Here is a 119474-nt window from a genome sequence, read left to right on the forward strand (position 1 = left end):
GGGCACCCCAGCCCCTGAGGCCAGCTGGGCTGAGAACGCCGGGAAGGGCTGGCACAGGGAGATGCTGGAGGAGCCCCGTTTCGCCCTGCCTGTCCCTGCCCGCGCCCAGGGCAGGCAGCAGACAGAGCAGGAGCTCCCAGGCTGCCGGCGAAGTCTCAGCACCAAGGGCCCCTCGTTCCCACCACCCCACGCACCCTCCCGCTCCCTCCAGCCGCGGGCACCCACCTGCAGCCCCGCTCCTGCGGCGGGGACACCGCGGGGACACGGCCACGTGCCCGCCACCTCCTCCCGGCACATTATAACCCGCCACTGGCACCCCGGCGCTGCCAGCCGGCCTTTTTGAAGCGGCTGGCATGGGAGCCCTGGGTGAAAAACTCCTTCCAGGCTGCTCAGAAGCTGGAAAACCTTTTTCTTTTTACCTTATATGAGCTGCCGGAGGAGGCCAGGCTGCCGACGGGCACCGCTGTCAGGGGCGCCGAGGGGATCCATTGGCTGGGGTGCCGTCACGTGGCCCCTCCGCCGTGACCCGCCGCCGCGCAGCCCAGTGTTGCTTTTACCCCCTAAGGAAGGGCCGCTTGACAATTTTCATATTTCTTCTAAATTTGGAGATTTCAGACAATGCTGGGAGGCTTGGCTCGGGATGCCAGAGGCCCATGTGGAAGTCATTAAGCCGGAGAGGGGGAGCAAGGGAAGGAGGGCTGGGGGGAGAGAGGGGGAGGAGAGCGGCCAGAGCTGCGCTGGCTGCCAGCGACGCGCCTGGGAACCCAGGCCATCCCTCCCGGAGAAAGTTGTTTGCAATAACCGACTTCCTCCCGGGACGGTGCGCGGAGGGAACGCGCATCCCACCGCCGGTGGGGCGGGGGTCCAGCTGTGGGGCTGGGGCGGCGCTGGTGTCCGTCCTGCCGGCCGGGGGAAGGAAGCGGAGATGCTCCCTGGCCCGGCTGGAGGTGGCTTGTGACTCCCATTACTTTGAAAAACTCCATCTGGCCTGGGAAAAAGGGCGTTTCGGCAGCCGCAGGGCTCTCGCCGGGCTGCCCGTGTGTGCAGGGTGAGATCCTCGAGTGCTGGCAGGGCTGGGACCCGCATGGGGTGGTGGTGGCGAGGCCAGGGCTGCAGGGCTGGATGCACGTGGCATCTTTCCCGGGTTTCGGCGGCGCGGGGAGCCTGTGTGGGAGCTCCGTCACCGCGGGGCTGTGTCGGCCCCGGCCCCTCCCGGCCCTGTGTGGACCACGAGTCCATGTATGGCTTCCAGCCGGCACTGGGGCCCCCTTAATGAGCAGCCAGTTGGCAGTTCAGGCGGGAAACACCCGGCACCAAAGCGCCTTCATCCTCCTGCTCTGACCATCAACCCCCAGCATGGAGAGGAAGGGTTGTCTCCGCTCCGGTCGCTGCTGCTCTGCACGAGCCCCTCTGGTCCCACAGAGCTGTGCTGGGATCCCCCAGGCAGGGGATCCAGCAGCAGAGAAGCACACAATAGCCAAGGGAGAGTCACAGAGCAAGGGGAGGCACTGCCAGCTTCTCCTCTGGGGGAAGCAAAGAGCTGGTCTCTAGGGTCTCATGTCCTGAGAGGATCCTGGTTCCTGGGAAGGAGCTTGATCGTGAGCCCTGCACAGGCACAGTGGCAGGTCCTGGTACAGGGGGATGTGCACACACTGTCGTAACCTCAGTGGGGACAAATGTTGAGTAAGAGTCTGGCAGAGCAGGACTTCCACCAGTAACACATCCCAGGGAAAAGAGAGGGGTCCTAGCATTTTCAGACCCCTCAGTCTGTTGGGACAGCCCTAGAGCAAGGGCCAGGGCCCCTCTGCCATCATGCCAGGCTTTGTACAGGGATGGTGCAGAGTGTTTGACATTTCCCCAGCTCCCATCTGGATTTACACACCACCAAAGCCCCTGCTACAGGAGCTGAACATCCCTGCAGCACCCCTGTGTGTGTACCTGGGACATCCCTCATCCCAGAGGGTGCTGCCCCACCAGCTGCACTAAAGGAGAAGCAGCGAACCAGACTGTGCTGGACAAGGCAGTAGAAAGCAGCCTCGAGGGATGCCCAGAGCCTGCCAGGAGAGCAGGGACGGGAGCGGCAGTGCTTGGACCTGCTGGCAGCATGGCCAGACCCAGGGGGGACAGGCAGTGGGTGCCCTCCAAAGAGCAAGAGACACCATCCAGGGACCCAACCAGGAATATGAAGCACTTCCTGGGGGCTGCTGGCAGCAGACTGGGGGAAAAACACAATCCTTGTTTTGATTGCTGCACACACACAGGTCCCGTGGCCTCCTGGCAGGACAAGCCTTGGTTTTGCCAGGGCCCGGGGACAGCCAGTTCCCAGCAGGTCTTTCCACTGTCACTAGGGCACAGGAATGAGCCTGGACTAGGATGGTCATGCAATGGGAACTGCACAGAACACAGCCCAAAGTAGGGTTGTCCTCCTCCCTCCGCTGTGGATAACCTTGGTGCACAGCACAGAGCTAGGACAGCATGTGTGGCATGTCCCCTGGCCATGACGGGGCTCTCCGTGGGCACAGAGCCCTCCCACACCACCTCCAGTCCCCATACCCCATCCCCCTTGCCGTGTCAGGCACCCTGTGCCCATAGGTACCAAGCTCACCCCCATCCCATGCCCTGGAAGCACAGCAGCCTCCCCAGGAGCCAGCATAGAGATCTCCCAGCTCCGCCACCCTCCAGCCCCTCTCCCCTCAGTGGGCTGGCTTTGAGTGAGGCACAACTAATGGCTGCCATTAAACAAACACTATAATTAGAAAGCAGGTTTCCTAAATGAAGTGAAAAATGTAATGTTAGCCTCTGTTTGTTCGCTGGATGCTGCTCTCTTGTTCCATGACCCAGAGGGGTCGTGCCCTGTGGTTTCTGAGAAGCCTTAATAAGGTAATGTTTAGGAGGTTACTATCTTTACAGCTCTTGTCTTATTACAACTCCATAAGAAAAACATTTGGGGCAAAGCAGGATTCCTTGGCGCGAGTTTGTTTTTGTTACTCCTTCGCTAAGATGCTGCCCAGCCATCCCTCCTTGCCACAGATTCAGTTTCAGTATCTTCATGAAAATGACATTTTTTCCCACTTCCCACTGACCTCCAACCCCCCTGGCTGGGTGTGAGGGCACGGGTCGAGCAGCAGGTCTCAGGCAGGCCGGGAGGGGAACATTGGCTGCCGGCTGCACACAGGGTGATGCCACGGGGCAGTGACGGAGAGGGAGCCCCTGGGCAGGCTCTGCCTGGCTGCTCCCACTTACAAGCAATAAGAGAAACCTCTCTCCTACAAGCCCTGCTAAGACCCAAACCCAACAAATTTACAGCCTTTTCATATGCTGCCTGATGTCAGAGGAGGCTGCTGGGGGGCAGGAGGGCATTTCTCGGCCCATATATTGTTACAGCTGCTGCCTCCCTCACCCACATGCAGGGCAAGACAGTGTGATTAATGGGTGAACTGGGCTGGAGTGGCTTTGAAGGTGACCTTCAGGACTGGCCTGTACTGCTCTGTGAATCCCTGCCCACCCCAGACTGCTAAATCAGCAGCATGGAGGAGCAGGGAATGGGCACCAGGGTGCCCATGTCTGCCCTGACTTCAAACAACCAGTTCCAATCTAGTGATGATTACCCTAAGCTCGGGAGACCCTGCATGTGCTACAGTTGTCCCATGCCCAGGGACATGGGGAGAAGTTTAAACACGAGCACAACCCACCAGGACAGTCCTAAGTGCCACTGCCAAGCTTTCCATTTACCTCTGCCTTTTGCCTTGCCCTGGGAAACTGGGAACTGGGATGCCTGCCCACAAGCAAAAGTCACCAAAGCCCTAAAAATAAGAGGCTTTCTCCTCATAAACCCAGAGGGCATCACTGCCCTGTAAACATGTGTCTGGGAGCATCCTCCAGCCCTGTGGCCCTGCAGGGAAGGAAGTGGGGATGGCTCCAGGCTGCTCTGTGTACCCAGCATGGGGCTGGAGGGTCAGCCCTTCCTGCAGCCAGGAGCTGGGATGCAGAGGGCATCCTGCAGGATTATGTCTCCCCTTTGCAATCCAGCACAAAGCGCAGCCAACCCTTCCAGAGCACCCAGGGGCTGGTGTCCAACTTAGGTGCAGGAGAAAGAAAACATGAGTGATTTGGAAACCCCGCATTGCCTGTCCCTGCTCTGCACCGAGCCCGTGAGCCCAAAAGGTTGGGGAAGGCAGCAGGGCAAGCACAGGAGTCATGGGTGGAGACCGCGGCTCTGCCCCACTGTGTTCTGCGAGGAGCTGGGGCTGCCTCACAGAGAGCACCCAAAGGGTCTCGCTGGGACCAGGGTCTGTCCATGCCTTGCACTCACACCAGCCTCGCCAGTCCTGCCCCAGTGCCACCGTCAGGGAGCCACACGTGGGGCACCGGGGCAGGGAGCGGCCGGGGCAGCTGCCGGCCCCGCTCCGGGAGCTGTGCCGGGCAGGGGCGGAAGGAAGCGGTTGTTTCCAGCACGGGGAGCAGGAGAACAGGCTTTTTCCATCAGGTGCTCTGTCTCCAGGAGCAGAAGGCAAAAGAAAACAAAAGGCAGGAGAGGAGCGGGGCCGGAGGAACCTGCACGTCTGGATCGTGTAACCAGCGACGTTCTGTAAACGCTGGGCGGCTGATGGATGTGCCGGCGGGGAGCGGCAGGATGTGCTGGATACGCATCTTCCCTCCCTCCCCGCCGTCCCGGCGCTGCCTGCAGCCGCTCTCCCGACGCCTCCGGCCCCCCGAGACCCTCCTGTCCAGGGGGTGGGCAGCTTAGGGTGCCACTGGCCCCGTGGGCCCCAGCCCCAGAGGACAGCCCTGTTCATCTCTGCCTCCGGACGCCGAAGCTTGGCTGTTATCTCCAGCGTGTGATTCAAAGGGCGTGATTTACAGCCAGCCCAGAGCATCACCCAGCTCCCCACCCGGGGAGGCAGAAGGGCTGCTGGGACAGCTGGATTAGGGCTATATAAATTATATTGTCCACCGATGCAGAGCCCTGATGCGGCGAGACTCTGAGCTGCCAACACGGTCGCCCTCCTGCCCGCGGCACCTCAGCACTGCATCGGGCAATGCCCCTCTCCTGCCATGGGAAAGCCCTTGCTGCCAGGATAGGGTCTCTGGTAACAGTGCTGGCATCATGGGGACGCGGAAGGGGCTGGGTCCTTGTCTCACAACAGCAGCCAGGGGGAGAGGAATGATGAATTCCTGGTTGCCCTGTCCAGCCGTGCCGTGTCTCTGTGTTTATGTGATGGCAGGAGCTGGCAGGATTAAGTGCATTTTGGTTTTTTTCCCTTTTTTGAGGACAGGGAGTTTTAATTCCCACCAAACAATGTTCTTTTTCCAGCAAGCTTAAAATAAGCCTTTTTGGCTCGAGTGTCTCTGGAGCTGCTCACGCGCCGAGTGGGCCGTTGTGCAAATATGGATGTGAGCTCCGCACTGGGCCGGCTCTACCTGCCGGGGGGAGCAGGGGGATGCAGGAGGCCCCTGGCTCTGGCCCTCCTCATGGGGCTGGCTCTGGCCAGGACAGCTCACTGGAACACACTTTCCTTTGATGAGTGGAAAATGTTGCTCACGTGGAGATAGGATGTGCCGTGGCCATGCTGGAGCCTCCTGCCAGAGCCATCTGTCTGGCCCAGGTGTGGGGGTGTGCCCAGCTGTGGGGAAGTGCTCAGCTGTGCTGGGGCCTCACAGACCCCATGAGGATCCAGGCTTGGGAGCAGCCTGGTGCCCAGAGAAGCTGCCATGCCCTGCAGAGTGGCACCAGCAGTGATGCTGCCCACTGTGGGACCACAGACCCCACACCAGCCGCTCCTGCCCTGGCAGGGACATTCCTGCTTGTGAAAAAAGGCAAGAAGCTATTTTCTGCCAGTGTGGAACTGTGGTCTGATTTCCCCACTTTCCCTTACCCATGGTCCCCCATAGTGTGCTGTGCCACGTCCTCCCTGCCCAGTGCATCCCTCCCACTGAGCATGGCAGGACACAGCTGCCCTGCATCCCTCTACCCCGGGTCCTCTGGCTGGGCTGGGGCCCCGCCATGGGTTCCAAGATGGTTACCCTGGCAAATAAGAACTTGTGTTTCCTTGGGGCAGGTAGAGCATATCTTCATGATTTCTCCTGCCCCATTTGGGGACCAGTTCCCACTCTCCAGGCTCTGCTTTCCACCGAAGTTTCCCATGGCAGTGGGGCAATGTGGCAGGGAGGTAGCAGGGGTGAGCACCTACAACAAAACCAAAGCACACCTCTCCCCTCCAGGTAACCCCTCCCAGGGGAGCCTTGGGGGGGTTTCCAGCCCTTCCCAGCCATCCAACCCCAGCACACCCTGCTCCCACAGGGATGGCATTGCAGCCAGCACGGGCACACAGAGTGCTGCAGCCAGCCTGTCCCAGCCTGGAGGCAGAGGCTGGCCATGACCCAGCCGCCCGCACATCCCAGCCCCTTCCCTCGCGCGAGGCCGGTGGGGAAAAGCCTCCCGCGCCCGCCCCTGCCTCCCCCAGCTTATCAAATTTGGCCATGTCTGAAAAGCCCTGGTTTCCTTTTCACCAAAAAAGATCAAAACTGGGTAATTGGCTGCCGGCACAGATGCCTCTGCGCCTCTCTCATGTGTAAACAGCATTGCCGAGTGCTGACACAACGCAGGCGGCCGCGGCACAGGCAGGCGCCCCCGGCCTGGGGCTGCTTCACCAGCCCTTGTGGGGGTCACAGAATAGGGGGTGAAGTTACTGGATGCAGGCAGGAGCTGGCTCAGCACCCCAGAAAAGGCTGGTGGCAGAGGGTCGGGCGCTGCCTTACACCCAGTGAAGTACAGGCAGGTGGTTGCAGGGCTTCTGCGACAGCCAGGTCCCCTCTGCCAGGTCCCAAGGTGACAAACGGGACACTGTGCTCAGTGCACAGCATCAGACTTCACCCCAGGGGACAGCAAAGCCCCCAAAATGCTATGCTGGGGCTGTCCTTGGGGATGTTAACATGGGCTGGGGTGGGTGGGAGCAGCTGGGCTGTGTTCCCTGGGGCTGGTAGGAGGAGAGGGACAGTGTGAGCTGGGGGTACAGCAGCTTTTACCCTATTTGCAGAGTTTTCAGGAGGCCCAGTTCATGGACTGGGAAGAGGAGGTGGAAATTTCCCACTGCCCTACAAAGCTCAAGGGCCTTCAAATCCCTGGGGATGTGCAGTGAGTCGGGAGGAGGAGGGAAACTCATCACCCAGTGCTGCCACCAAAGGAGCAGGGCAGAGTCTGCTGCCCGGGAGCGTGGGGAACAGCGCCGAGTCCTCCGCCTGCCGCTGGGCCTGGGAGGGGAGGAGAGCGGGATGCAGGGAGGGATGGAGGGCGGGATGGAGAGGAGGAGGAATGGAGGGGAGGAGGGATGCAGACTGGGGTGCTGTTGGGTGGCGGACAGCACCATCGCGTGGCACCTGACCGCAGGGACAGCGACAGCCCAGGGCAGCCACCTCTCCCCCCTCCCTGAGATGGGGCATTAGTGCCGGCCCCCCGTGTCTCAGTTTCTCCCCCCACAGCACCGTGCACCCTGATGCTTGGCCCCAGAAGCCAAGAGCAGCACCCACCACTAACACCCACTTCCCTGCAGCTCTGGGGCCCCGACCCAGGGTCAGCTGTGGGTACAGCTGGTGTGTTCCCATGGGCAGGAGTTGAGAATCGATGTGAGGACAGCAGGAGGGGAAGAGTTTGGGGACAGACAGGCTAGGGATGCAGAGAATGATGGGTGCCATCGGCTCACTGCTGGGCAGGAGGGTCTAGGGGCTCCTGAGGACAGAGCTGGTGTTGGTGGCACATGGAGGGCAGAGACCAAACCCTGCCCCCCTAGGGCAGGTTATTGCCTAGGGAGCCCCTCCGGGCTGCCTGGTCCAGGGGATGTGCCACCAACCACAGCCACCACCACCACCGTGGAGCCAGTGCCCAGAGCAGCGGCGGGTGGCCAAGTCCCAGACCACACTGGCCCCTTGCCCTGCCGGCGCCGAGCCTCCCTGGCACCTTGGGGACCGGACACACCTCTGGCAGGGCACAGCAGGGGCTGGGGCTTTCCCTTTTTAGCTCCCTCGCTCTCTGGTGTCAGCCACACTGCAGGACAGCGGCCGTCAGCCCCTCCGTGGCCATGGAGTGGGCTCCAAACCTGGTAGGTGACTCCACGGCGGCTCAGGGCTCGCTGCTCGTTTTCCTTCCTTAATATAATTATTTGTATGGTTGTTTACGGGTGGCTACCTGGGTTTGTTTGCTTTGGAGATGCCTGCTGTGACCTGCTACGGCCATCGCTCCCATGCCTGGCATGGTGAGGATGCAACAACCTCGGAGAGCAAAACTGGGACAGTCCGAGTGGAGGGGGAAAACAGCCCTGGCTGAGTGGTCCCTGTCCCAGGGCACTGCACACCCATGGGCAGGGTGTGGGGCTGCCTCAGCCGACTGCAGGGACACAAATAGCAGGGAGCAGGACTACAGAAAGCAACTTTGTTCACTGCTGGGCAGCCTGCCGGGTGCCAGCACACGGCAGCTCGGCCCTGCGAGCTGGAGGGAGAAGGGGAGGAAAAAGCATCTTTTCTCTCTCACCGTCCTCAGAGTACAGAGGGAGGGAGAGGAGGGTTTGGATAAAGATCCCATTCTTGTCTGTCTCATCTCTAAGGCTCCTTTTAAACCAGAGGCTGTCCAGGTACAGCCTGAGCTGAGGGTGTACCCATCCCTCCCAGCATGCAGCTGCTGGGTGGGCAGTGAAGGGACTGGGCACATCTTGGGCAGCAGAGGGGCACTTTGGGCAACACAAATTGTCAGCTGCAAGGTGAGGGTCTTCACAGCCACACGCATCAGCTGGGGTCATCATTACCCTGTGCTCACCATCCCTGCAAACTGCTCTCAATGTTTCCACGGGTCTCACCTGCAGGCCAGAGCTCCTTTGGGGGTTGCACTTGCCATCCCAAAGTCACTGCAGTCCTGCCATCACCTGCTGACCCCTGGGAAGTGGGAGAGCTCCCCTTCCATGCCAGTCCTGCAGCCCAAGCAGCCACACATCGTCCTCCTTCTTCCTCAGCTTCTCCTCTGCATCTTCACCTTTGCCATGGTCCTGGTCCCTGAGGCGAAGGATCAAAGCAAGGCAGCGAAGGGCAGGAGAAGGGGCCTGGCACGGCCCCCAACAGCCACCCCTGCCCTCGCCTGGGCCCCGGACGACCCTTACACCACCATGGCAGACTACGAGCACAGCATCCAGGACATGGTGCGCCAGCTGAGGAACAGCTCTGAGCCAGGTGACACCAAGTGCCAGGTCAACCTGAGGCTCTGGAGGTCCAACCGGAGGAGCCTGTCCCCCTGGGCCTACAGGTGAGCTTGGGGCAGGGACCCTGGGGACACGCAAGGTCCTGTGCCTTGTCTCTGTGCCAGGAAGCACCGCGGCAGCCACAGGTGCAGCGTCACGGGTCTGTGGTGGCTGCTGGATGGTGCAACAGGATGTGATGCAGAACCCCATTTCATTGCCCTCTCCAGCCACCCACTGCTCCCATCTCACCATCTTTCCAACCTTGTCTCATTTTCCCTTTCCTCCAGCATAAACCATGACGCAACACGGATCCCAGCGGACATCCCCGAGGCCCGATGCCTCTGCACTGGCTGCATCAACCCCTTCACGATGCAGGAGGACCGCACCATGGCCAGCATTCCCATCTACAGCCGGCTCCCTGTCCGCCGGCTGCTCTGCCAGGTGCCAGGAGAGGTGGGGCACAAGCCCTCCGGGAAGAAGAAGTGCCACAAGAAGTATCAGATGGTCATGGAGACCATCGCTGTGGGCTGCACCTGCATCTTCTGAGGTTGCAAAGCTAACCCCTGCAGCTACCCACGGGCATCTAACCAGCTTGCTCTTGCTTCCTGAGCTTGCCCAGCCCTCTGGGAGAGGGTCACCTGGCTGAGCATCAGGAAGAAGGGAGCCCCTGCGCAAAGCCATGGCAGCTCCAGCAGCTCCCCGAAATTCCCCTGCAGACTCCATCAGCCTCAGCCCAAGCAGCCACTTTGGGGACACCCAGAGCAGAGGCAGCCCCTGCAAGTCCCCCAGCCTATGCAGTCCCGTGGCCTTGCAGCGAGACATCCACTGCCCTGAGCCCCCCGAACCTCAGCAGGATGGGCTGGGGGACAGAGGGAGGCAGCTGCCCGCTGGCCCCTCTGGCTGGGCAGGATCAGGCCTCCTCCCTTCCCGAAGTCCCCACTTGCCTTCGTTCCCTCCATCGGTGCAACAGCTCTGGTAGCACCCAGCTCTCCCCAATCCTCCCATAAGTTCCTCTGTGCCAGCCCAGGCAGTCCAGGGTGAGTGGCTGGTGGTTTGGGCAGCTTCTGAGGTCTTCAATAAAGTGCATTGCTGGCCCCTGTCTCGGCCTGTCACGCTGCCCCTTCACCCTGCCCACCCAGGGTCGGGGTGCCCAGTCTTCTCCCACCAAGGCTCTTCTGCCTCCTCAGAGCTCGGGGAAGCCTGAACACTCCCAGAAACAGGGAGCACCCAGCAGGAACTGAGACAGCCCACCCTGCAGCCCATTCCCAGGGCACCAAGCCCATGAGCAGGGTTAAGCTCCATGCACATGCATGGCATGGCAGAGGCTGTGGGACATCCTGCCCCAGCCAGGGCCAGCCCTACCACTGAGTTCCACAGGGGCAAAGCCAGGAAGGAAGGAGGGACTGTGGTGGGAGCCAGGCAGCTCAAAAGGAGGCCCTCATCTGCTGCTAATGCCAGCCAGCCTCTCCCTTGAAAGCCCCCTGAGATGCCTCCTAAACACATTGGCCCTTTCTCGAGGGAGAAGGCACAGGCTCCTTTCCAGTAGAGCCTGTGGACGGGGAACAGGGAAACTGAGGCACATGGCACAGACACAGCAGCACTAGGCAGGAACTGTATTCCTGAAGGTGACGCACGTTCCAGTCATCTGGGACACAGCCTGTCCCTTGTCCCCCAGCCCCAAAGCCCCGGTCTCCCCAAGGCAATAAATACTCCCCAGGCTACCCCGCACCAAAGCTCCCGGCCCACCGCCCTCCGGGCATCACAGCTCCGTCTTCACCTTGTGCATCAAGTCCTTCTGGTCGATTTTCTCCAGGTCCTGATGCCAGCGGTTATAAGCCAGCAGGGCCACGTTTTTGGCCGCCACTGCTATCATCTCCATGGAGCTGGCCACCCACTCCGCGCCGCTGAGGTAGAAGAGGTTTTCATGGAGCACGATGGGCGGGAGGGACTTGGCGGCGTCGTAGCGGGGATACGTCTGCCACTCTGTCACCTGCACCGAGTAGTAGGACCTGAAGAGGGTCTTCAGCTGGTGCTTGTCCAGTGGTTCTTGGGAGAGGACGCGCCACACCGCAGCCTCCTGGGGCTGCTTGCGCCGGAAAGCTGCCGAGATGTTGACGGGACAGATGTTGTCCATGGCGTTGAAGAAGAGGTCGGGGGTGTCGGTGGTGAGGATGCTGGTGAAAGGGAAGAGCTTGGGGTCAGGGAAGCCGAAGTAGGAGGAGTTGAGGTAGCCGTGCACCACAGAGGTGACGGAGGGCTGGAAGGCTCCGGGGAAGTCAGCGATGGGCGGCTCAAAGTTCTCAAAGGTAAAGTTGCTCCTGCTGGGATGCAGGGGCGTCGTCACAACCACCATGTCGTAGAAAGCTGAGCCCTGGCCTTCGCTGCTCTCGTAGTGTACCTGGTACAGGGCTCTGCCCTCTGAAAAGACACAGTGGACAGTTAGGAGTGGCCCTGAGCCCCCAGTGGTATTGCCCTGTCCCTCTCTTTTCTAGCATGGCCTCCATGCTACTGGTTTTCCAGTACATACCAGTACTCAACCATAGCACCTGATGGTCACAGATGAGTTGCTGACACTTTAGGGCAGCAGAAAGACTTTATCAAAACTGGGAGAAAGTTTCCAGACAAGCCCAGCCCATGCCCTAGACCCCAGCTATCTAACTCTTCTTTTGTGCTGGATGGGGAGCAAGTCTCCAACAAGGATGGTGACACAGGGTGACCTGAGAGACCTGATGAGGGAAGGAGGGAGGGAGGGGGACCTCAGGGTTGATTTCTGCACTGCAGGGTCCTCACTGGGTCAGAGCAGGGGATGAGATAGATAGACCCCTGATCCCTTGCCCAAATGCCTTACCAGGACCAGGATGCTCTCCAGCCCCAGCATTCCCCATGCTGCCACCACCAAACTCCCGCCCTGGTGCACCCAGACCCTCACCCAGACCCACACCCAGGCCAGCAGCACCCAGAGCAGAGCCTGTGCCCAGGCTCACCCGAGCTGTGCAGGGAGATGCCCGTCACCCTGGCCGGGATGACGTTGGCTTTGGTCAGTTTCAGCAGACCCGAACACACCAGCTTATTCCCTCCTTCCACCGCCCAGGTGCTGCCCTGGGCTCCTGCCAGTGACATGGCTCCTGTGGAGAGGAAGAGGAAGGTGGCTCAACAGCCTGCCCGCTGTTGAGTGCTGAGGAGGGTCACACAGGGAGGAGAGGGGTCCCTGTCTTCACCTGCGAAGGCAGGCACCAGCACGGACTGTCCGTAGCTGGAGCGCAGGACGGCCGCGATGACGTCGTCCACGAAGCGCTGTGTGACGCCCACCTCCAGCAAGGACTCGGCCACCGAGCGCTGTGTCATGTTGACGAAGGCATCACCCCCCAGCGAGCGCAGCAGCTCCTCCAGGCTGGAGAAGGCGTAGCCATGAGCCTGGTACTTGTAGATCCTGGAGGGGACAGGAGCACAGGGCAACTGGTGATGTGTCGGTGCTGGGAAAAATCCACTATGTCCACCCCCAGCCCCGCAGGCTCTCCTACCTCATGAACTTCTCCATCACCTCCTCCACCCACATCTGCAGGCGCAGGAAACTGATGCCATAGTGCCACCAGAGCCGGAAGAGGTTGAGCAGGTACCAGTCGGTCTCCTCCAGGACGAAGTGCTCCCCGCTGAATATGGCACTCTTCCCGGCCACCTCGCGCCGGTGCTTGAGGCCTGTCGGGAGCAGAGGGACCCCGGCCCCGCTGGGCTCGCACAGCTCCCTGGGGCTGGCTGGCTGCTGGGAAAGGCCAGTGCCCAACACCTCCATAGCAGGGAGAGACGGGCAAAAATGCTCTTGGAGGAGCATCAGGGAGCACAAGACCCCAAGGCATTGGGACTCCAGCCAAATCCTGTATGTTGGGGCATCCCATGGAGTTGCTGCTGCCTACTGGAACAAACTGGGGGGATTTTTTTGAACACTAATTCCACCAGACCTCTCACCCTGATGGTCTGCTGGGCCACCTGATCCCTTTCTGCTCAGGGCACAACAGGCTGGAGTGCACGGACAGCAAGGGGATCACCGCATGCCTGGGATGCTGGGGGGGACTGGCAGAAACCCTCCCCACTGCCCCAGGCACAGAGCCTGGGGGTCCCGCAGCCCCCAGCTCACAGAGGGAGGCCACGCAAGTGCTGGGATGCCCATGCTCACCCAGGATCTTGACGAAGTCCTGCATGTGGAGACTAAGGGCGTGGATGGAGGCTCCCCGGCTCTCATACTGCTGCTTGTTGACGGTGACGGTGGCCAGCCGCCCGCCCACGCCGGCCGCCTCGTACACGTCCAGCTGCACCTGCGGCCCGAAGTGCTGCTGCAGGAAGTAAGCGGCGGCCGAGCCCCCCAGCCCGGCGCCCACCACGGCTGCGGGCAGAGAGCGGCGAGGGGCCCGGGTCAGCAGGGCCCCGGGGGTCCGGGGTCCCGCCGCTGTCCCCGGCCACGCTCCCCGGCCGCGGGGGGAAGGGAACCAGCACCGCCTGCGAGGGCGGGGATGCCGCTGGGATGCGCTGGGATGCAGCGGGATGCAGCGGGGACAGGGATGCAGCGGGGACAGGGATGCAGGGCAGCGCGCTCCGTGCCGGGGTGCGGTACCCCCTCTCCCGGCCCCGGCGGGGCAGGCGGGCAGGAGGCGGCCCGGTGCTGCTGCCGGTACCCGGGCCGGGTGCCCCCCTCCTCACCCCGTGCCACTGCCCCGCTCCCCTCGTTACCGATGGATCGCGGCGCGGCGCGGGCGGCGGCAGGCACGGCCAGGAGCGCGGCCAGGGCCGGCAGGAGCAGCGCGGCGGGCGGCGGGGCCATGGCGCGGAGAGCGGGGCCCGGCAGCGCCCGCCCCGGCCCGCCCCTCACCGCAGGCTCGGCCCTCGCGCCCCCGCCACCGCCCAGCCCCGCCCGCCCGGGCACGGATCGGCCCCGGCCCGGAGCCCGGAGCCCGGCCCGGCCCGTCTGGCAGAGGCGGGGCGGGCGCTGTGCCCGGGGAGGGTAGGGGATACGGGGCACGGCATCCCCGCGGGCCTTGGGATGACTAAATCCCCCGGCAGACCGGCCCTGAGGGGCAGAGGGGGGATCCTCGCATCGCAAACCGCTGGTTGTGGCACACGGACAACCCCAGGCACAGCTGCGGCGAGCATCTTCCCTGCCCGATGCTCCGGGATGCTCGGCAGCATCCCGCTCGCCATCGAGGGCCCAAGCCCAGGAGCTGCCCCGGCACCCCTCTCTCCTGATGCCGGTGTGCTGGGGGTGCACCATAGGACGGTGTTCAGGCCACGCTGCTGCCAGAGCACGTTTTCCATGTGCTCCATCTGCACATGGACAATGCATACAGTGCTCACTACCCGGAGCAGGCTAGAACCTGCATGGCTCATGCATCAGCAAGGGCATTTCAAGCTTTCACTTGTACTTTCTGCCCCGGGCTAAACAAGGAGCCTGGCAGCAAGCAGCTTGTGCCAAGGGGATCCCACGGGAGCCTGCTGCTACTCAGATTACAAAGGATAGCAAAGGCTGAGCAAAAACTCCAGAACAGGTTGGACATGTAATCACAAACCCAGAGCCTACTGTAGCCAAGAGCTGGCTCCCTACTAAGGAACAAAATTTCTGTTTGAAGATACATTACCTGAACTTTGTCTCAGGAAAACACAACACAAGTGTAGGCCCCCTCTTTTCCCCAGCCAGGAACCACTTCTGAGTTCCTGCATGGGAGAGCAAATACAACCCTGAAACTCGGGCATGAACATTTTGGGGGAGCAGAGACAGAAACCACCATTGCTCAGCTCACCTGAGTCATTACAACTGGCAGAACTGACCCACCAGGATGGGGAGATGATGCTCCCAAAGCAGCTTAAAACACAGCACACAAATATCTTTGCAGCATGCCTCATGTTTTAACAAGCTCTTACTTAAGCAGCCTGATTTCCCCATGGCTGTGGGCGACAAGAAATCTGCACACAGCAGGGCTCCGAGGAGCCGGGTCAGCACTGCTCCCAATCCCCTCCCTCTCAGGCTGCCCATGCCCTGCTTGCAGGCGTTCTGGAATACTGTGCCATAAGCAAAATGCTCTGCCCCTCGCTCACAAGCTGTGATGCTTTTCTGCAGATGGCAGTGGTTGTGGCTTGAGAACTCCCAACTCTCACTGTTGCTGCAGACAAAAACCAGCAGAGCCAGAAATTACCTAACGCAGCAGCAGGATTTCCTGGTCTGGACTGGTTACACCAAGCAATGCCATCATGGAGAACACTGAGCATTTCAGACAGAATGAAGAAAAGCTCCTATACTGGGACATCACCTCTGCATCACATCTGACTTTGCTGGCAGATCTTTAGCACAGAAATCTAGATCTCACCTCCTAAAGGCCATTTGTAAATGGTCTTTTGCAGATGCTTTTGTACTAGTGAGAAGTGCCCAGGGGCATTCAGAGCTGTGGGAGAACAAGGCCCACCCACATGGCACCAACAGTCAAGGCAAAGCCAGGAACAGAGGCCCAGCTATTTTTGCAGAGGACTCAGGAAGGGAGAATCAGATCTGTTACAAACACACTCTACAGAGAAAGCCTCTTCTCCAACAAATCCCCCCTGAGAGGAACTCTTCATTGGGAACTACAGTGACAGAACAAGGACTAATGGCTTCAAACTGAGAGTAGGCTTAGATTAGGTATTAGAAATTCTTGGTTGTGAGGGTGGTGAGGCCCTGGCACAGGTTGCCCAGAGAAGCTGTGGCTGTCCCATCCCTGGAAGTGTTCAAGGCCACGCTGGACATGGCTTGGAGCAACCTGGGATAGTGGAAGGTGTCCCTGCCCATGGGGGGGTGGTGTGGGAGGAGATGATCTTTAAGGTCCCTTCCAAACCAAACCACTCTGATTCTAAGTCTGCCATGGACAACAACCCTTATCACAACTGGATCAGGAATAAAGAGAACCTTCCAATGTGCACTCCCAGATGGTTGGAGTTGGAATGAGCAGCAGTTTGGGGCAAGGAAAAAGGAAAGAGAAGCAACTGCAGTTCTTTTGTTTTATTAGCAAATGAACAGTATCAGGACATCTAAAGGAAATCAGCCCTTTCCAACATTAACTCAAATGTTGTTGTCAATTGCTTGCACCTCTCCCACATGTCAGTCTCTTTTGTACAGCCAGAACCTTTGGGTAAAAAAAGAGCACAGAAATACACACAAAAAAATTACAATATTTACAGGTTTCCCACCAACTAAATGGATTTAGATTTTTGGAGATTAGCAACGCTTTGTTCATTTGACTTTGCAAGTATTATCAAAACACCTCAAGTTTTAAAATAAAAAAATACTACAATATTCACAATATAAAACTTAAATACTTTTTTTTTTTTTTTAATTAAGGGACTGCTAATAGCTGTTGACTGATCACAGCTCTTTCAACAGAAGCTCTGCTGCTGAAGCACTGAGAAGTTAAGGTTCACGAAGCGACATTCACATTCTGCACTGCTTCTGGTCAGTTAAGACGTTGCCATGATCGTGACAGTGGCGCTGGAGCCTCGTCCAGGTGATCCACTCAAACAGGTCCTGCTGACAGGGCATGGCAAGGTCACAGAAGGTGGCAAATGCCCGCATTCAGGGCGGCTGCCCACTTCCCAAGGGTGGAAATGCAGGTCCACACACCACCACATCTGGTCTAGTAGTCTGCATTCCCAGCTCCAGCTCTTCGTGGCTGGGCAAACTGAGCAGAAACGGCTGAGAGAAACATGACACTTCCTCTCCTCTGATATTCCCTCCCTGCTAACGTATTCCTGTGTTTTATTAAACAGTCATTGGATAAAGTGACTGGAGAGAAGCAGCTCATGTGTCAATCTCCTCTCTGCAAGAGTTACCCAAACAGGGCAGACAAGGCAGCAACGACCAACAGAGGAGAAATTCTTACTCCCACCCTTACACAATCTCATCCAGGACAGAAGAGATCATTTAAGTGTGCTTGAAAGGCAAGAGAATCAAATTTTGCCTAGGAAATCTGGATTCTGTGATGGAATCCGGGTTTGATTATTTCATTTTCACTTCACCATTCAAAGGAAGAAGAAACTAGGACTAACAACAGCTACAGGATTTATCTCTTTGGTAACATCTGTGAAAGAGTCTCTCAGCAATGGGTATATTTCAAAGGAATCATAAAAGCCTGACAGGATCCTGTTGAAGTTCCATGGATTCAGCTGGGAAAACAGCTTGCCCAAAATTAAACAGGACTTCTGTGAGGGTGGGAAAGACTGCACAGGAACTGGATCCCTCAGATTCCTGCTCCACCACACAACAGTGCCTCAGTGAAAGTGGACCCCAGATCTACCAGCTGAATCAATACTCTCTTAGTACAGACAGAAGGTCTGGAGTGCATTTTAGGGTATTTCTTTAAGGCAAAAACGGATGGGTACTGGCTGAGGAGACAGGCAGGATTTGCAAACAGTCCCACGTTGGACAGAGTAGCTGTAGAATACTTTCAGAGTCAAGTGGCTTCATGGGTGAGTTTAAGGAAGATTTGGATCCCATCACTTCTGTTCACACACTGCTTTTTAAATCTGGCTCAGGTAAGCTGCAGCCTTTCTATGACTGAAACCTACATGTTGTGTAAAATGCCTTTGCTTTTGTTTGGTTCCTTATAACCTTATAAAGTTTCACATTCAAAGTTAGTTTCCATAACCAGCTCTCCCCTCATATTGCAAAAAGACTCAGCTGATACAGCAGAGGCTGAAGAGGCAGCAGAGAACTCAACTGCTTCTTCCAGCCGAGGACAGATTTTCCTCAGAACAGGCTGGAGACAGTTTTGAGAGAGAAAAGCAAGACTTGCATTGCCACATTTCGTATTTTATCTATGCTTTTCTGGAGAAACAGCGTACCCTGGTGACCTGGTCAGCACAGAGACCAGCAAAACAATGAGTAGGAAGTTCTGTTTATCTCTGAAATTCCCAACAACATGGTAAAACAAGAAGTTTGTTCGAAGTGAGCTAATGCTGCCAGGAAGCAGTTTCAGTGTTGAAATCTCAAGTACCAGCCTGAGAACATACTAAGCAGAGGCAGGAACCCACACTCCAAAAAGTCATCCCACAGCTGGCACTAAAACAGGCTGCATGGAGCATGTCAGAAATGTGCATCTTCCTTAAATTTCTGGAATGACAACCCACTAGCTGCACACAGTCTCTCCAATGAAAGACTGTTGATAGCTGCAGTAATCTTGAAGTCCATCACAAAAGGGTTTTGCAACCAAAGCCTGCAAAGAATGGGAGAAGAATAAGCTTCCTTCCAAACCAAGTGATGGCATCCACTATAAATAAAGCATTTTTGTAAGTGGATCTGTCAGGCCATGGATCCAATTCCAGAAAGTAAAAAGGCAGCAATTAACAAATCAGTAAGAAACAACCTGAAAACAACCATTCCTGGTTTTGTGTAGTGCAGACCACAGCTGGCTTATCTGTTCTTCTGTCATTTGACTGCTTGCTGCTCTGCAAAGGGTTAAAACTCTGATCTTCCTCAGTGACTGCATCCTTTCAGCTGAGACAAATGGACTCCCAGGCAATAGGGCCACTGGGAAATACATATGCCGTGCTGTGACAACAACATGCCTCCAACTAAGAGGACAGCTCGAGGTCAGCTTTCGCTTCCTCAGCCTTCTGCTTCTCTTGCTTCCTTGTCACCGCTGCTAAAATTGGTTCAAGGGCACTTGAGACTTTTAGCAGAGAAGATTTTCCTCCTCGCGTCAAAACCCAAAAGGTTTATTATTTACTGTGACCACACAAAAGTAGAATCTGAATGTGAACTGGAAGTTTGTGTTATCTGAGCAAATAGAGCAGTCCAGATTTCCCGCTTAAGGGCACATCTCCATTTTGCCAGCAGCTGCAACAAAGAGCACATAGTTTATCATGCTTGAAAACTGCACAAATACCCATCAGGGAAGAGAAATTACTCTCCTCTAAAATATACATTTTGGTTGGAGAATAAGAGATTTAAGAACAGTTTTTTCCCTCCAACACAATCACTGTTCCCTGTTTTACTTCTGGGCAAGGAGGCAAGGTGAAATTTTACCTGGAGAAGAAATATTAACATGTTAGTCTGACCAAACAACAGAATTCTCTTTAAACACTCATCTCTACTCAACTGTTGTACGACAGAGATTTCATGAATTTGGGATTGTTCTCCTGAAGCGACATAAGAAAAAGCTGCCGCTAAATGTCATTTCAAGTGATCATCTTCATCCCCATCCGAGGGGCCTGGGGACAAGGGAAGACACCAAAACCAGCTGATAATAATACTTGTCCCTTTGGACTTTTCCGAGTCCTTTACAAAGGAAAAGCCTCATCACATCCCTGTGAGGTAGGTCAGTAAGTATTATTATAGTCCCTTAATACAGCTATGGAAACTGAGGCAGAGAAGTTACTTCCCTGAAGGCGACTGCAGGAGTCTATCTCAGAGATGGAACTGGGAGACAAGATTCCTTAGCTCTCAGGGAATTTCCCTTTCTCTCCCATATCTCTTCCCCATACAAATCTTAATGGAGAAACGAGCAAAGGAGAAAGGGGCTACAGTGCCACGTTTCTGACAAATAGCAGGACTCCTACTACTACTCCATGGACCCCAAAAAGTATTATTAAATATACAAGTACCTCCAAATCAACGGCAAAATGACCGCACACATTATCAAGAAGCCATCATACGATACAAACCTAGCTCAATAAATAAGTAAATACATGCAGCTGCAGCTCTGAGTGTTGAGGGCGGGGGGAGGTCCCCAGCTCAGGAAGGTCCCAGGTGGCAGAGGGGACCCCAGGTCACTCCTGGGACTCCACTGCCACGCCGACGAGCGCGTGTCTGATCGTGCGGCCGTGGAGTTTGTAGCCGTCCTGCGTCACCAGCGCGATCGTGCCCGGCTGCATCCCCTCGGCGGGGACGTGGCAGACGATCTCGTGGTCGTAGGGGTCGTATCTGCCACCAACGGGGTTCATCTTCTGCAGGCCGTGCTTGGCAAACACGCTTTGCAACTTGGCCTCTATGAGGGAGAGGCCTTCGTAGATCTTCTTCAGGGTTGGGTTTGGGTTACTGGGCTCCGCTTCTCCCGCGGCGCTCTCGGCAGTCTTCTCCAAGATATCTGCTACCTCCACGAGGTCCCTGCAGAAACTCTGGATCCCTACGGGCACAAAGAAGCACTAAGTAAATGGAGGACAGTTTACAGAACATACAGAGCTACAGTACCAATGACAGGCACAAAGTCACAGCAGTTGGAAAGCATCTCTAAAGCTGTTACTGTTAATTTAGTGAGAGCAGACAGTGTCTTCTGCAACCAAAGCTTTAACATTAATAGTAATCTAAAGACTCCCCAAATCAAGAAATATGCAGGAAATGTATATCTATACACATCAACATGTAGATATCTATATGTCAGGTATTCCTGACAAAGCAGAAGCTTAGTATTTCCCTCCAAATAGTTTTTTGCAACTAACACTTGTCATTTAGGACTCTGCTCCATACCCTCTCATACAGTCCCACTGACTTCACTGTTTTGCCAAGCAGCTCACACAAATGCCACGGGGAACAAACACAATGTGGGGAAGTAAAAACAATACACATCTATTCAGAAGTACATCCCCAATTTTATTTATAAGTTAAAACCACTGAGGAAGGACTAGACAAAAGGGTCCTTGTGTTGGTCATAGAAAGCCACGTAGTTTCTTTCCTTAGAAAAATGGGGTTAGGTTGAACACATTTCCAGAAGTGGTTTATTACGCAGCGTAGAAATTTCAGGAAAATCAGCCAGAAATTTTTCCTGATATCCATTCTAAACCTCCCCTGCCACAACATGAGGCTGTTTCCTCTTATCTCATCGCTTGTTAATTAGGAAAAGAGACCAACACCCACCTTACTACAATCTGCTTTCAGATTTTCCTCTTGCACTAGAGTCTGTTTTAATGCTCTACAGACCCCCATGCCTCACTCTGTGAAAAACTTCCAATGAAGAAAATATTTTTTCTTCAACTCTGAAGCATATTGCATATAAAATGCAAAGAGCTCAAAAAACCCCTCTCAGTATCAATTATCCCATTGTTGATTACCCCTGAACTCATCAGCCATTTTGTAGCTCAACGGGTAGAAGGTAAGAAAATACAGTAGCTCTAATTTCAAGGCTACTACCAGTAAACCTCCTGAGATTCATGCATTATGGAAAAAAACAGTTTCTCATTCTCAGAGATGGTCCTGACAGAGTGCAATGATTAAACAGAACCTTTTCCCCCCTTCAACTGCCTCTGTTGCCAAAGGCACAAATTCAGCTCATTTCACCAATAATAAAACACTTCTTTTAGAAATTTTAAATATTTGATACAGGGATTGATAACTGTTGTCCCAGGTAGGATATACCTCCTAAAAGCCAGAGCAGGAGGGAAGAGGCTGTTAATATAGCAAAGGAGATCACAACCTGATGACACAGCTGAGTATAAAATACACCCTGCTGGAGCCGATCCTCAGCATACAGCCAAGCCTGTAATTTCAACCAAGTCAGCAGAACTACACTCAGCTGCACTGGGCCTACTTTCTTTTTAAATAGTCACAAAACAGTCCCTGAGGTAAACCTGATAGACGGGACACAGCTGGACATACAGACAAAATAGCGAGTAAGCCCAGACACCAAGAGCCCAGGCCAAACGTCATGCCAGACTTCACAATGAACAAAGGAGGGCAGGACTGGGGGAGAGAAAAGCTGTTGATCAGCATTTTATGCTCAGGCAGACAGGCCACTGCAGTAAAGACGGTTCTATCGCTTACCAAAGAGCTTGGCATCTTCCACAAACTTCTGCGTTCTCCTCCGGACATTCTCGGAATCTGCCAAGGCTTTCCGGTATCGCTCCTGTAACCACAACAGCAAGGGGAGACATCAAACAAGGAAGTAAAACGCATTTCCTGACAGTTGTGAACCCCCCAGAAATGCTTTATAAAGAGCCCTCTTCATGTCAGAAGGCTGTGCCAGGCTTCTGCATTTTTATAACATGCAGTCCTTCTACTGATTAAGCAAAAACTGCAACTCCCTGAAAAGAGGCAGGTCAGAAGTATTCTGGGCACTGAATGACTGAATTCAACTGAACACCAGCTCTCAGGTTGTTGCTTTTTTTGTGACTCACTGTGGCTATTGAGACACCCTTTTCTCCAGCAGGCAGCTGATGGTTTCAGCCACAGATCTGTGAACACATGATTTATCACTCAGGGTGATCATCTCAAGAACTGCCCAGTGAAGCAGTATTTAATTCCCTCCTTAGTCACTTGTGTTCTTCAATATGTAACATGATCCCTACTATTTCCCTCACATCACTGTCACTGAAAAGGACATTCCTTCTTGGACAATCTGGACCCAGTGGGACACAAAGCTGTTAGAGAGCATCCAAGGGAGGGACATGAAAACTGTGAAGGATATAGAGGGGCCATAGGAGGAGCAGCTGAGGGTACTTGGCTTGTTTAGCCCGAGATTGAGGTCAGACCTCACCAGGGTTTGCAGCTTCCTCATGAGGGGCAGCTCTGATCTCTGCTCTGTGGGACCTGTGACAGGACCCAAGGGAGTCGCTGGAGCTGTGTCAGGGAAGAGTTAGGTTGGATATTAGGAAAAAGTCCTTCCCCCAGAGGGTGATTGGCCACTGAACACGCTCCCCAGGGCAGTGGTCGCGGCCCCAAGGCTGACAGAGCTAAAGGAGTGTTTGGACAACGCTTTCAGGGACAGGGTGGGATTGTTGGGGTGTCCTCTGCAAGACCAGGAGTTGGACTTGGATGATCCCTGAGGGTCCCTTCCAGCTCTGGATATTCTGTGGTTCTGTGACAATACATGATGCTGATGAGCACAAAAGTACTGCCACTGGCTCTGTACAATGCTGTGAAAGAACTGACCAGACCAGCTCCAACACACAGCTTTGCCTGCCAGGATCGTGCTATCAGTGTCCTACTGCTGGTACTACTGACAGATGGCGTTTTTGCGGAATGCAGACTGGAGTCTCCCCCTCTCACACTCAGAGCACAGCTGCTCTGAAGGCTGCCACAGCACAGCAGCACTGTTTGTGCCTGTTACAGCATTTAGGGAAAAGTCCAGGGATGAAAGACAGACCAAGTCAAGGGGACTGAACCAAAGACATCATGGTGCCACCAGCACCACACTCACAGTCAAATCTCGGACTTGTTCTTCCAATTTGATGGCTTTGTGCTCCAAGGCACAGTCAGAAAGAGGATGCTTGGGCTCGTCATGGGGATCTTCTGGGCCACACTCGTCTCCTGTACTTCTCTGCTGAGCTGCAGTGCTGAAAACACAGGCGGACCCTCTGAAATGCAAACTAGTGACAAAGGAAAGTTAATATCACCAGGGTCATTGAGAATTCTGGTTTAGTGTCATTACTAAAAACAGGTTCTCTAAAAAAAGATACATAGGATTCTAGACACAATTTTAGTTCTTTTCAGAAAATACAGATAACTAGCACAGAAACACAAAGAGACTGGTGGTTTTAAATTCTTTTATTTTAGACTCGCATGGCACTACAGAGGCTGTACAGCACTTCTCTGGCATACCTTGAAAAGAGTCAGATTTTTACAGAATCACTGAGGTTGGAAAAGACCTCCAAGATCATTGAGTCCAACCTGTGACTGATCCCCACCTCGTCAATCAGATCAGAGCACTGACTGCCATGTCCAGTCGTTCCTTGAACAGCTCAAGGGATGGCGACTCCACCACCCTCCTGATCTTTTTTAATCTAAATGATTCTGTGATTCCTTGATTCTGTTTCACTCTTCCTCCTACTACATTTGCTTTTACAAACTGACCTAGACAGGGCCCATTCCTGCCAGCATGAGGCCAAAGCCTCATCCACGCCCTCCCTGTCACACCTTACACCAGGAAGAGTCTGCAGAACAAAGTACAATTTACTGCCAAACCAGCTCCATTTAGGAAGCACTTCAGTACACACTTCACAAGGGTGTCTCCTTTTTTGGGAACACCTCTCAGCAGGGCTTTCAACATCCTCTTTATGCAATGTCCTATAGCCCCTGTATGCAATGTTTTGCAAACATTAAGTGCACACCTAGCCAGTGAAACTCAGCAAGGCCCAGAAATCCCTGCACTGGCACTGACTCCAACCCCTGTGGTTATACAGCACAATTCCATGCTGCACAGAGACACTAATTTAGGTCCCAGAATCAATACAGCTGAGTTCACATTACCAGGCCTGTTCCATTAACCTTTTTCACATTTTAGCAAGGCTGTATTGCTCATGTATGCTGTCACAGAAGTGCACAGTTTGTTTTGGGGTCTATCAAACCACTCATGAGACCTCAGTGTTGTTCAGCAGTCCAGCTGGGCTTACAGTTTGCTCCCCTTATTCCAGCACTGGCGTTGAGCAGAATTAAGTTTCATGGAGTTAAACCAGATGAAAACTGACCCTACAAAACAAAAAAGAGTTTTCTGTCTGTGTCCCTGAATAGTTTTGCTGACAGATCAGATGAGTGCAAGTGACAATACCAGAGGGGACAAACATGTGAAGCCTGGAGAGATATGGAGAACAGATGAGGTGTCCCCCTTTGGGTGGTTCAGACTGGCTCATCTATAGGACCAAAGCACAGTTCAAGAGATCTATATCTGCCCAAAGACCATCAAGCATCTCCTAACACCTGGTGTTTAGCAGCCCAGATGCTCCCTCATTTAGTCTTTAACACCAGGTTGCTAAAAGTCCCACAACACTAATGACAAACTTCCTTTTCCCACGTGAAGATATTTGCATATGCATTTTTTTATTAAGTGGGTACTGAAAATATGATCTGTATGTTAAACCACTCACTCTTTTTCAACAAATTACATGCCAAATACAAGTTTAACAGTGCTTCTGCTACTTACACTTGTTCTAGGATAGGACCTTCCTCAGACTAGTCTTTAAAGAACCAGGTGAGGGGCTGCCCCTGGGCTCCTTTCAAAAGCTGCCCAGCTATTGAGGGCCCCAGGAATGCTAACACAGGAAAAAAACCCCACATTTTATCCCTGGCTGCAGATAGATCTATTTGGGGATCAACACCCCATCTTGAATGATTTTTAAAATGCCTGTTACACTTACTTTGTTGACTGATTAACACAGTACTTTCTCAAAGTTACAAAAAGTAGACCAGACTGGAGGGGAGGAGAGAGCAGGACCCCCTTCACCAAGCCTTCAAAATCAATCTGTGAAGCTTTCTTTGCACATAAAGGTGTGTCCACGCTAAGCACCAACTACAAGCTTTGTCCTTTATGGTCTCACATTTCATTTAAAGAGCTGCGGGGAAGGAAATCAACCATGCCACAGATGAACCAAGCAACCTGAAAAGCAGCTGAGAAATCTTGCGGGGCCTCTCACAGATTACACTCCGGTGTCTTAAAAATAGGCTACGCAACTTAGTTAACTCTTTTGCACCCAAGAAGCAAAGGTTAGTGAGACATTTTCCTCTGCAAGAGAGTTACTCTACAGGAATGGGTGTGTTTCGGAGCGTAGGAGGAGAGGAGCAGGGATGAGCCGGTGCCTCAGCATCCAGGGACTTGCCTACGTGGAGCAGGGAGCTCCCTGCATGGACTCCTCTCTCCTGCCTGTGAAACCAACTCACAGAACACTCCCCCGTGCAGGGACATGCCCCGGGTATCACGTGCTGCTCAGATGAGCCTGCCTCAGAAGTTGCAGGCAAGAAACCAGAACCACAGACTGGCTCTAAAGGGAGTTCTTAGGAAGAGTTCTTAGGAAGGATTGAAAATGCCACTCAATTTACTTCTTCCTTCAGGACGAAAAAAATACTCCACAGGAAGGGGCAAGTGCTATTTACAGCCTGTCCACTGACTCTGTTCCATCTCCTAAACACTGTCTTGATCACAGCTGCCCTAAAAATAGGAAGAAATCCCACGGGAGGAAGCTGACACATCCTTAAGTGACAGACACGTGGAAGTCTCAGGGCGTGTGAAGGGGTTACACAAGTAAGCTGGTGATACCAAAAGTTTGACAAAGGGATGTCACAGAAAGCCAAACAGACCAGATGTAGCAGAGAAGTTGATTGCAGCCACATGGTTTAAGACAACTGTCCTTAAAGATCAGAATTTAAATGATGAGAACAGGTCTCTGGTCAGATATACAATAGTATCACCTCTTTCTGGAGCACAGGCAGGATAGCACCATACCCAAACATCCAAAAGTGACCGCCATGCTCTCTCTAAGCACAAGGGTCCTTCCCCACCCCTCATAAAACACTCCTCCCTCCTTGCAAATCAACATGACAAAGCACACAACTGCTGAGATGAACAGAAACATCTGCATCAGTGTTTCTTCTCTGATGAGCTTGCTTTGGAAGGAAATCTAATTACTCCCAATTCCATTGCTCTGTTTCATCACTGAGTGATACCAGAGACTAACCCACTCGAGGCAGGGATTGTCCTGCTCTGCTCTGCACTGGGGTGGCCTCAGAGTCCTGAGAAGAGTTTTGGCCCCACAAGGTAAGAAAGACCTAGAGCTGTTAGAGAGCATCCAAAGGAGGGACATGAAGATGGTGAAGGATCTGGATGGGCCATATGAGGAGCAACTGAGGGCACTTGGCTTCTTCAGCTGGAGAAGACTGAGGGGAGACCTCACCACAGTCTTCAGCTTCCTCACCTATCTCTGCTCTCTGTGACCAGTCACAGGACCCAAGGGAACAACTGGAGCTGTGTCAGGGGAAGGTTAAGCTGGATATTGGGAAAAGGTTCTTCCCCCAGAGGGTTGGTTGGGCATTGAACAGGCTCCCCAGGGCGGTGGTCACGGTCCCAAGGCTGACCAAGAGCTCAAGGAGTGTTTGGGCAATACTCTCAGGCACATTATGGGATTGTTGGGGTGTCCTCTGCAGAGCCAGGAGTTGGACTCAGTGATCCCTGTGGGTCCCTTCCAATTCAGGATATTCTCTGATTCTATAACACTATGTGGGCTCTTCTTCAATGAAGCTGGAGAACAAGCTTGTACAGTGCACCTCCACACAGGATGGCTGTAAATTGGGCAGGAGGCTCCCTAAACCAGACTAAGCCAGTCCAGGTTGTAAGGAGTCCCAGGATGGGAGCCTGGGCCCCACCACCCCTGCCTTGCTGTTCCCACTGGGAGTGACCCAGGCAAGGCCACAAAGAACTTTGTGTACAAAGAGAAGCTTCACACCGACAGCAGGTCCCAGGATCCTCCACAACAGAAGCCTGCTGAGCTCCATCAGTCACCTATTTCACACTCAGTCCACATTTTAGGAGGGGCAAACCAGTTTTCACACATATGAGGGAACATGAAAGAGGAAGGATTTCCTGACACACATCTTTCCATTTAGTCCCAAACACATTTACTTCTATTACACTCTGCAGAATTATTTTATTGCATTTAAATGGTCTTTTGGTGGTGGTTTTTTTCTGGAGAAAAAAACAACTAATAAGCATTTTGACTTTCTTCCTTTTCACTTCACCTGTCCACATTTCACCTAAATACCCAAAGCATTTTTATGGTGCCATATATCGTGATGTCCAAAAACGTGACTGGGCACTGTTTTTCTGCTTAAATATTGACACAGTTACATGAATTGTCTTCCTGTGACTACCCAAAACACCTTGATAGCAGGGGTGCTGCCTCACCACCAAAAGTAAAACCCAGGAAGCGCATTAAACATGTCGTTCATGGATAAATGGTTCAGATGGGCGAGACAGAGAAATCACCCGCAGTGGCAGGAAACCACCACACAACGTGACTCGGAGAGCGCGGAAACCCTCTTCCTTAAAAATTAAAATTGATTTTTTTTTTTTTACTCAAAAAGTCATATTTTCCTAGGAAAGAACTTCATTATCGGAGTCTTAATTTTACTCCAGGCCCTGCCGAGTAGCTGGGGGAAGGCAGTGTGCGGGTCTGGGTGGTGATGCGGGGACCTCCCGGGGGGATGATGCTCGAGCGGCGGGGACCGGGTGCGGGTCCGGGTGAGACCCGGTCCGGATGCGGGTCCGGGTCCGGGTCCGGGTCCGGGTCCAGGTCCGGGTCCGGGTCCAGGTCCGGGTCCAGGTTCAGGTCCGCTCCCGCCCCCGGTGCGGCGCCTGCCCGGGCCCGGCCCCGCGGCTCTGCCACGTCTGCCCCGAGCCCTCCACGGGAGCGGGACTCCCCGGGTCCCCCCCAGCCCGCCCCACTCCGCCCCACGTACCTGCCCTGCCGAGCCGAGCCGCAGAGCGGCAGGAGGGTCCCGAAGCGCCGCAGGGAGCGGGCGGCCATGGCCCCGCAGAGCGCCGGGCGGGATGGAGGGATGGAGGGATGAGGCGGCAGCGCTTGCGCCGGCGCCGCCGACAACTACAGATCCCACACGGCCCTGCGGGACCGGCGGGCGGTGCCTCGGCCGGACGGCGTCGGGGATGGGGAGGGATGAGGAGGGATGCTCCGCCCGGCCCCGGACACGCTGCTCCGGGGCCCCGGGAGTGGGGTCAGGACATAAAACACTTTTCTCCCTGGACTCGGACTCGGCCCCGGACACAGCTCCGGTCGCCCTAGCCCCGGCCACATGGCTCCCTGCCACTGGCTGTGCGGTGTAAGGGGTGATGGTGGGACAGGTTGCACCTCTGCAGTAAAGGACTGCGAGTGGCTCGGTGAGACCAGGCCAGCTGAGGTGGAGGAGACAGCGAGTAGGTCCTTGCTTGCTGGTGAATAAACATTAACCAAACCCCATGGCCTTGGCCAAGGCTGCTTCGCAACCGGGGGCTACCCCATGGGGAGCGAGCCTGAACGATAGGGAGGGACTTTTTTCAAGGGCATGGAGGCAGCGGCTTCCTCCTGAGAGAGCAGGGATGGGTGGGACATTGGGAAGAAATTCTTCCCAAGGTGGTGAGGACCTGGCACAGGTTGCCCAGAGAAGCTGTGGCTGCCCCATCCCTGGAAGTGTTCAAGGCCAGGTTGGACAGGGCTTGGAGCATCCTGGTCTAGTGTAAGGTGTCCCTGCCCATCCATGGCAGGGGTGAAACGAGATGATCTTCAGGGTCTCTTCCAGTCCAAATCACTCTGAGATTCTCGGGTATGCTTTCATAGGCTGTGGTAGTCCAGTTCCATTTCTACTCACTGTGGGACAGGCTCCTTGTTTCTTTACTGGCAAAGGTGATGCTTTGAGGACAGGGATTTTACCCTTTTCTGAAGTGAAACGGAACGGTGCAGCTCCTGATCCCAGAGGGGACAGGAGCAAGGAGAAGCAGCACACAGAAGCTGCTGCCAAGAAGAGGACGAGCACCACCATCAGTCCTGCACCCTTGAGGCTGGACAGCAGGCAGCTGAGCACAGGGTTCTGAACTAACAGCAATCACTAATCCCTGCACAAGATTCCCCCAACCTGCCCATCCAAGCTGTTACAGAGGTGCTGAGCCCACCCCAGACCCACCCTGGCCCATTTCCCTGTGAGCAGGAGTAGCTTTCCTGCCACACTCCCTCAGCCAGAGGAACTAGTGGGCCGGTGCCAGTGTTTTTATTGAAAGCTGCTTACCTAGTTACTAACACAGGGCTTTGAAAGAGCGAGCTCCAGAGGTTAATTGTGGCAGTGACAGCATGAGTGGGTGATGGTCCAACTCCCTTGTTCCCAGCGTAAAAGCCTGGGCCTTTCCTTTTCATTCCTGTCCCTTGTTTCTGCCTGTGCTGAATGACCTTCTTCTCTTTCTCTGTTCTGTTCCAATCCCCCCATTTGATAGCACTTCTGGTTTTTTTTTTTATTTAATTTAAACTTCCTTCGCTCCATTTTGACCACATGCCTTGGCAACCTGTGTCTGACTGCAGCAGCAATAGTGTGAATGCAGTGTTGGCCAGGACACGGCCCTGCCCTCTTCCCCACTCCCCTGAAAGCCATGGGACTAGGGCAGAGAGCAGGGCTGCCTCCAGCCTCAGCCCTCTGCAGCACTTCTAAGCTATTTAGCAAGGGTGAGAGGTGTCCACTGTTAATTTGCTTTCAAATGCTGACACTTGAGATTCCCTCATTCCCAAGGGAAGGCAGTATGCCCTCACTCTTACCACGTGGAAGACAAGAAGGAAATATTGGATGAAGGCACTTGGTTGAGGCACAGCAAGCTCGAGACATGAGGAACCCTGAGATGAGACCCTGCAGAGCTGGGAGCAGTGAGCAGGGTGAATGATCAGCATCTCTGAAGTGTCTGGTCCTGAGCAGCTCATGAATCCCAATACTGAGGGAGCTAAAAATCCCCAATGAGTCCTTGGTTGCTTTGGGAAGTGTTAGCCTGGACACACGCTGATCCTGATAAATCAGAGCGCCTGCTGGGCAGTGCCAACTGCCAGCTCCCAGGCTCTCCCCTCCTTCCTTATGCACCACCACGGGCACACACACCTTGTGTTGAACTCCCGGCCCTGGGGCAGGCTCCCCCTAGAGATGGGTTTCCCAGTAGTATGTGACCCTGATCCACAAGGGACTCTCCCTTTCCCCACCCACCTCCCAAATCCCCCTCCCGCCCCTTTCCCCTTGGTTTGTAGTGTTGCCCATGAGGCAGATGGTGCCACAGTGGTGGGGTCTGGGAGAATGTCTCTTCCCACCATGCCTTCCCAGCACCCTCCCAGTGTCTTGGAGAAAGGGGGCGTGTAGCTCCTCCTTGAGCCCCAGTGTCCATCAGGGGCTTGGCAGGCTGGCTTAAGTCTGCTTCTTTTCCCATTCCTGCAGAGAAAGATAAAATAAAAGCAGGGGATGAGGAGACATTGCTGGAGAAGCAAACACAGAGCCCCTCAAAGACATCTCTCTCTACTGGGGGCTTTAGAACATCCCAGCATTTTCAAGTGCTGGGGTTGCTGCTGCTGCCCTGGGCACTGTAGAGGCAATGCTTTCCCAGTGCTCACCCAGCCCTGCACTTCCCAAATTTCCCTTCAATCCAGGCCCATGCCAGCAGCGAGTGTGCTGCACTGAGTCATCCTGCCTGCAGGGCACCCTGGCAGCTTTGGGGTAGGGAGCATTCCCAGTCCCCAAAGCAAGGGGGATGGGACATAGACTGAGAATTCCTGTGGGGCCAGGGAGGAGAGGGAGAGTAAAGCAGGACCTTGGCCTTCCGCAGCACGTTTCCCTTGTTGGCAGGGATGATGGAGGGACTTCTCTTCCTCAGCTCAGCTGCACAGTTAACAGGGACCAAGTGCTCAGGGGGGCTCCCATTTGGCTTGTTTGTAGCTTCCTGTGGAAAGGAGGGAGCAAGAAGGAGAAGGGTTTAGGAGACCCAGAAAGCAAGGACAACTGGATAAAAAAAAAAAAGCACAGACTGTCATGAGGTCAGGACTGCTGTGGCCAAACCTAAGTGACACCCTTCTGTCCACAATGGGACAAAGCCGCAGGGATATCCCCTCTTCCCCGAGTGCTGTGATAGAGAGAGGAAAAGGGATGTGTACCCCATTCTCAGCCTTGGTGGTCACGGCCAGCCCCAGGGCCGGCCCTCCTGCCAGCGACTGCTTCAGCTGCTCCTTTACTTCGGTCAGCTTGAGCTCCAGATCAACGCGGCGCTCCTCCTTCTGCCGGCACTGCTCCTCCAGCGCGGCCACCCGCTGCTCCAGCTCCTGCAGCTTTATCCCTGCTGGCACAATGCTCGCAGCTCAGTGCCTTGGCCTGGGGATGAGGCTACGGGGATGGAGAATCCACCCATGCTCCTGGATGGGGACACTAGATGGGGCTGCCAGCCCAGCAGTGTGCTGCAGCCAGCCCGGCTCACAGCCACGTTGTCCCTGTGCCACCCCAGCTCTGCACCTCCCCGCTGTGCCCGAGTGCCTTTGAGCAGCCACAGTGCTCGGGTGGCACCAACCTACCCGTGCTGCCCTTCATGGCTTCCCGCAGCTCTCGCTTCTCTTTCCGCAGCAACATCAGCTCGCTGCGGATCGATGCCTTCTCCTTCTCCAGCTTCTCCTTCTCTGTCAGGAATCGCCGTGCATCCTCCTCGGCCCGGTTCTTCCCATACCTGTACTGGTTGGCACCTGCACGCACAAGGGGAGTCCATAGTGAAGGCTGTGACCCCGAACGCACCAATGTCATCCACAGTCCAGCTGAGCTGGCACGGCAAAGCCCATCACCTGTGTGCTGGGGTCAGCCAGCCCCAGCCTGGCTGCAGACCCCTCTGGGAAACAGCCCCCTCCCACACTGGCCAGGGTCCCCCTGGGGGGTTTGTGGCTGAGGACCCCCACTCACTCGAGGCGTGCCTCTTCACTTTCACTTGTGGGTCCACCCGCCGTGACTTCTCGCTGCAGGAGGAGGCGTGGCGCTTCACCTGGGCTCCTGCTGGCCGCCCGGGATCCTCCTCGGCCTGTGTAGGGATGGGAGGGAGAGCGTTCTGAAACACCCATGGGGCCACCACAGCCTGGCCAAGGCTCCCGGGGCGCTTTCAGCAGTGGGAGAGGGAGAGACATGAAGTCGTGCTCACCTGAACCTTCTCATACGGGACATCATCGTACACCACACGGGAGGAGTCTGGCTGGTGATCCTGGGAGGAACTGGCCCACCTGCAGAAGGAGGGATGTGCTCTTCCTTTCCAGGACATCCTTGCCAGCCCTTCAGGTAGCCCTTCTATCTCAGAGGGGTTCCTGCATTGCTCTCCCAGCTTCACTTAGAGCACTCTACCCTACCCTATCCATCTCAAGTCTTTCATCAGCTTTGATGAAACACTTTCTGCTTTCTATCCTGCCCAAGGGAAACAACCCCTGGGACATTGGCTGTCCCCAAGATGACAGCATAAACCACATCCCAGCCTATGCTCTTTCTAGGGAGCCCACAGGGCTAAGGATCACTATCCCCAGCCCAACACTCAGCCCCAGGCAAAGCAGGGGGGCAGCCTTACAGGTAGGAGTGCCTCACAGCCGTCACTATGTTGGCAATCGTCTCCACATCCACGTAGTCATAGTGCAAGGCCTCTGGTGCTGTCTTGGAGCCTGTCTCCACCAAGAGGAGACCCAGCCAGCGACCCAGGTCTTCGGAGCAGCTTGCCTGCAGGAGAGAGAAAGGGTTGTGGTGCATCCTCAGCTCCCAGACCCTTGCCCTCGCTCCTGCCTCCTGATGCAAAGCCTTGCTTTGTACGAATCATCCTATACACACAAAAAGTGCATGCAAGACTTGGGAGGGTTCAAGAGAAAGCCCACATGCACATGCAGGAATGCCAAACCTCCAGCCACCCCCTGCAACCTGCCTGCTTCAGCCCTGGCAGCCTCCTCCCTGCTCCAGCCTGCAAGTACCCACGTGGCTGCTCCAGGCTCACCCAGATGATGCCCTGAGCTTCCTTAACATGCAGGAGAGTGGAAAACAAGGCACTGCTTGCATGGGAGTGTTGATCATCACAAGGGATGCTCCCCCAGCTTGGCACTCCCCTCCTCACGGGCCTGGCACACCCTGCCCGCCCCGCTGTCACTCACCTCCAGCGCAGTCACCTCCTGCCCGTTGCGCAGGATGCGGAAGGCAAAGGGGTGTTTGGGGCCCAGCCCAGGGACCACCTCGCAGCCCCGCAGCACGATGGCATTCACGTGGGTCCGTAGGTCGGTGCGGTCCTTGTGGAAGTAGAGGGTGTTGCCCTTGAGGCGACACCAGCGCTCCTTCCAGCACTGGTTAACCAGGACACTGAGGTAGCCTGGGGGTGGCAGGGGGAGGGAAGGGTATCAGTGCCTGCTTGGCTGGACCTCAGGCAGGCTTTAATGAGACTTAGCTGCCCAGAGGTTACAGCATGGCTCCCTTCTCATTCAGTCCTTCTGTGCCTCAGTTTCCTCACAGAGGAGCAGCTGGGACACCCTGGACCCAGCTGAGGTGCCAGCTTGGTACCACACAGTCCCACAAGCCTGTTCTCTGGGACGTGGGTGACCACTCACCCCTTCCCCACTCACCACAGGAATTTGCACAGCAGGACTGGGCAGCATTTCACAGCCTGTGGCACTGTCACAGCCCTCCAGCAGATTGGTGACTTGTCCCCACCCCACTATCCATTTACCTACAGCCATTCTGAGGGAAAGGATGTCACTCCCCACTGCTCCCACTCCCACTTGAGCCAAGCCCCATCTTTGCCCCCAGCCCACACGAACCGCAGCAGGGGATGTCCTCTTCAGTGGAGGAGGTCTGTGTGTCCTCAGGAGAAGGCTTCTTCTTGGAGAAGCTGATGATCCTGGTGATCTTTTTCCCTGCTGCTCGGCTCATGGAGCCCTTCAGGTCAGCCAAGCCGCTCTTTTTGCCTTTCCCTGGAAGGAAAGGACAGGGTAGCTGTGTGCTCCTGGTGCATGTGCTGGCCTCCCCTCTCGCTGGAGAGGGTGCTGCCCAGCTGTGGTGCCCCTGGCTGGGTCAGGGGCTGTACCGTGCTCGCTGTGCTCCCTGCGGGCCGTGGAGGAGGCAGTGTCACCCGTGGCCACGCTGTCCGAGTCCGAGGTGTGCTTCTCCTGAGACAGCCGCTGTGGGGCGAGTGGAGCAGAACCCTGTCAGCAGTGCCCCTTGTGCAGCTCCCAGCAGTGGCCACTGTTAGCCTTTCACCCCCCTTCACAGGGCTGGGATGTTCCCAAGCCCCATTCTTGCTCCCCTTCCCCAGCATGGGAAGCCCTGCAGAGTTGCTGTGAGAATGGGAAGGGTTCCTTGTGCAGCCCCAGGAGTTTGGGGCTCCCCCAGCCCCGTGTTCCCCAGGCTTGGCTGTAGAAGCCCCACGAGACACCTTGGTAGGGCCCTTAGAAAAAATCACCTTATCCAGGTCCATCTTGCACGGCATCACTGGGGAGGTGGGGGCTTCCATCCCGCCCGCTGCTGGGCTGCTGGCTTCCTTTATCACCTGCAGAGACAGCCCCAGCAGTCACTTAAAATGGACCCGAGGGCCAGGGCTGCCCTCCCTGGCTCAACTCCTTCACTGCCAGAGCCAGGCTGAACTGCGGGGTTAGATCCTGGTCTCCACGGTACAGGGCAGTGAGCCCTGCTCAGGGCTCAAGCCTGGCTTGCCTGTGGGATTGCACGCACTTTGGCCCCTTCGAAACTGCAACCAGTTTTGTGGATTTTGTCAGAGATTTTGGAAATGTCAGAGGTGAGAGACTTGGGTCCCAAACCAGAGTCATTGTGCCAGCACAGGACACTCAGAGAGCCCCCTTGTTTTACAGGCAGACACAGCGTGACTTGTCCTGGCTGTGTAAAATAACCCTGTTCTCCCACATTTGGGGTAACAGCTGGGTTTGTGGTGTGCTCAGAGGCTCCTTTCCCACCCTCGGCCCCTTCCCCGCAGCCCCCGCTTCCCGCCCCTGAACAAAGGCAGGAAAGGGCCACAGGGAAGAGGAGGGGGAGAGCAAACATCCCCACCCGCGGGGGCTATCAGTGCTGGAGACGCCCAGGCCCTGGGAAGCAGCCGGTCAGCCCCTCCAGCCGATAAGAGACAGGAGCAAAGCCCCCTTCCAGTTCCAGGGAGGCAAGACCTTTCCCAGGGTAACCCCCTCCCCACCTCAGCCAGGGATGATGCCAAGGGGAGTCAGTGGCCCCTGGGGAGAAGCAGGGGGCAGCCGTGGTACCTTCAGCCACTCCTCAGCCTGCTCCTTGCTCTGCACAGCCAGCACCAGCGCCTCGGCCCCCGGCAGCGAGAACCGCAGCTCGTGCTTCTTGCGCCGCCCATCCTTGGGGACGTAAATGACGTTGCAGGTGCCCAGGGGCACCTCCACATGTGGCTGCCGGTCCTTGGAGCTTTTGTAGCACTAGGGGAAGCAAAGAGAACTGCTCAGGGCTCAGCTAAAACCTGTCTGTCCGTCTGTCATGCTGGGGGTCCCTCCTGGTCCCTCACAGGTGGCACAGATGGAGGTGGCTCAGGCTATGCAACAGCCTCACTGGCGGATGCCTGCAGGGTGCCCTCCCACTCCATGGTGTCCCAAAAATCTGAGCCCTCCAAGGGAAGTGAGGGCAGCCCGCTGCATGTGCTGCAGGGCAGTGGCAGCCTTGTGGAAGGGTCTCGGCTTGGAAAGTGCTATTTTTCTTCAGCTCAACCACCCTCATAACCCACCAAGGGGGTTTCTGTCCCCCACCAGCTCAGGCTCACCAGCAGCTTGCTGTCCCGTATGATGGTGAGTTGCTTGGCCCACTGTCCGAAGCGCTTCTTCCGCAACAGGAAAGCACAAATCCTGCAATCCTTCACCAGGTTCATGGAGGCTTCCTCTGATGGCCACTGGTGTGTCAGCTGCTGGCTCTTCCCCTCCTCCTCCTCCTCGTCATACGACTCGTAAGAGCTGCTCATGGCATCCGAGTCATTGTCTGGAAGGAAGCAGGGGAGTCACCCCAGAAGGGACTCTGGGGCCCTGCCTGCCAGGTACCCTCACTGCCAGGGCACTGCCAGGGCTCCCTGTGCCCTGTGGACTCCAGCACAGAGCCTGGGCTGGGTGCTGGGATAGATGGACTCCATGTCAACTTCTGGAAACAGCAGCGTTTGGCCCCAGCCATCTCCATTTCCCTTTGAATCCTGGCAGGATGCTTGTGGACCAAGTGCCAGTCCCAGGTGCATCTATCCAAACCCCTTGGCTGGATTATTTCTTTCAGAGGCTCAGACTTTGAAAGCCTGGATTAAAATTCTACCTGCAGTGGAGGCTGACGTGGACCTTCTGCCCCACACCTCCCACGCAGGGCACAGAGGAGTTGGGCTGTCCTTCCCCAACCCTCCTCTGCCATGGCAGAGGCTCCTCACGCAGGGCACAAGAGCTGCACAGGCAGGGACATCCCTCCCAGTGCTGGTGACAGACACAGCACCAATTGCATCAGCACGAGGGCTCTGGTTTGTGTGACAAACAGCAGTTCATGCTCCTTGCTTTTTGCCCAGCAGTCTCCAACATGTGAGTGGTTCTTCAGCCTCAACCTCACCAGTTCTCAAGCCCCATCTCGGGGCTGGATTTGTCAAAGCTCTCCCCTCCCTGTCGAGGGCACCCAGATACCTACAGGAATTTTTTTGCTCCCCGTTTATCCTGGTGACAGGGTAGTTGCTGTCTGCATCCTCGTAATAGCCATCCTCGATGGAGTTGGGGGGGCTGGAGCTGTCTGCAAGAGGAAGCAGAGGGAGCTGGGGCTGTCACACTGATTTCCCACCATGGATACTCCGAGCAGTGAACCTGTGAGCTGGGGCAGAACCCAGCACACCCTCCCAGGTCATCTCAGTCCCCCGTGGCTCTGACCTCTCCCCACCACCCCATTCCCAGTGGAGCTGAAGCAAACAATTCCTTGCAATACCAGTGCAGTGGGATGGGAAGGGAGTGGGACAGGAGCTATGCTGGTGGGAGCAGTGACGATTCCTTCCCCAAGATGAGCTGTCAAGCCCACCAAGGGCTGCTTGTTTTCCCAGGGGGGCAGGCAGTTGTGGGGATGCAGTGGGCAGCTTGTGGGGCTTCCTCTACCCTCCTACTGCCTCAGCATGGAGCAGGACTTACTGCGGGAGGTGATGTACTCGGGGGCCTTGCCAGGGCCCAGAGGAAGGGCTTCCTCATAGTAATCCTCAGGTGGGGGAGTGGTGGGCAGTGGTGGAGCAGGATCCACAGGAACCTACAGGAGAAACACCACAGCATTATCTTGGCAGTGGAGAGGGTCGTGAATCGCAGCCCTGGCCACCACCACTTCCCCGTGCAGGTGCAGAGCAGACCTTGCAGGCGGGGCACCCAGGGACTTACAGGTTTTGCTGTTTGGCTCCTTGCCAGCTCCAAGCCAACACCATCGCTGGCATCGCCCTCCTCCTCCTGCATGTCCTGGAGTTCCTGCAGGTTACAGTCTGCCCAGGGCAAATGGAGAGGGTGAAGGGAGCAGGAAGAGAGACCTGGCCTCCCCAGCTGTGCCCTCTAGGGATCCCCAAGGCAATCACCCACAGCCTTTCACTGGGAAGGGGCTGGGAGATGGTAAACACAGCTGGTGCATGGATTCTCTGGTCAGCCCCCAGACAGCTAGAGGGGAGTGGGAGCAAGAGCCTGGGATGATGATGACCACCCTGGACACAAGGATGCAGCTTTCACTCTCCTTTCCTGGAGGGAAGGGACTCTTAACAGGAACCCCAGGACCAGCACTGCATCCACCCAGCATGACTCCCTGGGCCATCACTCCAGGTCAGCTACACTTACCAAACTCCTCAAAGAGAGACTCCACAAAGCTGGTGCCATTGCTCAGGGATGCTGTGTTGACATACATGTAGTCCACGTCCTTCCCTGGAAACAAGGGGGATGCTCTGAGCCTGGGGCAGGCAGGGTGGCCGGGGCAAGCACCAGCACCCTCCTCCCCACAAACACCAGCCCAAGGACACAAGCCACAGGCACTCCACCAGTGCAGGCACCCAGGGAGTGGAGGAGCCCCAAGGGATGCTGCTGCCTCACCAGGAGAACAGGAAGGGGGGAAGGCTGTGAAGCCCCAGGTGCACAATCCTCCTGTCCTTCCCGTGGAAACCCCTGCGCTCAGCAGAAACTGTGGCAGGAAGGGCTCTGCAGAGCGGTGTTTCCGCAGGGAGCAGCCCCCCTGCAGCCACGGCAGGGCTGATGCCAAGCCCCACTCCTGGGGCAGGGAGGAGCTGGGAAGTGAAAACAGGGAGCAAAGTGCCCTTGAGGGTGCTGAGCAGGCGCTGGGCTCATCCCCACCCTGCAGAAAATTTTCCCTGCCCTGCTGGGGTTGTGGTCAGGACCTCCCAGGGCAGCTGCTACGGACACCCACTGCCCCTGGGAACAGCCACGGGGCACCACAGCACAGGGACACAGACCTGCAGGTGGCTGTAGTTTCTGCAGGATGGTGGAGACAGCCAGCTTCTTCTCCTGCGTGGTGGCACTCAGGTACTCATGGTCCAGCAGCTTGAGCAAGACGCTGAGCTCTGGCAGGAGCTGGTCTAGCACTGGGGAGAGCAGGAAAAAGCCCATCAGCAAGGGGATATATCAGGGTGCTGGCATTAAGACAAGGCAGAAGTATGACCAGGATGAGGGTTTTTCCCAGTTAAGTGCACACGTGCTCTTTCCATGCACAAGCTCTTCCACCTGCATGCAGACTCCAGGATGCAGTCTGTGAATGGAAACACCAGCTCCACAGGCTACTGGACCTCTGTCAAAGGGCTTAGCACACATTTTTTTCCATGCAGATGAAACTACACCCCTGTCTGCCTCACCATGTATGGTTGCTGCTGGTGCCCCTTTGCTGGCAGGTCAGAGAGGGAAAATAAGGAAAAGAAAGCCAGGTGCCATCTCCAGAGCCAACTGGCAGTGTCACCCAGAGATGTTCTCCTTGCCTCTCATCTGCTGGGGGATGTACATATTCCCTCACTTCTGCATGTGCATCAACATCCTCATCCCAGGTTTCTTCCTGTACCTTATCTCCTCAAAGCAGGATAAGACACAACTAACTGAGCTGGATCCAAAGCCAAGCCTCTGTTCTGCCTGGGACCATGCACCCACACAGCTCCACTGGCCCCAGGGCAGCTCCGTCAGGATCCAGCACCTGAAATGGCCTGAGCTGGAGAGGCCAAGCTCAGGGACACCAGCAAACCTGGAGCTCTGAAGGCTACAGAGGGCAGAAAAAGGAGCTGCAGTTTCTTGCAGTGCAGGATCCCTTCTCCTTGGCAGTAACTGAAAGTTCTCAGAGCACAGCTGGGTTGGCACACAGTTGGATTTGGGTCTCCAGGGACAGGAGGAGAAGCCAGGGGTCACCACAGAGGCAGCTCAGATGTGCTGACTTATTGGGATGGCTTGCAAGTAGGGGAGAGCATATGCCCCAGCAGCAGAGCATTAGAGACACCCTGCCTGGGCTGTACCTGTCCCCATTGCTTCCCTCCAGGCTCTACCAGCAGAAGAGCCTCAGCAGAGCAGAGATGGGCAGCAGTGAGGGCTGGCATGGGGTATATTCCCCAGGGGAAGGGAAGGTTGCTGAGTTGCTGATGGGATTCCCCATACTCATGTAAGGAGTATGGAGCGAGTCTGGCATTGCTGCCCAAGGCAGGGACAGTGAAGTAAAACCAACTAGTGATTCAAAGAGTTTTGGCTGAAGAGGAGCCCAGCATGAGTGGGTTGAGGCAGATCAGTGCCCAGCCAAGACAAGCCCCCAGGCAAGGAGACAGTGTGTCCAGCCCCAAACTGTCACCTTCCCAGGATGCAAGGCAGGATGCGGCTCACAAGTCTCTTCCTGCCTCCCCAGCTTCTATCTCCACAGACCTTCTGCTTCCTCCTCTCTCCCCAGTGCCAAGCTAATCAGCAGCCTCAGCCCTTTCAGCCAGAGCAGCCTTGCCAGTGCCCATCTCCCGAGGGCAGGCCAAACCAGGACAGGTAGTCACAGGCAGCCTCAGCACTGCTCCAGGAGGAAAAAGCGTACAGCAGGGGAGCTGTAAGCATCCCCCGGACCGTGGGGAAGGAGAGGGCATGATGTACATGGGTAAGCACCCAGCTCCCATGGCCCCTCTGCAGAGGCAGGAAGGGAGGGAAGAGGGGCAGATCTTCCCTGGGAGGTTTGCAGAGTGCTGCACAGGCAGGATGGGAGCAGGCTCCTGCTCAGTGATACAGTGGTCTCCAGGCCTTCTCAGACATCCTCCACTGCAGGGCTTGGAGAAGCAGGGGACCAGCAAGGAAGCAGCTGGGACAAAAAGCAATATATCCTCTGTCCACCCAGCACTTGCAACCATCCAGGGAGTCACCCACATTCCTGCTGCCCCAGCTCAGCAGGCTCTCACCTGGCCATGAGCTCCCACAGAGGGCATGGGGCCACACACACTCCCTACACTGGCTTCACACAGCACACTGGTGCCCAGGCAGGGATGTTCACCAGCATCCCCATCCCCTGCCACATGTAGGACATCTGCCATCACGGCCACCAGCTCTTGTGTCAGGGCTCTGGGCCAGCTGGGGGCAGAAGGGCAGGCAGGTTTCTATTAATAGTGCCAAAGCAGGCTCTTAGGGGGGTGAGGAGACCCCACAGCACACAAGAGCCAGGGGGTGCCCGATAAGCCAGGCATGGCAGGCGGGTGAGCTCATCAGCACCGCCCTGAGCGCCGGCGCTGAGCCGGGCACACGCAGCACGGCAGGCGTGGAGCGAGCTCTGAAGGCGCCTTTGTTTCCCCCAGCTGAGCTGTCCCCTCCATCTCCCTTGTTAAACATCCTCCAAAATACAAGGGGGAGGGAAGGGACAGTCAAAGAGGCCTGTGATCCCAGGAGGGTACACAGCCTGCTGAGCTGAGCCTCTGCCTGGGGGAGCGGAGGGAGGGAAGGAATTAATTTCCTATGCTCTTTAGGCTTCCAGTCTAAAGAAGGTCAATGGGGTGCCTGCAGGAAGCAAGGGGAAATTGCTCCAGGGGTGCAGCACTGGGTGATGTGACTAACCCAAGGTTGCCTGGCAAGCAAGGACCAGAACATCATTCCTACAATAGCTGGTGAGAGTGAGCACAGACCCTGCACAAACGGCATCTGAGCCCACGCCACAGCTGGCAGGGACCTGGATCCTGAGCTGAGAGTGGGCGCTGGTGTCAGTGCACAGCTCCGGCCTCGGGGGCTCTGAGCCCGGGGGCAGAGGCGGCAGCAGGACATCAAAGGGCTCCTGGAGGAGGAGGCGGTTGGGTATCAGAGCAGCCGCAGGCGCTGAGCAGGTGACGCGGCCGAAAAGGGACCTTGTCCCCCTCCCGCCGAGCTCGGGGACACCTCCAGCCTGCGCCTGCCCCTGGTGCTGACAAATGGCTCCCACCTGCTGCTTTCTGCTGGGGTTTCTCTTGCAGCTGAAATCATGTGGGGTCACACCACTTCTCTGAGCTCAGGCTTTGGACACAGACATTGCAGGATGTCTCCTGAAGGAGCCTCCGCTCCCAGAAACCCACTCCTCTCCATGTTTGCAGCCTGTCCCACTGCCACAGCAGAATGGGGAGATGCCCATGAGATCTCTGGGCTTGAGAAGGCTGGGAGCCATGGCAACAGATGGCTTTAACATTAGCTAAGAGGGCTGGATGGGCTGGGGGAACTCAGGGCAGCTTTGCTGGGACAGGGTGAGCCAGGGGACCAGCACCAGGACTCTGCTGCCATTTAGGACAATGGGGCAGTATTTCCTCAGCTGCTAATTCCTGCCCTAGAACCAGCACCAAGCTGGCAGTGCTGGCAGAGGAGCTGCATCCTCTCCAACATCCCACCACCTCTTTCCGCCCTGCACCCAGGTCAGCACTATTTTTAGACTCCACAAGTGCTCCCCCTCCTCAGAGACCTGTTTTCACAGCACAGAGATAAGGGTTTGGACACAGCCTGCATCTGCAGAGCCTGTGGCCCCCTCCCTGGCCTCTGCTCCATCACAGAAGCAAAAATTAGGTCTTGCTCCAGCAACCTGCAGAGAGGAGGAAGAGGAGGAGGAGGAAGAGTCTCCAGCCAAGCCAAAGCAGGAGTTTCCTGGTGTACAGACTCAGCTTTTGCACGGGGAGAGATAAGACGATCACATGGAGTTTTCATCCCAAGAAAAGCCAGTCTGCAGCCTGAGAGAACCCCGAGGAGGAGCGATGCTGGAGGAGATGCTGAATCACACCACTGTAATGCAGTGGGAGGTGCACAGGGACCTACCCCTGGCCACGCTTCCTCCCACACCAGGTGATGGCCGGGGTTGAGGGGGCCTGGGGGGAAATCGGATGCTGGGAGTAACAGCCATTGTTTGTAGCTAAAATAAAAACCAAGCACAAATAAATCCTTCCTGTTGGCATAGGCAGGGCCCTGGGACGCTCTGCCTGCCTGCACAGGGCTCCTTACAGCTGCCACTGGCAGTAAACAAGTGTTTATAGCTCCTGGGATGCCATAAATAGGTGGGGTGTGGGCTGAGGAAGGGTCTATCCCAGCACCCACTGACAGCCCAGGAAGAGCCCTGCAAGGATGTCCCTGTGGGACGAACACACCCAGCGCTACCAAAGGAGCTGTTTGTAGCACACAAACCATGCTGACCTCTCCAAGGGCTGATGTTGAGCCACCTGCAAGAGACACCCAGTGCCAGGACATGCCTCCCTGCCTGCCCCAGCACAGGCATCACCAGGGGGGTGTTGCCCAAAGTGGGTGCTGACAGCCCCCTCCAGCCCCAACATGCTACTTCCCATCCCTGCGGAACCAGCAGTCCCCTGCTGCTGCTCTTTGAGGAAGCCCATGGCCTCCTGAGCTCTTTGCTGAGCTCCCAGGGCAGTTCCTGTTCCCATTCCCATGGAGGTTTTCTTTCCAACAGGGAGGAGGCAGGTGCACAGCCAGGGAGGAAGTGCCTTGCTTGGGGCGTCATGGTGCTCCCAGAATTGTTCCTTTGTGCGGGAGACAGGAGGACAGAGCACTGCCTGCACCCTGCCTGTGGCCACTGCTCCTCTGCTGAGGGCAGGAGTGCCCTGCCGAGTGGGCAGGAGAGGGGCAGCATTCAGCCCCCAGAGACGGCAGAGCTGAGCAGGGCACCCCTGCCATCCAGCTCTGCTTCCCTGCCAGCCGTCACCTGCTGGGTGTGGGGCAAACCAGGATGGGCTGCTGAGGCCAGGAACACCAGCCTGGAAAGCACCTCCTCCTCCCAGTCTGTACTGCTATGGAACAACTTGGCCGGAGGGGTTTTAGGGAAAAGCCAACCATTAATGATCACACTTGAGCTCTGGCAACATCCTGTAACAGTGGAAGATTTGCTAAGGGGCCACTCCACGCACATGAATCATCTCCTCCCTGGAAACAAGGGCCCCTTGAGTGGGGCGGATGGGGGGAGCGCCTCTGACTCGGCATCCAACAATGTCAGCAGGAGCTGAGCACTTGGGACTGGCTCCTGCATGGCCTGGAGCCCTTCACCCTCCCTGGCTCTCCAACTGCCCCAGCTGCTGCCTCTTCCCACCCCTTGCTGTGATAACTCCCTGGATCCTGGAAGCCATCCCTGCTGCCCCAGCAGCTCTCAGCTTGGGTGCCACAGCATCCCTGAGCATTGTGGAGCACAAGGCGAGCTCAAATTTTGTTCCCCAAACTCTCAGCAACCTCCCCACTCCCTCCCCTGCCACGGGTGGGGCACTGCCTCGCACACCACCAGGCTGCAGCAGGCAGAGCAGCAATGCAGCAGCAATCCCCTGGGGACCTCATCATCACGACCTTGCAGTAACTCATACCCTTAGCTGGTAACCTTGGAAAATCAGTCTCCGGAGATGAACATGAAACCTGCTTGCTCAAGGGGGCAGAAGGTCTCCCGCCAGCTTTGCCTCCCTGTGCACTTGCCTGCTGGCTTCTCTCCTTACACAGAGGAGCCCACAGGGCTTTCAGGACCCCTCCTTCCCACTCTAGTCCTGGGATAGGGGTAGATGAGCAACCAGAGAGGTTAGACAGCACGAGGGGTGGCCTTGCTATGCCTGCTGGAGCCTCTGGCATCAGTGGCCCCACCTGCTCCAGACGTGCTCCTCAGCACTGACAGCAGCTTGGAGGGATTCCTTTCCCAGCACAGCTCCAGTGGCACCAGTTCAGCTGCTTTCAGCAGTCCCAGTGCCTTTGCCAGCAGCAGCTCACCTCCCCAGTATAAATAGCCATGCACAAACCCTTATCTCATGGCCTCGCTCCAGCCACTCGCTCACCCCAGCAGGGACCAGATGAGCAGCAAGTCCAGCCCAGGCCAAGTGGCAGAGCTGCTCTCTCATCCAGGGTCTTTCCAAGCCCTTCTGCTTACCCTGGCCCTCTGTGCAGAGGAGTTTCTCAGAGTCCTCACCACCTCCCCAAAGTGAGGAGAAGAGCAAGGAGAGCTGTGGCTCTGCCCAGTGCACCCAGCCAGGCACAAGGGAAGTGGACGCAGAAGCAGGACTCCAAACATCCCCATCTGAGTGCACTTTTTCCTGGAGTAGAGACAGTTTCACCCCCTCCACAGAGTCTTACATTAGGAAACAGGAGTCCTGAATAGAGGGAAATGTAATTACAGGCTGACAGAGCTTGCAAAGGGCAAAGATTATCACCTGCATTCATACCCCTGCCAGCTCACACACTGCAGGAACCATCACTCACTCTGTGGGGCCCGACAAGCCTCTTTCTTCTCTGTGTAACTGGATTAATGGAGAGACTGAAAAACAAGGGGATCCTGGCAGTTCCCTTCCCACCCAGCCCAGCAGCACACCCCTTGCAGGATGTCCCAAGGGGAGGGGTGTGGACTGCAACTGGACCCCTAGGCTGAGTCCAGGCTCTCCTGGTGATGCCCACACTCAGAGAATGGCTGTGAGAGGAAAATCTCCTCAGCAGCAGCATCTTCCCCTGCACACTCCCCTTGGCACCTCAGTCCTTGGGCAGTGACTCTCCAGCAGAGCTGTGGGACAACAGAGGGACAGAGGCTTTCTGCATGGAATCGCTGCTGGGAGAAATCCTGGGGCAGCCCTTGTTGGGCTGCAGGATATGTCCTTCCTCACAGCTGCTTCACAAGTGGTGCAGGTAATAATTAACAGACTGATTAAATTACCCACAAGCATCTCCTGAAACCCAGGCAGGTAATGACCCCCCAGTGCCCTGAGCTGTAGCAGGACCCCTTCTCCAGGGGCTGTTCCCCCAGCTTGTCAGCCCTGTCTCTGCCTCGTGGAGAAATCAGTGACTGTTTGCTTTAGCTCACCAAAAGCAAACTTTATCCCTCTGACCCGAAGAGGCTGCAGCTGCCCCCACCCCAGAGGAGGAGTGGGCGGTTTCTGGGTGGCCCCCTTCTTACTGCTGAGCACTGCAAGATGTTGAGCAAATAAAAGCACCCAGGTGAGATATCTTGGAGTGACCCTGCTGTGTCCATAGGCAGGGCATGGGCAGCTTCCTCCCTCTGCCTGCCCTGCCCCAGACCCCTGAGCCCTGGGGGGCTCCTAACTCCAGGTACAAGCTGTTTCCACCCACAGCTCAGCACAATCAGCTGTGCAAATTCACATAGATTAGATTCAGTACTTCCAGACTACATTTCAAAACTCGGTGCCAGGCTCATCAGGCACATGGCAGGATGCTCACCCAGCCAGCCTGGGAGCAGACCTCGGAGGCTCCTGGCTGGAAAACACATGTAAATAATGAATGAAAAAGAAAGGTTTGAGATGCCCTTTAAAGGAATAGTCAGGCAGGGGCAAGACCTGCTGAGTAATGTATAAAAAACAAGCTTCAGGCAGAGGAGAGATGTTAGGATTACTCAGAACCCAGAATAAACTGTGTTTTCTCCAACCAAAATTTTGGTGTCGGCCTTTTCCAAACAAACTCTGCAGCGCAAGGAGCAGCAGGTTGGCCTGGGCTCCCCTCCAACACTGGGAGAGGCCCTGGGATGGGTGCCACAACCATTTGCCCACTCCTGTGACCACCCTCCATGGCGGGCAGAGCACTGGGAAGCCTCCCTAGGTCACACCTTCCTGCCTGTGGCTGTCTCAGAGCTGCGGGTGCCTGAAAGCTCTCACCTCTGTGTAGTCCATTGTCTCCACCAAACCTCAGCCTCCAGGACAGCTGGAATTACAGCTGGTTGTAGGCATTGTGGTGGGAAGCCCTCTGACTCAGCACCCTGGGGCTGATGCTGGCATGTCCTTCCCACTGCCCCTGCACCCAGGCAGGCATGGCCATGCCACCACCCAGGGCCAGATCCAGCCCCCACATCTCCAAAATGGGCACCTCAGCCCTGCTGGTGGCTGATGGAAAGATCTCTGCATCCCAAAAGACACCTCTTTGTGTCCTATTCATTCCCCTTCCCCAAAGCCAAGATCCAAAACGCCTCGAATGCAGTACCCGACCTGTGGGAGTGAGACACAGGAAGGCCGGCAGGGCTGACACATCTTCCTAGGAGGAAGAGTCACATGAGGAGGTTGTGGCTGGACCCTCAGAAGGAGAGGATGGTCCAGGACCTTCACCAAGCAGCTTGATGGGCAGGGTGGGTGAGGGATTTGCAGGAAGGAGCTGGTGGATCAATCATCATCCACCTCCACTTTCCCAAATGCTTTCAACAGCATTGCACGATATGGACACTTATTTTCAGAGGTGGTGGGAGGAGAAACCATAGACTCCCTGTGGGGAAAATATCTCTGGGAACCCGGGGGGAGGGAGATGTACATCCAGCACTCAGCCCCCACTGTTGGCATCTCTGCCCTGCCCTCAAAAATGCCCAGGAGTTCTGGAGCTGTGCTGGGCATGAGTCCTCCCTGCCTGGTGTGGGGATTGGGACCCTCTCAGTGGCCACCTCAGCCCTGCCCTGATGTTCCCAGGCCGGGACAGGCAGGGCACAGCAGAGGGTCTCACTGTATGGGGGCCAGGGCTGTGCTGCTCTGGAGGACCCTCAGAGAGCAGGATAAGCGTATTTTCTCAGCTGAGAACAGCCCTTCCGTTTCCTTCCCTTGCCAAGCTCCGCCGGGAGCATCAGGTGCAGCGGCAAGGCCACCATCCGACAGCATTTCCTACCCGCTTAACCCCTGCGGGGCAGGGCTGGAGGGGCAGGAAAGCCGGTTTATCCCGGCGGGAATGCTGACAAGCTTGAGCACAGGGGAGGATGAGACTGCTCTGGTTGTTGCCGATGGCTCCACCAGTGCTGGGGCTGGGTCAGCTGTACCTGTTTTTAACTCCAGGACACGCAGCCGGCTATCAAACCTGTTGCTACATAACCTCTGTTCCTGGCTCTGCCCTTCACAACCTCAGATTCGCAAAGTGCTTCCCAAAACTTTGAGCCCCGTAAAATGGGCGCTTGAATCCACCGGACCAGGAGACAAAATGGGGCTATTCCCCTGTCACAAAGTTGGGTGGGTTTAATGTTCAAAAAACCCCAGAAGAAAGCCAAAGCCATTCTTCAAACTGCTCCTTGCACATCTCCTACTAATTGCCTGCAATCAGAGCATACCAGCGTCGCCCAGAGCTCCCTCTTATCACTTCCAGGATCACATGCACATGAAACCCACTTTAAAAAAAAAAAAAAGCATTTTGAGCATGGAAACCCCTTGCAGCAAAGCTCTGTTTTCGTTCCAAACTGTTACGAAATGTCAGTGTTTTCCCTTGCCTGCCAAAGAGCCGGCTTTGATGCGATGGGAGGCATATCGGGAGCAGAAATGGAAGGGGCTGCAGCAGCCATGCCGTGAGGGGAGGCCCAAAGAGGTTATTTTCATCCTTTCCCACTGCAGAGGCTGCAGATCGTCAGTCCAGCATCCACACAGGGACCTGAGCTCCCCAAATGCCGCTGCTTTTAGCACCTTAGGGTGATGACAGACTGCTGCTGGCTGCCAGGGTGCCCTCCCTGCTCTCTTTACCTCGTGGGTGCCCTGGCAGGGGTGCCAGCCCCTTGTTTGTGCAGGGCTGGCAGAGACTATGCTGAACTCCTTGGGAGGTTTCCAACCTGGTTGTCCTGCTGATGCCCTGGAAGAGTGACATTTAATAGATATTTTACAGGATGGAGAGTTATGCCATTAATTTTAAGGTTCCTTATATGCAGGAGATGTATGTTCCTCAGGAGGGAGTTTAGCTGTGCCAGACTAGGTAGTAGGGAAGGGTTAAGGGGTTAGGACATAAGTCTGGGATGCCAGAAACCACTTCAAGCCTCCTCTTATCTTCCGTCCCCAGCAAGTTATTTGGCTACTGAAAGACAGGCAAATCTTGGGTTCACTCCCTGTCCTCCTCTGAAAAGGCCTCCCACTGTTTGGGATGAGACAACTTCTTCAAAGCCTTAAACAAAGTTTTCTTGGGCAGGGATAAGAACCTCCTGCCAGCTGCAGGCACATCGGAGCTCAGTTCTGCTCCATAGCAAAGGGCACGTCAGCCTCGCAGCTCAGCACATTCGCACCGGAAAACAGCATTTCCAGGTCAAGAGCAAACGCGGGAAAAGAGGCAGGTTTTCCAGACAGCCCAGGCAGATAGGACAGTCCCCAGGGCTCCTGGCTGGAGGACACTAACCCCGCAGCAACCTCCTTCCCCTCTCCAGCAGCCCCTCTGCAGCAGGCGCCCGTGCAGGGCAGGCAGGTCTGTGCCCCTCCAGAGCAGCCAGGCTGGCTTCAGCAGGGATCCAGTGCCTCCAGCGAGACCTATTTCCCTGCGTAAACCAAGGCTGCACAAAGCCTCCAGCGCTTCCCTGTTCCACTCGCATCAGCATCCCTGGGGCCGCCCTCTCGCCCCGCTTTGCCCAGCACTAAGGGGTCGGGGCAGCCCGAGGGGGGCTCGGCCCCTTCCCCACACGCTGCCTGGCTATAAACAGGCGGTGGCCTCGGGCAGCTGAGTTTCCAGCGGAAGGAATGGCTGCAATGCGGAGGAGAGCTCGGCACTTGCCTGGCTCGCTAACAGCTGGCCCGGTCAGTGTTTCTCACCCACTCCGCACCCCTTCCATCGGCGCGGGGCCGGCGGGATTCCGGCTGCCAGCTTGAGGCGGCAGGTCAGGAATGATCTGGGCTCCCTCCCACCAGTCCTGCAACCTCCCCATTCCTGTGGGCGAGCTGGAGCCAACTTTATCCCTGACACATCTCCACCGGCTTTGCTGGATTTAGACCCCAGATAAGTTTGGTGCAGGACCTAAATTCTGGTGGCACAAAAGGTCATGGAAGAGGCACTAATGAGGAGAAGCCATGTGTGAGCACAGGCCTGTTAGAGCAAAGGCTCTGGCACAAATTACCTCCCAAATCACACACTGTGAGCTGTGTTCTCCAACGCTCCCCAACAGCCCACAGCACCATTTTCCCCAGTTAGCCACTGGTGTAGAGCTGAGCCCTGCACTGGGTGCTGCCCAGCCTGCTGGGGAAGGCAGCAGGCTCAGCTGGAGCATGGAAAGTACTGAAGAAGTTGGCAGATCATAAAGTCAGGATGCACCAGGGCCTGAGCAGAGCTCCAGGTGAAGAAAGGAGCTGCCAGGCAGCTGGGAATGGGGCACAGAGCTCCTGCCCACCACCCCTTGCACTAGGGAAGGGATCCTGGAGAGAACCCCCCTCTTTCCCTCCATGCGTCACAGCTCCCCAGAAGGATCCAGTGGCTCTGGATGACAAGCAGGAGGGTCTGGAGGAGGTTTACATTAGCAAAGAGCCATCCAGGTGCCAACAGCAATTCATCACAAGCACTTAAAACAAAGCAGGCTCTGCTGCTGCTGCCATACCAGGCACCAGTGAGGGGGATGAAGCAGCAGAGGGGCTCTTCCCTGGCAGGGCCAACCTGTGCAGAGGCCAAACCATGCCCAGACATCAGGTTTCCACAGTGTGCTGGGCATCCTCTGCCATGAGGTGCCAGGATTGATTTCTGGGGTGGACTGAGGTGCAAGCAGAGTAACCTCCCATCAGCTTGCACAGCAGGAGAACAGGGAAGCCGAGATCCTCTGCTCTCCCGTCCCCATTGGTGATGTCCTCTGGGACCCTGAAGGACAGCTCTGGCATCACATGTCATTTGACAACACTCCTGCAACAGCACCCTCCTTCAGAGCTGGCAAAGGCACCCTGGCTGGCAGGCAGGGCGAGCTGCAGCCACAGGGGAAGGTGGAGGAAGGCTGTCCCTGTCACCAGCCCAGTCCCCTCCCGGGCTGCAGGGCACTGACACTGCTCTCCGAGCACTGACACCATGAGCTGTGTTTCCACAAGTCTCAAAGTCCTCATAACTGTGTTTCCACTGCGGAAACGCCACCCCATCCTTTTACATCGGGAAGGGGAACTCTTGACCCTTGGGTCTTTCTGGTGCTGACCCACAGCTGCAGACACAGCAGTGCCTGAACCCCCTGGGATTTCAGCGTGGTCCCAGCCTGTGGAGCCAGATTGAGACCCCTGGCCTCCCTGTTATCGTTTTTGGCTGGGGCTTCTGTAGCACCTTCAAGGACAGGTCAAGGGCCAGGACCCCCGTGCTACATCATGTCACCACCTGCTCCTCCTCTGCAGCCCCAGGCCCCTGCTCAGCAGCAGCAAACAGCAATCCCCCTGAAAGTTTTTCTCCACTCCCTCCAGGGACCTGCCAGGACCTAGCAGAAAGCCAGGACCTTCTCTACAAAGTTGGCCCAAAGCCCTGGCAGGTTTATACATATCCCAGATCAAAGCCTAACAGCTACGTGAGCCCGATGCCACAAGCTGCAGGCAGGAATCACACACATGTGGGAACGCAGCCGCTTCCCAGCAGGGTGGGGATCAGGCCCTCCGTGGCTTTATGAGACCACTGGCATCTTCCCCAGATAGGGAAACCCTTTAAATCTGACCAGCTCTATCTGGAAATGTCACCTCCCTTTCTACAACCACAATTTCCCCTAACAAGTGCTTACACCCTATAGGCTTCCTTGCAGGCTGATGGCTTCTTACCCATCTGACCAGTAAAGGGAAACTGGCACCACTTTGTGCCCCAACTGGCTCTGCCGCAAGACTGGTAAGGGGCGAAGGCACCCTGGGAGCCGGGTCCCACATCGATCCCGTGAGACGCACCCGCTTGGCTGGGATGGGACGCGCGGCTCCCAGCCTGGAACTGGGATGGGAAACCCTTCTGCCCTCCGCGCCGTGCTCCAGGGAAAGGGGATGCTCGTCCCGTCCCGTCCCGTCCCGTCCCCTCTTACCGCTGAGCCGGTCCATGGTCCCGGAGCCGCGGGCAGCACCGGCCGCCCCGGGAGGCGCGGGCGGGCGAGTGTCAGGGGCAGCAGCCGCCCGGCGGGGCCGGCTCTCGGTGCGGAGCGGCCAATCCCTTCGACCGCCCCTCCCTCGCTGCACGGCAGCGCCGAGCGCCGGCACGGCCCGGCACGGCACCGGGACACGGCCCGGGGGGTTCCGCGCCGGCAGCACGGGCGGAAGGGTTGTCCCTAGAGATGGGGACCCTCCGTGTGCAGCCCTGCAGCGCCCACCTCCCACGACCCCCCCTTGCGCGGCTTGCGGGGGTCTAGAGTGGGAGCACCTTCACCTGCTCGCGGGGGTTGTTGGGTTGGGCAGCTTCGGTTTTGGGAAAAAATACCGAATTCCCACACCCAAACGCACGTGCTGTGAGCAAGCACAGCTACCCCCAAACCCCTTCCATATCTGCTCCTACCCCGTGCCCCTCATGTGCCCGGCCTCTGCCTGGCCACGGTGCTCATGCCACTGTCACTGTCCCTCCCCCCTCAAGGGCGAGCTGGACTTGGGAGACTTGTGGGGTGTGTGAGAGGGTGCCCCACGTGTGGCAGCAAGGACAGTGGCTCCTGGCACCCCTCTGGGGGCAGCAGGTTGTGACAGAAATATGTCAATCACACATACCCAGTTATCGCTTGGGAAAGCAATAATTGAAATATCAGACGGGAATTAGCAACTGGCCTCGAGGAATTCCCCATTTGGGGCACACTCAGCCCAGGGTTGCTCGGAGGCAGCAGCCTCTCTCACGCCTCCATGACCGGCTGGGAGCCAGCTCCTGCCCAGACACTGCTGCCTGCCTGGAAGGTGTTTGCTGGTCCCTCCTGTCTGGGTCCAGCCCTGATTTTCTCTTATAACGTGGGGTCACCTGTGGTCAGGGCATGGGGTGCTCACGAGCCAGGGCTGCCAGCACTGGCAGGCTTGGGCTGCTTTGTGGCTGGGAATTGCAGAGCAGCCAAATGAGAGGATGGGCTCAGGCAGGGATTTCTTCCAGGACAGGTGCTGACACCTGGGTACCTTCTGCACAACCCATGAGGGACCCACGAGGTGTCTGCTGCCCCAGAATGGTATGAGCCAGAGAGGCTGCCTTGGCTCTGGGAGGGAGCACTGAGTCCTGCCTCAGTTTCCGCACCTTTGCCACGCAGGCTGTTGTGGAGAACAGTTAGTTACTGTCCATAAAATGATTTGGAAATGAAAAGACTCCTGCTGTTCTGTTATTATTGTTATTAACAATATCCTCCAGGCTTTATCACTGAAACTGCTGCTGGAGACAGAAGTTTCCTGTAGCCACAAACAGTTAAGCTTGATTTAGGGAGCCGCAGTTTGTATGAGTAAAACAATTATAAATAAAATTGGTTCAATTAGTGCTGCTGTAAAGCACACAGGGGCCACTACCAGGGAAATAGTGCCATATCCACCTGAGTCCCCAGCCCCTCCTATGTTGGTGTAAAGCTCCCAGAGCTGACCCTTGCTGTACCTTCAGAGGAACTCTGCTGACCCGGCTCCTGCAGAGATATCCTACAGCTTCCTGGCCTGTTTGTGACAGTTCAGTCCCGTCACACGCCTGAAAATTGTGATGGACAAGCAAATAGGAAACCAGAGCACCACAGACACCAGGAAAAATGTTTGAGTGGAAATAACCTTATTAGTTTTATGAAAAAAATAAGTCAACCTCCCCTCCCCCAAACCAATAGTTTGCAGTGGAGGGAATGCTGAATGGTCCTGGGAATGCCCATCATTCCCAGAGGCTTGCAGAGGGATTCATCAGGGACTCAGGCATCCGTGATGGGGTAATTCAGGTAAACCCAGGAGAGGTCCAGCAGTTAGTGGGACTGGCATCCCCACCTCCCTGTCTCTGGTCTTTCCCCCATCTGCCAGCTGGAATACCCCCACCATTCCCATGAGTGCTGAGGCCTCAGAGCCCAAGCACTGGGGCCCAGGACTGGGTACCCCAGTGTGTCCCCTCTTGACCCTGGATAAACCTCAAGAACAGCAAGAAACTGCACAAGGCAGGAGGTGGCTTTGGCTATTTCATTTAAGAAGAGCTTGGTTTTGGGTTGGCCTGGAAAGCCGCCATTCTGGCACCTTGGGAGGATAAACTGGTAATATGGGGCTTGCAGGGAAAGCCAACAGCCCTGGAGGCATCAGGGCTCAGGCTCTCACCTTGGACATGGGGGTGCACCCAGCTCCCCATGGGGTCCTCACCACTTCTCCTGTCCCATGCCCCAAGCTCTGCATTTCTGATCCCAAAGGTGCCCCCAGTCATGGCATGTAAAGGCAGGGAGGGGTTTAAGGAGCTCCTACTGAGATCCCACTTTCCTGCAATTGTGCCCAGGGCCTTTTCCAACCCATAAGTAAATTCACAGAGCAGCTGAGCAGAGGGGGATGGGCCCCCCCCAACCCAAACCCACCCCAGAGCCCTGCTCTCCCCCAGCCCTGGGTGCTGTGGCTGCAGCAGGAAAATCCTCCCGCCTCCCATCATGTCCCTCTGGGGCAGCAGTGACAGATAGCAAATGCTTCAGGACCCACGTGGCTTTAGCTCCCAGGAGAACCCACAGATTGATACAGAAACAAGGTTGGGAAAGTAAAGGAAACACAGAGCATAAAATGATCTGCGAGACTCCAATTCACTCTCAGGGGCGCAGAGGGCACCTCTGCCCCGTACAGCACCGAGAATCATGTAGAGCTGCAATATAGAGATCTCTCTATGTATATATTTATAGGTATGTATATATTTATAGTGCACTGCATTTAAAACAGCCGGGCCTGCTTCTTCAGCTCATTCCTCTTCCACAGGGCCAGGCGGTCGAACTCTGCGATGGTCATGCCGAAGATCTGGTAGAATTCCTCCTGGGAAAGGTGCCGCTGGGGAGAGACAGGATGCTGGGCCAGAGCTGGGGACTCTGGCCACCACCCAGGGCCAACAGCAACCACCCAGGCTGGAGGGGCTCTGAAGGCATCTCCTGCCCGCCTGGGGCAATGGGGTGCCACAACTCCCAGCACTTCTCACTCTGGAGAGGGGGAGAACCCGCCTGCCTCCTGCCCCTGCCAAACACAATTGTGCTGTGGGCACGAGGAACAGCTCTGCTTGGCCAGTGGAGCAGCAGGGCCACTGTGACAGTTCTCCTGGGGAGACATGGAGATGCTTCTACACATCCATGAGCCCCTCATAGCCACACGCCACCTGCTGGGGCTAAAGGGACACCCCATGGGATCAGGTCCCTCTGTGCCCTGAGGAGATAGTTCCCAGTGAAAAAGGCTGTTCTCACCTCTAACCGAGTCCTGTCCACATCTTTGGGCAGCTGGCTCCTCCCCCTTGTCTTCACCAGGAGCAGCTCATAGGGGTATATCTGCACGGGGACAGGAAGACCATGAGGCAGCTCCAGAGCCAGAGGAAGACAACTGAGGCACACTTGGGACACATGGGGGCACACATGGGGACCACCAAGCAAAACCTCCTCCTGCCACATTTAGCAGTGTTTGGGTGGCACAGCTGACTCCAGCGATTGGATGGGACAAGGCCTAGGAGGGACTTGCTCTCAGGGTGATCCTGATCCACCTTAAATCCCCTTAGTGGCTCTGGAATAGCCTGCTCATTCTGCAAAACCAGGAGTGACCCAGGTACAGATGCGAGTAGGAAATCATGGCACAAACAGCTTTCTCTGTTCCTCACCCAGGAGACAATTCTGCTCATCCAAGTGCTTGGGACCCTGGCAGGAGGGGACGGACTCTGGTCCGAGCCCAGCAGTCCTGGGATGGGGCTGTCAGGTAGGGGACGGAGGGGGACGAAGGCAGGGCATTGCAGGAAGAGAGCAAAACTTCCCCCTGAAGAGCCCAGGGACACACAGACACATCTATGGAACTCCCACCTCTGGCTGACAGCCAATCCTTGCAGCAGAAGCATCTTACCTTGTACTCTGTGGGGAGAGAGAAAAGAGAGACATGAGCCACGCTGACCCCTCTGCCACCAGGATCTCCCACCATCCTCCCTCCAACCTCATTTTCCAGAACTGCCTGTGTGTGTGCGCGTGTGTGTGGGGGTTGCAGCCCCACAGGGTCTGGCTCTAGAATGCCTACAGGGTCCCTGGCTCCGTGGCCCCTTACCTCGCATCCCCCAGTTGACGGCATTCGTGCTGTCGTAGTGGAACAGCTCAGCGCTGGGAGGCTGTGGGAGGAACACAGGGAGGAGGGGTAAGAGGGGGTCTCCTCCAGGCACTCAGCACGGCATCTCCCATGTTCCCAGGAGAGAAGGCACCCCACTGTGCCAAAGCAGGACCCGCTCCCCACAGCTGGCAGTGGAGAAACTGAGGCAGAAGGAGGTGAAGTGACAAGCCCAAATCATACAGAGGCAGGACCAGAGCTCCTGATCCCAAGCAATCACTAGCCCCAGATATGAAGCAAAGCTCCTGTGCTGGAAAGCAACACCAGCACCCCTCTGAAACATGCCTGTGGAAGGTTCAGGGCAGGCATTGCCTGGACAACTCACTTTGGACCCCAGTAAAGGTCATTGTGGATTGGCACAGGGCAGCACTGACAGCAGGGATGAAGAGAAGGGAGAAGCAGGACACCCTAGTCTGGCAGGGCAGCACTGGGGGCTTTAAGGAGCCCGGGAAGAATGATAAACAGCACTGAGATGCTTGGCAGCAGGATGGATGTGGACAGGAGGCACTTACCCTGTGCAGCCCATTCCTCCTGTAGGCAGGAAGGGAGGCCGACTTAGAAATGAGAGGATCTGCAAAGAAGCCAGCAAGATGAGCAATAGAAAATGCAGGGATGAGCCTCAGATCCCAGGACAGTACCCATTGGGCCACCCTGCCTCTGTGCTCCCATGTGACTACCCAGCTCCACAGTCACCCAGCTCTGTCTCCTTCCAGCTCCAACTCATTTCCAGCCTGGCTTCCTCCTGTGCTGATATTCCTCTCCCCCAAATCCCTTTCCCATGGCAGCCTTTCCGCTTCACCCTTCAGCACAACACATTCTCCTCTCTCAGTTTCTCTGACTCATCCTCTCCCGGCGCTGCCACCAGCTCTGCCCTGGTTCAGCTCTACCCTCGCCCAGGCTTTCAAGGGCTCCTTTTTCACTTCCCTTCTTCCCTCCCTGGTCCTAGCATCTCCTCCAGCTCGGGCTCCAGACCCCCCAGCCATGGGGGACCAGGCATGGAGGGCTGTAGGGTCACACACTCACCGCTGTCAGCCAGGTAGTGGGTTCTGGGAGCTGCAAGGAGAGCAGAGCCAGGTGTCAGGGAGGACCAAGCACCCCGTGCCATGCAGTGCTGCCTGTTCCCAGCCCCACGGGTCCTCCTTGGGGCTCCCTTGAGCCCCGCAGGGCTGAGGGGCTCCCTGAGCATCTCCAAACAGCCCCAGCTCCATGAGGGCAGATGTGCCATGAAGATGGAGACCATGGAGCAGGCAGGGCCATCTGTGCTGCCAGGCTCCCAAACGCCCCCAGCCCCACTGTAGCCCCAGGGACAGACGGGCTGGGTGCCCTGGGTGCGGTGTGGTAAGCACAGTGCAAGCAAGGCAGCCCCGGGGCTGCTCAGCAGGTCTGGGGTGCCAGGAGGTCCCAGAGGTGCCACTAATGAGGCACAGGTGCAGCCAGCCCAAACAGCTCAGAGCAATCCCTGTGTGGCTGTGCTGCCAGATTCCCAAGGGACCCTTCAGCCACCCCACAAGGCACTTTACCAGGTTGCCTGGACACCCACCAGGTGATGCCCCATCCCAGCTGGGACACAGGGAAGGGATGAAGCTCTCTAGAGAGGAAAAGAGCTTTCCAAGGCCAACTCTGTGCTCAGCACCTCTCCTTTCCCCTTCCTAGTCTCAATCTTCCCTCTCCACTCCAGCAAACTTCCCAGAGGGGCTGGGGCCATGCTGGGTGGGACAGACAGACAGACAGACAGACATCCTTACAGCCGTTGAGGGAGCCCTCATAGCCAGTCGTGTGCAGGGCTTCTCTGCTGCTGGCTGAGCTGCGAGGGGGTGTCCAGGGGTCTGCATAGGAGTTGGACCGAGCCTTCATCTCCTCCCTCAGGATCAGCCTGCCAATGCCACTCTGGATCTGGGTAGAGGAAGGAAAGCCACCTCGCACCCCTCCTTTTCCTGCCCAGCCCTCCCTGCCTGCTGGCACACCATGACAGGGCATGGCATCTCCTGGCATGGGCTCAGCATCTCCCATCTGCTCCCCCACCCCTGAGGATGAGGTGCCGGGGTGGGGAGCCTCGGTAAGGGGGTGTACTCCCGCTCCTTCAGACCTGGGCTGGGGGTGGCCAAGGTCAGGAGAGATGGCACAGGACAGCAGGGACAGTGGTGGCCCCTTCTTGTGTGGCAGAACTAGGCTGAGCCTCCTCCCCAAAGCCAGCCAGGGGTGGTTTGCTGTCGGCTCTCCCTTGCCAGGCTGTGGGCAGGGACATCACTCACCTTGTGCATGCCCCGGTCGTACCCATCCTCCTCACCACCTGACGAGAACCTCCGGGCCCGGGGGGCTGCAACGAGACATGTGAGGGGGTCAGATGGGGCCAAAAGTGAAGGCAGGTACAGAGGAGACACTCCCAACTGCATGGGAATAGTTGAGTCCCAGGGACTCCCACGATTTTGGAGGTCACTTCAGGAGGTACTTCAGCCCAGCCCCACCTTCGGGTCCAGACGCAACTGAGAGCAGAGTTCCCTCCCAGGAAATGGCTGGGTTTGGGGTTAGGGGGCAGGAATGGGGTTTCCTTTCTCGCAGTCCAGCAGGCATTTATTACCTTTGGGTGAGCCTTGGAAGGGCCAGTACTCCGACTCGGAGTGGTAGTACGGATCCGGGGAGTAGGCCGGGCTGTACTTGGATGACTGAGCGATGTCTTCGCTGGTTTTGCTTTTGGTGGCTGCAGAGGGGTTGTCTGCAAAAGGAGCAGGTAGAGCTACAGTGAGGGCTTGTAGAGGTCCACTCTGGGATGAAGGCAAATCCTCTTCCCTCCCCAGTGACTGCCAGTGATTCATGGCTGGGACGGCCTGTAGCAGAGCTGGGAATAATCAGCTTTCAAACTGCTGACACCTCCTCGAGACAAGGGTGCTGAGGCAGATGGTGGGGACAGTGACAAGCAGAGGGGCTGTCGCTGATGTGGTTGGGAAGGGACCCAAATAGCTGAGAGCCCATGGCACCACAAGCACTGACTCCTGCATAGAGCTCACCCCAGTCCCAGTTCCACCAGTGCCACCAACCCCCCTGTGCTCTCCTGTCACCTGTAACTGAGAGAGGGGATTGAGGAAGGCTCAGTCCCAGCAGGCAAAGGGCTCTTAGGGTTACTGCCAGGGGAAGGTGGCAGTGGGCTGTGCAGGAGGGAAGGAGCAGAGGAGCGCTGGCAGGGGCTTGGCCCCCGTGGCAGGGACACACACAGATTGAGCCTCAGCAGCATAGGTGAGAAACCCAGAGGAGAGTCCTGCTGCACCAGAGGCCAGGAGACTCAGCAGGGGAAGGAGCACCAAGGACAGGAGGTGTAGCAGGCCATCCCACCACCTCCAGCAGGCACAGGGGACCCAGCCAACAGCAGGTACTTACAGCAGGAAGAGCAGCCAGCAGCGGGGCAGTGGGAGTTGGGCAGGAGGGAAGGGAGAGCCCAGGGAGAGAGAGGAGACACAGTTACTGCTGGGGGGAGCTGCTGTCCCTCTACATGGAGAAGCAAGCAGGGACAGTGCAATCCATCCCCACTGAGAGACACTAAACACCCTCCCCACCCGGCAATACCCCCCAGGCCTGTTTCACCCTGGAACATCCATCCAGGATGGGCTGTGACTTTTCTCCAGAGCTCCATGTGAAAATACAAATTACCTTTTTCATCACTTTTCTGAGGCTGCTCTGGCTTCTGGTCTATCAACGGCCACCCTTGTCCCCTCTACCACCCCAGCATGGCCTTGCTTGCCCTCCCACATCTACCCCGGTGTTGCTGACAGCCTACTCCTCCATCCCTCATAACAGGGATGTGGTCCAAAGCTACATCTTTCTCCCACTGAACCTTGCACTCGCTGTCCAGAGGGGAAGCAGGAGCATCAGACCACCAAAGCCCAGCAACCAAACATCCCATTCTGACACCTGCCCTCATCTCCCACCCTGCCCCTGGACATGACTCAGCTGGACCGAGCCCCACGCTGGTCCTGTCCCCGTGGGGACATGGGGATGGACATCGCAGCAGGCAGATCGTACCGTGGCGCTTGTAGATGGGGGGCTTCCGGTAGATGTTACTCTCGCCGGCAGCTGGTGGAAGAAGAGAGAAAGAAAGGGAAGAAAGAGGGGAAGAAGGGGAAAGGGGAGGTCAGTGTGGGCCTGCTGAGAGTAGACAGGACAGAGGTCCTGTGGGAGACACTATCCCCACAGCCACAATTCCATCACAAAACCGCCTCCGGGCCCACTTGTCCCACGGGAGCGCAGCTCCAGGCCGGTGTGCCGGGCAGCAGGAGCGCGGTCCCGGGCTGCCTGTGGGCAGTGGTGAGCAGAGGCCATGCAGTGAGCGCCCAGCGTCAGCATGCACGGGTGCGGCGGGCACAGCCAGAGCCGCCGGCCGCCCCTGCCAGCCGGCAGCGAGGCACCACCGCTCGCCCTGCGGCGGTTTCTCGGGGTGCCAGCACCTGGGAGAACCGCCTGCGAGCTACCTGGGGTGAGACAACATCAGCCAAAGCCTCTTTCCGCAGCAGAGAGAGAAAAGAGCGAGTTGGGAGGGAAAGCGAACTGGAGCCTGGCGCCGAGAGCTACAGCCCCCGGGCAGGGGCCAGGCAGCAGAGCTGGCGGAGCAGGGAGGGGGCCATCCATAAACCACTGACCGGCAGCGGGAGGGCAGGGCAGGGCGGGCAGCGGGGCCAAACCCTGGCAGGGATAGGATGGGAGCTGGGGACCATGGTGGGGAGCCTCTGAGTGTCCTCATAGTGCTGTCCCAGAGCATCAGCTACGCACTGTGGAGGGTATCACACTTTGGAGGAGGATGAGGGCAGTGGGAGATGCCTGCAGCTCAGTGGGGTTATCTGGGGTTCTGACCCCCCTGCGTGTGCTGAAGGACAATGGGCAGCTCTGCCTGCTTCCCACCCCACTCTCCGTTTCTGCCCGCTCCGTTCCCATTCCCGTGGGCTCTGTGTGGCCGGGAGCGGGTGGTGGCCCTTACCTGGTGGCCCCCTGCAATCCCTGCAGAAGGGGAGCAGGCATCTGGCAAGCCCAGAAGACTCTGGGGGGAGGGAGCGGCGGGCCCTAGGGGGAGTATAAAATAGTCATCTGTAGCGGATGGGTGTGGAAAGGCCTCTGGCAGACACGCTTCGGCTGGTGGTCCTGGGGGGAGGCAGGGGAGGGGGCAGGCTCTCACCAGGGGACTCATCTTCGTGTGGGGAGTGGAGGAAGAGGGAGAAGAGGGATGTTGCAAGGATCAAGCAGACGCCGGGCGGCTCTGGGACCTCCGGGTGGTGATGGGGAGGGAGGAGGGTTCAAGCTGCAGGTCCTGTTTATGGATGGCCTCTACCAGGGGTAGATCCTGCTGCCAGCTGGCTCTAGGCAGGCGGCGGAGCTACGCATGCGACACAGCGGGGACGGCACATGCGGGCATGCCACAGACACGGCGCTTCCCCAGGGACCGGGGCGCTCCAGAGCCTACCTGGGATGTGGAAATGCTTGGGTGCTTGGTATGAGGTTGGAGTGGAGGACCTCACATCTAACTGGCTATAGTAGGGGGAGCTGCGCCCACTCTCGGTGCCTACGCGGTGCCGAGCAGAAGCAGCCGTAAGTGACCGAGAGAGAGAACAAGAGGCAGAAGAAAATGAGTGTTAAATGCAGCGGTGTTAGAAGAGCAGGGGTGAACCATGTGGCGGGGGTGACAGGGACGTGAGCCGGGCCGTGATCCAGGATGGGGAGTGATGGAGCAGGGGGAGATTTCCCGCATCTCCGGAGGAAGATGGGATGCAGAGGAAACCCCACGTGCAGGTGCTGGTACAGGACAGCCAGCTGCCCCACCGCTGGTGACAGGAAAGCCGAGCGTACTGCAGAGACAAACGGTGACAGACCCTTGGCGGTGAAGCGCTGGGGTTTGCAGGACCTCTGGACTTACTGACCTCAGGTCTTCCCAGTCGTTCCTCCCCAGCTCCAAAGGACAGGAGACATGGCACAGGCACGCTCTGCTTCCCCCCGACATGCTCCGGGGTGTGCGTGCATGCACGAGTGCGTGTGTAAGGACCTCCCTTACAGCACTGGCTGGGCACAAGCACTCTCGTGCACACCCCTCTCACAGCTACCAAGACAGCTGAAGGGCTCTTCACCAGACCTGGAGGTCACCTGCCTCCCCAATCCCTATCCTCCATGAGCCCCAGCTCAGGTCTGAGCCACAAAGCCTTCTCAGCCTCTCCTTGCTGCTCGCAAGACAAGAGTCGGGGGAACCAGAGGATGCCCAGAGCAGAGTTGGTCACTGCCTCCCTGATGGACACCCCCCCGCAGGCCTCCTGCCTGCTTGCTAGAGGAGAGACCACAGAAGTCTCAGGGACATTTTGGTGATCCCCACTCCACTTGGGGGTCTGAGCTTAGCTCAGCCTGGGGTTGCAGCTGAAATCCTCACCTGAGCGGTAGAAATGGTGGGGGGACCTGGGGATGGTGGGGGACATGCCCTGGCGGCTGTAGGTGGGGGAGTCGATGTAGCCAGGGCTGGAGGCTCGCCTCTGCCGCGTGTCAAAGCTCTCATAGATGTCCTGGGGATGGGGAAGGTGTGGAAAGAGTGGTGTTAGAACTGGCAGGAGTTAGAACTGGTGTTAGAACTACGGATGGGAACCCCTGTGCCTGGGGCAGCCCGGGAGGGTGACACTATGGGCAGTGCATGTCCTGGCTGGAGGGGGTCCCCACCCTGCACTGCCTCCCCTGCTGCCAAAGCACAGGCAGCAAAGCCCAAAGTTTGAGACCAGGTGACAGTGTCCAGCCAGAGGCTTTCTGCCTGGAGATCATCTCCTTCCCCTGTGCTTGGTTCTGCACCCCGGGTCCATTGTGCTAGGGAGGGATTGCACCCTGTTCTCCTCAGGGCCTGAAGGACAGGACTCTCCTGGACAGGGATCCCACCCTGGGGCAGCCAACAGCTGTGGGGGATGATCAGCAGAGCCCCAGCTGTCCCTGGGCAGAGGGACATCCTGGAGCAGCAGCAGGTGACAGACCCCCCAGTGCCCACGGGGGCATTACCTGTGAGTATGGGGAGAGGGTCCCCAGGGACTGGAGGCAGCAGGAGGCAAAGTGGGAAGGAAAAGAGAGAGAGAGAGACAGCACATGGTTAAGAGGAGCAGTGACAGACCAGGATCCCACAGCAGCTCATTTTCTCCAAGTTACAGCTGTCAGGCAGTTAGGGTGGCTGGTGGTACAGGACACTGGGCAGGGAGTCCCTGGCCAAGACAGAAACTAACATGAGGAAGCAGCAGCCTGCACCCCTTCTCAGAGACCTCAGTGTGGCAGCTGCAAGGGGGGAAGGCAGCTGCTGGCCCCTGGGTGCTCCACAGTGGGCCATGGCCATGCTGCCTGCACCATGCTTGCAGGGGCTGGAGGAAGCCCGGTGTGGGACAAAACCTTGGGGCTGGTGATGTAAGAGATGCTCCTGCTGCTGGCCATCACCAACTCCTCTTCCAAGACTACCTCAGATGCCCCATCTCTGTGTGAGCTGCTCAGACCTTCTTCTTCCATGGACTTACTGAACTCATCCAGCAGTCCCAGCCCGCCTGGGCAGGCAGGACAGTCCCATGCCATGTGCTGCTCAGGCACCATCTCATCACACTCTTGTGGAATCGCACTGACCATGCCCCTTCCCCTGCCTGCAGGGCCAGCACCAAACAGGGCAGCCCTGCTGTGCTCCAGGGGTGCTGTGCTGTGCTGGGTGGACAGGAGGACTGTGTGCCAGGGTCCAGGCTCTGGGCTGAGCCTGGGGATTGTCTGTCCCTCCAGCCCGGAGGGATGCACATGTGCTGCTGTGTGAGCTCCTCCTCCCCTGCTGTGGGCTGTGATGGGCTCCTCCCCTGCCACATCACTCCTCCCACGCAGCACTATCCCTGCAGTCGGGTCTGTGACTGGTAAGGTCACTGGTGACTGGTAAGGTCACCGGTTTCTTTCTTACTCTACAGCAGCAGCATCCACGTTTCATTTCCATTTTATTTTATTTTCAGCCCAGGCCCTCTTCTTGGTGGCGATGAGCCTCCAGGAGGGATCCTACCCTTACACCTGCCTCCCTGCAGTATTCCCACTGGAGTGAGTGAACCCACACACAGTTCTCCCCCAAACTGGGGCCTGGTCCCTGTGCATCCCAGCACTGGGCATATCAACACTCAGTACCTCCCCATAGCTATATCTCTCCAGTGTCTCATCCGACGTGTATCTGTGATAGGGCTCGTAGGAAATGAGGTCAGGACGCTGCACTTCATAGATGGCTTTAATCTTGGGAAGAGCTGCCAGGTCTTTGTAATTAAGGATCTCATTATCCACTTTAGCCTAGGGAGAGGGAGAGACAGAGACAGAGAGACGGAAAGGAAGAGGAGGAGAGAAGGAAGGGAAGGCTGGAATGCACAGTGTGGAGCAGGCAGAGCCCACCATCACCCCAGCAGCAGGAAGAGGTAAGAGGAGATGCCTGAGAGGCAGCAGTGGGTAGGGGCAGAGGAGCTGGGAGGGTAGGACTGTGCCCCTCTGAGTGCTCCTGATCCGTGCCAATTGCACTGGTGGCACAGCATGGCTCTGGGGCAAGGGGACATGGCTTGTCTGTGCTGTCCCCAGCTGTCCCCAAATTGTGGGCTTGTCCCTGGGGGACACCTCACACTGAAGAGCAGCTCTGGAAACTGCTGATCCCCTCCTTGGGGCCCTGGATGAGGGGCAGAGCTGTACTTACGCAGATGACACGGTTCGGGGAGCCAATGCTGGAACCAGGCGGGGAGATGGAGGTTTCCGACGTCCTTCTGTGCTGTGGAGGCAGAAAGGTGGAGGGCAGGTGAGAGCATGGCAAGGAGGGACCCCCGAGCAGGAACATGCTGGGTACAGAAGCCAAATAATTGGTTTGGGGGCAAAATTTCACTGAAGGTCCAGTTTCTTTGCACTTTCACCTGCTGCCTGCCCGTGCCCACGGCTGTTCAGGCTGCCCTGCATCCAGCTCTCAGGGACAGATCTGGAGTGGCCGGGCAAGACCCCTCAGACAGCTGTTCCCATGGCCAGTCAGGATCAGAGAGGGGTGTGGGCACTGTGAGGGGACTGCTGTGCCCCCTCCCAGGCAGGTGTCCATTAATAGCCATGGCCACCCACCATCCTCTGGGCTGCCTCGGGAAGCCACTCCAAGCTTGGACACTGCCACAACAGTTCCCCTCTTGCAGGGACCTGGGGGCATCACCTGGGATGTGCCACCTCTTAAGATGCCCCTCACCCTGCTGCCTACCTTCAGCTTCTTCTCTGCTCTGGCCGCCTGCTTGCAGATGGGGTGCCACACTTCAGAGCCTGCAATGCAGCAAAGGGAAAGTGTTTCAGCTCCACACACTGCTCACCCCGACTGCCAGGGATCATCCAGGTCCCCCTGCCATGGGAGAGTCCCATCCTGTCCCTGCCACCTCCAGCAGTGCCATAGGAACACGCCTGGTGGGAAGCCGCAAGGCACTGGGGACTGTGTGTCTGTACTAAGGAATGAAACAGCTCCCAGGCACTGAGGAGCAGTGGCCAAACCTACTAAACTGTGACAGGCAAGCAGGGGTTGCTGAGAGAAAACAAGCCCTCCCTCTGCGCTGGAAACAGCCCCTAAAACAGGTCTAAGGGGATAAGCTCCTGCCAAAACCAAACCCAAACCCTCCATCTGTGCTGAGTGAAAGCTTTACCCCTCCAGTGCTGCTTGCCAGCTAACCTGGACTGGGGGAGCTGGGGAAGGACCACCCTCCCCTGGGGCTGGGGAGAGCAGGGAGGCAGGCACCCTGCACCCATTCCAGGCTCTGTGCACTGGGAGAAGGCCAGGGACACATCCAGGCATGCCCAGCAGTGCCCTCCAGCTGTGCAGGGAGACTCACAGGGAACAGAAAGCTTCTGACGAGGAACAGTCTCCTCCAGCTCAGCAGCAGGGAAGGTTTCACAGAGAGAAATGATTGCCACCCTAACCAGGAAGAGTGCAGGTGCTGGGGAGCAGTGGAGGTGGGGGGTTGGTCTCTGGCATTGCTGAACAAAGAGACCCTTTCAGTGCCATAAGGACTCAAACCCCAAAGTCCCTCCAGCCAGGACACCCACACAAAGTCATGCTGGTCCACACCCCGACACAGGGCTGGGGGTCCCTCCTCACCCCTACCTGTGAGGTACATCTCCTCTCCTTCTGTGAACATCTGGTGGCAGCGGACACACCTGGCACAGGTGGGGTGGTAGTGCTTCCCTCCTGCCTGCAAGAGTGAGCAGAGAACAGGGACCCCTGAGCAAGGCAGGACATGGTGACCTGCTCATGTCCCTGAGGGCGAGTGACCCTGACAGCCCTCACTGCTGCAGACAGTGACAAGGTGAATGGGACAAAACTGCCTGAGGTGGCCTTGGAGAACTTCACATCACACGGAGAAAACCAGAGATCACTTCATTGTGAGTGTTTCTGATCCGCTGGACTCCAAGTCAGACCGTGAATTTTCTGATCTTGAGATTTCCAACACACAGGAAAGCAGGACCAGGAGGAACCAAGCCCCAAGGGAAGGTACCTTACAAACCCTAATCAATCATCCCTGCACTCTGCAAATAGCCAAGACCCTCTGCAGCAGCACTCAGCTAAGCAGCCGTGCTTTGCACCAGCTCTTCCTCTACAGCTTTGAAAAAAACCAGCAAACTTGGCACAGGATGCCACAACAGGGAAGCAGTAAAGGGAGAAGAAGGACCCCAGAGAAAAACCTTGCAAAGCAAAGGTTTCTTCTTGCTGCCAGACCCTCCCTGGCTACCACTGCCAGCTCCTCTCCCTAAAGATACTTTTCTCCTTTGGTGGAGCGATGCCTAAACTTCAGTGCTAGTGACATGCTCTTCCCCAGCTGAGAGGAAGCTGGGCTGCTCCTTTTGCTCTTTGACAGCTTAAATTGGGAGCTTGCTCCCCCTCAAAGTGTCTCCTAGCATTTCAATTATAGGCTCACTTTCTGGGCTGGGAGCCCAGAAAAGAACTTTTTACTCCTATAATAATCCAAGAGGAGAAGAAGAAGAATTGAAGGTGGCAGAGGGAAGATGAGGCTCTCGTTGACAAAGAAGGGGGGTTATGACAGAGAGGGCTGGAGCCAGTTTGAAACAGGAAGGATCAACAGGGAAATCTGCTGCAAGGCTAACTGAGAACCTGTCCGTGGGTTGCCCATAGAAATCAGCCTGGAATTAGTGTCCTTGGGGTGCAAATGGCAGCCAGTGGCCTTTCCCCTCCAGTTTATGACAAAAATGAGTGGAAGATTTCAGTGCAGGCAGGGGAAATGAGTTTGGGCCCCTCTTCCTTTCTTCCTTCCCCCATACCTCTCTGAATCTGGGAATGGTTTAGTGCTCTTGGACTCTGCCAGTATCCTCAACAGCTTGCAGTGCTGACAGTAAGGAAAAAACCCCCATATATATCCATCTTTTCCTATCTGCTGTCACAGGTCAGACTGTGCTAAAAGGGATGCTTTACAGATCAGGATGTGGGTGTTCAAGGCCAGGTTGGATAGGTCTAGTGGAAGGTGTCCCTGCCCATGGCAGGGTGTTGGAACGAGATGAGCTTTCAGGTCTCTTCCAACATAAACCATTCTAAGATTCTAAGATGCCATTAGGAGGGAGACTGACTGCTCCTCTGTGGTATGTACCAGCCCAGTCCCAACTTGCTTGTCATCACAGATCTCTCCAAAAGCCACCCAACATCCCAACACCCAGCACTCCTCCTGAGCAGCAACTCTCCAAACCATGCACAATTTTGTATTGTTTAATGTTACAGCTTATACAAGGCTGGTAGAGGCTGCAAGGGAAGAGAACTGCTTGTTATCACTTGGGTCCCTTAAAGACTCATTAATCATCCAAGCCTGGCTGCACAGCTTAGAGCAGTTGGGAATGCCTGAAGGCTGCTGGGATAGCATGAGAAGCCTCCTTAATGCCTAAAATTATTTAAAGGCACCCTTTCCATTTAACACTCTGACAGAAAAGACAATTAAAGCCTCTGGACTCAGAGATGATTCAATACTGTGAGCAGGCACATACCAGGGAGGGTAGGGACTGTGGGCTGCATGGCCCCTGAGCCTGGAACAGATGCCCCATCCCTGGAAGTGTACAAGGTCAGGTTGGGCGGTGCTTGGAGCAACCTGGGATAATGGAAGGTGTCCCTGCCCACGTCAGGGGGTTGGAATGAGGTGATCTTTAAGGTCCCTTCCAACCCAAACCATTCTATGATTCTATGACAGGGGTCTCAGGTCCCCTCTGACTCCTCTCACCCACTTCACACACTGAACATCCCATACCACATAACACCCCCCCTTGTACCACACACCCCTGTACCACAAACTGCACTTCTGGGTGGCTGAGGGTGCTCTATCCCAGCACGGGGCTATCAGGAACCAGACTTCCCAGGGGAGAAGCAGCAGGGATTTGATGTCCGGGGAGCCTCTGGCTTTGTTCTGTTCCGTTCAGACATTTGCTGATGAAGTGACCCCGTGATGGGCAGCCGGCCCCTGGCAGCTGCCGCAGTGCTGAGCTCATGCTCCCAGCAGCCAGTGCTGGGACTAAGTGCTGGGAGTCAGCAGAAAGCCTTCCCAGGCAGAGGCAGCCCCCCAGAGAGGGGGAAGATGCTGAAAGGTTCCTGGCAACTGGTCCCAGCTTCAGAGAGGCTCCTTGGAAGGCTGGGTGTTCCCAGGGCAGCCCAGCCGGCAGGACCAGAGAGGGTGATGGTTTCTTGGTAGGCTATGAGTGAAACAGGCTGGAGGTGTCCTGGAACAACCCTCAGCAGGCTGGAGACCTGCACAGTCAGTCACCCAGCCCACAGCACCTGTTGCATGGCTCATTGTGGAGCCATGGTACCTCTGATTTTGGGATAAAGCTTCCTGTTGCTGCAGTCTGGGGATGACAGAGATGTGGGAGCCCTTCCCTCCTGCTCAGTTGTGCAGAAGGGGAGGTCTCTGGAGTGACTGAGAATGCTTTCAGCACTGCTGCCTCTGTGTCACCATAGCCCGGCTCTGTAGTATCATCAAGGGGTCTAAAAATCTCAGCAGGCTTCCCCCTGACATCTTTCTCTGTGCCTCCTGAGCCTTTGAGTTACCCTCAGACTGGGATTTTTTCCCCCCTGCATACACTGGGGTATAAACAGCAAGCATGATAGGACATGCCACTTCCAGGAGCAGGAGCCACAGGCAGGAGTGACCACCTGCCTGCCGGGAAGGACCAGCCCTGATGGACCTCTACCCCTTCCCAACAGAAACCCTCACTCCCCTCACTGGCTGTGCAGCCACCTTGCTGTGGGATCCCTGTGGAATCCCTGCATTCCTCTGTGGCTCTGCCAGAGCAGGTCCTACTGTCCAGCAATGCGATAAGCAAAGCCCCTCTGATTTGAACCACTGAAGAAGACCCCCTGCTCTGATTGCTGCCTTGCAAAGGAGTGTGCCATGGGGACTGCTGCCCATGGGTAGGGTGCTGCAGCCCCTCATCCAGGCTCTGCAGCGGGCAGCTCTGCTGGATATGTTTCCAAGGCAACAGGCAGGCTGCCGGCACATGGATGGGCTCAGAAGGCAGGCTGGGGTGAGTGTGCTGGGGACATCCAGAGCCAGGCATGGCAGCAGCTGTTTAAGGCTAATGTCCCCACATCTTGGGCTCCAGACATGTCCCAGCACATCCAGGCCATTCTGGCTGTTTCCAGAGCTCAGGCATCCAAGCCACCTCTCTAAAGCTCTGGTGCTCCCTCCCCACTCCCACTCTGCAGAGAAGGTGGTCAGGCTGTGTCCAGCAGGAAGAGCTGGGGCCTCCAGAGATGGAGGGTACCATGACACAGGGGCAGGATGGGGCAGCTGTGGTCGCAGGACTCACCTCCAGGACCCGGCCACTGATGTACCGGTCACAGGTCTCGCACTTGATGCCAAACTGGGCGTGGTAGTCAGACTCACAGTACGGGATGCCATCCCTGTGGGAGAGGGAGGAGAAGGGGGTGAGCAGCAGGTGAGTGGACAGCCCCTTGCTGAACCCCCAGCCCCTCGTGGCACAGCCTGGCAGTGCTGCCAGGAAGGTGGCACTCACTTGCTGATGTACTCGCCAGTGAGGATGATCCCGCACGTTTGGCACTTGAAGCAGCTGACGTGCCACTGCTTCTCCAGGGCCAGGAGGGACTGGCCTTGCTTGATCTCCTCCTTGCAGCCAGCACAGTCTGGAGGGACAAAAGGGTGGGGGGAGTGTGGCACCACGGCAGCATAGCAGGAACACCCACATCTGCTGGCCCACACCAAGGCACCCCCCAGTCATCTAACCTGGCACACCCCTCACATCCAGAGGAAAGCCCTGCCCAGAGGACTTTTCTAGGGATGATGCTGTTATAAACACCCAGCTCCTGAGATCACTCCAGAGGCAGCCTCTTGGGGATCATTTCTTTATGGAAATATGCCACCTCTGCTTGTTCCCAGCATACGAACCTGGAGGAAGGCTGGAGCTGGGTCCTCTGTGGTACTGCTGGCACCCAGCCACCCCAGCCACGCACCCACCGCAGCACAGAGCTGGGTCTCCCCATTGGGTGACAAGTTTGAGCCAGGGCCAGGGAGCTATGCTGTCCTGGCAGGTCCCCAGGGGCTCCCTGGAGGCAGGAGCAGTGGGAAGTGTCCGGCAGTGAGAGCAGCAGAGGAAGGGCTGTGCTCTCCGGCAGCCACGTCCGGCCCTGCCGCAGTATTTACGAGACTCCCTTCCTTCCCTGCTTCCCCTGGCTCCCATCAAGGCTGGGAGCAGGAAGCACATGGGCCTCGGACCCCTGACCTTGACTCTTCCTTGTCCTCTTCTCCCCGTGGGCAGCAGGTCTGCCCAGATGGGGTTTCTCCTTAACCCCCTCCCTGCCATGGCACTGCACAAGCAGCAGGAGCAGACAGGCTGTTCCACTCAGCCCATCCCAAGCTAATCTGTGCCAAGTCCCTGCCCACTGGACAAAGCTAAGGGGGGAGAATTTGTGACCCCTAGAAAAAAGCAGGCTGAGCCTTTTTGTCTCTCTGGTTTGGAGTTGCTTGCAGGATTGGAGCTGCAGGGAGAGGCTCAGCATCCTCCTCCTAGAGATGCCATCCCTACAGAGTGTACCAGCACGGGCTCCAGCCCACACACCTCCCTGGCCACCCTCCTGGGTGGCACTGCCAGGGCCACTGGTGCTGTGAGGGACACATGCAGGAGGCAGGCTACATCTGCCTGCAGCTGTCCATGAATAAAGCATGGTGCCCTCAGGCAACCCCGCTCCACAGGCCGGGGAGGAGCACTGGCGGGAAGGGGATGGGAAGGGAGAGGAAAGTGAGAGGCAGAGCATGTGGCTGCTCTTCCCCTGGCCCTGCTACAGGTCACAGTGGCTGCTGTGGGACAGGCACAGCCTGGCTTTGAGCAGCTCAGGGTGTGATGGAGGAAGGTGGAGGAATCCCTGTGCTCTGGCTGAGGCTCATTTGATCCCTGCTACATCCCTTAACTCCATCAAGGCCATGGGGAGAGCTGGGGGGAGGCAGCTTGAGGGGGGGCACCAACTTGTAAGTAAACCCACTCAGCCACCAGCACTACCACCATGGTGACGGGGTGACACCACAGTCTTGGTTCTGGCCCTGGACTGCAGGACTCTGCCTCAAGCACCAGGGTTTGCCAAGCATGGCATGAAGGGAAGGTAATCCCAACCGGAGCTCAAAAGCTGGGCCAAATCCACCCAAAAGAGCCTGTCCACTGCTTCAGCTGCATCTTAGCAGGGGTTCATCATGGCAAGGGGATGAATGTAAAAAGTCTTTCAGTACCTGCAAAGACAGCAATGCCAGTGCTAGGACAGCCAGGTGAGTAGTCCCAGGGTCTGCACTTGGACACGGACCTTGGTGCAGCTGAACACAAACCAACTGACTCAGAGCAAACCCAGCTCCAAAACCTCCCCATGACCTCAGACAGCACCCGACAGGGTGGTGGCACCTGCCCAGGTCACAAACAGGGCAAGGGAGTTTCCGAAACCAGCAGTGACCTGCAATCCTGGGTGGAGCCACAGGACTACCCTGTTCCTCCTCCTCCGAAACCTCTGTGAACGCCTGTGGCTTGTGGAGTGCTGCACACTGGCCCCTAAGCCTGTCCTGTCACTATCCCCAAGCATTGTCCACGGGCATGAGGTCCCTCCACCACGTAACAGGAGAGCAGTCAACTTACGGCTCGGCCCATGGATCTTGATGGGTTTGGTGCTGATGAGAGAGTGGGAGCAGTTTTGGCAGACGCAGTCCTTCCCGCTGAACGTGACCTTGTCTCCGATGGGGAATGGCTTCCTGTGGCCAAGGAGAGGGGGAGGTGTGAGCTGCTCGTTCCCCTGCATGCAGTGCTTGGGGCTGCCCAGGAGCTCCCACCACAGGGGCCAGCAGGACCCTCGGTGCCAGGGAGCAGACGGGCTCTGGGCAAGGGCTACGAGGGGAGGCAGCGAGGGTGCACATGTGCTGAGGTGGGAGGACTAAGGAAGGTCTCCAGGTTGCAAAGGGAATGGTTGGAACCATTTCAGTGCCTCCCAAGGGTTTCCACTGAGAGAACACAGAGGAAGAGCCTGCTGTGGTGCTGAGTGGGGCACAAGGGGCTGCAGGCTAACCTGGTGCACAGCCAGGAGCCGCTCAGGGCTTCTCCAGGGGGTCACGAACCCCTTGGTGATGATTTCCGCTCACCTGCAGGTGCTGCAGACAAAGCACTTGGGGTGGTAGGTCCTCCCCAGGGCAGAGATGACCTCTCCAGTGATGAAGTCCCCACAGCTGTCGCAGCGGGTCCCGTAGAGCTGCTGGTAGTCGTGGGTGCAGATGTACTCCTGGTTCTTAAAGAAGAAGCCCGACTGTGCCAGGTCGCAGCCGCACACTGGAGGGGAGGACACACACCCGTCACGGGGACACTGGGCAGGTCCAGCCCAGGATCCCCGAGCCCACCTCTGCTGCCTCTCCAGCAGCAGTCCCAGGGCATCCCTGGGGGCACAGTTTCCTGCAGGTATCTCAGAGGGTTTCCCTTCCCACCAGAGGGCTGGGGCCTTCTCTCAGCACCACAAGATGTCAGTGTTGGGCTGTGGCGGGTGCAGGATGGTACTGCCGGGACAGCAGGGCTGGGCGCTCCCAGAGGAAATCCCAGTGCTGGGAGGGAACCTCTGCAGCCCCCCCTGCACCAGGAACAAACAGCCTGGCAGGGCCAATGGCATCCCCTCCTGGACCCACTGCACCTGGCTCAGGCTCAGCCCTTCCATTTCACATTCTCATTGTGTCAGGAAGGTGAGAACAGGACCAGCAAAGAGTTGGGAATGCCCTAGGGACAACTAGGGAAAGGTCTTCTCCATGTCCTGGGGCATGGCTGCCTCTGTGATGAGCCATCTCCACTCCCTGGCCTGGACACAAAGCTGTGCCCTAATGGGAAGAGGTTCTGGGACACACTGGGGTTGGAGCTCTCAGTGCTTGTTTTTCCATAGGTGTCCAGCCCAACCTCGCTTCCTTCCCTGCTGTGGGAACCGTGGGTGGTGCACAGCTCATCACAGTAATCCAAGGAGACGTGGCCAGCCCTGGCCTCAGCATCATTTCCCTCCTACGAGTTCTCCATCCAGAGAGACCTTGAGAGCAGGAGTGGCACAGGGACCAGGTCCTGGGGTGTTTGCACAATGCCCATCACCCGTCCTGCAGGGTGACAGGGTGGAGGGGGGACTACAGAGCGACTGAGCACCCACTGGCACAGCCCATCTTGGTCTCTGTTTTATCCTTCGGCCCCAAGCACCCCTCTGTCCTGTCCTTTAACACCCTGCCTGCACCTGCAGGCCAGCCCACACAGCAGCCACCCTCCCCAGGGTGGCAGGGGACAGCTGGACCCACTGCTGCAGGGCCCATGGGGGCAGAGATGCAGCTTCTCTCCTTTGGAGCATCCCTTGGCCAAGCTGCTCCCTGGTGCTGTGAGTACCCACCCACCCGAGAGGCATAGAGCCAGCACCCACTGCTCTCCAAAACAGCCTGTCAGCAACAAGGGAGAGGTCACCAACTCTGGGACAGCATCAGGAAGCAGCAGCAAGATAAAATGCAGCTGGTTTATGCCCTGTTTGCTTTGGGACCTATGGCATATCCCAGGGCTGCACTCCCATGCCAGGCTCCGGAGGACAGGGCAGGGACAGGCAGCTGTGGGAGCTGGCAGCAGCCAGCCAGAGGTGGCAGGAGGTGAGAGCTGTGAGGGAAGGTGAGACAGGAGGATTTCCTCTCATTATTTATTCCCTTTCACTCAGAAATCGGGCAGTGAGCACTGCCAGGCTCTCCCTGCTGGCTCCTGGGCCCTTTGAAGCTGGCAGCTGTCAGAGCTCTTTGTCTGGATGCTCAGCTCCTGCTGGATCCTCCACCTCTGAGCTAGGAAAGGGCAGGATGCTCAGCATGGTGCCCTGCAGGTGTAGGTCAGCCCTGAGGGCAGCCCAGGACCCACATCTTTCCCAGAGATCTGGGACTGCCCATGCCACAGGGAACAGGGCTGCAGCAGGGGTGGGGACAGTCCAGGGAAGTGTCCCCTGCAGCCAAACCAGCTGTTCTCTGGGGAAGAGCAGAAAAGTATGGCCAGGGGGATGGGGATTTATGTCCTGCTTAGTACAGAGTGTTGGGAGCATGGAAGACCAGAGACCTTTAAAAAGGCCTGAAATGGGATGTTTTACAGCCTAGAGAAGCAGCCACTGGCCTGGCTGAGAGCAGCTGCTCTAATAAAGGTGCTGAGGAGCCCTTCAGCAACAGCTCTGCACCATTAGCTTTACAGCTCTGCAGCGTTCCTCTGGCACTCAGGGAGGATCCAAGAAACCTCTCTCCTCCCTTTCTGCCAGCCCTGAGGGCCACTGAGTCCCAGCTGCATCCCATGACACCTCAGTCGCATCTCATGGGCAGACGGCAGTGATCTGTCACCCAGCCCCAGCCCCACCAGGAGCCACTCCAGGTATCACCTCGCTGCCTCTCAGCCAGGCTGGCAATACCTCCTCCTCCTCCTCCTCCTGATTTGGGTGTGGGCAGGCAGCTGAGGGACGTGGTGGCCCAGCCAGATCACAGATGGGCCATGGGCACATTTGGGACCTGCACACTGCTGGCACTGAGGCTGCTCAAGGGTAGTGACATTGCCCAGGTCTCAGCCATCCCTTCACAGCCTCTGGCTCTGGCATCAGGCAGGGGCACCGTGCCGTTACCTCCCACCTGTGCCACAACACTTCCCCCCTGCAGGAAGGTGCCACCCCTGGGCATCTCAGTAGGCCAGGTAAGTCTGTCCCCAGAATTTTGCTTTCCAGACTGCACCCAGGGTTGTGGGGCAACCTGGCCACCTACCTTGGCAGGTGAAGCAGCGGATGTGGAAGTGGTTGCTCTGGACACGCACCACCTCGCCCTTGCAGGTGTCCCCACAGCGGTAGCACTGGATCACGGAGGAGCTGCTCCCAGGGGTGTAGGGGTTTTGCTGATAGGGAACTGCTGGCAGAAAAGAGGGAGGGGAAAGCGAGAGAGGGGAGGGGTCTGTTAGCATCTGGGACACAGCTGGGTGTCACTGCACTGACCTCTGCTGGGCAGCTGCCAAAGAGCCCTCTGGTGACAGCGACACGGCCGCTGGACATCAGGCCATCACTAAAGGCAAAGGATAGCACCCAGTGACTGAGCTCGGTGCCCATCCCTGTCTGCATTTGGAATTTCCCTGTCCCACAAAAGAGCCACGTCCCACCTCTGGCTCACTGGTCTGCAGTGCAAGTGCCCATGCTCCGCTCCCTGTCCCTGCATGGACAGCCAAGTCACCTGCAGCATTGCCCCACAGCCAAGCACGCCTCCCTGGACGCTCTCCTGTCTCCTAAGCAGGTGCAGAAGGACAACACAAGGACCCACTGCTCTGCTCAGCCCTCAGGCAGCCCTGGCTTGCTGCTGACCCACTCAGAAACAGCCCAGCGAGCACCGATTTGGCAGCGGCAGGGGAAGGAACTGCTGTTTTTTTGGAGCTTCCATTTGTTTGGTTAGGAACTGGAAGAAGAAGTAATTTTTCAAGGAGCTTTCAAACATCGCAGCAGTTGAGTGTTTGGCCCTGGTGGGACTCTCACCTCCTCAGCAAGGAGCAGCATCCCAGCCCTGCTGCTCCTTCCGGAGTGGCACCGTGGCGCGTGCGGGCTCCGTGCTGAGCCGGGGGCCACAGGGGAGGGGAGGGTGACGTGGCTCCCACACAACTGTGGGGAAGAGCCATCTTTCAGCTGCTGAAAAGAGTCCTGAGCCTCACCTCCACTCCTCATCCCCCTCCAGCAGCTCTGCAGAACACCACAAAGGTGATGCTCAGCAGCCTCACCCCGTGATCCAGGGTCAGATTCATATGGAGCAGGGGATCTTTCTGCTGCCTCAACACAACCCCCAAACACACAGAGAAAACATGTTATTGAGCAGTTCCTGCTTTCCTTGCCCCACCTGCAAGCGCCTGGACTGCACAAGAGGTCTGGGCAGGCTGACACCATGCCAGCCCCTGCAGGCAGGGGCCAAGCAGCACAGGGCTTATTTGCTGTAAGATTTCCGAGAGGGAGTCACGACTTGGGCAACTCGAGCAGCAAAAGGCAGGATTTCAATGGGCCAGAGATATTCTGACCCAGTGCTGAACTGCATTCCCAGGAACAAGAGAAGCAGCTGATTGAAAGCCAGTCTGTGAAGTCCCTCCAGAGCTGGGAATAAGGGGCACAGGACAGAGGAGATCACTCATCAAAGGCTCCTCACTCACTGAGGGGCAGATCAAGTGACAGGGAACAGAAACAGCCCATTATTGGCTTCAAAAGCAAAGAACGAGAAGTCAAAATGACATTGAGACTGTCTCACAGTAAAATCACATTCTGTATGCCAACTGCCCAGAGATACACTCTGCAGACGTGCACCACTACTTCCCTCTGGGAAATGGGTTGACACTCCCTGACCACTGCTCCAGCCCTGGGCTGTGGAGCTGCTGGGGAGAGGCTGCCTCGCCAAGCTTGACCTGAGGGCTGCAAGGGAAGCTGAGGTACATTCCTGTGAGTGCCCTGCTGCAAAGTTCAGCTCCAGCCTTCCAAGAGCTGCTGGGACTTCCCTCCTGATCATCCTTTTGCAGGCCAAGAGCTCTCAGAGGTTAACACAAGGCACTAAAGGATACCAAGTGCCAACAGAGGAGCAACAAAATGGGAGTCAGGCCTGGAGCTCGGACCAGGAGAGACACTAACTAGTCTAAACCTAATCACGTCAAGCTCCCAGACACAATGAAAGGAGCAGGGTACCTCTACCCATGCTTTCGCAAGCATGCTTTGCCAAGGGGCACAAGCCCTGGGAACAGGAATCCAGGACCTCCTGTGGCAGCTGCTGGTGGTGCTGTGTGTCCATTAGCTCTGCAGCAGCCTGGGGGGACCAACAGGATTTCCCAAGGCTGGAACAAATGGGGGATCTTTTCTGTGAGGGTCTCCAGCAGAGCAAGAGTTACAGCACTGAAACTTCCTCCCACGCACCCAGTGCTCACACCCTGGCCCAGAATGAAGCAGAAGCCAAGCCCTGGGACACAGCCATGGAAATCCACAAAGCTCGGTGAGAAAGGCATGACAGAGGCGGGAGGAAAAGCTGGGAATTAATCAACATTTAAACAAACACTGATAATAAAAAAAAGGGGAAGAAAAAAAAATAATAATCTATGTCAGAAAATGCAGGCATCACTTATTCCGGGCTTCTGGTCTCTAGGGAAAAACTTCCTGGTGTCCATAGCAACACATCGCCAAGCCCCTGCATCGGCAGGTCTGATGGGAGGAAGAGAGAAGAAAAGGAGCCAAGGATGGAAGAGATGGTTATAGCTGTGTTCCACCACAGAAAGAGATGAAACCGATACGGTCGCTCCTGCCTGTGCCCATGGAGACAGGTCAGGACCCAGCTTAGGGAACCATCTCCCTCCCGCCCGCTGGCTTTGTTCAGCGCTACACCCAAAGCTCCCTGATTTGTGATTAACCTCCAGCCCATGCTGGAATTTTGTCCGGGAACATTAGTGCATTGTGTTGCTGGGGCTCTGCTTGTTTTCGAGCCGGCAGCTGCCCGCCTCGTGGCCTCGCGCAGGAAGTATTACACATCACTACAGCCCGGAGCAGAGGGACAGCTGAGCGGGGCAAAGCTCATTACACCCAAATAATCCAGTAATAATGTAAGTAGCATTAGTGGCCTCGCAGGCCGAGATGCAGCGGCCAGGGCAAGGAGGTGGGAGCTGCCCAAGGAATGCCTTAATCTCACCCTGGTTTGCTCCTGCTTTTGCTTGTGGAGCGGCTGCTGGGTGAGCCGGCTGCATCCAACAATTAATGCATTTGTGCTCCACATTCAGACAGAAAGGCTGCCCAGGGCTGGGCTCCTGCAGGGCTGTGCCCATGTCCCGGCTGGCTCTTGATCTGCAGAGCCCCAGGAGTGGCAGTGAGCTGCCACGGGGCTGCGTGGGCACTCGACAGATTTCCCACTGATCCGGATTAAGGTGGCACCTCCGGTCAGGGATTGGTGCCCCGTGCAGCCTCGGGGTCAGGCAGCAGCAGCTGTGCACAAGTGAGGGAGTAGGCGACCTGGGCAGGGGAGAGACCCCCAAATAACACCCATGGGTGCCCAGAGGATCTCTGTCACCCAGGAGAGCAGAGGGACCCTGCCCAAGGGATCCTCCAAGCCACACTGCAGTGAGCAATCTGCAAGTTCCTGCTGTGCATCCCTGGGCAATCCCCCTCCTTCACTTCGGGAGGGTCAACGACCTTGTTTGTCTTCCTGTCCTCTTCCTGCAGAGTCCCAGCCCTCCACTGAGGAGCAGTGGGATGGGGAAATGCTGAACCCTTATGCTGCCTCTGGAACACTCTGAACCCTTCAGGAGTGGAGGGTTGACAGAGGATAATTCCCATCTACTTCGGAGGGTTTGCAGCTCAACACCAATGCAAATAACAAGGTGGCTCAAAACAAGCTCCACCAGCAGGTTGGCCCCTCTCCCTCCTACCCAGGCAGCCCCATGTCCCACAGCCACAGCAAACTAGGAGCAAGTTTCCAGGAGCAGAAGCTGCACAGAGACATCCAGAGGCATAAAAGATCCATCCATCCTACCTTGCTGGGACCAAACCGGGTGCTGCTGGTTTTCCACCTATCTTCCCCATCCCTCCCCAGCCCATTAGCCCTCCAGGAAGGTCCATCAGGTACAAGCTGATACAGGTGGGGTTTGGACCATTAGTAACAGGAACTGGAAGCTCCCACCCAGCTCTGCCTGCCCTGACACTGTGTTTGCTGTCAGCATGTTTATGAGACTGCATCTCCACAGGGGAATGGGGATGACTGACTTAATTAATTATCAGTAATTAATATCTGCACAATGCTGGGAAAGCTACAGGTGAACGGGACTGTAGAACAGCAGAGCATTCATCCTCAAATTAATAAGGAGAGGCAGCACCACTGTGGGAAGCTGAGGGGAACTGTGGGTGCCAGGGGGTGATGCTGGGGCTGAGCGTTGGCAGTGAGGGGTGAACAGGTGGGTGCTGGCTGTGTGTAGGGAAGATGTGGGCGTCAGCACAGGGTACAGCTCCAGAAATGCTGGATGTGAGACCTGAGTTGGGGTGGATGCTGGGAGGGGAGGGGGAGCAGCAGTGCTGCAAGGCAGATATGTTGGCAGGAGTCCTCACACCTCCGTGGGGCTGAGCTCCCTTCCAGAAGCCACTGCCTCTCACTCGTCCCTGCTGCTTCCCACTCCTCCCTGCTGCCTCACAGTGAGCGATTCACCACAGTCATCCTCTGCACACTCCCTGCCCAAACTGGGGCTGTAAATCATCCTCTCACAGAAACCCACTGGGGGTGGTGGGACCACCATGGCACAGGCTGCGTGTGGGATGCGGCTGCCCCGGGGAGGGAGAGGGAAGCTGGGCACCCCCACTGGATGCCTGAACCCTGGGGTGGGCACAGCTGGCAGGCCCTGTGCCCTCGTGCCCCCAGGAAAGGGCCAATGCCACGGCACTGGGTGAAGGCGAGGAGGGGGTCGGGAGCGTGGCGGGGCTGGGGCGGCTCAGGAAGAGGAAGCCCAGCCCTGCCAGTCCCAGAGGCGTCAAGGCTGAGCGGCGGCAATGACTGGCCAGAAAGGAATTTTGCTGGAAGCACTGGAGGCTGAGGGAGAGGCTGGGCTGAAGCACTGGTGATGGGACACAGTGTGCTGGGCTGGGGGCAGAGGGCGAGGGGGCTGTAAAAGAAACCTCCACTGGGATATGGGGACACAGAGGTGGCACTCTGGGAGCCTGCACCCCAAATCCTCTTGCTGCAGCAGGGATTGAGGGTGACCTGACTGGCTCCAAGCCCCACGGGAGGTGAGGGCGAAGGGGAGGATTTCCCCTCCAAGCAGGAGCTACGCTTTGTCCCAGGGGTGGCCAGGGAGGAAGGGTGGGACCTCCAGCAGCTGCGGGATATGGGTTTCTCATCAGCAGCAGGGCTGAGGGCTCCTGCCTGCTGTCCTGCCAGAGAGCTTGGCCACAGCCATAAAAATGCTCTGAGGAGGAAGAGAAAGACAGGCTTGGAGCCAAATGATTCTGGTTCTTCAGACAGACAGGCATTGGCAGAGCCTCAGCCTGGGTCCTGTGGGGCTGCCCTTGACCCTGGTATGTGGAAATGTGTCTGCTCCAACCTCTACGGCTGCTTGTCCCCCCCAGCTCCCTGCCGAGAAGGTGATGGTGGGAAACAGTAGAGAGCTGGGTAAGGGTCTCAGTTGAAGGATCAGCCAAATCACTCCTGGAATTAGGGAAGAGCCCAGCAGTTAGGATGCTCAGCTCTGGTGGTGAATCTGACACCTGCCGTGACATCTGCATGGCCATCTCAGTCTCAGGCAAATGCTTCCCATTGAGCTTCCACAGATAAAAGTAATTTTGATCAAGGATAATATGATATATTTACCTTTGGACAAAATATTTTCTGTTCTGATCCTTCCCTTAAGTAAAACCCAGAAGCATCACATGGCTCATTACTTAATATTTACATTTTTAAGCAGGCCAAGTTCTTCCAAAAAAGGCATGGGCTGAGGACAGGTACCACGGATCTGCTCTGGGATAGTCTGAGCCAGGAGCAGCTCCGGCTGCTTCTCTGAATGTTTACATTGCACCCATCGCTGTTCCCACGTGTGTGGCGCAGGAGTGGGCTGGGACAGGCACTGGCAGGGAGTGGGGCAGTGCAAGGGCTGTGGGCTGGGAACAGTGGGGACCTCACGCAGAGCAGGCTCTGAGTTATTTCCAAGCCATCAGAAAACGGCTCTGTTAGTCAGCTCGCAGTGTCGTGCAGGCGAGATTATGAACCCCCGTCAAGTCCACGCCAGCCTCTCCTCTCCTCTCCTGGCTCACAGGCAAAGCCATCTGCAGCTTAGGGCTAAAAGCCTCCAGCGTGTTGCAGCTCCTAATCCAGACCTAGGCTCCTCTAATTAGATCATGACCAATTATTGCTCCCACCTGCCTCACGCTGTCCCCTTGTCCCCCCCTCCACCGCTGTCAGTCCCGCACCACACATCTTCCTTGGCCTGACACAGGACACAAACAAGCTGTGGGTTCTGCGAGGACGCCACCAGTGAGCTGGAGAAGCAGATGCCAGCACAGGCAAGGGCACAGGGCTGCCAGCAGCAGGACAGGGCTGGGATGGGGATGCTGGGCCAGTACCAGCATCGTACGAGGGAGGGAACCTCTTTAACTGGGTGTTTCAGGGAGGACCTGAACGAGTGTGGCTGGATATCACAGGGGATAAAGGCAGCTAAGTGCTGTGCAAGTCCTTCCTTTGCAAAGGTAGATCAAGGATGCAGGGCAGCGGAGCCAGCCCTGCACTCCCATCCCACAGTACCCTCACTACATCCCATGTGCCACCAGCTAGCCCACTGCCTCTCCCAGGAGGGCTGGCAGGTGGGCAAAACCCATGCCACAGGCTCCTAAGGAGCTCAGATGTTTGCTCTGATCCCATTCCAGCCCTCAACTCTTGGGCACACTGCAGATTTGAACCTCAGGATGCTCCCAGGCTCGCTCCCTGAGTTGTCAGGACAGTGGGTGGGAAGGATGGGGATGTGGAAGTGGGCACGGCCCCAAAAGCTGGCAGCATTGTGCTCTGCACCACATGGGCAGTGCTGCCCAGGCAGAGCAGCAGAGTGAGCAGAACCAGCTTCTCTGCTCTGCTCCCCAAGCTCCCAGCACTGCGCTGGAAGCAAAATAACCAGTGCTGGGGGGTTCCCCAGAGCTCATGTCCAGCTGGAACTGGGAGGAGGCAACTGTCACTGTTGCACAGACTCAAGTGGTGACAGTCACTGTGGCTGGCCAGAGACATGGGAAGGTGCCCAAAGGGGTGCCAAAGCACTGTGCATGGACATGGCAGGACAATGTACCAGAGTGGGAGATGCTTTGCAGGGGGTCACGCTGCTACCACTCCAAAGACAGCGAAGAGAGAGGTCAAAAACACAGCTAGAGGAGACAAAGGAGAGGGGTAAATAGAAAGAGAGAAGGAGAAAAATAAAGAGGATAGGAGGAAAAAGGAAAAAAAGATGGAGCAGTGAATAGTGAGGGCCCTGTCTGCACAGCAGAATTTTTTCTGGCTGTGTTCATGGAAACTATCCTCAAATGTGACATGGAGGAAGCAGTGATTGTCTCCCCACACTGACCTGGCCAAAGGCCGCTGCCCGTGCCTGCCTGCAGGATGTTTACTTCCCAGCACAGGCAGGGCTGGAACGTGTCAGGGAAACCCAAAGACCCCACTGCCTACTGAGGCTGCAGCAGGTTTCACCTCCTCCCCTGCAGGAACTTGCAACCCCTGTGGAACCCCCAGTCCCAATTCCAGCAGCACCACGGGCTGTCCTGAGTGAGGGGCCCTGGGATCTCCCTGGTTTGCTGAAAGCACTGACTGCTGCAGCTGTGATTTTTTTTCCAGATTCTCAACAAAAAGAGGAAAAAGTTGCTCTTCTAGTTCTTGGAGCTGCAGGGAAATTTGACAAGCTCAGTGCAGAGCAGCCTGACAACAGAAAACCTTGTGCAGAGTTCATGAGCTTCCCCAGCCTGACAGCTACGCCCTGGGCCGCCCAGAGCCGGTGAGCCAGGAAGCACACTGTGTCCCAACAATTCCCAACCACCCTCCTCAGCAGTGGCCACCACAGGGAAGCAGCCTATGCGTGGCATCCTCATGCACGGGGCCACAGCGACACTCACACCCAGAGCATTCCTCCAGGGAAAGAGGTCCTTTTGTCACTCACCAGGCAAAGGAGGAGAGTGACTGCCCTGCCACAGGCTCACCAACATCCCCAGCCCCACGCTGATCCATGCCATGGGAGGGTGCCCGGATCTGGGCTGCATCCCTTGTTATCCCTGCTCTCAATCCCACCAGCAGTGCCTGCTCAGAGGCACCAGGGTTTTTACCAGCATTCCCCTCCTATCACAGAACCATCCTTTAAAGCTGAATTGTCACTCACCAGTCACAGAAACCAAATAAATGAAGAAGTGGAGGGCTTTATGGCATGAGCCTCCCCTGCCTGGCAAGTGCTGTGGCATGGGAGGGCATCACTTGGGACCTTCACAGAATCATTTAGGTTGGAAAAGACCTGCAAGATCATCAACCTATGACCAATCACCTCCTTGTCAACCAGACCACAGCACTGAGTGCCATGTCCAGTCTTTCCTTGAACACCTCCAGGGATGGTGACTCCACCACCTCCCTGGGCAGCCTCTTCCAAGGCCTGACAACACTTTCTGTGAAGAAATCCCTCCTGATGTCCAACCTGAACCTGCCCTGGCACAGCTTCAGGTCATTTCCTCTTCTGCCACTATTTGCCTGGGAGAACTAGCACCTTTCCTTTCAGGAAAGGACCCTGCCAGGATGGCTGCATGGAGACTGGAGGAGGGTGAAGGGCCAGGAGTGGGGCTGGGCACCCCCACGTGTGGGAGTTCGGGGGCACAGAGCTCAGGAAGGAGCTGAAGCAAGGGAGGAGGCATTGCAAGTGGAGCACTGGAAGATAAGAAGTTCAGGTGTGTGTTTGAATACCTGTGCTTGTAGCCACATCAGTGCATGGCCCCCGTGGGATGGCGTGTGCCCTCCACACCGTCTGCTTTTCTCCCATCTCCAACAAGTGCTGCTGGGATCTTTTTTCCCCACATAATACTTGTACAGCTTGTCATGGCAACAAGCTCTCCTTGAACTGCAATTGCAGCCAGGATGCCTGGTGCTCATGTTGGCCTGTCTGCAGACATCATGGAAGCCCCTTCCAGCAGAGCTCTGGGCTCCACAGACCCCCAAACTGGGTGCAACCTGGCACCCCCAAGGGAGGCTTCTGCCTTCCTTCTTGTGCCAGGCCCAAACTGCCCCTCAGCCAGCATGGAACAGGGATTTGGGGATGTTTTGCAATGACTAACAGACAGCACCAGGCAACTCCTCCCATTTGATCCCCCCCAAGAAGGGTCTGTGGGATGCTCAGCCCCCCTGCACTGAGCCAGCTGCTCCCCACCTTGTACATGTTTGTCCCCCGCAGCAGGAACTTGCAGGAAGCATGAAAGAACTGGGTGATGTGGGGGAAGGAAGTCTGTGATCCAGCTGTGTTCCTTGCAGGCAGGGCAGGGGCTGGGGCCGTTCCTCCCAGGGTCACCCTCCTGGGCACAGCACTCAGTGCTGTAGCCAAAATCGTGACTGCTGCTCCCTCTGCTCCTGACACAGTGCTTGCAGAAGGATCTGCTCTCCACAAGCAATGTTTACAGAATCACAGAATCATTTATGTTGGGAAAGACCTCTGAGATCATCGAGTCCATCCTGTGACCAGTCACTGCCTTGTCAACTAGACCACAGCACTGAGTGCCACATCCAGTTGTTTCTTGGATAACTCCAGGGATGGTGACTCCACCTCCCTGGGCAGCCCCTTCCAATGCTTGACAACCCTTTCTGTGAAGAAATTCTTCCTGATGTCCAACCTGAACCTGCCCTGGCACAGCTTCAGGTCATTTCCTCTTGTCCTGTCACTTGTTACCTGGGAGAAGAGGCCGGCCCCCACCTGTCTATAACCTCCATTCAGGTGGTTGAAGAGAGTGAAAAAGTCTCCCCTCAGCCTCCTTTTCTCCAGGGTGAGCCCTTCCAGCTCCCTCAGCCACTCCTTATGTGACACAGCCATCCTCATCCTAACATACAATATCACACCCAGAGTGCCTGTCTCCCTGGGATCCCAGGCTGCATCCCAACCTGATGCCAAGTGCTGCAGATAACCACGCAGGCATGAGGGGTTCAGTCCCTCTGAAAGCTTGTGGAAAAGAGATCCCCTGGCACCCGGTGTACCCTGTCCATATGCTGACTGAACATGCCACAGCTGCCTGCATATTCTACCTGGAGAGCCCAGGCTTCCCAGCAGGCCTGGTATTTCCACTGAGTGTGGGGCTGGAGATGTAGTGCTCGGCAGGGAATCACAGGCCCTAGGAACAGCAGTAAATCTCCAAAAGGCGCAGCTCAAATTTCACAGCAACTATTTAATTCCCCTCCCTATTATCCCTGAGAATATTTTAGTAGTTCTTGGTGTCTTGGGGAGAGGAGGAGAAAGGATAGATTGCATTTTAATTAATAATTGCTGAAATGCATGGCTGCCCAGGGCAGGAGCCACAGTGAGCCCCGAGCAGAGAGCTATGCCAAACAGCATGACAGTCCTCAGGTGCCAGAGGGCTGGGGCCAGGTCCTGCCCCAGGGTGTCTCCAGCAGGACAGCTGTGAGCAATCCTCTCTGTCACTATCCCAGGCTGGAATAAGGATGCTCTGCACCTCTGCAAGCCAGAGGGCTACTTTCCTTCTTCCTCTTGAAATCTCTGCTTTAGGACTTCAGCTCATCCCAGCCCTGACACATCCTGCTCTGACACAAGGTCAGGCTCTCCGAGGAGTCCCAGAGCAGCCCAGTGATGGGGGGCTGCCTCAGTGGTGAGGCTGGGGAGCGGCAGCTCTCCACACAGCCAGCCCTGGCTGCAGCACCTGGAGGTCCATTTGCTTTGCTTTCAAGAAAAATGGAGCAGTGAAACCATGGGGGAGAGGGAGGAAGAGGCATGTGTGTGCAAGCTGAAGGAGATGGAGGATGCAGGCAGCAAATCAGTGTCCCCAGGGGAAAAATCCACAGCAGATGCACTGCCCAGAGCTATTCTCTCTCCCCCTCATCCCAGCAGGAGATGATGGGGATGCCCCACCATGGTGGAGGACACACACTTGTAGCCCCTGAGCAGATACCTGCACACAGGCACATCAGCTCAGCACTCAGGAGGCTGCTGACATGCTGGATCTGGGCCCAGGAAGCCAGAACAGGTCTCTCTTGAAGGGCTGCCTCTTGATTCAAAGGGTCAGCTACAAATTAGGAAGTCTGATGGAACAATAAGCAGCAGGGGAGAAGCCCAGAGTGACACAGAGATGCAGGACCCAGAGGGGAGCTGCCAAGAAACCCCAGCCACGTGCTGTTTATCCCAGCCCTGCACTGGGCAGGGGAGGTCACAGCTCTCCAGGTCCAGAGCCCTCACAGCACCTGCCAGGAGAGGCGAGACCGGGTTCCTGCAGCACTGCACAAAACCCCAGCCTTTCACACACACAGCCAAGGACAACATGGCCAGGAACACAGCAAGAGCCCAAAACCACACTCCTGCCCTCTCACCCTCACACACATCCCCCTGGAGCATCCCAACCCCAACCTGCAGCCAGGGATATCCCAAGCCTGCCACGTGCAGCTGGGCACTGTGCCAGGGCTGCTCCCACTGCCAGCGTTTGCCACCTCTCCCACTGGCTGCTGCCACCCCAGCAGATGTGCAGCACTCCCTGAGCTCAGCGTTTTGGGCTGCAAAAAGGTTTATTTGAGGCGGGTGAGGAGGAAACCCTGCTGAGAGGCTGAAGATGGGATTTCATCCTTACATCTGGTTCAGCTTAAAAAGTCTTGCCTGAGCTGTTATAGATGCAAACAAACAGTGCGCGAGCGAGGGGGCGTGAGGCGGATGATGAACACAGGCACATCGCACATCCATGGGCTTGAGCTCTGCCTGTGTCCTAAAGCAGGGCTGAGGTGGGGATAGAGATATCCCACCCTGGGATAGGGATCTGGGTGAGCGCAAATCCACCTGAGCAGTCACAGAGACAAATGGCTGCACTTGGTGGCCCTCTGTGAATCCCAGGTGGAGCAGGACCACCCGAGGACACGTTCTGGAGGACACCACACTGCAGTGAACAGCCAAGTCCCAGGCAGCAGCTTCTCTCTGTCTGTGCTGCTGGACCCTGCCATACCCAGAGCACAGGTGTCCAGTGGGGTGACATAGTCCCAGCCCCAAATCTTCAGTGCTGCAGAGGGAGCACTGAATATGAATTGAATATGAATATGAAAGGTTTCCCCATGTCCCCTCCTACACTAAAGTCACCCACTGGCCAGGTTGGACAGGGGTTTGAGCAGCCTGGTCTAGTGGAAGGTGTCTCCACCCACAGCAGGAGAATGGAACTAGATGGTTTTTAAAGTCCCTTCCAACCCAAACCATTCCATGATTTTATGACATCTCTCTGCCTCAGTACACACAGCCACTGTATGCCACCCATCCTCTGAGCATGGGACCAAACTTGAGCTGCCACTCCCAGCAGGAACCTTGGGCCACCCATGGGTCCCAGCAGTCCTAGCCCTGCCCTTGGCCACCCCAGCCTCTCTCCTGCCCACCTAGGGAGAGGACCTGGCAGGGTGGTCTCGAGGGAGACAGCTCACTTGGCAGCCAGGCACTGACGGCCAAAGCCCATCTCCTCCCCCTGATTTTATTCATGAGGCATGACAAGTGGGTGAGCCACAGCCAAACAGCTCACCCAGCAGCCTCAGCCCGTGAGAATGCAGGAGGAGCGACCTTAACTGTGGGCTGGACCCAGCCCCAACCCACACGATGCTATTTTCGGCTCGAACTGGGCTGGACAGGTTTGGGGGGTCCATGCAAGGGATACTCTTGAGTCCTAGTGTTGAGGGGTGCCAGATGTGCGTAGCAGAAGAGTCTAAACTTGAGGTCCTGGCCAAAAGATGAAAACCCTTAGCTCATCATTTTGCTGAGGCCAAATTTCCTGCTAAATAGAGTCTGTGTTTAGTGCTGGGAGACAGTCCGGGCTGTGTGGGAGTGCTGGGAGCCCAGGGGACTCTCCCCTCACTGCCAAAGCCCACCCACTGCCACCAGCCAGGGAGGCAGCAGCCTGGGCAAGCTTTAGCAGGAGGGACCCATCCCAGCTGAAAAAAAAACCACCCCCAAAATACCCAAACAGAAAGCAGCAAAGGGGCTTTCTGAGGAAGGGAAAGGGCAAAGGAGCTGTCAGATGGTCTCCGACACGGTGGCATCTCTTGCTGGGCCTTGGAGGGGGCTGTGGAGTCAGTGCCAGGGTGTCCAGGACAGGAGCCGACACAATGGAAACATTCAGGCTCGTTCCTCGCACGCACACGAACGCGCCGGAGACAGCCGGGACAGAAAGGAGCTTATTTCTGGCTGATGCATGGAGGGATTTTCTGTTTGCTGCTGTGTTTTGTATTTGCAGCTTCCCGTATGGAAATGCTTTTTCCCTTTAACCTCCACCCATGGAGCCCAATGGATTTTGTTGCAGTTTCCAAAACATATGGTGCATGCATCGAAAACATAAAGGATGCTATATTTAAAATATTACAAAGAAAACCAGGAGCTGACATTTTTAAACTAGGGCAGCGTCTGAGAGTGAAAAATGTGGGGATTTAGGATTTTCTATGCCAGATCAGAGAAACAGCCCCGTTCGATGAGACAGAGCCAGGCTGGCAACCCGCCACCTTGCAGCAGACTGTTGCTTACATAGTCTGGTACCACTTTTGGGAGAGGATCCACCCGGTCAGTCTGTGCCTGCACCCTGGTACTTCCAAGGGGCCTCAGTGCTGCTGAGTCCAGCACATCCCTGCCCAGATTGCTGAGTTTAATGTCCAGCCGATACTTGGCAAGGTGGTCTGCACGTGATGCTCTGGAAAGACAGCCCCAAACCATAATGCACTGAGCTCATTTCTTCCTGGTTTCTTCTGACATCAGTTGATTCCCTGATGGGCTGAGAACCTCCTGCATTACTCCACTAATCGCTCTGTGTGCAGCATCATTTATCTGGCCAACACAAGCACTGCAAGGGAGAAAAATTCATGCCTTTTGCAAGCACAGTTTAGAAGGGCAGAGCCTTCTCCATGTCATTTCTCTGGGCTGGAGCTTGTTTCTCCTATTCTACAGAGTGCAGAACACTCACTTGTTTTATTTTAAACCATATTCATGCTGGCATTGTAACTCCAACCTGGGAGACTGCGTCATAGCCAGGGAATGAGGGGTGTTGGATTTGCTATTTTTAACTCTTTCTACTCCAGGGAGTGAACTGAAATCAGATCTCCATCCAGAGACTGTATAGATATTAATGCAATGAAATGGGAATTTGGACTGGGGGTGACAGCTGGCAAAGCAAGCCCTGGCGTCACAGAGGGGACAATCTCCCCATAAATAGGAGGCATAGAAGGGATATATATTACAGAGCAATTTCAATGCCATCAGCACGTGCTCAGAGGGATGGGAGGCTCAAGATCAGCCGCCCTCCAGCCAGTCCCATTCCAGAGGATGAATTACAGCTCATAGCTGTTGGTAAAACACCATCAGGAGCTTCCCTAGCAGGCTCCAAATTCCTCTAACTACTCTTATATCCTGGGAAGGTGATTTCTAAAACAACTGGGATCTCTTTCAGCTGTGCTCCTGGTAGGGGGGGCAATACTGCCCAGGGCTGCAGCAGGAAGGGCACTGTCACATCCCCCTGGAGCCCTGATGAACCATCAAACTCACTGCAAACCACGGGGTCAGAAGAGACAAAACACACTCCTGCAGTCCACTAATACAGAGCATCCCACAAAAACTGTGCAAACCCCTTCCAGGGCAGAGCTCAGCAGAGCCCCTGGGGGGTCCCTGTGGCACAGAGTGTGTTTACTGCTTTCCTTAATCTATTGTGATCCTCACTCTAATTATGTTAAAGGTAGCAAATGGAGCCTTTAAGTGGTCATAAAAAGATTGTATTCACCCCCCATGGAGCTTATTTGAGACACCTGGCCATGCATATGGGTGGCAGAGAGTGGAACACGGCAGGCGCTGGGGCTGTGTGGGGGGGACAGCCCTGTGCCAGGGAGAGCCCAGTGGACACTAACATGTTTCACAGTATCATTTCGGTTGGAAAAGACCTCCAAGATCATCAGAGTCCAACCTTTGACCAATCACCACCTTGTCAACTAGACCAGAACACTGAGTGTCACATCCAGTCGTTCCTTGAACACCTCCTGGGATGGTGACTCCACCATCTCCCTGGGCAGTCCTTGTGGTGTTTCAGGCACCACAAGCACTGCAGGACAGCACAAGGCATCAGATAGAGATGCTGACCCTCAGGACAGTACTAGAAAACAGCACATCACCAGTCCCTTTGCTGATGTCCATCTCACCTACCCCCTCCGTAGCGCTGGTGGTTGCAGTAAAACCCCGTGGGACAGAGAATCTTCTACAACCTCTCAAGAGCACACACAGCCCCTTGGCACTGTGAGTGCCAACAGAAGGGTATTCCAGAGGAGGAGCCCCTGGTGGTCTAGGGGGTAAAGGCGCCGCGCTGTCACCGCGGAGACCCGGGTTCGATTCCCGGTCAGGGCCACTCCCGGGCCGGGCAGGTGGGGCTCGTTAGCCCTTAAAGGCAACCCACCTACGTCCTAAGGACCTCGCTGCCACCGTCCAAGCTCGCTTGGCCCCGGCAGATGAACCTTAGGATTAAAGGGTGGGCTCAGTTCCGCGCACACTGTGTCTCACCTAAAAAATCCAATGCGCAGGCTGGAAGGTGGAAAGACCTTCCCCGGATCTTCGCTCGCGAAGACTGGCCATAAATAAATTCCAGAGGGGATTCCCTCCGTGCAGCAGCACCTGAGCATGGTGAACTAACAGTAGTGATAAGTGCCCAGTGGCAGCATCCAAGGCCTCTCTGAGAGCCACTGCCCCAACCCACCTACCAGAAGTGAAAGGTGGGTTCAGGGGGAGGAAATTCCCTCCCCACCATGCAGGGATTCACCAAGCAGTCCCTGGGACAGAGAAGACTGGAGTAGTCATGGTCCACCTCAGTGCAGAGCCAGCGTGGAGCTCCTGGGAGTCTGTACCTGCAAGCCCTGCCCGAGCCTGTCTCTAGCACACATAGGTGTGCACAGCCAGACACCACTGTAGCCTGGCATCCCCATTCCTCCACTGGCAGCTGCCACAGGCTCGGGTCCATCCTGCTGCCCTGGAAGAGGCAGATCCCCCTGAGCTCTGCAAGACCTCCCGCTGAGGCTGATCTCACCCAAAGCCATTAATGTTTAGCTTCTGCCATGTGTGGGTTTCGGTTGGCCGGAAACAAAGCTCTCGCTATTAAAAGACAGCAGTTTTTGTTCTTCTTGCCATCTGTATGTTTGTGTATTTCCCCTACCACCATAATTAGCAGGCTGGGCTCCAGCCAGGCTCAGGAGGAGATCTTAGTAGACGTCTTCCCAGCAATTTGAACAGCTTTGTCGCTTCTTTTATGGCTCCCCTAGTGCAGTCCCCATCACCAGGATCATCACAGCCCAAACTGACACTCCCAGCTCCCCAGCACAGGCAGCAGGGATGGGAGTGCTGTGTTCAGCATCAGCCTTGGCAGCTGTGAGGGCCAGCACCCCAGCAGCACAGGTGAGGACCAAAACCCCATTCCATGAAAGGCAGTGGGACATTTTCCATGCTCCCACCTGCTCTCCAGCATGGACCCACATCACCAGAGCTCTGCCACACTGATCCAGCTCTCTCTGCCCTCCCTGGAGTGCCCTAGCTGCATACTAGTTACAAAAACAGGAAGATAAATCAGTGTGGCCTCAAAACCAAACAAAGCTCAGTTGATGCCCGGAGTTTCCCTCCAGCTCTGAAGGAAGCTGGTAGCACCATGTCCCACTGGTGTAGGGCCAGCCACCTCCTCCCTACAGCATCTCTCCACCTTCCCTTTCCCCTTCCACCAGCACCAAGGCTTGCAAAGTCACTGCAGCTACCCCAGGGAGTGGTCAGAACTCAAGCAAGCCCAAGAGAAGCTCAGTTTCAATCCCAGGCAAGCCCTGTTGAAAGCCCTCACATGGGTTTTTGGCAACTGCTTCTCTTCTCCTTGCACACCCACAGACCTGTGCCTTGGGCAAGCCTGGGATGCTCCAGAGGCACAGTCTCCTAGAGCTGCTCCTGCTGCCCTCATTGCCACCCCCAGCACCAAGACAAGGGTTGGGAATGGCCAGGTACAGCAGCGTTTCTGAAGCACCTGTGTCTGAGCAGCACCGGCAGCAGGAAGCCACATTGTCCATGTGGGACCACAGGACAGGAATGTCGCTGTTCCTGTAACTGCTCTGCCTTGGCAAACCCTGTTCTGGTTTCAGGCTGTCTGATAAACAGACTTGAGCTTGCATATACACAGACATCTGCCTGAGGCAAACAGCAGGACAGAAATGAACAAGCAAATTTGGCAAGTTTATGTGAATTAAATGTGCATTTAATTGAGATTTATAGTGGGGGTTGCAATAGCAATTGATTATCAAAAATCAGATTATTTATGGGGGTTTAGCAGCTATACAGGAGATTAATGTTGTTTCCAGAATAAATCCTCAGTAAATGTATGTTTCTCCAGTAATCAGCTAATAACACGTCATCCTAATTATCTCATGAAAGGGATACAGAAATTCTGACAGATACTGAAAAGATATATTGTCATCTGCAAATTGGCACCAGAAGGCCACAAGCTGCACTCTGCCTCCAAACCACAGCTCCACTGGTGTCTTCCCACACCAGACCATGGGCAGGGGATATAGGCTTAGTCCTCTGCATGTCATGGGCAAAGACAAGATCCAGGATTCAGACTTTGCCCAAAGGCACAGGAGGTTTTCACCCCAGGGGCCTGAGCATGGCCAAGTCACCACAGTCACTTGCACAGTAACAGGTAATGATCTCAAGAGAAGAAACAGCACAGATCCTAGGATGAAAGAAGCAGCTTAATCCCAAAAGGAAACATGTACATATCATGCAACAAAATACAGCTCTGTATTTGGAGAAAGATTATTTATATGAGCACGCAGTGACAGGACAAGGGGAATGGCTTCAAACAGAAAGAGAGCAGGTTTAGGTTGGGCATTGCAAAAAAGTTCTATACTGTGAGGGTGGTGAGGCCCTGGCACAGGTTGCCCAGAGAAGCTGTGGCTGCCCCATCCCTGGAAGTGTCCAAGGCCAGGTTAGACAGAGCTTGGACCAATCTGGTGTAGTGGAAGATGTCCCTGCCCATAGCTGAGGACTGGAATGAAATGATCTGTAAGGTGCCCTTCCAACCCAAACCATTCTGTGATTCAATGACTTCTACAGTTTTAGACTCACTGCTGACAGGTGGTGGTGAACTGTTCAACCCAAAGGGACTCTCTGTGCTGCAATAGCTCCTCTATTTTCCTTAAGTAGTGTTTGTTCATTAAAAAAATGTTTATCAGACATTTTATTGAAACATTTCTGGCAGAAAGAGGCTAATAAAGCTGTGCCACGGAGCCAGCCCTGCTAGTTCCTCCCCCAACGCCTGCACAAGGTGCTGCACAGCCCCATCCTGAGCTGCTGAGGGCCACTCCATGCCCTACACTTTCCTCTCTACCAGGAGAGGTCACAGGGATGTCCCCAAGGACCTCCATCCCAGGAAGGAGGCTGCAAGAAAGCCCCTCTGAGGGGCAGGAAGGTGCCTTGCCACTCCCATGGCCAGGGCTAGCACAGGACCACTGCTCCGGGATGCAGAGATGCTCTGGCAGTCACCATGGCAACCACAGTACACAGCCAGGCGAACAAAGCTGACAGGAGAGAAACAGAGAAAGGAAAGAGAAAAGAAAGGTGGGGTGAAGGGGGGTGGGGATAAAGGAGGAAAAGCAACCAGACTAAAGTAATGGAGCAAAGGCTGGGGCATGAAGGAGCGACAGAGTGGGAAAACAACTGTTGTGGAAGATGGAGACGCCTTCAGGCTGCTCACCTCGGGGTGACCTTCAGCAAAGTGACCCAGGTGCACTGAGTGCACCACCGAGACATTTTCTGTTGGCCCCACTGTCCCAGCAAAGGATTCCTCCAGGATTCCCCCTGCCAGTTCTGAGGCTGTGCTGTGGATGTCCTGCTGCAGTGCAGGAGGTGGCACCTGCTAGAGACCCAGGAGGTTGTCAGGAGCCCTTCTGCACCCTGAGGCAGCTCTCAAGCCTCAAACTGAAGAGAGTCTTAAGGTGAGGGATGGATGGATGCCAGGGCCAGGTTATTCAGCACCTTTCTTCTTCCATCAGCACAGATGGACTGGCTCAGCTTTTGGGTCACAGCACACCACATACACCACGCTAGTTCAGGGCTCTCCCACTCCACCCCAGTTTTGGGGTCCAGGCACATTTCTCAGCCCAGCTGTGGCAGCTCTTTGTTCTGCTACCTTCCAAGTGGAGTAGGGCTGCCTGCATCTCCTGAGCCCCCAAGAAGGCATTTTAGGGGTCAGAATACCAAGACCCTTCAGAGTAATAGTCAGTTCCAAGCCTACAACAATGGGTCCATCTGCACGGCTGGTTGTGAAAGGAGCCTGGAGGCACTGGAGGACAAAGTACAGGACACTTCATTGCATGGCTTGGGACTCACCTGATTCCCTAACCCAAGGTCAGAGTAGGAGGCAGGGGTGCAAACATAAAAACATTTCTTGCAGCACAAGGGCTTATGTCACACGAGCTGTATCCACATGCTCCACTCTCCTTTCTCTGCCCCACTTCAACAGCAGAGAATCAAAACACAGACATCAGGGTTTGGGTCAAAAAGCAGCAACCACAACCTCTCTTAGCTGGAATGGAAAATAACATCCCACTTGGCTGTTTATTCTAATGAAATAACAAATCCCAGGGGGAAGCTCCCCCTCTGCTGAGCTGCCCTAAATGGTAAACACAGGCACTTGCAGGCAGAGAATAATTGCTGGGGTGGTGCCTCAGCCCACCAGTCATGGGGACAAGAGTGGGTACCCAGGGAGCAGTAAGTGGTCAGTGGGGTTTGCTGTACCTGGAATCCTGTCAGGAACAGGAGAAAAACTAAGAAAACTCAGGAAAAGCACTGGGTAAACCAGCTCAGCCATTTTAGCAAAGAGAAGGTGAGAGGAACCACTGAAGTGATTGGCACAGACGCTGCAGGAGCTGCCGGAGCAGGCGATGGGCACCCAGAAAGCTGCTGCTGTGGGAGAGGAGGCCCCATTCCCACTGTGGCATGGTGATGTCTCCACAGGTAAAAGCACACCTCTGCACCAGTGTGACACTCCCAAGAGGGCTTAATATCCCGCCCAGCCATACTCTGAGCCTCACTCAGCTGATGGGACATGGGGCTGAGTACCAACAGGACCAAGAGGTGCCAGTCAGGTCTTGGTGCTGGGCAAGGGCAAACCAGGCTGGGGGCAGTGGGGCACGTGGCAGGACGAGGTACACCCAGAACAATGAACTCCCATGAGCGCACAAGGGGTTCGGCACACGTAATCCTCTCCCCTCCTCCTTCCCGCACTCGTGCTCTCCTTGGCTCCTGCACACGCCCAGAAACCCGACTTCAAAAGGAGGGGGGGCTGCCAGCGCGGGAAGCGTCAGGCAGGCAGACACGGCTGTCTCCTGCTAAAAGCCTTTGGTGCCTTTCATCAGGGTTGGGGGAAAAAACAGCCTTCAGTCGTCAAGCCGGAGGCAAGCGGCCAAGCCCTGGCATCAGGTCCAGCTGCCCAGCAGCCCTTTGCCCCCGACATGGACCAGAGATTTAACCCTCCCTCCTGGACAGGGTGGGTTTAGCCTTCCCCATCCCACCTCCCTGCTCTACATGCGTAAATAAATCCATCTGTGTACAGTAAGCACCAGAGATCCTCTTAACCCTCCACGCTCTCCGTTCCGGAGTCAGGGCTAAGCGCTGTCCTCCCGTGCTGTAGGCACAGGAATTGGAGCATTCCTCGTTAACAAACCCATTCATGCAGCTCAACTCACCCACGCCGAGGTCACGGCTCCCTTCCCTGCTGAGATGTCCCTCCCAAGCCGAAGCGACAGTCTGTCCCCAACAGCCTCTGGAAGCCACTTCTCCCGGCTCCTCATTAGCGACAATTAACAGGCAATCAATGGGCCCAGCAGAGCTGGCACTTTCCAGGGAACAAGTCCCTTTTCAACAGGGGAAAATGAACACGTGCTTTGTTGTGCACGCTTTTGGTTAAATGAGCCCAAACCTGCCTGCCAAGGAACAGAATTATTTCCCAAACTGAACCCTTTATGCCACCTGACCAGCCAAGCGGGCAGTGAGGGCTGGGGCAGCTGCAGGTGTCCTCTCCTGGCCCATCTCCTCGCTCTGGACACCTGCAGGATGCTCTCAGCAGTAAAGGGGAGGAGGGAGCAGGGACCAGGGGTAGAATCACAGAATGGTTTGGGTTGGAAGGGACACTTAAAATCATCTCGCTTCAATCTCTCTGTCATGGAGAAGACTTTCCACTGGACCAGGTTGCTCCAAGCCCCATCCAACCTGGCCTTGAACACTTCAAGGGATGGCACAGCCACAGCTTCTCTGGGCAACCTGTGCCAGGGCCTCACCACCCTCATAGCCAAGAATTTCTTCCTGATGTCTAAACCTACTCTCTGTCAGTTTGAAACCATTCCCGCTTGTCCTGTCATTTCAGGCCCTTGTAAATAGTCTCTCTCCATCTTTCCCGAAGGGTCCTACAGGTACTGGAAGGCCACAGTTAGGTCTCCCCAAAGCTTCTCTTTTCCAGGCTGAATAACCTCAATTCTCCATCATTTCCTCACAGCACAGTTGCTTCACCCCTCTGTTCATCTTGGTGGCCTCCTCTGGACTCACTCCACCAGGTCCTCCCTGTGCTGAGGACTCCAGAGCTGGGTACAGCACTCGTGGTGGGGAGGGTGACGGGCACTTGCCAGCAAGGACTTTGCTGCTGGTTCAGAACCACCCACTACGCCCCAGAAGTTATTTCAGAGCAGGTGAGAAGCTCAGCAGAGTTCACAGAGGGCAACCAGGTCAAGAGACACCTTTGCACCCTTCCCAAGGAAAAGGCTGCCCCAGGGTTTGGCAAAGGAGGTAGGAAGAGACCTCAGCAGCCACAGAGGGTGACTGGACTTGGACTTCAGCTCCCACACCATTGTGCTAAGAAAGCTGTGGGCTTGAGGAACACAGCGAGGTGAGCACACATGGAGTGTGTTGATCCACCCTTCGCAAGAGGCCAGTGCAAGGATCAGGCAGTACACAATCTCCAGCTTCACCATTCCCCAGGCTGGAGGCAGGCAGGGCCAACCCAACCCAGTCTCTGCTTCCCTGGGTTCTTGCCTAGCTGATGAGGAAGGGGAAAAAATAAAAAAAAGACAAGAAAGCAAGAGGGAGACAGCCTGGATATGACAGGCTGGCAAGTCTGACAGAGGAGTCTTGTTAGCAGCATTTTCCCCTGCAGTTCAAGCAGTGGCAAAGCCAAGGAATGTTTCCCAGGAGCCTGCACCAATGAGCCCACTTGCACAGGTTTTTTATTGCCAGTGGCAGAACAGGGGTGGGCAGCAGCACCCCAGGGGTTCAAGAGGACAGATAGAGCAGTGCTGATGGCTCCTGGCACAGCACAAGCTCCTTCTTCATCCCCCAGGATGGGAAGCTCTTGTTATCTCTCCAGACACCCTTCCTGCAGCACAAAGGGTGTATCTGACTCCTCACTGTGCCTGCCACAGGCTGAGCTTGAGGTGTTCCACCCTGAGGCTGCAGCATCCTGAAGACAGTTCACAGTGCCTCGTGCCACTGGATATTGGGACCCAGGTCTAGGCCAGCTTGGGGACAAGAAGGGGCCCAGGGATGTGGGGATCAGCAATGGCTACCTCAGACCTCCACCAGCTCTCCAGGGGAAGAAGAGGAAGGATCTGGCAGATCCCTAAGCTGACTAAGAGCTCTGAGTGCCCAGTGGCTCTGCTGTACCAAGTGCAAGCCAAAACAATTAGCATTTCTTGGAGACACTCTGTGTAATCTTCCCTGAGTGATGGGGAGAGCTGCCACAAGCACAGCAAAGGGCCTGGAGCCGCTTCCCAGGACCAGGGAGACGCTGTGCTGGCAGTGACGCACAGCAGAGCTGGGCTGTCCCACTCCAGGGGACTCCTGCCAGCGCCTCTGGGACCGCTGCTCCAGCCAGGCACTGGGGAACTGTGCCCTCACTGAGCCCCAGCCCCAGTCCCACCACCACCAGATCTTGCCTCTGGGCCCTGCAAGCTGTCAGGCAGCAGAAAGCCAGAAGACAGAGCAGAGAGGCAGCTCTCAGCATCTTTCCTGGAGCACAGCCCAGGGGGGAAAGGCCACCGCAGGGAAATCCAGGGCCAGGACCGACCTCATCCATCAGCTCCCAGGCAAAGCGCTCAGCTTGAGCCTCCGAGGCAGGAAAGGAGCACAGATGAGCCTGGAGCTGTTTGGGGAATCATGCAGGAGCAGCAGCTGCAGCCAGCCCTGGCCAGCCATTCAAGAGTCACGGATTATTTTTAACGGCTACTTGTAGAATGTAGTGAGTGCCTGCAGGAGAGACAGCCCAAGCTGATGCTCACCCCATCCCTCTCCCCAGCACGTGCAAGGCACATATCTCACAGCCAGGCTTTTTATAGGGTTTCCTGCTCCCGCTGGGCACGCAGCTCAGCAGCTCGGTATGACCACACCACCCCCTCCCTCAGTAATCACTCACATACCGTTCACTAAAGTCTTTCCATTCCCTCTCTAGCTGTTTCCTCTTCTCTCCTTATTAGGGATCCACCTACCTATCCATCTTCTCATCCTCTCCCCCTCTGTGGCTATTTTTAAGATGCCATAAAAGCTTTCAACGAGCAGCATCCTCAGGGATGAAAGGGATTTTATATGTAGCCCATCACAAGGAGACATCACCACATAACTCACCATGCAGGCAGTGACTCTCCTTTTTTCAAAAGCAGGGGAGGAGAGAACATCCCCACTCAGTTCCTCAACTCTCCCTGGCCAGCTCATCCAGAGCAGCTCTGCCAGGCACCTCCTGTTCCAAAAGGAAAGGATCAGGTCCAGCTCACTCCACTCCCAAGGGGTCAGCTGGGCCAGATGGTGGGGCAACAGTGCAAGTTCTCTCAAGTAGCACATAGGTGTATGAAGGGACAGTTTTGCTCACTGGTAAAAGGCTCCAAGCTGGGGATCATCCAGCTTCATGCATCAGCATCTACCACCAGATGAAGGAGGGCCTCCTGGCTGAAATGATGGCTGTGGTTCTCCCTGTATGCCCACGAACCTGGAAGCTGCTCTACTGCTTGGTTCATGGTCAAGATCTGAGGGAAATGTCAGCAAAACTGTGCCCAAAGGCACAGACTGCCCCAAGTACCAAGTCTCTGGTCACAGTCTGGACAGATAGGGAGGACCAAGGTTTTCCTGATCCATACAGGCACCACACCAACACCACAAATCCCTCTTTTCTGTCCTTGATCTGGTTATTCCCTGCAGAATAGCTGCTTTCTCCTTCTGCCTTAGAAGTCTGGCCAGATACCTGACACACATGCCAAAGACACCCCCTTACCCTGCCCCATGCACACCACCTGCACCCCAGCACAGCCTGGCAGGACCAAAAGCAGGTTGCTGTGTTTGCCGCAGGGGGAAGGAAGGCTCCCCGGCGCAAGCTGTCACACTGCCACTGCCAGCGAGGTGTGGGCACACTGACCCAGCCTCAGGACACAGGCTCGGCGGCTGCCAGCTGGGATTAGGCTGCGCATAACCTGAGAGGCGTCCCGCGGCGCGCTAATGCGATGACACGCTCGGTGTCACCGGCGGGACCCGCGGGAGCACTTCTCACCACGGGCTGGGTGTGCCTGCGACAGAGGCACCGGGTCCCCGGGAGCCTGAACTTGGTCACATCCCTTCCAGACGATGCTCGGGTGACGTGGCTATTTATAGCGCACGGGAGGTGAGAGGGAGCTCATCTTACCTTGCTCCACCTTCTTCATCCTCCGAGCAGCGGGAGCGATGCGGAGGGTGCCGAGGCAGAGGGGGAAAGCGGGAGATGGGGAGGGACACCCCAAGGCACAGCACAGGGAAGGATAGTCTGCGGGGACCAGCGCTGAGCCGTGATCCGAGTGCAGAGGAGCGCCAGGGAAGCCTCTACTCTATCACACTCGAGGGCTGCTGCGATACGAGCAGAGAGAGAGAAAATCCGGAGCAGAGCTCCTGCTCTGGAGGCAGCAGAAGCCGGTGCCGAGCTGCATAGCCAAGACCTGGCTCCCCTAGCCCTGCACAGGTTCCTGCCCCACATGGGCTGCATTTGGGCTGGGTGCTGAGAGCAAGTGGGGTCTCCACTACCAGTGGAGGGGCTCTGGGACCTCTGCCGTCTCCAGCGCCCACTTCTGTGGGCTTTGGCTTCAAGGAGAACCTTCCCATGCCTTTGCTGTGCTCACCACCTGACCACTGATCTCTGGTTCACCATGGGGACCTGCTGTAGGTCCTCCTGGGAGCCCAGAGACCTGTTTGCTCCTGTAGTCACACACGGGCATCCTGGATGGTGCAGACCTTGCAGCCACACGAGCCTGCTGAGAGTCACTCACTGCCCCAGCCAAGCACTGCTGCGGCCAGCACAGCCAGAGGTTATTTTATCAGGAACCCCCACCAATGATTCAGTGCAGTAGGAAACAGGCAGGGCAGCAGCAGCTGCCAGACAAGCCCTGATCCAGCCTTGCCTCTTGGTCAAGGCAAGGAAGCCCCTTTTTTCAGAGAGGGGTTGCTGGTGCCTCTCACACAGCTCTCTGGGGCATGGATGGGCTGCAACTCCCAAAGTGCAACAGAAACAAGTTTCACAGGCAGCTTGCTTCCCTCCTCCTTTTCTAAAACTTTTAGCAGGGAAAGGTCCTTGGCAGGAGGTGAAGTACAGCCTTGGGCCATCCACCATGCTTGGGGACCTTCTCTGCCTCCACTGAGAATCCAGGCTGGGGAGCAGCTGTGACTGGGAGATTCCCACCACAGTGCTAAACATGTCCCAGCAAGTGCTGCTGAGCCAGAGAACAACCCACCCTGTCCTCTACTACCTTTAAAAACAGTTCCCCTTCACTGCCAAGTGCAGTTGGGCTGGGCAGGGCTCCCTGGGACAACCTCTGCACAACAGGGTCCTCAGGGCTGCAGGGTGTGGACACCAGCAGGGAAGGAGCAAGATCTTGGAGAGAGATGATTTACAAGAGCATGTAGTGACAGCACAAGGGGGATGGCTTCAAACTGAAAGACAGCAGGTTTAAGTTAGGTATTAGGAAGAAATCCTTCCCTGTGAGAGTGTTGAGACCCTGGCACTGGCTGCCCAGAGAAGCTGTGGCTGTCCTATTCCTAGAAGTGTTCAAGGCCAGGTTGGATGGGGCTTGGAGCAACCTGGTCTCATGGAAGGTGTCCCTGCCCATAGCAAGGGCTTGGAACAGAATGATCTTTAAGGTGCCTTCCAACCCAAACCATTCTGTGATTTATGATCTCCAGGGTTGGTAGTACAATTGGGATGCTGGGAAGGACAGGCAGGGCCTTGCAATGTGCCTTCACAAGCAAGATGCTACAAACGTGTTTCTGAAGGGGGCTGTACCACAGGGCCTGGCACGTGGACTTTGGGAGCTCACACTGAGTCCTGGTCTACATTATGCTTGTCTGATCTCTGCAGCCTGGCCACTTGTGTCTGAGAAACAGTCATGTAACTCACTGCTGTGAGAACAGGTCAAACCCTGAAACTTAAACTTTGATTGCAATGGACTCAAGCTGGGCTGAGGAAGGGCTCTGGGACATTGCACCAGCAAAGTCTTTCTTGCCCCACGGCACTGTAGTGCTCTCCAAGATGTGCCATTTGTTGCCAAGAAAGAACAGAAGTCAATGGGATGGCTTTAAAGCCTCAAGCACCTGCTCCCCCTTATACTGTCCTGTTCCTTAGAGAAACATTTCCCCAAGGAATTGTCCTTGTCCAAGTTGTTCAGTTGTTCAAGTCTCAGAAAGAAGATAATTCAAAATGGAAGTGGAGTAAAATGTCCATGAACAGAAAAACAAATGATGCCTGGGGCTCAGAGGACCTTGCCAGGACAGAAAGGGCAAGAAGAAAGGAAGGTCAGACAGGCTGTGTAAGGAAACCAGAGTACCAGCTCCTTTTTTTCTTTCCCTATCTCTGCCTCAGGCAATGGAGAAAGCACATCAATTCCCAGGCCAGGGCTTATGGCTGCTACTGATAAAGCATTCAGAAAACTACACCTGAACTGAAAAATGCACATATAAACTGTGGCCTATCAAATACCTGAGCCACCACCAAATAAAAAGGAACTGTGCATAGATCAGCTTGGTCCTGATAAGCTTCAAGACAGCCCTTTCCTAGAAAGCAGGACATGTCCATTGGGGCTGTGCAGCAGTGTGCACTCCAGCTTTTCTACTTCCCTAGTGATGTACTGAGCCCACAGACTCCAGAAGCAGAGGGGCTGGGCACAGGAGGGCTTGGGACAGTCTGTCCTCCAAGCAAGAACTACCTTCCCTGCTGCAGGCAGCCAGCCACCCTGCCAGCCTTGCCCTGAATGGCTCACAACCAAACTCCCAGAGCCTGAGGCACCTGGACTTGGGCTCTGCCTTCCCTATACCCACTGTGGTCACTCCTCATTCCCTTTCATCTTTCAAAGATGTCCTTCCCCCATCACTTTCCACCCAAGTTCTTGCCATCACCAGTTTATCCCCAGGATACTTTCTGGAGGTCCTGCAGTGCTCACAACTGAGGCACTGATGTATCTAGACTAAAAATATCTAATTAGACATTCCAACCACTTCCTTATGGCACCATCATGATAGGACTGCAGGGGCTGACAGCAACTTGGTGGGCTTGCCTTCCCTCCTTCCCAGCTTTGCAGAGAGCAAAGGCAGCACCACATGGACTCCTTGCTGATACCAGGACAGCCTGTCATTAGTCCAGCCTGCTGGCATCACAAATACCATTATCTGGCTAAACCAATCATCACTTTATCACTAGACAATGTGCTGTTTATTTTATAAGAGCAAGGTAGGCCTTGAAATAATTCAGTTGCTTCAATTGACCTTACAGCATGGACTCCACTGGCCTGCAGGGCCACTTTCCATGGCTTCAGCTCTTCAAAGGGCAAGCTGCCAAGAAAGAGGGTTTGCAGGAGAGCCTGAACGAAGCTTGGGGAGAGAACAGAGTCCATCCACCAGCCCGAGGACAAAGAGATGCTGCCTGGGATCTGAATTTTCTGGCACCAAAGCAAATGCAACTGATGATTGTCCCTTTGCTAGGCTGCCTAAGAGAACTGAGGGGACAATTTGTATCTGATTGTTTGTGTCAGGCTTGGGTATTAATTGAGAGGACCAAAATGTGGGCAGTGAGTCTGGGAGTTTCCCTTGGTGCCCAAATTCTGCAAAACACACTGCTCATCACATCAACAGGCTGATCCCACTGGATTCACTGCACTTCCCAGCACAGAAAGAAACCTCCCTGTCCTCCTCAGCAGGTCCTGCCCCACAGGGTGGGGAGACCTGGTGAATCACCCGCCTGCTGAGCAGAGCTGGAGCTCCCAGAGATGTGCAGCACCATGTGATTCCTCTTTAATTACACAGGGACTTAATAGAGTTTGCTGGTAAACACCTTGTAACCACATGTGCCTGGAGATTACCGGGTAATTATGCTTAGTGGATCACGATGTAACACGGAGCATGATTTAGGAAAGACAAAAATAACCAGGCAAACACGCTGCATTCGTCAGTATCTGTCATGCAGCCTTCCTGCCCAAATGCTTAGCTGCCCAGCCTTTCCTCACGTCTCCTTCCCTGGCTTTCTGAGAGTAGGGGAGCCTCTTGGTAGGAATTTGAGAGGTGCCAGGGATTGGGATGGTCTGGGGAAACTTTCCACTTGGCATACCAAATCCCCTGGAAGAGCTCTCCACGCTCTGACAGGCTGTCAGCTGCTCAGAGGAAAAAGGATGGGGGATAAACTGTACTGGTTTGATCCTGGTTTGAGACTCAGTCCCAATCACCCACTGCCACACTGATCTAGATCCTGCCAAACCTGGTTCGACCCAGGAGCTCTCCAGGGTTTCACCTCCCCAGGAGTTGTGATGCCATTGCTCAGACCAGTGTGGCCCAGAACACCTTGCTCCTGACCAGATCAGTGCCAAGACTTTCAGTAGCCCCTCTCCCACCCCAAAAGACTTGGAGCAAAAAAGAGATGATGTGTAAATCCTATGGGTCTCACCAGAATGACCCCTACTCACAGACAGCAGTCACTTCATGGACCTGCAGCACCCAAAACTGATGGGTCTCTCCAAAACAGCAAAAGGGATTATTCACACTCACTTCAGAGAGTCTTAAATCCTCAGGGCAATGACAGCTTCAACCTTTCGCCTTTAATGAGCACAAACACATCCTCGGTCCCATTAAACTCCCCGCACAGATTCCAAGGGAGATGTTGAATGCAGACATAGGAGATTTCAGGGATGATTTTAAGGGATGTTCTCTTGGGCAGGAGTTTGCACAAGCTCCAGCTTCACTGGAAATGCCAAGCAGCACTGATAGGACTGTTCACTAAGGTATGAATTCATTTACAACCAATTAGCAGTGCTAACCAGAGTGAGCAGCAGCAATAGCACAGCTAATGTACATACCAGCACTGTGCCCTCCAAATGCTCACTGCACACCCAGCCAGCACCCCTTGCACCCTCAGGGCCATCTGATCTGCTCTGCAGCCTCAGGATATGAGTTTATGCCTGAGATCAAGGGTGCTTCCCTCTTCATTTTGAAAGCAAGATTTCTGTACAGCTTTGCCTTCATTATGGGAGAGATGATGACATGGGGCCTCCAACCCTGGGCCCCACACCAAGGTGAAAAGCAAACCTCTGTCCATCCAGCAAGTGTGCTCTGCATGGAACATCTCCAGAGATGCACCTGTAGCCCAGCAAATCCTGCCCAGGGCTCCTGGAGGCTTCACAGATAGCTTTGCTCAAGAGCATGGCTTGAGGCCAGCCATGGCCCACAGCCACAGGTTTCCTGCCTCACATCAACCTCAGACAGGAGAGAAGTGTTATCAAAATGCACCAAGCAAAATGGGAAGCAGGGGTGGGAATTCACAGATCAGATGGTGGCATTTTATCCTCAGCTGCAGCATCTCATCAGTTTGCCAGCCCCAAAATTTTAGTGCTGCAGCCACAGGTACATCTGTACATCACCAGGCTGTGCACAGCCTGGCTTCATCATCCATCTTCCTCCTCTTCCAGTGTTTCCTTCTCTCCTCCCATCTGCACAGGCAGGGTCCTGCGCACCAGAGGGACACCAGACTGGGGAGGCTGGAGTGTCCCTGAGCCTGCTGGTGGATCACCGTGCCTGGGAGGGCTGGCAAGTCTCTGACAACAAGTGGCACCAAGCTCCTCTGAGCCACTGGCCACTTTATGTACCAAAGGGGTACAAAAACTATGGCAGGTCAGAGCCAGGGAACATCAGTGGCATGGAACAGAGATGGCACAGAGAACACTGACACAACGATCCTGGGCTTTTTTTTTTTTTTTTTTTGCTCATGGACAGACAGATTTAAGGGATGCAGGCTGGGAAGGGATGTGCAGAGCTCGGTGAGGCAGCAGCAAGAGGGGAGAGACAGCTTTTGGCAACGTTCACACCAGCCACAGAACATGCTGACAGAGGAGGTGGCCCCATACCCTTGCTCACAGAACCAGCTGGGAGAAGATCGTGCCATTGCTAAGAACAGAGATGAGCCAGTGTTTGGGTATGGCAAGCCCTGCTTTGAGAACCTCAGCTACTGGGAAAATGTCTGGAAGCCTAACAGGGCAGAGCCCACCGCCTTGCAGGGTTTGCACACCCCTTCTACCTAGTGTGGTCCCAAAGGGACAAGGAGTAATCCATAAATAATCAACCCACAGCACAGTAAGCGATCAGATGTCACGGAGTTGCCAAGCCTTTACTAAAATACATGGCTACTTAGAACGAGGAAATGGCAATATTTAGGCAAAGACTGCAAAGCCATCCAAAGGGCCGGGCAAGAGCCACGGGAGCAGCCTGCTGCTGGCAAATCCAGAAGCTGAGGCACGGCTGAGTGAGGTGCCCAAGGCCACAGAGCAAGGCAGCAGCAGAAGGAGGAGCAGCTCCCAAGGGACTCCCAGCTCTGTGCTTGCTGCCTGCCCAGTGGCCTCCTCCCGTGAGTCACGTCAGAGCAACGGGCAGGCAGCACGCTTAGTTCCCTGGCATCTTGCTGTGTGTGTGGGAGGACCCAGCTGAAGGAGTTTTGCAGCACAATCAGATAGTTATAACACACCAGTGCCATAAACAGCCCTTATCTCCATCAGCAGCTAAGCCAGCTATTAAGAGCTGGAAAGGAATCCCAAAAGGAACCAACACGCATTTGTCAAAATTGGCTTAGAGGAAGCTTAACAGTCCCACCTGACCATGGTGGTCACGACACTGACACTACTGCCCTCTCAGCACAGGACTTGAGCTCATCACCCAGAGGAGCAGAGGGAGGACCCTTTGTTATCAGGCATCCTGCAGGCTCAGAAAGAATCAGTCCCTATTGTTTCCTACCTGGGCAGCGCCAGCCCCGGTTCCCCGGGAAGGGGCTTGCTTCTGTCCCAGGTGTGGCTTGTGCAGAGGGCACCTGGAAAGTTTTCTTGCCTCTGACACAGCCCAACAGAGCTGGAATCACCTGTTCTGTTGCCTTGCAGCGTGCCAAGGCATTTTTCACGGTGTTTTGCTTGGGAACCACCCCAAGCCCTCGGATTGAGAAACCTCAACACGCCAGTGCAATGGAGAAGTTGCTGCTCTGCTGCTTTCTGCCTGGGGGAGTGATCCTCTCTTCAGACAGCCTCCAGGACCCACAGGAGGGAGTGGGGGGGCTTCCCTGGACAGGTTATCCCAGGACAAAGCCCCTCAGGTAGCCATCAACATCAACTGCTTTGCCTGTGGGCTCACTGCTTTTAAAGGAAGGGATCAAAGCCGTGCCAGTGAGGTGAGTACAGCTGTCACACATCACATCAGTGGGGAAAAAGAAATTGATTGTGACTTGATCAAACCTGATCAGTCTTTCCAGACTTTGCAACAAGGACACAAAACCAGAAGTGACCAGACTAGTACCAGGTGCCAGTTCTCATCTTATACAGCACATTTCCAAGCTCTGCTTCTTTAGAAATTCATACACAGCGCATGAGTGCCTCTGTCCCTGTCTCACATGCACAATAGAAACACCCACATCCCCAGCTGCAGGAGGCTCATGTTTTTCAGTATTGCACCTGTGCTTTGCTCAGGTCCCTGGTTTCTGGGTCCGTCCTTACCCAGCTCCTCCTCTGCATCGGCTCCTTCCCCCATGTCCGTTTATCCACAGGCACTGGCAGCAGCAAGTGAGCCTGCTGCCTGTCAGAGCGCTCCTGGCTCCCTCTCACCATGTTGCGTATCGACATTTTAGTCGATGATCTGCCCTCCAAACCCCAGAAATACAAGCCAAGAAAAGTACTCAGTGGAGATAAGCACCACGGCTCAGCCCACATGAAAGACAGGCCAGCAAAGCCAGACCCTGTCAGAAAGCAAAACGCAGGCAGGAAAATAAACCAAAATTCCATCCCACTAGGCTTGTCAACGCTGTTAGGACATTTTCTTTCCAATTCCTCCCAGCCAGATCGGTGCGGTATCAGCCCCATTCCCACAGCGAAGGCAAGAGGAAGCCGTACTCACTGCTAGTGCTCATCCTGCCGGTCCTCCCCTGTCCTTCTCATCCAACAAAGGGGCAAAGATGCTCTTTAAATCCGCTTTTCTTGCCGGCCCCCGACCGCGGGAGGAGGCTGCCGCTCTCCTTCCCAGGAGAAATATTTCCGTGCGATCCGCCGGCTATCGCATCCCACGGCGGCTCTCCGATCCAGCGCGGCTGTCCCCAGGGCTGTCCCCAAGGCTGGCGGATGGCAAGGTCACGGCTGCCGGCGGCGGGGCGGGGGCGCGGCGGGGAGGGAGGGGGCGCCCGGGACCGGCCCGGGTGGGAGCCCCGGCGGAGCCGCGGGTGCCGGGCGAGGCTGGGCCATGCACTGCGGAGCGCGGCCGCGGCCGCTCCGCTTATAGCGGGTGTGGAGCGGCGGCGGGGCCGCGCAGCGCCGGCACCGCCCCGCCCCGCCCCGGCGGCACCGCCCGCGGCCGCGATCGGGCCGGGGGCGCGGGGCACTGCGGGGGCTGCGGCTGCCGGGACACGGACCGGGACACGGACCGGGATACGGACCCGGGGTCGCCTGCGGGACGCGCCGCCTCGGCACCGCCTGCCCGCTGCCGGACACTGCCTGTCCTGCCTGCAGTCTTGCCCGCTGCCCTGCGCTGTCCGCTGCCCTACCCTGTCCTGCCCGCAGTCCTGCCCACTGCCATGTTTTGCCTTGGTCTGCCATGCCCTGCCCGCTACCCTGCCTGCAATCCTGCCTGTTGCCCTGTCCACTGCCCTGCCCTGTCCTGCCTGCAGTCCTGCCCACTGCTGTGTTTTGCCTTGTTCTGCCATGCCCTGCTTGATGCCCTGCCTGCTGCCTTGCCCTTCCTGCAGTCCTGCCCACTGCCCTGCCCGCAGTCCTGCCTGCTGCACTGTGCTGCCCTGCCCTGCTCTGTCCTGCCCACAGTCCAGCCCTGCCCTCTGCCCTGCCCTTTAAGTTGCCCTGTTTTCAAACCTGCCCGCTGCCCTGCCAGGTAACCTACTCGCTGCCTGCCATCAGCACTGCCTGTGGTTCTGCCTGTGCCTCTGCCTGCAGCTCTTGAACCCCCTGGCTGGTCCCTCCATGTCACAGGGCTCCCACGCCGCCCTGGGTGACACCGGCTGCCGGCCCCACACTGCTCACTCTCCATCTTGGCCCTGCAGTGCCTGAGCATCCAAGAAATTCTGTCCCAGGACAGAGGCAGGGTGAGAGGGACACAGTGTATAGATTTCCTCTAGTGCGAAGGTTCCCTCCTGCAGCTGTCCAGGCTGGCACCCCTGGCTCTCCTGGCAGCCTGAGTGTCTGTCCCACGCCAGGACCAGAGAGGGAGCTGTGGGTGTCTGTATGGCTGCAGGATGGAGAGGGGGCTTTTTCTTGATATCAGCAAGCAGCCTTCTCCACTGGCATCAGGATTCCTGGAAGGGCTTCAAAGCCCTCAGCTCCTTGTTCTGTCGGTGAGATGCTCTCTATCAGTGTAAAGCCATACCCAGGCTGCTCCCCAGGCGCCTGCGGGGATGGGGCTGTGCCCGCCTGCCTGTGGAGCCCCCGAGAAGCTGTGCTGTGATTCCAAGATGTGAGCTACAGCCTTGCCACTAATGAAAGAGGTTTTTCATGCAGCATGACAGGCGCCGCATCTCTCCCGCTCCTGGGGCTGGAATGCCACTCAGAGAGGGCCTTTTGCTTTCCCTTTCTCTTGCTGTTTTATTTGCAGCAGCAGATGTTCGTGGTGACGTGACAAGACAGGTAGCTGGTCGCATGAGCTACGCCTGTGCTGCCAGCGACGCAGCCTGCTCTCTGCAAGCCCTGCTGCCTGTCCCCTTTGGCTGTCCCCTCCCCAGAGGTGTCAGGTGGCTGGGAAGAGCAGGACTAGCGGTGGGGGTGGGAGCCTGGAAGTTCCTGTAGGGCTAGGAGGAACAGAGCTGCTGGTACAAGAAGGGTAGAGCGTGTAGTGACAGGACAAGGAGGAATGGTTTCAAACTGGAAGAGTAGTTTTAGATTAGTTATTGGTAAGAAATTCTTCCCTGTGAGGGTGGTGAGGCACTGGCACAGGTTGCCCTGAGAAGCTGTGGCTGCCCCATCCCTGTGAGTGTGCAAGGCCAGGTTGGATGGGGCTTGGAGTAACCTGAGATAGTGGAAGATGTCCTTGCCCATGGCAGAGGGGTTGGAATGAGATGACCTGTAAGGTCCCTTCCAACCCAGGCCATTTGATAATTCTATGATGATTCTATGATACAGCTCAGTGGGATGGCTTGAGCCGTCCCACAGTGCTGATTTGGGGACCTTTGTGAAGTTACCCTGGTAGTGTCCAGGTGTGCCCTTCTTGAGTGAAGAGCACAGGACCCCACTGCAGCCAGGCTCATGTGTCTCGTATCAATAACATCCATTTGAGGAGTCAATAAGGCAGACACGATGTGAGCTGGTCCCCACGGTTCAGCAAACTAATTGAGCTTCTTCCGCTGACCTGGTTTCCAAATCTTGTTAACTTGCTGCCTTCAGAACAACTTGAAATTTCCAGCACAGACAGGCTGGGACTGCAGAGGCCTTCAGAGGAGGACAGGGTGCTTTGGTGGAGTTCAGGGGGCAGTGCAGAACCTCTTCTCCTTTGTCCCCTCCCAGCTGGGTGGTCCTCGCTCTGCAGAGCTGCAGTGTGGGGAAGGGGGAGTGGGCACTGCCAGGGGGGCAAGCGGGCAGGGTCTCAGGTGCTGCCTCATCACCTCCTCACCTCAGCCAGCAGCTCCTGTGCAGGGAGTTGGCCCTGGCCTTGCTGCGGGGCACTGGCCAGAGCCCCTCACCCCCAGCACTGTCCCAGGGTGTTTTGGAAATCCCATTTCCTTTTCTTTGTTTGAGGAAACTGGCTGCAAAAGCTGCCATAAAAGGACGTTAGGGATGCCTGAGACAAGAATTCAGAAATGAGGAAATGTCAGGATGTTAACGCAGCCTCCTTTCATCCCTTTGTGTCTGTGCACTGCAACACACTTTTCCACAGCAATTACTAGATGCGTATTTTTCCCACAAAGCGCCTGCTTCATTCAGCACCTGGCATGTCCCACAGAGGCTGGGGAGAGGAAGGTGCTGCCTGCAGGACCCCACATAATTCAGTGAAAAGAGTCACAGTAGTGATGAGGGTAAGAGGACAGAAGAAAAAAAGGTGCTAATGTAATTTCATTTTGCTGATGGCTTCCCTGGACACAGTTTTTTTTATTCCTGCCCCCATGCTTTTGTGAGATACTGAGAGTCACCTGAACCAAACTTTCCCCACCAGGTCAATAACTCTGTTCCTTCTTTCTCTGATGCCTGAGTGGAACGCCAGCTGGCTGATCACTGGAAGAGGTGGAAGTTTCTGGCTGCATGTGGAATCACCAGGAGTTGGGATCAAAATGTATCTTTTGCTACACCAGCAGCAGGAATTCTGAGAAATCAGGCTCACTGCCTCTCCCGCCGGTGGCTTGGGAAGCCACCAGCTGTGTGTTTGCGTGTGAGGCTGCACTCAGCCGCTGTCCCTAGGAAGGGATGTTGGTCCCCAGGGCTGGAGGGGCCTCCTGCCCCCTCAGAGCAAGGTGTCCAAAGAAAACCCCCAGGGAAGGGGCCCTCTCCTCACTGTTGTGTGACTTGTGGACCAGGTGAGGAATGGTGAGGCTACAAGGGAAATATCAGATAGCAGGTCTCAAGGCCAGGAGACACAGGGTTAGGAGAGGTCAGAGAGTTAAAAAATCACATAAGATCTCTGTCCTCAAGGCACATGGGGGGATGGTCTATCAGCAGCCTTAGCTCTGGCTTTTCTGGTTCATTTGAAACCATAGCATCCCTTCCATCACACCTGGATACAGACACACACACATACATGTTTGCAAACATGCAGTCACATGGACCAGCTTTCAGAGGTCTACCTGTAGGAATCCCAGGCTTTCCACCCACTTTCTTTCCCCTTCAACTGGAAGTCATTTTGGTGCACAAGCTTTGCTGCTGGGCACTGAGAATCACTGGAGGAGTGAAAATGCCTTGGCCAGAGATCCCAGCTGCAGCCCTTGCCCTGGGGTGCTGTAGCACAAATGTGTCTGCCTGTCCCTGAAGCACCAGCTGGCCAAACACATCCCTGCCAGCCTGGGCCCCCGGCAGACCTCCTGCATGGGCACTGGCAACAAAAGGCTCTCCTTTCTCAGCAAGAAGATTTAAGTCCAAACAACAGCAGTGAGATGCCCGCGGGGACCCCGGCGCGGCACAGCCCAACGCCTCGCACGAAGCAGTGGGCAGGCTGCAGAGAAGCAGGACTCTGACTCATCACAAGCTGGTGACATTTTCCAAAAAAAGCCTTAAAGTCCAGGGCTGTAATGTTCCCAAAAAGCAGCAGAGAAGCCTAAAGGGTCTGGAGACCCCATTATACCGCAGCACATGGTCTGTGTCATGGGATGGAGGCAATTCTGCCTCGCTGGGCAGTTCCCCACCCATATTTCTCTTCTCTCCTGCATCCCCCGTGAGGTGAGATCTGGCAAAGATAAAGTCGGGAGTGGTCAGATGCTGCTGCCTGCTGCCCCAGTGCAAAGCCAGCCTCACTCTTCTGGTGATGACAGAATTACTTTCCACATGATGGAGATGACCATTTTACTTTGTGAGTCCCTGGACCACATAGTAACTGGGACCAGAGGCAGTGAGCTGGGCAGTGGGTGTTTTAAGAGGGGACCCTGATGCCTCATCCAGTCCAGGACTCCGCTCCTCCTCAGTCACAACAACCACCAAGTCATTTGCCAGTGGTTTGGCTTTCTTCCAGTTTACAAAGCAGCACAACAGCCCTTCCCAGCAATTCCCCGCATCGGCAGGAGGAGACACAGACTGGCAGAGGCAGATGTTCCCCAGGCTGCCTGCATTAAAGTGATAATCAAATGATAGATTATTTTCAAGCAAACTCACATTTTCAGTCATTAATTTTAGTGCTGTGCAAATTGTTTCAGCAAAAAAAAATAAATACCCAGACAGTGGAGAATGGTTGGGATCTGGATCTGATCCAGGCGATGCTGATGCACCACAGCCCATCTGTAACCTGTAGCAATCCTGCAAAGCCAGGAAGGGGTGGCCACATCCTTTGGCTACATCCTCCTGCACGTGAGGGGCTACAGGCCCTCTGGCATTATCCATCTTATCATCACAAAGGCTGAGTCTCTGGGTCAAATGCAACAATTTTCCCAAACCAACAGCAGATGAGTGAAAACAAGTGCTGAAGAAGCTCCAGAGTGACTCGTCCTGCATGTTAGGAATGTTCTCCTCCCCTCCTGAAAATCAGGACACCAGGAGAGGGGAGGTGCTGCATGACCTAGACTAACAGAGTGATGCCAAAGGCCTTAGGGCTTTGAAAGTTAGTGTCTATCCTAAAACCTGCAAGTCTTTCACCCTCCAACCCTTTGGGAGAGCTCATGTTCCCATGCAGGAATAGTCAAGGAGCAGGCTGTTGTGGCATGCAGCAAGCCTGGGGCTCCCAGGCAATATCTAGGCTTATTGCCTGAGGCTGGGCATCTCAGGACTCCTTTGGTTCCCTTTCACACTCCGCATGGGTTGTTTTCCCTTTTGCATGGGAAGCTGAGTCCGTGTGCACTGCGGGGACCCACCAGGGACAGCCACCCTGTAAAGTCCAGCTGGCAGCTCCTGCCAAGCAGCATCAGCAAAGCAATGCAAAGGGAGTTCTATACCAGCTGCAGCTCTGGCCCCGAGGTACCTGACCTGCTTTCCCATTGCCAACTATGTTTCAACCCATTAAAGGTCATGGGAAGTTGGGTTTATTTTTAGTTTTCCCTTTTAAGTTGCCCTGAAGCAGCAAGAACTGATAGAAGAAGAAATTTCCTCCCTTCTGTCAGCAGTTTGGTCAGGATCACGAGGTGTTGTTAATGGACAGCCTTGCCCATCATGAGCCACCTGTGAGAAGCCCAGCCCGGGGACCTCGGCACTCAAGGAAGCTTCCTGGCACACTTCCCATCTTCCCAGAGCTCCTTGGGGAGCTCAGAAGCAGCAATTCATATTGGCAAATGCTGTTTCTTTCTTATTGCTGGAGTAGCATTATCACAATAGTTTGGTTTTCCTTTTGTTGCTCACATTTTTTTTTTCATGGGAAAACTGAGAATTGGGTTGATTCCAGAATTTGGGGGACCTACAGCCTGGAACATGGCACTCCTTGCTCTAGGGACTGCCCAGGTCTCCAGACCATGCTGCCTGTGCAGTACAGGAGGAGGCCAAACGATGTAATTAAGGAGAGATAATTTCTTTTTGCAATTCTAAGCTGCAGAATGGCTTGCCCCAGGTAAGCAGCAGGTTATCTCTTTTCTAGGAAATCTCTCTCTCTTTTTTTTTTTTTTTTTTCTCCACAGTCCAAAAATGGAATGCAGACACTTAAAATAAATTCCCGGAGAACACCACTGAGCAAACACAACGGGCTTTGAATCAAAGTGTTTGGATTAATTAGCTTAAACTGAAAGCTTTCATTCTGATTTCAGCCTCGGCTTTATGAACAAAAAATTAAAGCAGCAAAGCTTTGAAAGTTGAAAAATCAAAATGTTCCACCCTGAAAATATCAAAACAAGATACTTAGCCTCACTGAGCTGCTTTGTTGCTTTCTGAAAGGAAATGGCATCAAGACCAACACCTTTACAAGCAGCGTGGATCATTAAGAGCTTCAAAAACCCCCTAGATCAGCATAAGCAATTAATTTCTTAATTAGTTTTTCCTCGTTTTCTTCCAGGGGGAAGTCTAAAAATATTGATTTTTTTTTTTTCAATTTATCAAAAGATTTCTTTAAATATGATCCCCTCACTGTATGGTTAAGCTTGAGCTTGAGCTGTGGGAATTAGATGTGGTGGTTCATGTGAATTCACTTTGTCATGTTTCATTCTCCTTCCTTGTTCTGTTTATTTCTGTTTCAATGGCAAAATGGGAACAGCGTAAAAGCAGAGGCAGAGGAGGATAATAAAGGCAAAGAGAGACTGGAAGGAAAAATAGAGGGAAATTGAAAATTAAAATGAAATATTTTGAAAGTCTCATTTTCTAGAGACATTTCCAAGCGAAACGCATTTCCTTTGGAAACCTCTCTGAGGAGAACAACTTTGATGTTGTGAGCAGCTTTTCCTTCTGATTTTCAGTCAGCTCTATCTGAGGCAGCACCTGAATGAACCTTGGCTGCGTGTTCCTGGCAGGGTTTGCCTGACGTGTTACCTGACCCCGGGTGTCTTTAACACAGGAGCAATAAAATCACCTCTGGAATTGCGTGTGGCCTCACTGACTGCTCACTACCGACTCAGCAACCGGCAGCTCCCAGCTGTGAGCTCCCAGCACTCCTTTGCAAATGGTCTCCACAAAGTCATCTTCACTGGAGAAGTCCTCCTGACCTGGCTCTTGTGTCCCCGTTGCTGCTTCAGATGCTGGTCCCCTATTTCGGAGCCTGCCCTCGTTTTTCCTGGCAAGCCCAGCTCTGCAGCCCCACCGCGCTCGGGGTTGTTTTCCCACCCCGTGCTCCAGCCTGAGGAGCAGGTGCAGCTGCTGGTGCGGAGGGCTGGGGGCAGCACGGCTGGGAACTGGCTCCAAACCCGTTTTTGCGATGTTGGGATGCTGGTGGCACGGTTCCTGCTGCCATCTAATGGCTCTGACAGTTAATATCCAGGAGGGAGAGTCTGGCTGCACTGTGCACTGCTGGCAGGGTAGTGTCAGCCCATGAGCTCTCCCCGGGGCTGCTGGAGAGAACACCGAGCCCAAAACACAGCACGACGTCCCTACAGTGACACAGGGCACAGAGGGGAAGGCAGGAGTCAGGCATTCCTATTGCAAAGCTTAGGACAAGCTCCTCAGAGGTGATTATTGCTGATCCCAGCAGCTCTGCCCTTCCTAGTGGAGGATGAATGCACCATCACACCCTGCAAACCCATGAATCATAGAATATCCTGAGTTGGAAGGGACTATAGGGATCATCAAGTCCAACTCCTGGCTCTGCAGAGGATACCCCAACAATCCCACCATGTTCCTGAGAGCGTTGTCCAAACACTCCTTTAGCTCTGTCAGCCTTGGGGCCGTGACCACTGCCCTGGGGAGCCTGTTCAGTGCCCGACCACCCTCTGGGGGAAGAACCTTTTCCTAATACCCAACCTAAACCTGCCCTTCATACTGCATCATGCTGTCCATGGAAGCAGCAGAATTTGTGTGCTGAAGGTCTGCATCCCAAACTCAGAGGATGCAGTGGGAGTCTCCTGCCTGGCCACATTCAGTGCCCCTTAGAGGCTGGTAGCTGCCTACAAGCTGCCTGCCATTAATTCTCCTGCATTATTGATATACTTAAGGACATTCAGTGTTCTGGCCAGTATTGCTGGGCAGCATTTCTTCCAGCCTGGGAGAAGAGCAGGGATGAGAGGCCAAGGAGAGAAGCCATGACTAGATAGGGAAGCAGGAAGGGTGGAGCTGAAGGACCTTTCTACATCAGCTCTTCCATCAGCCAAGAGAGATCAGGTGGCCAGGAGAAGCTTTTCATCGCCTGGGGACCCTCGTCTGCTGTGAAGAGTGAGTGGAGCTGGCTGGCAGCTGTGAGTCCACTCGTGGGGCTGATTCCTGGGGTGGGTGGGCATCTACTCTGGGTGCACAACAGGGCCAAGCTCCATGGCAATGGGAGAGCTGAGAAAGGGGTGTTGGGGTAAAAGGTTACAGGGCTGGTTACAGGGACCATGGAAAGGCACCTCTTCTGCAGGTGATGTGGAAAGCAGCCACTGCTCCATCCCAGGAGAGTCAGGGGCTGGGACTGGGCTGCCTGGGGATGTGTGATGTTCTTAGACAAGCTGTGAGCGTCAGAAGCTCATGACACATCTTCTTGTGTCCCTTTGTGCCCTCTGCCAGGGCTCAGGTGTCCTTGAGCAGGATGGAGTTGCTGTGGGGCAGAGAGCCTGGCAGCCCACCCCTCATCCCTGCAACCTTGTCGTAGTGCAGGCAGGAGAGAGCTGACAGGAATCAGAGGGAGCTGGGAGGAGTATCCTGAGGGTGCACAGCAGTTTCATGAGCTGTTAGCTCAGATCTTGCAGAGGACACGAGGTCCAGGCTAGCTCTGAGACCTTGGAAGAAGTTGTTCTAGAGGCAGAAAGATTTTCACTGGTAGTCCTATTCCTAGAACCTGCTGTGACGTGATGCTGTGGTTGTTCCCCCTGCAACCATTGCAAAAGCAGTGGTGGTGCTGGATGGGGTTGGAGCTCTGCCTGTGCCTGGGTGAGGGTGCCCAAGGAAGGCAGCACTTCTGGAGCAGTGACTGTGCAATGATCAGGAGAGCTCAAAAAGCCTGTGAGAGGTTTGTGACTGCTATTCCTTGCTGTTCTACTACACCATATCGTGAGCATGTAGTGATAGGACAAGGGGCAATGGCTTAAAAGTGAAAGAGAGTAGGTTTAGATTGGATATTGGAAAGAAATTCTTTACTGTGAGGGGGTGAGACCCTGGCACAGTTTGCCCAGGGAAACTGTGGCTGCCCCAAACCTGGAAGTGTTCAAGACCAGGTTAAATAGGGCTTGGAGCCTTACACCTTACACCTTACACCTGCTCTAGTGTAAGGTGTCCCTGCCCATGGCAGGGGATTGGAAATAGATGATCTTTAAGGTCCTTTACAACCCAAACCATTTCATAATTCTAAGATCAGTAAGGTCTCTGTAGTGAAATCAGTGCCTCTGAGTCAGCTGTACATGGAGTATCATGGTGGGGCTTTCCCTGACACCTCCAAACCTTCCTGCAAGCTGAACTGGAAAAAACTCCAGGTGTTTGCACAGGAGTGAATTTAAAGGCTCCTTTCAGCAACACAGTTCCAGGCAGAGGCTGCAGCGATCTTCCAACCCTGGAGCTCAGCTGACTGGCTCTGGTCCTTCCTTCTTCCTTCCCATGCCTTATCTGTGGCCTCCACTTCCCTGGCTCTGTCTCCACACAGTCTGGAGGCTCCCCTGGGTGGTGACGCCGCGCTGCTCCCTTTGAAGCGGTGGTTGGAGGCAGGAGCAGGGAGGATGCTCGGGGTTCACACCGAAGTGCCAGGGAGGAGACCTCATAGCACCAGCCTGGGTGCTCCCTGCACAGCTCCCGGTGTGCCAGAGGGTGGTCTCAGCCTCCTGACCCGCCCGGGCACAGCTGACACATGCAGCCAGCTTTCCAGTTTTCCAAGAGCGCTTACTTCCTCCAGCTCTGGCTGAAAACAATGCAAGAGGAGCAGGCCTCAGCATTTCTGAAAATGAAGCGCTGAGTTCAGCTTAGTTCAGCCCCAGAGCCCACTTAACCCGTTAGTTGCGGGATGGAGCAAATTTCCCGTTGCAGCTGCAGCTTTGGATTGCCATGAGTGGCAGAAAGGAACAGAAGTCTTGGAGGTGGGAGAAAATTCCTGAGTGAGGGCAGTCAATGAAAAGAAATATTTTAAAGCCAGGCCAGTCTGCCTGCATTCAGGGAACTCACCACACCAGCTTGGCTGCAAAACCCTTGAGCTTCCCCTGTGCCCTGCAGCCATGCGTGAACCACCCCCCTTCTACAGCTGCCCCCAGCTGCCAGCACAGCAGGGCAGATGCTGTCCCAAGGCTACCCTTGGGCATGCAAGGATGTGAGTGGAGATACGTGGGACAGGTTCCTGTCCCCGTGCTCCTGCCACCAAGGTATGACCCCAGCCTGAGGGGTCCTGGATTGCCAGAGTGTTGGAAGCATGGGGTGTGCAGGTGCTTATCACCGCCCTGTCCTTTTGCAGAGGGTGAAAACAAAAGCAGAGAGTGAAGGAATGAGGAAATGTCCATGAGGAAATTTCCCCACTGGCCCTCATGTTCCTGCCAGTGTCCCAGTTACCCCCCTCCTTCCCCCCCACCCCGCTGCAGTGGGTGCTGAGCTGTGAGTGGGCTTTCAGGGGCAGAGGAAAGGAAAACTATGCTCCATTTCACACCAAAATGGGTCCCCCCACCCATACCAGAGAATCAAACCCATGAAGCAGGAGGGGTTTTGGCCTGAAACAAAATGTTTCATCTTGTTTGTTTGCTTTTTTCCTTGAGTGAAGTCGAGTTTAGGCTGACTTCCTTCTCTTTCAGGTTCATTTTTAAATAACAAGCTGAAAAGCAATGAGGCTTCGTTTTGAACCTGCCAAGGAACGGCCAGCTTCTGAGCATTCCCAGAAGGAAACAGAAATATTGGGGAAGATTGATATTAACTGTTTAATTGTTTCCAACACACACACAAAAACAACAACAACAACAACAAAAAAAAACCACAAAAAACCAAACACCCCCAAAACAAAACAAACAAACCCCCCCAAAACACCATAAACAAACAAACAAAACCACCAAACAAACAAACAAACAAACCACCAAAAAAACCCATCCTGTGTTTTCCTCTATTAGGGAGTTTAGCCAGGAAGCACAAATACTGCTTGGTCCACAGATCTCTTGTTCTGTGTGCCTGTATTTGCATTCTGTCCGGGAAGAAGGGGCTGGGCGCCTCTGCCACCTCGCCGGGATCACCCGGCAATGCCTCTCCCAGGACTTTGGTGTCGCAGAGGCAGTCGGACGGAAGGTCACCAGCCCCAAGGACGCGGCGCCGGGGCTGGGAGCAGGGGACAGGTGAGTCCGGGAGAGGCTGCTCATGCAAAGCAGCCGCCTGGAGTGGGAGAGAGCTGTGTCCGAGGTGGTCACGCCGGGGCTGCGCTAAGCCCCGACAGCCCCTGACACTGTGCCCACGGGCATCCCCCTCGCCAGCCCTTGTTTACTGCAGAGCCAGGGCGAAGGTGGTGCCTGGGCGTTCGTGCTTCCCCTCGGGAGCCGGCAGTGCCGGAGTGCCGGGCTGTTTATAGCATAACTCCGGGTAACTCATTGACCTCCGCGCCGGCAGCTCTGCTGGGAAACGGAGGTTCCCAAGATGATAAGCCGCTCTTGGAAGAAATTCCTTTCCTCGTGTGAGGGAGTGGCGGTGCCGGGCACGCTGGCCCGCCTCGCAAACACGTACACAGCCCTGTGCAGACGCACGGGTGCGCGCCGCGACCCGGCACCGGCAGCATTCCCCTGGGGAGACCGGCTCGGAGAGGC

The 119474-nt window shown here is 55.8% G+C and overlaps 5 protein-coding genes across 12 annotated transcripts; 1 reads left to right on the forward strand and 4 right to left on the reverse strand.

The window, feature by feature from the left end:
• The first annotated feature begins 8075 nt into the window (after window positions 1–8075).
• IL17B (interleukin 17B) lies at window positions 8076–9767 on the forward strand. The gene is made up of 3 exons (XM_050312071.1): window positions 8076–8096; window positions 9000–9286; window positions 9509–9767. Exons 1-3 carry the CDS (start codon window positions 8076–8078, stop codon window positions 9765–9767), a joined length of 567 nt encoding a protein of 188 aa, XP_050168028.1.
• Window positions 9768–10819: 1052 nt separating this feature from the next.
• Window positions 10820–14072, reverse strand: PCYOX1L (prenylcysteine oxidase 1 like). Its single transcript, XM_050311926.1, has 6 exons — window positions 13944–14072; window positions 13393–13599; window positions 12743–12917; window positions 12440–12651; window positions 12206–12346; window positions 10820–11639 (listed from the first exon to the last, which is right to left on the reverse strand). Exons 1-6 carry the CDS (start codon window positions 14032–14034, stop codon window positions 10981–10983), a joined length of 1485 nt encoding a protein of 494 aa, XP_050167883.1. The 5' UTR covers window positions 14035–14072; the 3' UTR covers window positions 10820–10980.
• A 2149-nt stretch (window positions 14073–16221) lies between these two features.
• Window positions 16222–28490, reverse strand: GRPEL2 (GrpE like 2, mitochondrial). Its single transcript, XM_050312115.1, has 4 exons — window positions 28387–28490; window positions 23363–23531; window positions 21988–22069; window positions 16222–20356 (listed from the first exon to the last, which is right to left on the reverse strand). Exons 1-4 carry the CDS (start codon window positions 28452–28454, stop codon window positions 20001–20003), a joined length of 675 nt encoding a protein of 224 aa, XP_050168072.1. The 5' UTR covers window positions 28455–28490; the 3' UTR covers window positions 16222–20000.
• A 2170-nt stretch (window positions 28491–30660) lies between these two features.
• AFAP1L1 (actin filament associated protein 1 like 1) lies at window positions 30661–51663 on the reverse strand. 2 transcript variants are annotated; one of them, XM_050312290.1, is made up of 19 exons: window positions 51583–51663; window positions 38891–39019; window positions 38265–38348; window positions 37824–37921; window positions 37587–37698; window positions 37102–37200; window positions 36215–36426; window positions 35697–35876; window positions 34889–34975; window positions 34514–34607; window positions 34248–34400; window positions 33591–33802; window positions 33023–33168; window positions 32609–32687; window positions 32377–32491; window positions 32001–32165; window positions 31590–31768; window positions 31250–31378; window positions 30661–30873 (listed from the first exon to the last, which is right to left on the reverse strand). In XM_050312290.1, the coding sequence occupies exons 1-19, from the start codon at window positions 51596–51598 to the stop codon at window positions 30850–30852; spliced, it is 2313 nt and encodes a 770-aa protein (XP_050168247.1). In that variant the 5' UTR covers window positions 51599–51663; the 3' UTR covers window positions 30661–30849. The 2 variants fall into 2 exon arrangements, with proteins under 2 accessions (XP_050168247.1, XP_050168246.1); XM_050312289.1 differs by having other exon boundaries at window positions 31590–31771.
• Window positions 51664–52831: 1168 nt separating this feature from the next.
• Window positions 52832–107755, reverse strand: ABLIM3 (actin binding LIM protein family member 3). Of its 7 annotated transcripts, XM_050312018.1 has the most exons (23): window positions 107450–107745; window positions 75046–75186; window positions 72406–72589; window positions 71909–72021; window positions 69794–69920; window positions 69587–69680; window positions 65892–65979; window positions 65004–65062; window positions 64467–64538; window positions 63920–64075; window positions 62786–62815; window positions 62178–62307; window positions 61227–61325; window positions 59798–59848; window positions 58362–58481; window positions 58036–58100; window positions 57529–57676; window positions 56807–56836; window positions 56296–56354; window positions 55727–55787; window positions 55532–55539; window positions 54892–54972; window positions 52832–54487 (listed from the first exon to the last, which is right to left on the reverse strand). In XM_050312018.1, the coding sequence occupies exons 1-23, from the start codon at window positions 107460–107462 to the stop codon at window positions 54374–54376; spliced, it is 2043 nt and encodes a 680-aa protein (XP_050167975.1). In that variant the 5' UTR covers window positions 107463–107745; the 3' UTR covers window positions 52832–54373. The 7 variants fall into 7 exon arrangements, 1 of the variants encoding a protein (XP_050167975.1); XR_007628566.1 differs by having other exon boundaries at window positions 54892–55539; window positions 75046–75183; window positions 107450–107751; XR_007628565.1 differs by having other exon boundaries at window positions 54892–55539; window positions 107450–107751.
• Between the last annotated feature and the right edge of the window lie 11719 nt (window positions 107756–119474).

The sequence above is a fragment of the Myiozetetes cayanensis genome, unplaced genomic scaffold (genome assembly GCF_022539395.1).
Source record: "Myiozetetes cayanensis isolate MyiCay16 unplaced genomic scaffold, myiCay2020 scf17, whole genome shotgun sequence".
Classification (NCBI taxonomy): Eukaryota; Metazoa; Chordata; class Aves; order Passeriformes; family Tyrannidae; genus Myiozetetes; species Myiozetetes cayanensis.

Bases quoted from the DNA above. Each gene is read 5' to 3' on its own strand.
- IL17B (XM_050312071.1), top strand. From the start codon at position 8,076: ATGGAGTGGGCTCCAAACCTG. The intron at 8,097-8,999 runs GTAGGTGACTCC...CTTCTTCCTCAG, and splicing joins TGGAGTGGGCTCCAAACCTG to CTTCTCCTCTGCATCTTCAC. The intron at 9,287-9,508 runs GTGAGCTTGGGG...CCTTTCCTCCAG, and splicing joins CTGTCCCCCTGGGCCTACAG to CATAAACCATGACGCAACAC.
- PCYOX1L (XM_050311926.1), bottom strand. From the start codon at position 14,034: ATGGCCCCGCCGCCCGCCGCGCTGCTCCTGCCGGCCCTGGCCGCGCTC. The intron at 12,918-13,392 runs GTGAGCATGGGC...TGCTCCCGACAG, and splicing joins GGACTTCGTCAAGATCCTGG to GCCTCAAGCACCGGCGCGAG. The intron at 11,640-12,205 runs GTGAGCCTGGGC...GTGTCTTTTCAG, and splicing joins CATCTCCCTGCACAGCTCGG to AGGGCAGAGCCCTGTACCAG.
- GRPEL2 (XM_050312115.1), bottom strand. From the start codon at position 28,454: ATGGCCGCCCGCTCCCTGCGGCGCTTCGGGACCCTCCTGCCGCTCTGC. The intron at 23,532-28,386 runs GTACGTGGGGCG...CTTTGTCACTAG, and splicing joins GGCTCGGCTCGGCAGGGCAG to TTTGCATTTCAGAGGGTCCG. The intron at 22,070-23,362 runs GTGAGTGTGGTG...TTGTGGTTACAG, and splicing joins AACAAGTCCGAGATTTGACT to GAGCGATACCGGAAAGCCTT.
- AFAP1L1 (XM_050312289.1), bottom strand. The intron at 36,427-37,101 runs GTAGGTATCTGG...GCTTCCTTCCAG, and splicing joins CGGGGAGCAAAAAAATTCCT to ACAATGACTCGGATGCCATG. The intron at 34,401-34,513 runs GTACAGCCCCTG...CTTTCCTTCCAG, and splicing joins CAGGGAGCACAGCGAGCACG to GGAAAGGCAAAAAGAGCGGC.
- ABLIM3 (XM_050312018.1), bottom strand. The intron at 65,063-65,891 runs GTAGGGGTGAGG...GCTGCATTGCAG, and splicing joins AGAGGAGATGTACCTCACAG to GCTCTGAAGTGTGGCACCCC. The intron at 58,482-59,797 runs GTACGATCTGCC...ACCCCTCTGCAG, and splicing joins CCCCATCTACAAGCGCCACG to CCACCAAAAGCAAAACCAGC.